General features: G+C 34.7%; 3 protein-coding genes across 4 annotated transcripts; all 3 read left to right on the forward strand.

Annotated features, from left to right (window-relative positions):
- The first annotated feature begins 2,102 nt into the window (after positions 1 to 2,102).
- On the forward strand, positions 2,103 to 68,242 carry fry (microtubule binding protein furry). 2 transcript variants are annotated; one of them, XM_088260884.1, is made up of 51 exons: positions 2,103 to 2,276; positions 5,735 to 5,830; positions 11,457 to 11,857; positions 12,334 to 12,530; positions 13,016 to 13,231; positions 13,315 to 13,438; positions 13,518 to 13,739; positions 13,825 to 14,059; positions 14,142 to 14,763; positions 14,844 to 15,027; positions 15,458 to 15,666; positions 16,042 to 16,238; positions 16,483 to 16,681; positions 17,463 to 17,639; positions 20,876 to 21,046; positions 25,048 to 25,218; positions 27,290 to 27,448; positions 27,537 to 27,700; positions 27,974 to 28,140; positions 28,231 to 28,341; positions 29,419 to 29,573; positions 30,005 to 30,168; positions 31,336 to 31,458; positions 32,156 to 32,289; positions 33,363 to 33,467; positions 35,186 to 35,320; positions 36,542 to 36,831; positions 37,291 to 37,438; positions 37,742 to 37,926; positions 39,703 to 39,819; positions 40,457 to 40,626; positions 41,857 to 41,940; positions 42,870 to 43,130; positions 46,500 to 46,666; positions 49,182 to 49,431; positions 50,644 to 50,760; positions 51,407 to 51,510; positions 52,505 to 52,720; positions 53,411 to 53,608; positions 53,952 to 54,260; positions 54,877 to 55,008; positions 55,515 to 55,847; positions 57,046 to 57,120; positions 59,974 to 60,156; positions 60,774 to 60,950; positions 62,731 to 63,045; positions 63,417 to 63,653; positions 64,117 to 64,257; positions 65,370 to 65,521; positions 66,838 to 66,968; positions 67,565 to 68,242. In XM_088260884.1, the coding sequence occupies exons 2-51, from the start codon at positions 5,743 to 5,745 to the stop codon at positions 67,687 to 67,689; spliced, it is 9,447 nt and encodes a 3,148-aa protein (XP_088117010.1). In that variant the 5' UTR covers positions 2,103 to 2,276; positions 5,735 to 5,742; the 3' UTR covers positions 67,690 to 68,242. The 2 variants fall into 2 exon arrangements, with proteins under 2 accessions (XP_088117010.1, XP_088117011.1); XM_088260885.1 differs by lacking the exon at positions 20,876 to 21,046 and having other exon boundaries at positions 2,116 to 2,276.
- Positions 68,243 to 75,640: 7,398 nt separating this feature from the next.
- On the forward strand, positions 75,641 to 80,523 carry LOC148308908 (uncharacterized). The gene is made up of 3 exons (XM_088260913.1): positions 75,641 to 75,946; positions 78,717 to 79,024; positions 79,325 to 80,523. Exons 1-2 carry the CDS (start codon positions 75,906 to 75,908, stop codon positions 79,018 to 79,020), a joined length of 345 nt encoding a protein of 114 aa, XP_088117039.1. The 5' UTR covers positions 75,641 to 75,905; the 3' UTR covers positions 79,021 to 79,024; positions 79,325 to 80,523.
- Positions 80,524 to 92,993: 12,470 nt separating this feature from the next.
- On the forward strand, positions 92,994 to 96,912 carry LOC148308909 (uncharacterized). The gene is made up of 4 exons (XM_088260972.1): positions 92,994 to 93,111; positions 93,880 to 94,004; positions 94,335 to 94,571; positions 95,643 to 96,912. Exons 1-4 carry the CDS (start codon positions 93,067 to 93,069, stop codon positions 96,154 to 96,156), a joined length of 921 nt encoding a protein of 306 aa, XP_088117098.1. The 5' UTR covers positions 92,994 to 93,066; the 3' UTR covers positions 96,157 to 96,912.
- Positions 96,913 to 144,179: the final 47,267 nt, after the last annotated feature.

The raw sequence follows: 144,179 nt of genomic DNA on the forward strand, positions 1-144,179 counted from the left end.
CGGTTTCTCAGACGAATATGCAGCAAAACGATGTATGATTGATGTTTGAATATAAGGAAAAAATGCAAGGCTGAAACAAGCATTATTAAGAAAGTTGTGTTAACACACTAAGTATGGGTATTTGTTTACACCTGCGGAATGCTGGCAACGGGATTTGATAATTATGTACATATAGTTAAGACCTTAACATAGATTGCTATATAATATTCATATAATAACATAATAGTATCATTCCTTTCTTTCTGCCATTGAAATGAGGCTGGCGCAGAAGGTAAAAATACCCTACCCGTCCATAAGCATCAATCGACCAAACGGGTAGAAATACCTTTCCCGTCTTCATTCTGTAGAAAAGCTCAGTTGTCAGCTCTTCTTGGAGTTCTTTAATAAGCTCCTCCACATTCTCTAATTCCAACTTTCAGGGCACCGTGATGATGTCCTTTACCACTTGTGTCCTCAACTGCGTTTTAGTAGCAAGATGAAATATGATAGTCCGTTGTGAGAAGCGAGGTTCGTTGTGTGAGTCGCATAATGAATGAACAGAACGTTTGTTGTACGCAGCGTTGGTTATGCTAGGTATCACTGTATTTCAAATCCATGAAAGTGGTCAGGTCAGGAGTCGAAATTAACGACTGGTACATATGAGAAGGTGCACGAATGTGGAAGAGGCGAAGATTGTTTGCATAGATAGATTGGTGTGGAGTTCTATTCTCTCCGCCTACTGCTTCGAAGCAGCATGATGGTTAGTAATTTTTATTTTAGTTAAGTACCCTGTGCTTTATTATGTATCCAATTTTTTAAAAGGTTAATCCATTATCCCATTTGTTCAGTTTATTGCAGCATAAAATTTTTGTTTTGTTTCCCAAACCTTCCTATCATTCCCGTCACAACAAAAAATATTCATATGATTTATGAAACTGTTTGTTATTTTTTTTATCAACAAAATTGACATCAATTTTCTCTGTAAAATTAGCCGTGGGTTAATGTGAAAAGGTTGTCTCTTGAGTGAAGATTTTTCAGTATACATTCATTATTTTTTTTTATTTCATCATACTCATGATAAAGAATTACAATAATGTGTCCTCAATGCGTTTTCCCATGCCGAGGGCATATTTTACAAAAAATTATAAAACAAAATGAAGGAAAATCGTTTATTACATGCAGTCAAATACGACACGGTCATTTATTTCAGACCTACCGCCTTCCATTATCAATTTAAGAATAGCTCTTTCATACTAAGTTAAATTTTTAATGATTTTATGAATAATAGAAGCAGGTTGTACAACATTGTTGCATAGTAATCAAAATTATTTTGATCAAAAGAAATATTTGTTAGATTTTGTTTCACGTGTTCCTATGTTTTGGATCTTGTAGTTCTAAGTAGTACCATAAAGTAAGTTAATGGTAATTTATGTGATTTGCTGGGAAGTGTTTTATTGTTATAAACAAAGTATTTTATTAAAATTACAACAAGCAAACGACATCTACTATTCGATTGTAAAAACTTAAAAGGCAACCTTCGTATTTATCAAATTAACTTACTATCTCGTCGCTTTCCTGTGACTCTTAAATCACAATATTTTGAAGCAGATATTAAAATCTAAGGAACAACAATGCAATCAAAATCATTGAAAATGCAACATCAGCTGTCAAGAAGCACACTGTCCGCCATGAGCAATGTAAAGTATTGCGTGTGTTATTCTTACATGCAACGGATGTTACTGTCATTGCGGACTAAAAACTTGCTATTTCCTGTCACAGGTCAAAACAACAGCAGCAGGTTATTTATATAGATAAATCAAAACAAGCGCGTATTCGAATTCAAAGCTGCAGGTTTTTTGTTTTTGTTACATTTGTAATAAAAATAAACGAATTAAAAAAAATAAATAGGAAAATAAGAGGTATTACTGCATACCTTATCACTTACCCGATAGTATCACGGATTTTCTAATAAAACTAGAAGTACCTAGTTCATCACAAATAATAATTTCTGATTTCTGATGAGCAGACTATTTATGTTTAGGCTATGGTACGGCTGTCGACAATCTTTGGCTGTGGATAATCTTTGACAAAACCATAGAAAGTTAGCATTACTATTCTTCCGTGACATTTGTTGGATGTCGGTCGGCGGTGCAATCGAGAGCATAATATTAGATTAGTTTTATACTGTATCACAGTGATAGTTTTTAGTTTTTTTAAAGATTTTAAACCGCGTATAAACTCTGCGGAATGTTAAAATGATTTGTTCCCTCCAGATTGCACATCATTCGACAAATAAGGTACATACGTATTAAGTCACTTCCGAGATTAACATCGTTGGTACCAGATATAAACAACTTATATTTGTTTATGTCGTGTTCTGTATTGATTTCAGTTGTTGGAGGAGCTAAACCCTTGGTTCTGTCTGTAATTTAAGCATTTCTTGGCACGTGACTGAAATGTTATCCCTATATTATTTGATGATTCATTTTGAATAGCGATCGAGTTTGAATGACTTACGAGGTTGTTTTTCACTGAAACGATAATTTTCTTTTGTGGGCTTATCTGTACAATAGGATAATTTGTCTAGTTATACGCGTAGCCTCGTTGACATTCAAGTAAATTCGAGTCCATTACACTACATGGTAATTTGGAATGGCTGCACGTTCCCGCAGTTCCTTGACAAATGTGTCAGTGTTTGTTTATCTCTTTTTGTGTAATTTTTAACTTCGTTTGATTAATAAATCACAATATTCTAGATATAATTTTTACCATATAGTATTTCACCATCATGTGTCAATATCTAAGGTTAAAAGTATTGTTGCAAATACAGTCTTTCAAATATTTTATATACTTTATTTTCCTTATTGATGAAGTACATTACAGTATTTTCGAAAATTCATTTAATTTAGTGGGGATTTGTAAAAATTATATGTGAAAAATAAAAATCATATAAAAACGTTACTCGTTACTTGAAGAAAAAGTGTTGTGTCAAGAATTGACAATTTCTGTTTAATCGTTGAAATATGATAATTCACATCATCCGAAAGGATGTTTTAACTTGATGAACCTTGATCATCAAGTTAAAGCATGTTGTTGATTTCATAATTATGAGATGAGAAATATATTTATGATCATAATGTGTTTGAAAAGTAAAAGAAAAATTCCCAACCTACATTATTGTTGTACATACCCTCATGTGTCACTTGATGGGTCTATTTCACAACACTTTGCAAGACCTGGATTTCTTTATGGTAGTGGGTAGCTATGGTGCAGTGACTGCCCCATCACTGTGGTGATAAGCAACTCATCTTTATATTGGAATACATAATTACCTGATGTCTTCTCTACATAAAAGTATATTGTGTATCATTATGTGCATGATCAGTATTGTAGTATATTGAAATATTATAATATTATGTATAAAAACTTTGTATTCATATCTCGACTCAGATGAAGAAAAATATGGATGTCTGCGTATTTACACGGCTTACATCTTGTCATAGTCTGGTTTAAGTGTAACATTCACCTATTTTACCCACAAATAACAACCATACTACACAAATTTTGGAGGTTCAATATCCTTCATTTGACACATTTTACATGTTACTTCTCGGCACCATCTATTATTGAGTTTAGTCAGATTTTTAATTAACAAAGAACCAAAGGTGTCACATTTTAGTCACTTGTTGCCTCTTATATATATTTATTCCATAAATAAAATGTTTTTCCATTTTTAACCAAAAAATATTTCACAATTACTAGACAGACAGACTTGGATATACAAGATGGCACAAAAGTTGTGACCTGATGTTTTTTGGCTGTAATTTTTTTTATGGATGAAAAATTTTGGGTCACAACTCTTGTGTTGAGTTTAATCAGATTTTTAATTAACAGAGAACCAATGAAGGTGTCACATTTCAGTCACTGGCTGCTTTTTATATATATATATATTCCATAAATAAAATGTTTTTCCTTTTTTAACCAAAAAATATTTCACAATTACTAGACAGACAGACTTGGATATCCAAGATGGCACAAAAGTTGTGACCTTATGTTTTTTGGCTGTAATTTTTTTTATGGATGAAAATTTTTGGGTCACAACTTTTGTGCCACTTGTATTATGGTATGTGAGTTTAATACTTTGTAAAACAAGCATTATTTTGAGTACAATTATAATTGTCATAGAGTAGGTTCCTTCCTTAACCTCTTGAGAGCAACTGATTGCTGTACTACTATCATACATAAAACTGTTGCAATTAATTTTTGCCAACAATTATGGCCTTATTAGACATCTCAAGTTAGATAAATAAAATTGCTTTTGTAAATCTCCCTCTAAAGCCGGTGATTTGATAATTGATAGTTGGACGAGAATTGAGAAATTGAAATTTCAAGAAGATATTATGTTTACTAGGCACAATTTATTTTACGAGAGAGAAGAAAGATATGACATAGAGGGGAAAAATAGAGCTTTACATTCTGACGCCGCGGGGATAGAGTGAAAAAGATTGACATATACACAATGACACAAAGCGATAGAAAAAGATTATGTTATAGATATACATATTAGCAATACATTAACTCATTTATTTATTTATTTTTTCTTTTATGTACATTAAAATATACATCATATATTACATAAAATATATATATTATTAAGTTATTACATACACAGACACACACATACACATATATATACACACATGTGTATGCATACATATATGCCTGTGTATGGACAGATAGATAAAATAATCAGATAGAAAATAGCAAGTGGACATAACCCACAATTATTCCAGAAGTAATATTTTCTCCTTAAAGGCACCCTCGCCGATGTGAAAAAGGTCAATATGCAAGGAAATACGGTTAAGCAGGGATACTGCCCTCGCAATTGGCATTTCCATCGGCAGGTTGGTTCTACCATTGGTAGGATTGGGTGACAGAACAACCTAACCTCCCGAAATCTGAGATAGTTATCGGGAGCATAGAGATTGATTCTCTCCAGTACAACTGGGTTAACTGTCACACTGTATATAAACACTTAGGTATCACATATTGTATAAGTAATATTTATCATGGTGTTTTAACAAACCCAACGAATGAATAACCCGAAATCTGAGATAGTTATCGGGAACATAGAGATTGATTCTCTCCAGTACAACTGGGTTAACTGTCACACTGTATATAAACACTTAGGTATCACATATTGTATAAGTAATATTTATCATGGTGTTTTAACAAACCCAACGAATGAATAACAAAATCCTGAACTACAATAGATGCAATTTTGTCTTCTTATTTTGAAAATATCGAATCACGGACAAGTGCATTTTTTTACAAAAACGTGATCATTGACCATTTGATATCTTACTAGCTTAATATTGCCCTGAAAAAATCCCTAACGATTTTAAACTTGGAAGTATAATATATTGACTTGTCAAAAATGACTAACTGCATTGGTGTTTATTTTCTTGCCAAGCAATAGTGACCTAAATGACCCTCCTGAACATTTTACGTTTTGGTAGTTGGTCACTTTCTCCTGTATGACTACGATATGTCTCATATTTTAGTTACCACAAACTATCAATGACGGTGTAAATATTGAACAAACCTGATATTTTTTATGCAAATTTTATACTACTACAATTATTTTGAAATGCTCTCTTTCCCTGTCTCTCATACCAAATCTATCTTATTCTTTATATTTAAATGTTTTTTTATTGTGTTTTAAAATGCAACATTTTTTATTTACTTATTTCAGAAATAAAGATGTTAATCTCACAATATAAAGAGGGAGTTTCCCCTCCTGAATCTGAAGGGCATAGTTCCCAAAGGGATATGGCGGATGATTTTGCAGGTGCGTATTTCTTGTTTATTTAATTATTATTTTGTTTGCCGATTTTTTACAAACTTGCAATGTTACGATTTATTTAATATATTTTTTTAGTTTATTCATATTTTAGGTTAATATGCCTGTAACAATGCTTACAAAAATATGTTACAATAAAAATCATCACTTACATTAATCATCACTATCACTAACAATAGATTTTCAAAACAATATATATATAAATATAAAACCCTTATCCGCACCCCAGTGGTGCATAGGGCACTGTGTCATATAAGCGCAGTGTTATCTTGATCGTTTACACATGAAGGAAAGGTGATCAGCCCTCAGCTTCAGGTACCAGTCCAGGGTAATATTACATAAACATGACTGAAAAAATCACTTATATTTATTTTACCCCCCTTGGGAATCGAACCCGGGACCTCCGGAACGGTAGCCGAGCGTGCTGACCATTACACTTTGATATCTGGCGCTGTCCTAGCTGCCGGTCCTGTTTTTACCCCGCTCCGGAAAAAAAATCATTTGTTCTGGACTCTCTGGTTCTTTTAATTTATATTTTACATAATAATTATCTTTATAACATTAGCCTCAGTTTGAGTGAAAAAAAATAATAGTTTTGCTTGTAAAAAACTGTGTTTTGTGAAGAATTATCGAAAATATTAACTTTATCTTTGTCAATATTCAACAAATGTGTTAAAAGTGCGTTCGATGGTTATGCGATTCCCAGACCCGAGCCGGATACACCACGTGTGACCAGTAATTTGACGCTCGACGGACCCAAAGGAAAGTAATCCATCAATATAACTTTTATTACTGTTTTGTCCAAAAATGAACAATGCTTTGACTTTATTTTGTCCATGCCATTTAAGTAAATTGCTTAAAACGTCGGGATATGTGTATGGAGGATAGTAAATCTAGGATTGTTTACACAGTAGAGAACCTTCTACAGTTTCAGAATCACACCGCAATTAATAAATTTAATAGAAGTAACATACTTAAACATAATTTAAATTCAAATAATCTTTATCAGGAAAGATACATCCGGAAAAAAAGATACAGAGGATGTCGCGGAGGCAGAAAGCATAAAGATCTACCGGAAATCTTAGATACTGTAGGCATTGAAAGTCAAGGAAATGCGAAGCCAAATAGGCATGTAGGTATAGCATATCCAGTCTCGATTGGTACATGGAACGCTCGCTCAATTAATAATAAGATCGATGACATCTGTGATATAGTAGCGGACTATAAAATAGATGTTTTGGCTATTACTGAAACGTGGCATGAAGATAGCAACTCTGTCACCATTAAACAGCTCCGTAGCAGAGGTTTTAATATTATTGAGCGGGCGCGCAGGTCCGAAGATTGTAAAAAACGTGACGATCTTTCGTGGACAAATCATGGCGGAATAGTTATACTTACAAACAATAATTTTAAACTAATGAATATAAGACTACCTTTGTTCTCGAGTTTCGAATCCATTTGTTGCAGAATAACAGTAGGAAGTAAAAATTTTACTCTCATAACAATTTATCGGCCCGGCTCTAAGGCACCGACTACTAAATTTTTTTCAGAAATAAAATCCCTGTTAGAATGGGCGGTTACTCGCACAGAATTATTAATTATAACTGGAGACATAAATATTCGTTTCGACCGTGAAACAGATTCAGCGACCAAACGCTTTAATGTACTTCTGAGTGATTTTGATTGTCTTCAAGAAGTAAACACCTCAACTCATAACGCAGGAGGTATATTGGATGTTATAATACGACGCAAATGTGATGAACATATTGCAGTCAATGTAACAGACATCGGACTGTCAGATCACAAACTAGTACATGGCGAAATCAATATCGGCAAACCCACCCCTATCTACAGATCCTTCACATCACGGTCGTGGAGGAAACTAGATATTAATAAATTTAAGACCGATATCTCGAACTCCTTAATTGGTCTGGATACTGATCGTAGTTCCAAGAATGTCGACCAGCTGGCTGATTTGTACAATGGTGTACTTTTCAGCTTGATAGACAAACATGCGCCTTTAACCACGAAAACCGTTCGTAAAAGGAAATCAGATGCATGGTTTGACGAGGAATGTCGACATGGAAAACAAAAACTACGGCGTTTTGAGCGTAAATATAGAAAGACGCTATTAGTTTCAGATCGCTTAAAGTGGCTCGAAGCACAAACCACTAATAGATTTTTGATTCAATCAAAACAATCTGCATATTGGTGTTCGAGAATTAGAGAACATAAGTCGTCTCCGAAACTCCTGTGGCAAAGTCTGCAATCTGTCCGCGGAGATTGTGAACTTAAAATCAACACACAAGCCACTGCTTCCGAATTCGCTATTTTTTTCAAAAATAAAATCGAAAATATTCGGAAAGCAACATCATTGGTTAAAAATCCAACAATTTCCTGTAATGCCTTGCAGTATCTGAAATTTTTCGAGTCCACAAATATAAGTGAGGTAACAAAACTTATTAATGCTTTGCCCAATAAACAGTGTTTACTGGACCCACTACCGACATGGCTTTTGAAAGAATGTGTTAACGAGATTGCTCCATTTATAAGAGATCTTATAAACATGTCTCTGGAGAAAAGCATTGTTCCAAGGGCCATGAAAAAGGCAAACGTTACACCACTAATAAAAAATTCTCAGATGGACTCCGAGGACCTTTCAAGCTACCGCCCAATTTCCAACCTTCCTGTCATATCAAAAATAATAGAGAAAATTGTTGCCCATAGACTGACAACGTATGTTGAAAATAGCAAGTTGTTTTCAGAGAGGCAATCGGCATACAGGCGATACCACTCTACAGAGACAGGCGTAGTGAGAGTACTGTCTGATATAATAACTGCTGTGGATGCTGGTGACCTTGTTTTGGTTTCCTTTTTGGATATGAGTGCTGCTTTCGACACGGTTGATCACAATATTCTGCTGGAACGCTTAAGGAAGACATACGGCATCTGTGATAAAGCACTTGCATGGTTTTGCTCATACCTTCGAGAACGTGAATATTCAGTCATTTTTCAAAAAGTTAAATCCCCTTATCATTCCGTCTCTACTGGTGTACCCCAGGGATCAGTCCTAGGTCCTCTTCTATACCTTCTATATACGAAAGACATAGAAAATATTATAAAGTCACACGGATTGTGGTCTCACTGCTATGCGGATGACACTCAAATTTATTTTTATTGTAGGCCGGAGGAAAAATATAAACTTGTTGACTCTATTAATAAGTGCATTGAGAGAATAGGAGAATGGATGGCTGAAAACAGATTGACGTTAAACCCGTCCAAAACGGAACATCTCTGGATAGCCACACCTAAACGACAGAATTTGATTGATAACACGACACCACTCAATCCAAAGAGTACAACTACACCGGCCGTCAAACTGCTCGGCGTGTTCTTAGATTCTGATCTCTCCCTTGAGACTCAAATAAGCAAAACAACAAGTACATGTTTTTATCAGCTAAGGCAAATTAAAAGCATTCGCAAGAATCTGCCAGTTGATGCTGCCCGTCAATTAATAAATGCATTTGTAATATCGAGAGTAGATTATTGTAACGGTATATACACGGGTCTACCAAACAATAAAATGACTCGACTGCAATCAGTGTTAAACGCAGCAGCGAGACTAATTTTTGGAATTTCTAAATTCAGTCACATCACCCCACTACTTCACAAACTCCACTGGTTACGCTTTCCCGAAAGGGTTGAGTATAAACTCTGCCTACTCATGTATAAATCAATACACAATATGGCTCCAGAGTATCTTAAGGAGCTGTGTATTCCAGATGAATTGGTTGATAGACGTCTCACACTTCGATCAGCTACAACATCTGCAATGGGCAAAGTAATCTTACCAGCTCGCAACCAACGCACTAAATTTGGCGAGCGTGCCTTTGCTGTTGCAGGACCGACGGCGTGGAATGCTCTTCCACCAATGGTTAGAAATAGTGAGAGTGAGATGATCTTTAGAAAAAGACTAAAGACACATTTGTTTGCTAAATCATTTCCACCATAATATTTTCCCCAATTCATTCACCGTGAAGCGCCCTTGAGGTATTTTTTTACGAAAATGGCGCTATATAAGTTATCCAAATTTATTATTATTATTACACTACGGAGGCGGACAAAACAATTTGTCACATAAATGACTGTTACATACTAGAAAAAAAATCCATATAGTGCAATAAAAATGAACTTTATCTAAACTCGCGAAAATGCCAAATCGTGAGATTCTACAAATACAAGAAACCACTACTATTTAATGACTCAATCAACAAAGTATACCTAGAATCGGTATTAGAAATAGATTATCTAGGTACATGTAAACTTTATAAAATAAAACAACTTTGTTGTAACCACTTTTTTATTATTACTACACTTTAACCTACCGGTTTCGACAAGAACCTTGTCATCATCAGGGTTTATTGAATTCTAAAACATAAAAAACATTAAAACACTCATATTTAATTACATTCCCTTACCAAAAACTTCCAAACACTCCATAAAAAATCCTAAATGTTATTTTTATTATGTACTGTGTATGAAATCAATAATATATCTAGGTATAGCCTCAACACCAAAATCAGCTTTCTATTGCACATAAACAAAAGTATGAGAATGCTCGGTTTCATAAAAAGAATTACTAAAGACTTTGACATTATAAATACACTAAAATTCCTGTATTGTCAGTAGATATGTTTTTAAAATAAATCAAACATAATAGCCATGACAATTGTCCCCTTGTTCATATCTATATGGTGTTGATCACCCTTAAAAAGGAATGTTCCACTGATTTTTAGATCCATAAGGGAAGGTTTATTTATATTTTATTAGTTGCCTCTTTTAAAATTCATAATTGACCTAGTAAAAATATATTTAAACGATTCACACCGGGCCTTACATTAAAATTTGTTTTGATTTTCCTTGTATCTTCATTTTTAATTTTATCCATCAGACTTGAACCAAGCATGGATCTTTCCATGGATCGCTGTGTGCATTAATTATTAACTCATACCACTCTGTAGGCCAGACATTCTGGCCCGTATGATTCTAGTAGGCAGCTCCGTGGGCCACAATGTCTGGCCCACAGCAGGTATAACTTTAATCACTGATTTCCCCATCACTCAAGTATATTCTACCAAAAAATATTTCAGATAAATACAGTTAATCTTAATTAACATGGTCATACGAATTGCCAGACAGTGTCCCAAAATTAGGGAACCAAAATATTTATTTTAATGGTAGAAAAACAACGCATTTTTTTTATTAGAGTAGCTCGGCTGTCCAAACTCAAAACACAGTAAGGGACATGTTGTTTGTAGTACGTTTTTTTTGTTGCATTTTTGGACTAAGTAGATTCTACTTAGACCAAAAATGCAAAAAAAACGTACTATAAAAAAAATGTTCCTTACTGTGTTTTAAGTTTGGACAGCCGAGCTGATCAGTTATGAGAAAAAATGGTCAGAGTGGAAAAAGTTAAAAATGTTCAATGAATTAAGCAAATGTACTCTCTGAAAGCTCCGGCTACATTTGCCTAATATTCTCAGGTGTGGTACAGAAATCCTCGCTTTCTATTGCCCATGTAAATGCGAATGTACTTCATAAATTATTCTTTCAGTTCGCGAAGATTTGTCTTCGACAGTATCTAGCGAGACAGATTCAGAGTCAACTATAGTATTATCATCCGGTCACCCGTCAATATCCGAGAGTCACTCGGGCTCAGAAGTCCACAGCGACTCGACCGGCACTTTGGTGCCGTCGCAAAACACCAGAACGACAAAATGCTTGAACGACGAGTGGGCCGGTTCGCACTTCAACTCCGACCTGAGCGGGATGGTGTGTAACATCCCGACCAGAGGGACGATGCTCCCGTGGGGAGTGCACAAGGAGCGGCCCAGCCATCCCCAGGCTGCGGTGGACACAGACCTGCGACCGGGAGAGTTTGTGATGAGGACTCTCTTCGTGGAGTTCACGATCCAGGCTGAACGGAAGATGGAGATTGTGATGGCTGAACCGCTGGTAATTCTTTTTTTCTTCTATTATATACAGTGATATCCAATGTCCGCATCTGTAGTGTGATCGTTAGCACGCTCGGCTACCATACTGGAGGTCCCGGGTTCGATTCCCAGGAGGGGTAAAATAAATGAAAGTGATTTTTCACTCTAATATTTGTTCAGTATCACTGGTACCTGAAGTGAGGTAGGGTAGCATCTATGCGGTTTGAGTTATTCACCAATTTTTATTTTTTACTTTAATGGCATTATATAAATTTTTAAAATACTATTGAATGTGAAAATATGTAGAACGGTGAAAAATTTATGAGGCGAATGTAGTTAGAAAAAGGAGCAGAGAAAGACCGAGGAAAACTTGGTATGATCAGGTATGTCAAATACTCGAAGCGTTCATGTCAGGAGTCATAATCGGCGTAATAATGATAAATTGTTGTTTTACCATCTTTCCTAGTGAATTGTCTCATTCATATTTATTGTTTTCAGGAGAAGCCATTATGCAAGACCTTACAAAGAGGAGAAGATCCTCAATTGGACCAAATCCTTTGTGCCTTTGGGACGGTGGCGGAGCACTGCCTGCCGTCCTTACTCAGAGCCCTGTTCGGTTGGTTGGAGCGCCAGATGCAGCATTCCCTGCATGTCAGCGACCAAACCAAGAAGCCACAGCAGGAGAAAAATAAAAGGTAAACAAGTACCTACTTTTGCACAAATACAATTAACACTTTATTGTAGGGTGGTTTTGTCATCAACCCTAACCCCAATATTTTCAAATACTTCATTGTTTTTCGACTTCTCTTGCACTTTACCAAAAGTAAGTAAATAGAATGCTTTTAAGAGTTTCCTGCAAACGTGTTAAAAGTATTTTGGTTTTTTGTCCTAAGATTAACCGTGAGAAAGAATTATCTTTTTATCTTTTCCGTTTGGCTAGACTGAGCCACAGAAACGCGTGGTTGGGTACATCTAGTTAGTAATATATAAATATATGAGTAAAAGACTCGATTGATAATTTTTCACCTAGTGAAACAATAGACACCGATGATGTCATTCTAACCAGTTTATGCTTGTTTGTACTTGCATAAACTTAAGTCAGTTTATGTGATATATGTCTTGACAACTTAATGTGTAATTATTACTATGTGCTTGTAGTTATAGTGGATTTGTTTTCCAGTTTGATGTACATAGTATCCGGAAGTGCCCCGGTGGCGGAGACCATCGAGCGTACTCCGGAGGAACTTCAAGCCGAGAGGAGGGACCTGGCCGTGGAGTTCCTGTTCTGCTTGGGACTAATCGAGGTCCTGAAGCAGCTGCCATTTCACCCAGGACATGAAGATCTCGTGCAATATATCGAGAATTTAGCCTTCAAACACTTCAACTACAAAGAAGGGTATGTGTTTCGAAATAAATGCCTTCTAGATTCTGTATTTGAAAGTCTACAATTCTATATATAATAATTGTTATCTTTTCTAGCATTCAATCCAGTCCGAATGCTATCAACATTCACATAATAGCTGATCTTTATGCAGAAGTAATTGGAGTACTGGCGCAGTCAAGGTTTATGGCTGTACGCAAGAGATTTACTTTTGAGCTCAAGGTATAGAATTTTCAAAATATATTTTTTACGTCTTTAAATTTGATGTACATTCCATTGCTAAACCAGGTTCTATTTCTAGGAATTGAAGAGTCGCGAGCCTTCTACACACACCTCACTGAGTATCATCACACTTTTGATGGGAATGAAATTCTTTCGTGTGAAAATGGTACCGATCGAAGAATTTGAAGCATCCTTCCAGTTTTTACAGGAGTGTGCCCAATACTTTCTAGACGTAAAAGACAAAGATGTAAAACATGCCCTTGCCGGTCTGTTTGTCGAAATACTAGTACCTGTTGCGGCTGTGAGTATTTATTTTTTCTCTAGTCGGGCTGTTGATTTATGTTGGTACATTTAACCTTGCTTTACAACTTACTTTCTCCTTTTAGTCTGTCAAAAACGAAGTCAACGTGCCATGCTTGAAGAATTTTGTGGAAATGTTGTATAGTCAAACTGTGGACTATAGCATTAAGTCAAAGCACAGATTGGCTCTGTTTCCCTTGGTGACGTGCCTCCTGTGCGTGTCTCAGAAGACATTCTTCCTCGCCAATTGGTACTACTTCCTGGCTATGTGCCTACACAACTTGAAGAACAGAGACCCTAAAATGTGCAGAGTCGCTCTCGGTGAGTTAACTCCTCGTGCATATATAACAATTTGACACATTTATTATGCCTTGGGTTTCTAATAAGCGCTTTCTTCTTCTAGAATCTCTTTATCGCCTTTTATGGGTCTACATGATAAGAATCAAATGCGAAAGCAACTCGGCTACACAGTCGCGTCTGCAGAGCATCGTTAACTCTCTGTTCCCTAAAGGATCAAAGGGTGTTGTTCCGAGAGATACTCCATTGAACATATTTGTCAAAATCATCCAGTTCATAGCTCAAGAGAGGCTAGATTTTGCAATGAGGGAAATAGTGTTCGACCTTCTGATGGTTGGTCGTCCAATCAAAATGATTTTGACCCCCGAAAGGATGTCTATTGGCCTACGAGCCTTTCTCGTAGTAGCGGACAGTCTGCAGCAGAAGGAAGGTGAACCGCCAATGCCCAGAACAACGGGCACGATGCCTTCCGGAAACACTCTTCGCATAAAGAAGACTTTCTTGAACAAAGTCCTCACTGATGAAACCGCTCGTTCCATCGGGATGAGCGCTTACTTTCCTTACGTGAGGAGAATCCTCGTTGACATCCTGAGGGCTTTAGACTTGCACTATGGACGTCCCCTCATCATGACAAATTCTCAAAACATAACTAAAGAGCAGGAAATCAATACTGGCGACAGAAAACCACGGATAGACTTGTTTCGCACGTGCGTTGCTGCAGTACCACGGTGAGAAACTTTCAGCTACATTAAATTTTACACACATTTATTCATGTAAAAAAGTCGCTAAGTAAGAATTGCGTTTCCAGGTTGATCCCCGATGGCATGAGTGGAGTAGAGTTGGTTGAGATGTTGTCAAGACTGACAGTACACATGGATGAAGAGCTGAGAGGTTTGGCTTACCAAAGCTTGCAGACTCTCGTTGTAGACTTTCCCGATTGGCGGCAAGATGTGTTGGGTGGATTCACACAATTCTTGGCCAAGGAAGTTCAGGTAATTACTCGAGATATAAATGTCCTAAATATAAAAATAATAATTGTTTCAATTTATTCACTCTTTATTTTGAATGGCATTCTTTCTGTAACACATTTCGGACGGGTGTTTTTTACGCCTGCGGACGACTGCTGGCAACGGGATTTGATAATTATGTACACATAGTTAAGACCTTAACAAAATGATTACATAATATTCATATAAAAACATCAAATATGTAATTCCTTCTTTTCTGACTTTGAAATGAGGCTGGCGCAGAAGTTAAAAATACCCTTCCCGTTATTAAACATCAATGGACCGAACGGGTAGAAATACCTTTCCTGTCTGAAGTGTGTTAATTATATAATGACCATCGTAATTTTCATACATATTTGAGGTGAAATGAGGTCTCCTGCACAAAACAGCTTTATATGTTTAACTTTTATTGCAGGATACGTTTCCACAACTGGTGGATAACGGTTTGCGTATGCTGTTACAACTGGTGACAAGCTGGAAGAACAGTCTGACAGCTTCTGCGGTCGGCGTGCCGGTCCCATTAGATCCGGCAGCTGGTGTCGTCAGAGTGGTCGAGGCTCTAGCACTGTCCATGCTGTGCCAGTGCAGACTGTACCCGAGAAAACTGGCCGTACACATTCTTAGGTAAATATATATATATATATATTTTCATTTTTATCATATTAGAATTTACGCTTCAATGGAGACATCAGAATCGAACACAGTAAAAGTCGATTTATTCTGAATTTATCTGCTATTTTTTACCTTTTTTTATTTCATCGCACTTATGTTATTTATTGTTTTAGCATTCACTTTAAGACATTTTAAAATTATAAATAAAATGCTTGTTTTTACACTTGAGAATCAATTTTTTTAACGACTAGTTTCACAAGATACAGATGGTCCCATCTATGGGTTTGAATATAAACTTTTATTTATAATTTAATACATGGCTCTTTATAACGACTAGTGATATGTCAGCCGTTTTTCTAACAGGTCTCATATTGTCTTTGTTTTCAGGGAGGCCAAGTTACTATTGGAGAAACTCGGTAGTACAGAGGAATCCTGTGCGGTGGATGCCATGGACGCCTGCTGTCCCGTCCTGGCAGAGCACTGCCTCCCGCTGCTCCCCCCGGCAGAGAAACAGGCCCTCATGACCGCCTCCCAACTCGACTTGCAGTGGTTCTGCGACCGAACTCACACTGTCTGGACTCCAGGTGACTAGACTAGTATTGAGAAGTCTTAACCGTTTTGGTGCTGAGATTTTTTCCTTATTCGTTAAGTCTCATTCATTCCACCAGAAACCACCGAGGGTAGCTAAACACGCTAACCATTGCATCACGGAGGTGGATCAAAAGTATACCAGAGTCGATATATCCATTATCCATTCTCAGCACTTAACGGTCAATGATTCTACTGTGGATAGAATGCATTATGTTCCTAAATTGCGTCATTTCGTAGGTCTGTACGACGAGAATAATGGCAAGAGTGGTGTGAGTGGCACTGCAAGCCCCGCACTGAGTACTGATCCGTGGGGCACGCTGCTGTTTGGGTTTATGGACCGCGCCCGCCTGCCCGCCAAGTGCCCCACTGCTGTGCATCATGCCTGGCCTATTCTATACGCGCGTATCAACGCACTCTATGTTGTCATCGACCCCACGTAAGTACCAATCCAGTACCACCTATTAGTGTATACCTTTTCTTCTCCGTTACTTAGGATTGTGATCCTTGTCGGAGCAATGACTCTTCTCTAGTTGCCCCTTGTATCGTCCGCATATCTCCATATAATATCCAGACCCAGTGCCTTGCTTTCCAACTCGTTTAAGGTGATCTACCATCTCTTTTGCGTCTTTGGCCAAAAGTGTTGTGTCGTCCGCAAATCGTATATTTGACAGCTTTACGCTACCAATAGACGCTCCTCCATTCCATTTGCAAAGAGCCCTTCGCAATATACATAAGTTATATTATGCTGTATAATAAAAGTAATATACAGTATAATAAGAAACGAAGAACTTAGGATAGCTGATATCATGGACAGAGGGCTAAAGAAGAAAGAAAGAAGAAAAATAGAATTATATGCAAGCGTCTACTGGTTCCTTATGCTACGTATTAACACAGTACATGTAGCGCATGCGTGTAGACTGTAACATATGTGACTGAGAGTGTAGAAATGATTCTCCCATTCTTTTCTTTCAACTCCCGGTTGAATTTGGAGAAAATGGAAGCGTTTTACTTTTTTGTTTGATCTAGGCCGATCATTTCATTGATTGATCATACGGTGTTTGGAAATGACGTGAAATGTATCAAAACACGTGTCTAGATACATTTTAAGAAATAATGGTATTAACTAAGTTAAACCTAAATTAAAAACAGGCCAATTAACTTACCACACCTAAAAAGTTTCACGTCAAAAGTAATATGTGATGTTTGTGAAATTTCAGCCCCGTTAGCGACAATCGCGCATCGCTCTTACGCAGCGCTACAGCCCCACGCAAGCCCGCCAACGAGAGGGACATGTACATGCACGTCTGGAAGAACTACCTTACGTTGGCGTTCCGGGTCGTACCCGCCACGCCGAGCTCCGTGGTCCGTTGCGCCAGCCCCGACCTCAGTCTGAGGTATGTTGTAACATTACTCTCCGGCCTTCCGATACTAACAGCTTTCTACGCTTTGTAACTCTAAGTGAAATGTAACTTGCGAGACAATTTTCAATATGATTTTATCTTAAATTTAGTCACATCTGACAAGATGATGTCAGCAAGAAATGCTTACTTATTGTATTTGAAAATAAAATGCTTTCAATTTCTGTCTCGCAAATTACACTCCGTAATAACAAATTGACCCTGGTTTGGTTGAATGCATTAAAACACAATTATTTTACATTACAAATAGGTGAAAGATGTATGTCTGGTAAATTTTCATTATGCCATAATAATTTTAAATGGTTTAAAATTTCACGTACTTGAATTTATTTATTTTTTCGTAAACTTAATTTTTCTCTTTAATAATTAAATTAGCATTTAAATATGAAAACAGCACCTGTGTAAGACAACTTATTGAGTTTATTAATGTAAACACAACTTGTTTCGAGAACTACAATTAACCCTTACTGGTCCAATGTCGAATCTCATTCAACATCGATTTTTTCCTCTGAGGTCCCATGTCGAATGTTATTAGACATTTTTTTCATCATTAATTGATTCGGCAGTCACTTTGTGGTAAAATCTATCCATTTTTAATTAATGTTTTACTTAGTAAATACCACTATTTCTTAAAATCTACTGTGACACGTGTTTCGAAACACGTGTCACAGTAGATTTTAAGAAATAGTGGTATTTACTAAGTAAAACATTAATTAAATTTTTTTTCATCATTAGTATTATTTACAAGTTAGATGAAATTTAACTATTCCAAGTTGAGTAAAAGTAGTTTAGGTTAAAAAGTCATACCAAAAAAAAAAGGGTGTATTTTTTATCAACCCACTAGAGGTATCCTCTCTTAAAGTCTCTTTAAGAGTTTTGAAGAAGCTCGTTATTTATTTAAATTCCAAGCTTACATTTTTTTCACTCGTATCTATTACAACAGTATGTGGAGCAGTGGACACAAGATTTTTTCCGATTGGAATGTAACTGTCTACCTAGATTTATTTTTTAATTTTGGGGGACCGGAAAGGGTTAATGCGAAAAGTGGTCTTTTACAAATGTTTTGTTTTATATTTGAATCATGTTCTTGTACAAATGTAATTCCAAGTCAATAAACAATGTAAGTTGTAATTTTTCTGTCCTTTTTTGAGGGTTTCTCCAGAAGTTGACACAGTAAATAAAAACAAAAATTGTGGTTTATTGCTTTACCAAATGACGGTGTACATAAATGTCTTGTTTTGCATAATGTGTGTATTTTTCATTGAAATATTCTGGTTGGAGTTGTCAGTGTTAGAGAACATAATGCTTGGTACTTGGATTAAAATTTAGCATGAATTTAACGGAATGCTTTGATTGTTTTAATGTTAATATTTGCCAACCTATATGTACTAGCGATATCGGATTTTTATAATTTTTTAATGTTTCGTAACGTGTTCAACTTTTTTATTATTTAGAGCGGATTATTTTCAGGAAAGAAAGATACCGGAACTTTAAAATTTTCACTGAGACTTATGTTCAATGAAATTAAAAATGTTACTCAAATAACATTATGAAGTATTTATTTATTATTTTTTGTATAAAACGTTTGGTGGATCTTTATTTGCCTTTGTTTGCGGTCAGGAGTTAAGGTTAGAGCAATGTTGCCAAAACGAGGCAGAACATATTACATATATATTGACATTCATTAAAAATTACATTACCCAAAAAATATTGAATATATTTTTACCTTAGATTCTTCAGCCTCCATGAATATGTCGGTCACTCACTAAATTGTACTTGTATCATTTCACAACACATAAAATTAAAACCAATCACGAATTACACTTTTAAACACTTTTAAAAATAAAACTTAGTGTATTTTTTTTTCAAATATTACCACAATGAAAGTATATATAATCTAAATGTTTCACATGTCACTTTTCTAAAAGAAAAAGACTGATTATTTATAGAAAGAGGCTTGATTAAATATTAAAATTATTGATCTATGTGATAACTCAAGTATTCCATAACAGTTAGTGGTCACAGAAGCATTGTATACGTCCTCGACGAAGGAGTAATACTGAATTACTAATGACACTTAAGAGTATTATCTCAAATACCATCTCCATCTTAACAGCCATTCAAACATTTCGCCTAAATTTGAGTCATACTTTGAGCTGATAATACAAAAGGTACGGAGCATCTCTCTCACAAAGAAATGTTTAAAAATAAATCCTGCATACGATAAAATCAATGTTTAGGCATAGCAGATTGTTAGAAGGTGTTAACCCTCGACTATAACAAAGGATTACTGTGCTTATGTCGTTGTGGCCTCCTTGAAAACAATTGTTAACAAAATTGTGAATCTGTTTAAACGACTATGGTCTAACGAGTTATGGTTGTCCAAAAATATTCAGTATTGAATTTTTTCTTGCTGATGTGATTCTGTACATGCCTATTTGGCTTTTTCTTTCTGTATTTATCATATTATGTAGATTTGTTTTTGCCTATTCGGCTTTGCTTTATTACTAGTGCCTCAATTTTTAATGAAACACTGAAATTCTTACACCATACAAAGGTGTTTGCACCCTGCAATGTCATTGTCAAATTATTTCTGGTTGTTACTTGGATAACCAATTGCATAATTAAAAAATATATATGGACATATTTATATATTTTTATTCATATTTCTATAGGAATATTGAAGTCTATAAATAATGAGTGGCAATCTTTCGATGAGTAGGTAATAATGGAACTGTAACCTATTTTATAAATTGAATGTCAAATTTTATGTGTCTATATATATCTAAAAAAAACTCCGATGGGACATTTATCAACTTTCTAACTATAGAAATAGACAACAGAAACAATTCCTACCAGATAGAAATTCTACTGCGAACGTTCGCTCATATTTTTTGTAGCTCAAATGCATAGCTTTTTTTTCATAGATATTCCAATCTAATATGTATAAATATCTCTTCTATTTACTGTACGATTCCAATATTTAAAACACGGGTTGACATCAGTTCCAAAATCACCAAAATTGGTTTTCCTAAGCTTAAATAAGTGAAGAGTTGAATCCGGTATGGTTGAGGTCAAGTTTCGACATCGGTTCCGGTCTCTGTTGCGGATTTTGTCCAAACTTGCCCGGTAAATCCCCCACAGTGTGACGTAGGGGTGTCTAAAGTCAGTAGGTATATGATTTAAGAAATTTTGCATGCATTCGGAATCAGTGGTACGGCGGAGACAGGTGAGGCGTGGTCCGAGGGTTCCTCTCGAAGCGCCAATACCGGCCAGTCGCTCAGTACCTCTCTGGAGAACTTGAGCATCCAGAGTGCCACCCCGGCCCGATTCACCCTGCCCCTGTCTTATGGCCGCAAAGACAAACAGCACAAGCGCACCAGGTAACCGCATGTTCAATAGTATTATAACATTCTAACAGCGCGCATAATTAATGTACTTGTAGACGCATCCAACCATTCTCATTACATCTGTCGTAGCTTTGATCTCGTTCTTTCACTGGCAAAAAGCTTTAAGTCAAAAACCTTGAAAAATTATGAGTTTTTACCCCTTGGTTATTGATTTAACAGACAATTTTATTATTTTCAAGGTCATAAACTTAAAATTTAAAAGGGTTCATATTTAAGGGTTATACATACCACCCTTTCAAAATCTGCCAACACAGGCAATTATTTTGACCCAAACCCGAGACCTCCGGCACGGTAGCCAAATACGCTAATCACTAAGCTGTGGAGGCAGAGCAAATAATTAGCAATGCTTCCGAAATGATTAATTGAACGGTACTCAAATATTATAGCATAAAAAAAACTGAGTAACATTATCGATTAAAAACGGTCAATTTGTGACTTAATGTTTTTTGCCAGTAGTAGAACTATTTGTTATATAGTGGAATATTACTGATATAGTGGATTATTAATGATGTCTCCTTTCGGTGGAAGTCACTAACTGACAATCGGTGTGGAGGCCTCTCTCAGGTCATAATATAAACAGCAACCAATGGGATATAACACAAGTATGTCTACTTTGACCGCCTACCTTTGGGTTATTATTAAAAAAATGTAGGTAAAAAATTCAAGGGTTTATTTTTCATAAGATTTCTCAATAGCAATATTTATTTACAGTGTATCAGACAATTTTTTTAAACGATAAATCCATTTGTGACCTTTTTTATATCATATTATTTTTTGACATTTCATCAAAGATGAAGAAGAATATGGAAGTCTGGGCATTTACGGGGCTTACGACCGTCATAGGCTGGTTTGAGTGATCACTTTACACACGTGTAACATTCACCAATTCTACCCATTATTGACAACCACACTACTCAAATTCTTCGAAGTTCTATATATATGAACCAATTTAGAAACTTTGTTCTTTTTTATATCCTTTGCAAGTCACACGTTCTCAAAATAAGATGTCGTCAGATAATTTTTTAAAATAGTATTCTATTGAATACTTTTATAAATATGTTTTGTATTGAATATAATGTATCAATCAATATTATCTGGACATATTCTGCAAATGAGGTAGACAGCAATTGTTGATGTTGAATTCTACACACGTTGTTTGACGTATTGGTATGCGTAGAGCGAGTAGAAACTTAACCTATCACAAACGTTTCTGTGGTTGCAGGTATACTTTTTTGTACCTGAACGTACAGGATACGGCTTGTTGCGTTCAGGTTATAATATAGTGAACGTATCATGTATGTTCGTATGGGTAGGGCAGTTAAGAAAAAGTTCAGATTTAGAGCAATACTTGAATTAGGTGTGGAGAAAAGATGTAATAGCGATTGTTAGTTGGTGACTTTTGGATTTATAGGGATGATATATGAACAACTTTTGTCAAAATTGGCTTATTTTATATATTTTTTGCAGATTTTCTACATTTGTGTTGCGCTACGAGTTTAGAGCATAGTAAATGTATACAATTACTAGTCAGTATATAATAATGTCTACTATTCATAGTGAATTAATTCATAATTATTTTCTAGAACAGGGTTGTTTTAAACAGATATGTTCCCAAGCCAATCTAAATAACAGTTTAGATTATGGGGCTGCAGAATCAAACACTTAAAATTTTAATGAAAAAATTAAAATACAGAGATGTTACGGTTATAATATAATCAATTTGATGAGTTCTTCATTGATTATCTTTTACAATTCTATCAATATCAACGTTAATATTAGTTGTTGCAGACGCAGTGATAGTAATGACCTATACTGTACTCTCGATTTTCCGGGGTCGGGTTAGCCGGGAAAGGAATTATCCAGGACACTCAAGTCATTGAAAAAATATTTCATAATAGTACTTATAAGTAGAAACACATGTAATATTTATTCAGTATTACCCTGGATTAGTGCCTGATCACCTTTCCTTCATGTGTCAACTAACGATCAAGATAACACTGCGTTTATATGATGCCCTATGCACCATCGGGTGCGGATGAGGGTTAGAAGAAGAAGAATTATGGCTTAAAATATTTTTTAAATTCCTCGATAATTTTTATTTTAAATCTTAGTTGTCGAAATTGTGATAAAAATTCTCTGGCCTTATCGGTGCAATCGACCTGAAAAATCCATTGTTTTGAGAGTACGGATTTACTGATGCAATCTTCTAAATCATCGAATCTTACCCACCTCAAATCCAAACAATACTTTGTGGTATCATATTAAAAAAAAAAACATTTTCAAGTCTATTGACTTTTTTGCAGTTAGTGCAAAATATAAATTCTTAGGTTAGTTGTCTCTAGTCATGTCAACATGTGCATCTTACTAAGCATACATAAACGCATATGGTGCAGTTTTAATTTTCTTTTTATTTACATTTTGTCAATGTTTTTGGATTAACTGGGAAATCGATTTTACGGAATATTTTTTCACCATTCATCTTAGAAAATCGGGAGTGTACTGTATTTGGGAAGCCATTCAAATTAAATAATATTCCGAGGAATAAAAATTTGTATAAGGAATTTTTATTTATTTGCGGTGGTTTAAAAACATGTTGCTGGCCGCACAAATAAAAGCCATGCTCTGGACAGCCCTGTTCTTAACGAGTGTTTTTGCCTAGAATTTTCCCTCATGAATTACATGAAATTATAGTAACTTTAAACATAAAGAGAGAACCCGCTCACAAGTAAGAAAAGGCTTTATAACTTGTTAAGTTGGAGCCGAAGTTGAGCCATGATAAGCGGTGTTCCATAAGCCGTAGCTAGATTTCAAAGTTACTTGGACGTTGGGTAATTTGAAAAAAAAGCCGTTGTAGACAATGTAGATATTCTCTAAAACAGATCAAATTTTTTTTCAATTTAACTTTTTTTAAAAAAAAAATCTTTTAGTTGAAGTAGATTTAGATTTTCTCATTTAATTTCGCGCAAACTTTTCTTGAAAAAAATGTGAATATACTAGCCTGCCTCCATAGTGTTGCGGTTACTGCACTTGGCACACCATGCAAAGTTCTTGAGTTCGATTCTTGGCAAGGCCAATATTTATATAAAGTGTTTTCACACATTGAAACATTTGATGTTACCCCTGACTGGTACCTAAAGCATAAAACCTATTACCGCGCCTTTGTATAGTTGATGATTTAGATAGCCATGCATTGTATGCACCGTTGGGTGAATATCTTTAATTTTTAAATCGCCGAACGATTCTAGAAGATTTTAACTTTAGAACAAACTAATATTTACATTTTTATTTATATACTTTAGTTTAGTGTGTGAATAAACTGAATAGCAATTCTATACATTTACTGAGCTGAGCCGCTACTATGACGTATGGTAGAGAATTAGTTTATACTACAGTGAAAACTACTTAATTTCAAATTACGAATATAATAAAAACTATAACTTGCAAGTATGATTCAATAATCTCGGCCAAAGTGGACATGTTACAAGCCACTCATTGATCAACGGTGTATGCAAATTTATTCAATGAAAAAACCATTATTTCAGATTGAGTACGGATTCACTGTTGTCGTCTTCTAAATGATTGAATGTTATCCACCTCTAGTCCAAACAATACTTTGTAGAATCATACTTTAGAAAAACAATCATACAAATGAAATTTCATTAATTGATTCGGCAATCACTTAGTGGTAAAATCTTTCCATTTTTAATTTAAGTTTTACTTAGGTAATACCACTGTTTCTTAAAATCTACTGCGACATGTGTTTTGATGCATTCGGCATAATTTTCAAACATCGTAAATACTGTGTTTGAAAACGATGCAGTATGCATCGAAACACGTGTCACAGAGAAATAATGGTATTTACTTATCAAAACATAAATTAAACAAATGAAATACCCGATTGGTATTTTCTTCTTTTGCGATTCCCGGTATTTTTGATATTTTCTCGTGTTTAAACATTTCCGAGTTGTTTTTAGTTCATCACCCGATAGTCTGAGTGGAGAGAGGAGCGACAGCAAGTCACCCGGGGGAGGGGCGTCCCCCTGTGCTCTGTACAAGCTGGCTGTGCCCCTTCTCAAGTGCGAGCTGCCAGATGTGCGCGATGTTGCCGTGCACGCCATTGGACACATCAACTCTGACGCACTGAAGTAAGCCTTTTTATTTTACTACCAACCTTGATTTATCTATAATATTTATTCAACATTACCCTAACCTGGTGCCTGAAGCGGAGGGCTGATCACTTTTCCTTTATGCGTTAATTTTCTTCCTCTTTATTTAGGACAATGTCCTGTCATTCTCCAGTCCGCTCCTGGGAAAACCAGCTATCTCTCCATCGTTTAGGTGGTCTTCCTGGGGGTCTGCTACCTCTTATGCTGCTGTCCGCTGCTATTCTCACCACTCTATCCAAACTTGCTCTTTCCACATAATTTCTCCAGAAACTTCTTCTTTCTCTTCCCCATTGCGCAAAATCTTCAACATCCCAGATTTTTCTTATTTCTCAGTTTCTTACTCTGTCGCGAAGTTTTAGGTGCATGTGTCAATGATCAAGATAACACTGTGTTTATATGATGCAGTGCCGTATGCACCATTGGGGTGCAGATAAAAGTTTGAAGAAGAAGAAGAAGATTTATATTGTTCTTGTGCCCCCGACGTTGGCAATCACTCTGGCGAAGGCTTCTCTATCTTGCGCGACCCAAAATAGTTCCTCCGTATGTCTCAATCTCTTATGTTGTGCAGCCAAGATGTTTCTTCTGCCAGGACCACACTGTCCTCCAATTCTCCCCATCAGTATTGTTTGAAGTAAACTGTACTTCTCTCCCCGCCGAATATGACCCAGATATGAGATTTTACGGATCTTGACGTCCTTTCGCAGTTGTCTACCGCAGTAAATCTCCTTAAAACATCCGAGTTGCTGACAAATCTATCCGTGCTATGCGAAGCATTCTCCTGTACAATCAGATCTGAATGCTTCCAACCTATTTTATTTATCTATTTCCTTTCCATATAGCAGTTATGTTACCACTTGCATCTGTATCCGATTACATTCACTTGATAGTCCACTGCTCCACACGTCTTGCACACATTTGGCACGGGTAACTTGAAAAGCCTAAACAGTGCAGTTGGTGAAGTAGCGGGGTGATATGACCGAATTCAGAAATTACAAAAATCAGTCTCTCTGCAGCGTTTAACACTGATTGCAGTCGAGTCATTTTATTGTTTGGTAGATCCGTGCATATGCTGTTACAACTATCGACTCCAGATACTGCAAACGCATTTACTAATTGACGGACAGCATCGACTGGCAGATTCTTGCGAATGCATTTAATTTGCCATAGCTGATAAAAACATGTACTTGTTATTTTACCGATTTGTATGTAGGCACAGTAAGTGCCTATACTTCCTCTATATAATTTTTATTTATATTGAGCACAATAATAACTATAATGAATAACTCTTCAGTGGAGGAACAAAAATTGGGATATTCCTAAAATATTGTGGATTATTTGATAGACTATTTGTGATTTTTATCCTCAATCTATCGTCTAATACAGTTGTCGGCAACCTTTTGAATGAATCTGTAAAAAAATCAATTTTAAAAATTTCATTTGCTAAGTGGGTTTGTCCACCTCCGTGGTGTAATGGTCAGCGTGTTTAGCTACCGTGCTGGAGGTCCCGGGTTCGATTCCCAAGGGGGGTGAAAATAAATATTAGTGATTTTACACTGTAATATTTATTTAATATTACCCTGGACCGGTTCTTGAAGCGCAAGAGTGATCACCTTGCCTTCATGTAAATAATGATCAAGATAACACTGCGTCAATTCGATGCAGTGCCCTATGCACCATTGGGTGCGGATAAGGGTTATGAGTAAATAAGTAAGTGGGTAAAAGTTCTTTAAAAATCTAATTTTTTTCAAGAAAATTAGTATTTTCTTAAAATGAAATAAATGCATATACGTGTAAATAAAAAAATTGACCTTTAGTTATTTACTTAAAATTATTAAGTGATAAAAAAAAAATTATTACTTACTCACCTTACTTTTTTAATTGTTGTTATTATCAATGAATAAATTTTATAAAACAATAAAAAAATATCATTATCATATTTTATTAGTGGGTAATTAAAAGTGTTGTAGTGGGTAATTGAATTACTCGCGGGTAGTAGGTTGCCGACCACTGGTCTAATATAACATTTGTAACGCTTGTTTTTTCCATCCAGAGATCTGATGGAAGAATTATTGGGTCTGATTCGTGAAGCTGTGGATAGAAAACAGGAGACAAAACAGAACATGAGACGTCGCCGCAGAAGAGATGCCCTTCGGCTTCATTTGGGAAGAGTTCTGCAATTGATCGCTGAAAATGGCACCTTCGCCAACAGGTACTTCAAAATAAAACATTCTCTCATCATACCTATCTGATATCTCATCATTGTGAATGGTAATGTGAAGATGCCATATATTTTCCAGTCCTTCCGTGTTGGAGAATGGATCCCTTCACCCTTCGTTTGTGGAGTACATCGAAGGCGCCCGGCTGTGTCTAGAAGCCGAAACGGAAAAAGATGCTCCGGCTGTCCAAGAAATCAAGTTGATCTTCTGCCATTTTGTTACTAAGATTATCAGAAAATTCCCTCGTGAGTATTTTACTTCTTCTTTTGTCTTCTGTTTGCGTCATGTCAGGTCCCCCTATGTTCGACAATCACTTGAGAGTAATTGTCCTTGTCTCGGGTAGCTCTAAACAGCGCCTCGATGGTCCTGATCCTAAATTTTTTCATTTCATAAAATTCAGGTAGCACTCAATTCTAAATATGTATTGTGATTTTTGTTTTTGGATGTTTTACTTCATATATTTTTATATATTTTACTTCATATATTTATTTCATGCGCATTGTGTTTTTTGTTTTCAGTCGAGAAATATGTAACCCTGCTGAAAAAAGATTTGCGAAAGAACTTATTCCAACTGTTTGCGGGCTGGTCGGGGCAATTCGCCAAGTACCTCGGTCCACTCACTCCAGCTCCTCATGTGATGCAGTCTCCGGACATAGACAAAACCCTGCAATACGCCGCTCTACAGGTTGTCAATCTAAATAACGTTATCCATCAACGTCACCGAAGGTTAATTATATAAACGACAATTTGACGAATCAATTTGTAATTTTTTCAGGCCATGAGCACCCTGCTCTACTGTGGACCCTGCTTTGCCCCGAACGGTTTGGGTGAAGATGGCTCCTTCTATCCGTGGCTGCACCAACTTCTTGCATCGGAAGATGAAAAGGCAAGTACAATTACAGGACTAAAAAAAAATGTGTCTAGAACCAAATATATATAGATAAAAGTATAGCATATCAAAAATGTCTATCAAAGATGGGACCGTAGAGTACAAGAAAATAAAAACCGTAATTAAAATTATTAATTCCAATAGCCCTTATAACCTTGGAAGGGTAGGTGTTGGATTATCACGATTCATTTTCACAAATTCTCGGAATGCAACTATATCACTACTTCTCGAATCAATATCATTGTCAGATAATTTGGAAAAATCACTTTCATTGTCCAATTCACTTTATCTCATCACTTTCATATTCCAGTTAAAACATTTTAGGGTAAAACTAATATAAAATAAAGTAAATAATAAAAAGAATATATTCTGCATTCGGATTTAAAAGTCAATAAAATTATTTAAACATGATGTTAGAATACACGTTGACTCTACGACGTTACAAGGTGACTAAATGCAATCAGCAAATTTGATAAATACAGTAGAACCCTCTAATCTGTCACCTTTGGGACTATTATGGTCGTAACGTAAAAAAGGTCAGATTATTACAAAATACATAAAAAAAGAGATTCATATTAAAATAATTCATATCTGAACTCAGATATGGTTATATCATTGTTCGCTACATTAAGAACCTTGCAATAAACCGCACAAGAGCTGTTATTATTTTTGATAAAAGAGCAAATGGTAATACTTAATAATAATATAACATACAAAAATTTATGGTAGCCTATAGTAATAAAATACTCAAATAAGTATTATTTAAGTGTCCAAATATTTGTTTTTAATTAAAGTTTTACCTAGTAAATACCACTATTTCTTAAAATTTATTGTAACATTTATGTTTTGATGCATTCCGCATTGTTTTCAAACACCGTATAACGGTAATATATGTACCTAATTAAATATATATTTTAAGTGAAATTTTTCCATCAGTACAGTCATTTAGTGTTTGCACATGGCCACAATGGGTCTTCACCAACACCATCTGACGTCAGCTTTTAAAATATTTTACATTAATCTACCATTCTCTCTTGTATTTTACATTTAATGAAATTCTCAATGTTGTTTCAGATATATGAACTCGGAAAGGAAACTGTGATTCTCCTGCTAGACATGAATCATGATATAGGACTTCTCCTTGATTGGGTCATTGACAAGTGCTATACAGGAGAGCCCAGAGTGGCCGATGGCGCTTTCCTCGCACTCGCAACAATTTTCAGCACAAGGTATGTCACTACCTTCCCCTAATTATTTTACAAAATTAAACTTTCTGCACTATTAAATATCTTTATTTATCTGCAGAAAACATTTTAAAAAGTTCCAAAGTCATAATTTTTTCCATATATAGGCGAGTGGAATACACCCTCGTCACTCATTAACTTACCCGCATGAGATGTGTTCACATAATATTAATTTAGGAAAATAAAAAAAGTTTAAATAACTAATTAAACAAATTTTTAAATGTTAAATCTTGATCGTTTACCCATTCCTCAGCCTTTCTCCATATTTTAGTTTTGCCATTATAATGGCCAGTACTATGTATTGGAGTGTTCTACTTCCGTATTTATTGTTCACTCTCGGGATCATCAACCCTTGGTTGTGGGTGAAGCGTGTATCATAGTTGTGTACTAGAAGATTTTTATACTTTTTGTTTCAGGGAGTACCCTTGCGACCACTACACGGCAGTGATAAACGTCACCCTCATGTGCACCGGATGCCCGCGAGACCTGGTGCACGAGACCGCCCTGCAGCTCCTCCAGTTGTTGGACAAGAGGTTCTTTGGGAATGTGAACCTACTCCCTGGGGATGGTGATACCGCAGGTCAATTAATGCAATAATCACACTGATGATTCTTTTTGTTACATAAAAACAATATACCATTACAACTTTATTTATTAATGTTTATGGTACACGCAGTGGCGTGCCTAGGGTTTACCAGTAAGGCAAGCCCATTATTTTTCACATTCGTTAGTACATGATGTACCTATAATTTCTTCACCTCATATCATTCCCAGTATAGTAAGCACCCAGAAAGTATTATAAATATAAACAATGTATTGTAATCATTGTAAAAATATGCTAACATGTAACTTTTGTAAGGTATAGCCATCACCTTGAAATAAAGAAAATGTTCACTATAATAAAATATCTTCAGATATTAACCATAACTAATAAGTACCATCACCATATAATGGCATGCATGTGTTTAATAATCATGTAAGCGTGCGATAATTTAAAAAAAGTCATACATTAATTATGTATTTTTAATAGTTTGGTCTAGATTTAGTCATTTTTATTTGGAGTTGTTAGGCAAGCCGGGCTTTTGGGCTTCTAGGGAAGTACCGCCACTGGGTACACGCAAACTGCCAACTCGATAAAATCCGTAACTTACTACTATGTTATCGTATTAATATAATTTTGGTTTTAATTGTATTGAAAACAAAAAAAATAACACTTTAAAAATATTGAGAATTTAGATTTTATTTTATTTTGTCGCCATAGCGGCAGCACTCAAGTAATACGGCATTCGAGTGATACGGTAAAAATGAATGCCGTTTATATGGCGGTACTCGAGTAATACAGTAAACCATGCATGCCGCCTATATGGCGGCAGTCAAGTAATACGGTAAAAATGCATGCCACCTCTATCGCAGCATTCGAGTCATACGGTAACCCTTGATGCCGCCTCTATGGCAGCACTCGCGTAATTCGGTAAACCATGCATGCTGCCTCTATGGCAGCACTCGAGTAATTAGGTTAACCGTGCATGTTCCCTCTATGACGGCACTCGAATAATGTGGTTAACCATGCATTTATGAGTAATATTCGAGTAATACTGTAAACTATGCATGCCGTTTCTATGGCAGCACTCGAGTAATATGATAAACTGTGCATGCCGGACTAGATTGGTAGTATATTTCTGATCAAGTGATTACTGCTACAATTGCATGAAATATAGCCAATTTGTCACAGTGTATTTATCTTCAGGTTCAGATCAATCCAAGGGGACATTGGATGTTTTGCTGTCAACAACTTACTGCCGATCCCAGATGTACTTGTCTCGGCAGCTCTCTCAACTTCACCCCGAGTTGACTATGCCCATGTTCTCAGGTTTGTTAAAATACTTACATATTACATGCTGAATGCCGATAGCGTCTTACCAATACTACACCTTCTTCAAAGTCCACATATCTAGTCACACATTCCCTTAAATGTTGTGAAACTAAATAACTAAACTTACCATGACGCCATGCCATAATAGGCAAAGATAATACAATGTTCTATGACTCTGTCTTTGTAAGCATTCTTTGCCTCTTTCATATTCATTTCCTCATTATACCCGCCGATTATTCTGATTTTCTTATATACTTGTTTTACCGTTCTTTCCTCACTCATTTTTGCCACATGTCCAAACCATCTCAACACACCTTTCTTCATTATTTTTATTAATAATTCTTTCTCAGCCCTCCATTATTTACTTACTTCACCATGAATTTCACATTATTTTGTGATCACATTTAGTTTACTTTTATCCATAACTCCATGGTTCACTTCCTTAGATTGTTGTTGGTATTGATAGTCAGTTGTGCACTGATACTATAGTTTCCGTTCATTCTATAGTGTGCATTCTCTCTGTTCCCAGCTTTCTCAAATAAGAAATCCATCTTTCCCAAATTTCCACATTCACCAGTATTTCACTCTCAGATGTACATTAATTTCCTTAAAAAACTATCATAAAAATGATGTAAATATTACAATTATGTGGTACTTTTTTGTAATGCTAATGATAAAACGTTTCTTGTTACAGAAATAACTCATAGATTCCAAACGGCGAGGTCCGAAGTCAGGCAACTACTGCCTCAGTACTTGCTTCCATGGTTGTTCAACATAGAGCTGGTGGACCCCAATGTGCCGCCTGCCAACCCGCTCTCCTACTTTCAGGTAATCTAACTCATCCGCGAACTAAGCGATGTTTGAAATGTCAAACACAAGCAACAGAAGAAAGAAAACTCATTACGTTATTATGAACACCTTATATCGCAAGAAAATGTGTCAAACCCAGGTTTTGTGGGGTCCGGTCATTTGTCTTGTCCTACGACTTAAACCCGAAAATAATTTTTTTCCTCCGATATGTATTATAAATTTTTATTACCGCAGTGACATTTTTCTCTTAATTTGCTCTCTCTGGAGCCGCTCTAAATAGCGACACAACTCTCTGGATCTTTGCTTTGTAATATGGCATATATTACTTTGTATTTCTCTCCCCTCATGAAATAGCCAGAATAATCCTGCTTTTTCATTTATAGTGCCTATAACTGCTCTCTCTTTTCCTAAGCGTTGAGCTGAGTTCAAAACTTCTTCGTTTTGAACTCTCAGCTCATGATATATTAATTGAATCAACTCAATCATCATTTAAAATATCGCTCACTCCTTTCAACGTCATATATATAAGAAATCGTAAATTTTCAGTCGTGCATGTTTTCGGAATGCCCAGAAAATGTACTATATCCCAGCAATAGCGGCATATTTTTAATTTAATATTTACCCGCTACAGGGCAGAAAGTGTCATTTTTGCATTTTGAAGAAAAAGTATTGTTTAATTATTTTTTTTAAATATACAAAATATTTTTCAAATGGAGAACAAACATTCAGGTTTTACCTAAAAAGATCTGTTGCACATTAAAAAGTTCAATAAGTGGCTTGATATTTATTTTTAATGCATTTTATTATATTCTTGAACATTAAAAATGATCTGAAAAGTCAACTTTTTTATATATGACGTTGTTGAAAGGAGTGAGTGATATATTAAATGTCTGGGTATTATTCTCAAGTGAATTGGTAAAAGTTCATCAGGAAATTTCATTCATTCTTCTTGTTCTTCAGACTATCACTTGAGAGTATGTGTCCCTGTTTTGGGCAACTCTAAACTGCGCTTTAACCATTCTGTTCATTCATTAAAATGTATAATAATATTTAGATACATCTATAATAAATATTTATGCATATTTTTTTAGTACTACACGTCCGATCCTGCTAGAACTGGAAGTCGAAGGGAAGGGATGGGATCAGCCGAAGCCACAGAAATGGTTTTGAATAACCTGTTTTACATCACAGCCAAGGTATATATTCAATATTGGTCCGATTTATTTTTAACACATTGTTGTCGGGCAGTTTTGTCATCAACCTCGACCCTAACTATACTCTGCCAGTCTGCCGCCCGACCCTTAGTATACTAATTACAATTAACCGCAACACCCAATTCCCGTATGTACAATGTTTGCAGGCATCTCTCGCGCTCTACTAACAGTTTGTAAAATACGTTTTAAAGCGTTTCTTGCAAATAATGTAAGAATATTCGGTGTGATTCTGTGAAAAAAGTGATCACCGAATTTACCCAAGGTCTTTTGTGACAAATATCTTTGTATAAATATTAAATTTTTAGATCTATTAAACAACTTGATGTATTAAACATGGACAGAGAAATTTTAAATAAATCACTTGTTTTTTACCACTTAAGTCATCATCATCTTCTAAAGGCAGCGCCTTGTAGTGTCAGCCACTTGTCTCTGTCAGTCGCCATCCTCTTGAGCTGCGAATAGGAGGAGACGTCCATGAGCCGCTTCAAATCCTGGAAGTATGAAGTTCTTGGGCGGCCTCTTGTTCGTTTTCCCAAGATTCTTCCTTCGAAGATGTTGCTAAGAAAGGTGCTATGTCTAATTGAGTGCCCTATTAGCTTGGCCTTCCTCTTCAAAATATGATTTAAAAGCTCTCTTCTTTCTTTACGTCCTGCAACACCTTTTCGTTGGACTTCCTTACGACCCATGATGTCTTGGTCATCTTCCTCCAAACCCACATCTCAAATGCTTCAAGCCGGTCTTTTTCGTACTTTTGGATGGTCCAGGTTTCACACCCATACAACAAAACACTCCAAACAAAAGCCTTTATGAATCCTTTTCTTACTTCAATTTTTAAATGTTTGTTTGATAGGAGGCTGTACTTTTTCATAAAAGTTTGCTTGGCTAGCGTTATCCTCTTTTTTATGTCTAGGGTACATTTATTGTTATATGTTAGCAAGCTACCCAGATAACAGAATTGATCCAACTGTTGAATTACTCTATTTCCGAGAAGTATTGTTGGATGGAGGTCAGATTGCTCTTTTTCAACGATCATTGATTTTGTTTTGGCGGCATTAATTTTCAAATGGAACTTATCCAGAGCATTAGAGAGAGTGTTTAACATGTGGTTCATGTCACTCTCGTCCTCTGCTATCAGGGCGATGTCATCAGCGAATCTTATACAATGTATTTGTTGACCGTTTATTTTTACTCCATTTGTTTTTTCCTTCAACTCTTCAATGGCCTCCTCTATGAACAAATTGAATAGATAGGGTGACAGCGGACAACCCTGTCTCACACCTTTTCTTATCTTGGCTTCTTTTGAGGAACCATTAATATCTATGAGAGTGGATTGGTCCTTGTACAATTTGAGGATGGTTCTTCTGTCCTTCCAATCAATCCCTCTTTTCTTCATGACTTTAAACCACTTAAGTATTATATTACAATTAGTTTCAGAAGTTACAGATGCTTCAATCTACAGTTTTGAATTCTAGTTGAAGTTAATATTTAAACCCTTAAATGGAAGCTTCTATGACTTCTGAATCTAAACAAAACAATATAATACTCAAGTGGTAAAAAACAGTTGTTTATTTATAATTTAATCATGTCTTACTGCAAAGCTAATGCCGAAACAATAAATAACATCAGCAGAGCAGATTGGGAATTGCGGTCCGCGATTGGTTTACTTTCTCTGCTCTATTTCAACCTCTTTGTGATGACAGTTTTCAGATTATCACCCCAAGGAGATGGAGGAGCTCTGGGCGACCTTGTGCGCTTGGTGGCCAAACAATCTCAAAATCATCATACGCTACCTCATCATCATATCCGGAATGGCTCCAAATGAGCTTCTGCCCTATGTGAGTATGCCAACCTGAATCAAATTCAATATTTGTCTATTAATAATAGATTTCAAAAAGAATTTCAAAATTGTGAAATATTAAAAGGATATTTTCCTGAATTTAGATAGAGAATTTATGATGGAATATACCAAAATTTATTCTCAATGTGTCATATACAATTTCAATGTGAAGCAAGTAACCCTTGGTTTGTAAATTTTTAATAGTCAACTTCATTTTTATTGTGCTTATATTTATCATGTACATATTATATGAGATATTATGGTGTTAGAATCAATTTATTCAATATTACCTTGGACTGGTACCTGAAGCAGAGGGATGATCACCTTCCCTTCATATGTTAACGATCAAGATAACACTGATGCAGTGCCCTATGCACCATTGGGGTGCGCATAAGGGTTTGAAGAAGAAGAATAATAGATTACAAGACATTTGTAAAATTTACAATCTGTGTGGAACTCCGAAGCAGCACATGTTAAAAATATAACTACAACTAGCATCTTAATTTTATAGTTTAAATAATAAAAATATATCATAGTTTAAATGCGTTTAGCTTTATCATTTTAGAAATTGTAACCTCAATTATTCAATTAGCTTCAGAAAGAACGGTGGATACTTGGGTGGGGAGTTGGATTCCTGCTAGCGTTAAGCTATTTAGAAAGTTCTCCTTCTCTGTTGTGGGCGGACACTGATAGAACATATGGTTTGCATCCCCTATACCTTGTCCACATTGACAATATGGTGATGTGACGCACTTTATCTTATAGAGATGCATAGGCAGTGATCAGTGCCCAGACCTTAGGCGATAACATTGAGATGAAAGATCTAGACAAAGATTTCAATATAGAATAAAATAACAACTATGTAATTTTTCCACATGAATTTTATTTGAACAGCAACCGGGTTTCGTCATAATTGAAATCATCAGACTGGTGTGAGGCTAGAAAAAATTCTATGTTATATACACAACAAGGCAGGAGTTGAAACCCATGATTTTATAAAATTTTTCTAAGAAATTGAATTTAAATTGAATGAGTTGTAAGTATTATATTATAATAATAATTACATTAAGGGAAGTCCTGTATTCTCTGAAACATAACACAGGACTTCCCCATACAGAATAACATAATTGTTATTTTATTCTATAAAATGCAGTTCCACCAAGAAATGTCAGTACAAAACTTAAATCTGAAGATTTCAATATTGTTGTGTTTTGCGCAGGCAAAGCGCGTGGTGCTGTACCTGGCGCGCTCGCGGCCCGACCGCCTGCTGGACGAGATGATGACGGAGCTGCAGACCGTGGAGACGCTCAACTGCCTGATCGAGCGCACGGAGACGCCCCCCTTCTACCGGCTGACGAGCATGCGCAAGGCGTCCTCGCACTCGGACGGGGGCCCGCCGGGCAGCGGCGGCGCGGGCGCAGGCGAGCCGGGGGCCCGCGGCGACCTCACAGTCGAGAAGGGGACCATACACACCAAGAGGCACAGCGGCGAGGACCCCATCAAGCAAACGTAATACATTCTTTTTTACAACATTTTGAGTGTGTTCAAATACTCGTTCACAAATCTGGATTATCTCCAATTGTCACATATAAATCAAAGAGTTTCTGCTCAAGGTTCTTTCATCTCACCAATAGATGTCTCTAGTGAAATTCTAGTGATTCATGCACAATGTTTCAAAATTTTACACTCCTGGACAGGTTAATAACCTTGCCACTTGTATTTTTAAATTTCATATTGTTTTTTTTGGCACTCGAATCTTCTTCCTAGCTCCATCTCAACTTATCGTTTTTGGAGACTGTTCTTATCAGCTCTCCTCGTCCTCAGGTTGTTGGTTTTTCTATAATATACAATGTCACCTAGGCCAAGCCTTCGAATCATGTTATCTTTCTGTATGAATAGGAAAAATAAGGTTTTTAAACAACTGTTATACACCATATTTATTTATTATTTATTTTATTGGTTTTGCAGGCCCAAATCGGAGGGTGTCATGCGGTCTTCCGTTCGTCCTTGTGATGCTCCAGTGCCGGAGAAGTCAGGCCGGGCTTCCCTGACTCCGCTTATTCAGAGAACTGCCGAAGAACCTGGATCGCCTAATTCCGACAGGGATGCTACTTTGGTAAAAGAAATATCTCATTTTATATTTTGTTCGCCTTCTCAGTGTAGTGGTTAGTGCACTTGGCTCCCGTGCTAGAGGTCCCGGGTTCAATTTACTTATATTTATTTAACCACCCTGGGAATCGAACCCGGATCTCCAGCACGGTAGCCGAGTATGCCGACCATCACACTAAAGAGGTGAAAAAAAAAAATTTTTTTTTTTGCTGGTAACATTTTCTTGGTCATTATGACATTCATCACGAAGACTTCCTTCTCGTGTTTTGGACTATATTGCGGTGTCCATAATCTGTGTTATTACTTCCAGAATCAGTCGTCCGAGGACTTCCCGGGTCAGCGCACGCCGGCGGGCGTCCACTGCAGCCTGATGATGGACGGGAAGTTTGATGCGCCACAGCCGCATCCGCTACCGATGCCCGAGTTCGGTGGCTACTTTGCGCCGCTTACCGAATATCTCCCCGACAGTGCTCAACCCATCTCCGGATTCCACAGGTATATTGTCGTAAATATTCATGCAGTGAGGATTGTTAAAATGAGATTTATTTATAGATTTGGCTCCATCAACTCCATTTGAATTTATACATTAGATGTTATTACTAAGTTGTATTTTTTTTTTTTACTTAGTAAATACCACTATTTATTAAAATCTACTGTAACATGTCTTTCAATGCATTCAGGATTTTTTAATGCGGAATGCATCGAAACATGTGTCACAGTAGATTTTAAGAATTAGTGGTATTTATATAATAAATAATAAAAACCCTTATCCGCACCAAATGGTGTATAGGGCACTGCTTCATATAAATGCAGTGTTATCTTGATCGTTTACACATGAAGGAAAGGTGATCAGCCCTCTGCTTCAGGTACCAGTCCAGGGTAATATTAAATAAATATTACAGCGAAAAAATCACTTTTATTTATTTTACCCCCCCTGGGAATCGAACCCAGGACCTCCAAAACGGTAGCCGAGCGTGTTGACCATTACATTACGGAGGCGGTCATTTACTAAGTAAAAATTTAATTTTTAAATGGATAAATTTTACCACAAAGTTACTGCTGAATCAATTAATGAAAATTGTATTTTATTGTAAAAAATCATATAAAAATGATAAAAATCATATAATCATGATTTTGTGGTAGTTGTTTCGCCTATCTATAGAATTTTCAAACAAATGTCACAACAAATGAAACAATTGTCAAAAAATTGTTTTTTTTTTGTATTTTAACAATAAATGCAACTTAGCAGACTCAAAAAATCATTGTTTGATTTTTAACATTTAATATATAAATTAAAATGAGATTTCACTGTATGTATTACTTACTATAATTATTGTATGACACAATTAAAAACGAAGACATAAGAAATGAATGTAAGGCTGAATAAGAGATAATTGAAAAGATTAAGAAGAGTTCTTTAAGGTGGTATGGACATGTGTAATGAATGGGTAGTGACAGAATGACTAAGAAAATATATGTGGCGAATGTGAGCGGGAGAACAGATCGAAGACAGCCGAAAAATACTTGGTATGATCAGATCAATTAGAACCTAAAATCTGGTGGTGTCAAAAGTCTGCGTAGTTGAAGGGCATGTATGACTAGATGTATGGACATTGTCACCTAGGCCATGCATTCCAATCATGTTATCTTTCTGTAGCATCTATGAATTCTTTGGTCTTCCTCTAGATGTCATTTGAGGAAGATCCATGGTAATTGCCTGGCTTACAATATGTTCAGGTTCTCTACGTCCCATGGGCCCATACCATATCAATTGCCTGTATTAAATTTATTTTATTAGTATTTTGAAATAAAAAATGAATGAATAAGTTTCTAAATAAATAAGTGATACATAATAAGCCAAAGGAAGAAATTCCATTTGTCATTACATATAAGGCCTTATGAAATGCTTTTGAGAAGTTGGTATAGATGGAATCTACTTGATGTTTATTTTATAGTGAATCTGATATGTATTTCTGGTAGATTGAATGATTGGATAGATAGTATTGACTTTCCACTTGTGAATCCGTGTTGTTCAGAACATACGGTTTTGTCCACTTAATTAATAAAATTCGCAATCGAGAATTTCCAGATTTCTATCTAGTATGTAACTGTCGTTTATGTGACAAACTGTTTTGAAAATGTATTGTATGTTAATGATGATTTTTATTAGTGTATTCTTAATTGTTATTGTACAATTTTTTTGTTTTTATTGTTAAAGGCATTAGCCATAAATAAAATAAAATAAATAAGTGATGTATAATTGACTTGCAGATGCAATGTGGCTGTAATGCTGCTATGCGACGTGGTATTGGACGGAGTGGAACTAGACTGGTCCATCCATGTGCCGTTGATGCTCCACATCATATTCCTCGGGCTCGATCACACCAGGTAAATATTGCAGCTTGACATATCTCCAATGGGTCACAGGTTAATTGAAGGAGCCAAGCTAAAAAAACCATATGATTTTTTTTACCAAAGGTTTATTATTTTGCAACTTTGCTGTTGTTGTTAGAGTGAGAAGATCTTTCGCATTTGTTTGCTTAATCATTTCCACAATACCCTTCTCCCCAATTAAATCACAGTCAGCGCCCTTGAGGTAGTATTTTACAAAAATAAAATAAAATAACCAGAAACACGAGAAACTGTCATATTTTATTGTAATAACAGCCAGACAGTGTCTGGATTCAATACTCCTATACACCAAATGCAAAACCTCGGCAATGATTTCGCAGACCATATCGATATCTGGAATATGTCACTTCCTAACTATAAAGCAATAATAATTACAATATTTCAAACTATTGCTTAGATAAGTTCTTTTCGAACCAATAAAATACTTAAAAAGAGAAAACATATTATTTTATCATAAATAAATCAATAAACATGAAATATGTTTTGTACAAATTGGCTACGGCCGTTAATAAAGGAAAAATAATGGCGCTTTATAAATTATCCAAAATCATTATTATAATTTACATTAAGTGTATATTCCCGGAATCCATATCATACTATTTTGTAATTGCAGAGCCCTTGTGCACGACCACTGTCGCCAACTGCTGTTGAACCTTCTCATCGCTGTGGCTGCACACAACGACCACCTGACAGTGGCCAGACTGCTGCTGAACAGCCACACGTCACGACTGGGTCTCGGTTTGCCCATACCGACCCTTCCCATAGTGGACCACACTTTCACAGGTAAAGAAATACCTGCATTTTTAACACACTATCTGCAGGAAGGGTAATTTTACCGTTTCACTTTACTCATCGTAAATTTCATGTAAGTTATTTTTACCCATGACTTTTAAGGGATCTTTTGATCTCATATCGATGTATACAGTATGGTTAAATGTTATCACTTCTTTTTAGAGATGTGTTTATCTATATTATGAGCGCGAATCCGCCCGCAGATAGTGTATTAATAGCGAAAAAAAATTATATCATTAATTGATTTGGCAGTCACTTTGTGATAATATTTATCCATTATTAGTTTCAATTTCATATAAAGAACAATATATGTTTTCTATCAAGTTGAGACACCTTCGAAATTTATATCTCATCTGTTAGGTAAGATAACTCATAACCCAGTATCCGATTTAATAAATAATATTAATATTGTTAAGTTTAAATTTCACTCCGTAAAGACCACTTTTTCTTAAATTCCATAGTGACATGAATTTTTATGTATTCCTCATTTTCAAATATCATATGTGAAGCAATGTCTTAATTTTCGAGTTGTGTCCCTGGGATGTTAAAGGATGAAGAGGGGGGGTGGTAGGAGCAGTTTCTTATTTTTATATGTTTATTATTTTTTGTCAGTGGGAACATGGAGAATAGGGGTGAGGCTTTAGTCATTGTCGTATTGTAAATTATGGGTTTATTATTATTATTTATAGTTTTATGAATTTCCATTGTTTCAAAATGTTGCAGTCTATGACTTTTAACATTAATAATTTTTAGGATTTCTATGTTACTATTGTTATTCATTTCAAAGCCTTATCCGCACCCAATGGTGCATAAGACACTGCATTATATATATAAACGCAGTGTTATTTTTATCGTAAACACATGAAGGAAAGGTGATCAGGCCTCCACTTCAAGTACCAGTCCAGGGCAATATTGAATAAATATCAAAGTGAAAAATCACTTATATTTATTTGACCCTTCCCCCCCTGGGAATCGAACCCGGGACCTCCAGTACGGTAGCCGAGTGTGCTGACCATTTCACTATGGAGGCGGACTATTATTGGTATAGTGTGATTGTTATCTAACATTTAGACTTAGCTTCACATATGGTGTTTGAAATGATGCGGAATGCATCAAAATTCGTGTTACAATAGATTTGACGAAATAATGGGACTTTGTGAGGTTTTCTTGTGCATGTGCAATTATAATGAAATTTATTTATATTTTTTGATATTTTTACAGAACCAGACATTGTATTCGATAGTTACCTTCAAGGAAACATTGCCAATTTATCCAACACTGCAAATGGACAAGAGAAATCAGATGGTAAATATATTTTTTTCTCATGTAGTTGAAGATACAAAAAAATGCTTACTTATAATAATACATATTGTAACAATATGTTTTTTTTCTAACAATTTTATTAATCACTTTTTTTGTAAATTATCGCTCCCAAATATACCAAACGGATACTCCTGCAGTAAAAACTCAAACGGAAACAGTACATCGTAAGTTACAAATTATCTTCATAAACCACATGTTCAGAAACATAGTCACACATTTATGTCGAAGTTTTACATCTATTCTCATGTTACATGTTACGAGTTTAAAATATAAAAAAGCATTTTATATTATTTGATTTAAAAAAAAATACCTGTGTTGCTCTTTAAAATAAAGAAAGACACTTAAGTTTGAGTCCTTCTTAAAACTGACATAATGTCGCCATCTTGGTTTTTCTTTGTCGCATACCACTGTTTTATCAGCAGAAAACTTTTTGAATTAACAATTAAGGAAATACATTTCTTTATTTTTCTAATGTTTTGCTACGCTTGTAGAGGCTTTTCTCGGGTGCAAAAATGTGACTGAAACATATATGCATATTTTTCATGGTTTTAAACTTAAAATTTAATGAGAATAGTGCTAAAAAGTAATATCTTTCAACCAAACCAAAATCAGAATAGGGAAAGTGGTTGAAATTACTATGACAACTGTTAGTGAACACTGGGTCAGTGATTTTTATCCTTTGGTTATCAAAATCCGACATATCGGTTTTTGGTACTCCCGTCAGATCTGACGTCATGATTAATAAATATATCAGATACATTTTGGTCAGTATGTTAGGGTATTTTGTATATTAAAAGCATTGTCAACTTTCTGGTATGGTGATATAAGTGAACGATGAATGATAAGAAGAGTGTTAGTATGTTAGGGATTCCTTCAGGGTTTACACACATATTGTTGGATGGTTTTCCCAGGCGAGCCTGCCGGCTACCCGTCCCTGCCTCCCGTAATAATAACGGCCGAGCCAGACACGAGGGCTGCGCCGGGAGACGCGCACCAGTCCCCGAACAGTATCACGACAGAGATCGAGGTCGGCAAGGGCTGCCGGACTGCCCTGCTGCCGCAGCCCGGGCCAGACATGCCCACAGCGGATGTCATCAAGTCCCTCATCCACTTCCTGGCCACGCGGCCACACAACATGCCCCTCTGGAACTACGAGGACATCACGGCCAAAGGTAAATATCTTATATACTATTGGCAGAGGAGTTTTGATCACAGTGGTATAAGTATATTTTAGTCTTATAAGCGGGTTTTAAATTGGGTGACCGCGGTGCAATTGACGTCTATCTTTAGCTAATTATTCCTGCTGATTTTTTTGTTAGGTTTGAATGGAATTCGGGAAGATTGAGCTTCGACCCTTCTTCTTCAGCCTTCTGTCTTCCACCGCTGGATATAAACCTTTTCCATATCCTTCCATTTCTTTCGGTCAGTTCCTGCTCGAAGCTGATTTTACCCCCCACAGCGGCTATGTCATCGGACCATCTTTTCTGAAGGTTCTAGATCCAACTTTATATAGAAGTATTGACCAAACATAACACCTGACCATGCTTTCTTTTAATTTACTTCTTTGTACTTTCATTGATCACTATTTAACATTTTGCTCCATATCTGTGTTCAGAATTGGTAAACAATCATAATTAATAAGGAGCCACTGTGTAGCTGTCATTGCGAATAGCGAGTATTTTATATATTTTTTGGCATTGTTTTTTTTATTTACACTTTACTAACAAGATTTTGCCACAAAAGTGGTTCTTTGCTTATTGGAAAAAAATGCCAATTTTCTTTCCCAAAATTGACATGATTTGAGGATGGCATGCTGAGGTTTAGTTCACACAGCAATTCAATACCTGGTTTGAGTGATTCTGTTTCTGGGTGCTCTTTTGGCAGCCAAAGTCGAGCGGTAAAAACCCGATAAGCCATAATTTGCCATATAATTCTGCAGTATATCACAGTGTGAACTGAACTTAAAGCCATCAACACTCTATATGCGTAGATAAGTAAAGTGTCGGTAAATTTAACATTGTCCGCCTCCACGGTGTAATGGTAAGCGCGTTTGGCTATCATGCTGGAGGTCCCGGATTCCCAGGGGGGTCAAAATGAATAAGTGATTTTTATTTAATATCACACTGGACTGGTACAAGAAGCGCAAGATTCATCAGCTTGCCTTAATAGAATTAACAATCAAAATAACTCTGATACGTTGCAGTGCCACCTTTGGGTAGGGATATTGGTTAAAAGATGAAGAAGTTTTTCTTTACTTTTGTTCAAGTAACTTTCTAACAATACATATAATCATTTTCAAAATAATTAATATTTTGAAAATTAGACAAAAATATATAATTAAAAAAGAAACAGAATATAGTTAAGAAACTGGCATCGCGGGTTCTATTCCCACCAATTGCAAAATAAATTCAAGATTCAGCAGTCACTTTGTGGTAATATCTATTCATTTTAATTTGAATTTCACTCGGTAAATACCATTCTTATAATAAATAGTGGTGTGTTTGCTAGTGAAATTTTAATTGTTTTGGGTGTTTGTGATGTATTTTTCACATCTACCTTCCCTATCCTTACTATAAAGTAGAAGCTTTCTTTTTAAATAAATATAATGTATATACATATATCTACACTTTACTTATCTATGTAAATACAGCATTCAAGATTGATATACAGGAATGCATTTCTATATTATTATGTAAATTTGTATTGTATTTGCAAATCATTTGCTGTAAGTTACCAGAGTTTTCCAAATTTTCCAATCCCAATTTTTTCAATCGTTTTGTTTTATTTTTCCATCAAGCCAAACATTTTAAAATCAACCCAAATTGCCCTAGTTATTGCTGATATTCTCCTTTTCCTATCTGCTATTACTTCTCCATTTCCTTGCTCGTATATCGGTAATTCCCTGAGCTCCTTCACATGCGACATTTGTATCCAATAAAATATATTCCACTCCTGTACCTATGAATCTGAAAAATGGGGTAATTTCACTTAAATGTGTTCTATTCTCTTTGCCTACCCCTTTGGGAGGCAGAGAGTGATGGTTAACTAGGATGTAATCAGCGATTAAATTGATTAGATGTAGTGCCCTACACACCATCTGGGTGCCAATAGAGGCCAAGGCAAAGGAAAGGTATCTCTAAAGATTGGCACATAATACATACTTCTAATTCTTATTTTTTTTATCTATGTTACTCTTAAAAGGCATAGTATGTATAAGTATACAAGATAATACAAAATGATGGAAGATAAGAGATGCATATTATGTACATAATAACTATGAATAGATAATTAAAACAACATGAAACACAAATGCAGTAAATAAGAAACTAATAATAATCTCACTAACTGATTCAGCAGTCACGTAGCAATAATATCAATAAATTTTTAATTGAAAATTTACTAGGTTAATATCACTGTTTCTTAATATCACTGTTGTATTACGTGTTTGTATAAAAATCATTAAGTATAATTATCAAACACCGTTTTTGGATTTACATATCGCTCACTCCTTTCAAGAACGTCATAAATCAAAATTCGTCAATTTTCACTTATGTATGTTTTCGGAATGCACAAAAAATGTACTATATCCCAGCAAAAGAGGCACATTTTAAACTTAATATTTACCCGCTACAGAGCAGAAAGTGTTGTTTTTGCATTTTGAAGAAAAGGTATTGTTTAATTATTTTTTTAAATATAATAAATATTTTTCAAATGGAGCAAAAACCTTCAGGTTTTACCTTAAAAAATCTGTTGCACAGTAAAAAGTTCAACAAGTGGCTTGATATTTATTTTTAATAAATTGTTTTATATTTTTAAACTTTAAAAACGTTCTCCTGAAAAATTGAGTTTTTTGATTTATGTCGTTCTTGAAAGGAGTGAGCGATATATGAAAACAGTTAGTCAAAAGGTTAAATTGATAAAAAATCTTATCTACATGACATGGTACATATAAGGATCACATTTTTTACTCTGGGTTTTGAACTATGTATATAAAAATCAAACTTTATATTTAACCAGTTTTTAGTACTTTTTCCAACCAGTTTTGACAAGTATCTCGTCATCTCCTAAACCAGTTGGAAAAAAGTACCATAGATAAAAGCGGTTGAAAAAAGATTCAGTTTTTTTAAAGTTTATAAAATTTTGCCACAAAGTAAATTTAATTTGCGATTAGTTTTATGAATATAAGATACTGGGTATTGAAATTTATAGTAGTTTAACTAGGGTTACTTTTGAGTCATGACATTTTAAGTGTGTCCAAATACTCGTCTTCATTTATGTTGAGATGTCAAAAATGTAAAAAAAAAATCAGATATAACATTTTTTCCAACAGTCTTAAAAATGAATGAAGGTAAAATTTCTCAAAAATAGGAAAAACATTGAAAACTAATTTTATTTTGTTGGCATATTTCTTTGCAGGTTTATGTATTTTTTTTCAAAACTGTCATTTCAGCGATTTTGTCATTATATGCACGCGCCAACTGTCTCTAATTGCTGCGCTTTTCTAACTATCATGATTTATAGGAAGAAAATGTGTTTTTCAGTCTGGAGTGTTCGCAGTTGTTGCCAACTGAACACGTTACTGCAGCATGTGCTCAAAGTGTTCCGCGAGTCACTGCCGCACGCACTCATCAGCGAGCGGTGGGCCCAAACGGCGCTCCAGCTGGGCCTGTCCTGCTCCTCCAGGCACTATGCCGGCCGCTCACTCCAGGTATTGCCACCACTCAAACACCACTCATTCCACCCGCACAAATAAACGTATCACATTGTAAACATTTTAGGAAATGTGTTTCTGCAAATTGTAAACATTTGTAGAAATGTGTTTCTGTATAATCATTTGCAGAAATGGGTTTAGTATAGACACGTAAACAAACTTAACACGAGAATGTATCAATTTTCTTTTTCTGTGTGTGTCATGTCAGGACCCCTGATTTTGATCACTTGAGAGTAATTGTCCTTGTCTTGGGCAACTAAACACCGCCTCGACAGTTCTAATTACAATTCTGTCCAATTTCGTATTTTCCGGAGCCAGGAGATCCGCCTTCTGCCCACACCTCATCGACTTTCTATTTTAAAAAAAAATTTTTTAGAGACATGTTTTTTTTATGTATTCTTTCCTCTGCTCATACCTTTTACTTGCCTGCATCTGTAGTGTAGTGGTTAGCATATTTGGCTACCATGCTGGAGGTCCCGGGTTCGATTCCCAGGGGGATCGAAATAAATACACGCAATTTTTTTTTACCTAAAACGTAGGACTGCCTTAAATTTACATAATTAATGATCAAGATAACACTGCTTCAATATGATTCAGTTCCATTTTGTATAATTGATGTGCAATGACAGGTATATTAACACCCTTTTGCTATGGTAATGAAATTTGTTGGCATCTTTAATTGGCGGCGAGGCTATTTATATCACAAAATGTTTCCGTGTTTTCGCTGATGTGAGTGTTTTTTTTCATATGTACAAAATGTGTTTTATTTTATTTATGTATATAAGCATAATATGGTAAGGCGTCTTCAATCTGTACATTTTTGTAATTTTAACCCTTATAGTGCTGAGTTATAATGTACAGACAAATATATAGAATCTGGTAAACTTTGTTAATGTCTCGCTGTCGATATAACGACGATGACACTAGTGTATTTTGGCGGTCAAGCTGGGAAGTTGTGTCACCGCGTGCGCGTTTCTAATGCTCAGATTCATTAAAAATATTTACCAATAAATAAATACATATATATTTTGAATAAAAGTCCTTTTGTTTTCGCCCTTGAAATGTTGGATTCGTCCGGTAATGATGAAGCGATTGTCAAACATAGCACGAAAATGTTTGTTATACTCAAAATAGTGATAGTGACGATGAAATTAGAACGTTTACCGATCGGAGAATGCGCAACGATAGTGAGCAGTCTAAGGATAGCTAATTTTACACAACCTTGACACATTCTTGTGAATGGAAATTTTCAGATTTTTTTTCTTAAATCGCATTAATTTTGAAATATATCTAAATATGTTTATTACAAAATGCTATTTTATTTGAGTCGTTTGATATGTTCTCCACTAATACCAGAAAGAAATTCTAAAATCTGACTGTATTTTAGAAAAATATTGTTGATTTTGTATATACCGAATAAAATATTAACTTATTTTTGCTTAAAAATTTGTAGCAATTTCAGTATACATGTAATAAAAAAATCTCAGCACTAAAACGGTTAATATTGTTTATTTAAAAAAATCTTTAATTCAAATAAAATGTTGATAAACAAGAATTGAACAAATACCGCCCTCAAATTTATAGCCGGAAAAAAATAAGCTTATTTTTAGCTCTTAAAGTGACTTTAAGAGGATACTGCAACAAAAGTTGCCTAAAAGCTCCCCTCTTTCCTTTTTTTTATTGTGACTTTTAAATTTTTTTAAGATTTAACTTTGTTTTTCGCCCTAGTAAACTTGAATTGTTCATAAATAATGTCAAATGCAATCTAACTTAACAAAGCGTTTTCATAATATCATTATAAGTAGGTAACCAAGTTTTCAAAATACTACCCTCAAATTGACCGTTGGTAAATAAATAATTAAATAATTACTTATTAATTTTTTTACGAAAATGTTAATAATATTAGTATACATATAACCACTCACCGAGATTTTTATGTCTACCGGTTTTGAAGCGTACCCGTCTTTTCGTGAGGACAATCACTATCACAGCATGCAAACAATACCACCCTTCACCACCATAGCACCATTTACACACTCAAAACTACACAAAATGTCTAACACATGTCGTCCAAGTGATTGTCCTGACGATGAGACGGGTGCGTCTCGAAACCGGTAGACATAAAAATCTCGATGAGTGGTTATAAAGTAATATAACTAACATTTTTGTAAAAAAATAAAATATGTTATAACTTCTTTAAAAATAAAGAATAAAAGAGAAGTAGTGTGCGCGGCACAGGGAGATCACCTGAAAAGAAATATAAAAACAAAAAAAAATTGCTTAAAAATATTATGTTTCACAACAGTCTGATTGTATCCTAATAGTTGTTGACTTATCTGAGTTATTTAGACATTTTTTTGGCATCTCAACATAGATGAACAAGAGCATGAAAGTCTGGGATTGACAGGGCTTATAACCTGGCATTCGCAAGTAAAAATGACTAACCACAAAGTAAATGCTTTAAATATTGATAATATTCAGAATAAATAATTACGTTGAATTTCTTTCCCAGGTATTCCGGTTCATCGGCGTGGCGATGACAGGACGCATGGTGTCCGATATCCTGTCCCGCCTCGTGGAAACCGTGGCCGAGCAAGGGGAGGACATGCAAGGGTACGTGACGGAGCTCCTCTTGACGCTCGAGGCGGCCGTCGACTCACTGGAATCCAACTTCCGGCCTCTGGACTTCATGAGGGAGATCTTCAAGTCCACGCCCAACCTCAACAACAAGGATGCTCAGGGGAACATGCTGTCATCAGCCGGTGAGAATGTTTAAAAATATATTTTAAAAATAACCACAAGACAAGTATTAGCCCTGAAAAAAATGTCCACATATTGTAGTCGTACAGGAGAAAGTGACCAACTAACAAAGCGTAAAATGTTCAGGAGGGCCATTTAAGTCACTTTTGCTTGCCAAGAAAATAAACATCAATGCAGTAAGTCATTTTGAACAAGTCAATATATTATACTAAGTTTGAAATACTTTGGGTTTTTTTTTCGGAGTAATATTAAGCTAGTAAGATATCAAATAGTCAATGATCACGTGTTTGTGAAAAATGCATTTGGTCACTTTCTCCTGTATGACTACGATATTCAAATGCAAAAATTAATTTGTCCTCTGCTCCACATACTGCTATAATAGATCTCTAGCCCTTATCCGCACCCAATGGTGCATAGGGCACTGCATCGTATTGACGCAATGTTATCTTGATCGTTCATTGTATGAAGGCAAGGTGATCACTCCTGCGCTTCATGGACCAGCCCAGAGTAATATTAAATAAATATTAGAGTGTAAATTCATTAATATTTATTCTCACACCCCCCCTGGGAATCGAACCTGGGACCTCCAGAACGGTAGCTAAACACGCAGAGGCGGACTAAATCAATAATAGTACACGATAAACAAGTAATAGATACAAATGAAAAAAAAATTGAGCTTGCATTGTAATTTAATAATACTAATGATGAAAACAATGTCGAATGACATTCCCATGGGACCTACGAGGTAAAAATCTATGTCGAATGAGATTTCACATTGCGCCGGTAAGGGTTAAGACCCAAGTCAAGGTATTTTGTACTTTCACATATTATTTCACTTTTATGTTTATCTTTATTCCAAACCTTGAGGTGAGGTGTGCAAGTCTCTAAGGTTCATATGACATATACTATATAAAAATACAGTGAAAAAAAGTAAAAAGTAAGAAAATAACATAAAAATTATCAAAAGAAATAACAATATACTAAAAATGAAAAAAAAAAAGTCAAATAAAAATTGTTTACAAAGCCAGATTGGTGTGGCATTCTATTCTCTCTGCCTACTCCTTCTGAGAAGCGGCGTAATGGCTAGTTAGTTAGAAATCCATTTAAACTCGTCAAAAACTTTATATAAATTCAACTCCGGTATTCTATCTGTTGAAGTTATTTTTGTCTCTTATGCCAATCTAATTGTGGTATTTTTTAAATATATTCTCCAGGTAAACGATCGCCCGGAGGATGTGGTGGTTGTATGACAAACCATACCAGGAGCACAAGTTATTCAGTCTCTTACTGCATGAGAAAAAACACACAATCATCGCCAAACGACACCAAAGGTAATTATGACCAAAATACATCTCATACATTAGTTCAGTACATTAGAGTGCCAGTTTAGCACTGAATATGGTTAAATTCCATTGCCAAATTGCTGGTTTAAAGATTTCCTGAAACTAAATGCAGGAATTATGTATGATAGATGTTCAAATGGTGGAAACAAGGAAAGAATGCAAGGCTGAGATAATCATTATCCATCAAATTAAGAAAGGTATGTTGAGACGCTTGGGCATGCGAGTAAAGAAAGAATAATAAAATAAATTGATGATGCGAATGTAGTAAATAGAAGCAGAAGAGGACTGACAAAAACCTGACGTGGTCAAGTATGCCAAATACTTCGGCGTGGTCAGGTCGAAAATCTCAATAATCGGCTGGTATGCATGAGCAGATGTATGAATATGGAAGAGGCGAAGATTGTTTGTAAAGACAGAGTGGCATGACACTCTCTCTGTCTACCCCTGCGGTAATGTGGCGTCTGGTTATTGAAGCCAAAAAAATTGCATTGATTTTTTTTCAACTACGATACTATGTATGTGACAATATTTGCAGTAATAAGGCTTTTTTATCATAATTTTTGTAATGCTGTTTTCCCAAAATATTGCTTTCTTTATTTCAACCAAATGGATAAATTGATATGACTTTTTGCAGAAAGAGGTAGAGGTTGTTCAGAGATGTCAAGCAAGATCTGCCCGAATCTTTGCCGTTCCCGTTCGGCCCAGTCATTGAAGATGCTGGGCGATTCCGCTACTCAGGTAACTTTTTACTGTATAAACTAATAAAAATTGACAAAAGATAAATAAGGCTTCCAATAGCTAGTCCATTTTTCTGTTAATTGACTTCAATAATTAAATATTACTATACTCTAAATGGGATTTGCAAACTGGAAATACTGAAAGAAAATTAAAAAAAAACTTCCTTCTTTAAAACTATGCGTAACATCCTATGCATAATACAAAAGAATTATGAAAAATTCACTATTCTCTATGTCAGTCTATCCACAGTATGGGGTTATTGCTTGGGCTGGTACGAGTAATACATTGTTAAATTGTGTATTATTGCCCAAAAATCATTAATCAAAATATGATTGACAACATTTTGAGTGTGTCCAAATACTTTTTCACAAATCTGGATTATCTCCAATTACAGGAGTTATTTTTCATATTATTTTTTGACATCTCATCAAAGATGAAGAAGAATATGGAAATCTGGGCATTACAGTCGTCAGCCCCGTAAATGCCCAGACTTCCATATTCTTCTTCATCTTTGATGAGATGCCAAAAAATAATATGATTGACAATTTACTTTTCGTATAATTGTATAAATAAGTATATTAAAATATGCCTTTGGCATGGGAAAACCTAACCATGTGGATGATGAAAATTAAAGAGATGATCAGTACTTTTTGGTTATGTGTATTAATAATGTTTTATCTCAGAAAAAGAGCTTTAATTCACATTCTTTTACTAAATCACTACAACCGCATTCAAACAATACTACACGTATACCACTATTCACACACTTATAAAACTACATAAAATATTGATCACATGCAATATGGGTCGACCCGAGAACCAACATGCACTAGGGATTGTAGGTCAAACGTGGACTAAGGGCCGAGGTCTGACATGCACTTTTACTTTTAATTTCTTGATGGAATTGCATTGTATTATTGTAAGTGCACTATGTTTATTTGCCAATGGTGAACGCTCAAGTCGACACTCGGAGTACAGCTAGATTTGGTTTCAGGATGACAAGCTGACCATTCTGTCCACGCTGTTCTGGGTGGGCGTGTCCCTGCTGGAGTCAGACTACGAGCACGAGTTCCTGTTGGGAGTGGGGCTACTCACGCGTGTGATGCACCGCCTGCCGCTGGACAGGCCTGACGCACGTGACCGCGTGGACCGCCTGCAGTCGCAGCTACGCTGGCAGAACTTCCCCGGCTTGCACGCCTTACTCCTCAAGGTACAGCACCTACTATTACAACTATTTTTTCATATAGTGTTAGTTCGCTTATCCTAATATTCTGTTATTCGAAATGCGCTGTAACCTATTGATTTCATGGCTCACCTTTTGCCCCCGTTCTAGCAACATGTTCTTGAATATGTTCTAGAACGTTCTATTACCAGTCAATCAGCAGCAAGGAAACAAATTTTTGATTAATTATGGTTCCTCGGTGCACGTAACTTATATCATAAATATGTCATTATCATTTTTATATCATAATTCACGTCTGTATAAGCGCTGTTGAGATAGTATTTTACGAAAATGGGGCTATATAAATTATTCAAAATTATTATTATTAATATTAACACTGAAAGACAAGTTTGAAGTTATTAAACTAATCAATAAAAGCAAATGAATGAACCTGAAGCCAATTTTGACTTAGTTGCAACTTTGAAAAGGTCAATTTGTTTTAAACAATTACTTCAGACATCTTCTTGTGTCCAATATTGAACAAAGACCTCCCTTTTGGACTTCCACAGTTGTCTGTTGGACGCGACTCTCTTCCAGTGTAAGCCTGCCACTTTCTTAATGTCATCGGACCATCTTGTCTCTGGCCTGCCCACGTTTCTGTGTCCTGTTCCAGTATAAGTAATAAATAATTAAAGACAAAAAAAGATGTACAATGATTTTCGTCTGTTGCCATTTCAGGGTTGCACGCACCCCACGACGTATGAGCCCGTGGTCGGGCTGCTGACCGAGCTGACCCCCCTGCTAGAGCTGAGTGTCATCGACCCCACCCAGTGCCTTGCCTTCCCCATGAACGTGGTCGCCCTCCTGCCGTACATGTTGCTCCACTACGAGGATGCGAATGAGACGTGCGTCAGGGCTGCACATCATATTGCTCAGGTAAAGATCTTTTATTCAAGGATGAAAAAAAATATAAATCTGTGTATATACAGGGCTTTAACCTATCATGGCTAGTTTAAGTGATTATAGTAAAACCCTCTATAACGTTGAGATAGGTACTGCATTATCAGAGGGAATGTTATATGTGGTTAATTTTTAAAATTGTATTTTTAAATTTTAACCAGTGGAAAAGACTGAAATGAGTCATTTAAAATTAAAATACAATTTAAAAACATTAACCCCCTGCAATGTTCCCATTGCTAAACGCGGAACCTATCTCAATATGTCTCGCTGACAAAATGAATGTTCGGAGTGGCAAATCCCTAATGTTTGTATTGCGCAGGTGTCGGTAGAGAAGAGCAAGAAGCTGGAGAACCTGGCGACGGTGATGACGCTGTACAGCCGGCGCACGTTCAGCAAGGAGAGCTTCCAGTGGACCAAGTGCGTGGTGAAGTACCTGTGGGACACGTACGCCCACCTCAGCCTGCAGATGCTGGCCTTCCTTGTGGAGGTGCTAGAGCGTGGCGCGCCCTGCCTGCAGCTGCCCGTGCTCTCCGTGCTGCACTGCATGCTGCACTACATGGACCTCAACTCCGCCACCGCGCAGTCCATCAACGCCGACCTGCTCCGGGTCATCGCCAAGTTTGTCGACGTGAGCCATCCTTGTTTTATTTTGGAATTTTACACAATTGCGGTGACTCGAGTGGGTCCCTACCATCGACAACAAACTCACAAAGTTGCCAGCACTGGAAAACTTGCCACGTTGGTCACCCTAACTAGCTAGCGGGAGGAAGTCCATAAAAGACGCAATGAGAAAAAAACCTTGATCTTAAAATAAGTTTTTCATTATAATAAATAAAAAAAAGTTTTTTTTTTATTTCATCATTTTTACTCTTTTCTTGGTTTTTAAACACGAAGGTTTACTGTAATTGGCAACACTATTGGTTGTCTTGTATATCGTAGTCATACAGGAGAAAGTGACCAAGTGCATTTTTTACAAAAAGTAGATCATTGACTATTTGATATCTTACTAGCTTAATATTGCCCTGAAAAAATCCCAAAGGATTTTAAACTTGGAAGTATAATATATTGACTTGTTAAAAATGACTAACTGCATTGAAGTTTATTTTCATGCCAAGCAAAAGTGATTTGAATGGCCCTCCATTTTATGTTTTGTCAGTTGGTCACTTTCTCCTGTACGACTACGATATAAAAATATAAAAACCAAAAATCAATGTACTGTTTATTAATCATAGCATAATTTGTAGGGTGGCAATAATTTCAAGGAGGCAATGAAGATTCTCAAACTAGTTGTGACCCGATGCTCCACTCTCGTAGTTCCTCCTCACTGGGACACCAATTCCACCTCTCTCTTAGACACCGAGTTGCAGATTAAAAAGGTAAATACAGTCAAAGTTACACTATTTGAAAAATTTCCTCGAAAAGTTCATTGAATATATAATCTTTTTTTGTAATTCTATTTAGAATATATATTTTTAATTGATGTTTTACTTAGTAAATACCACTATTTCTTAAAATCTTCTGTGACACGTGTTTCGATTTTTGATCATTTTCAAATACCGTAAAAATGATGCGGAATGCATCGAAACACGTGTCACAGTAGATTTTAAGAAATAGTGGTATTTACTAGGTAAAACATCAATTAAAAATGGATAGATTTTTCCACAAAGTGACTGCCAAAACAATTAATGATAGAATACATATGTTACAAATGAATTACATAATTTTTCAAACGTTCGATCCACATACTTGCAATGATTGATCTTGTAAAATAGATAGCAAAATAGACCAGAGTGGCGAAGGAGGGGTCATTTGTTGCTGCAGACCAATCCACAGAAGAAGAAAGAGGAATATTGTTAACTGACGATTGATTACTTTGTGACAGGAGCTGCCCGGTCGCACCATGGACTTCACGTTTGACCTGTCGCAGACGCCCGTCATTGGGCGCAAGTACCTGTCGCGCGGGGGCCCCGCCTCGCTGGCGAGCCTCACGCCCGAGAAGAGCGGCGGCGAGCGCTCCAGCGCGGGCAGCGGGCCCAGCTCTGTGGGCGCCTGCTCCGAGGCGGACAGCGCGCACGGCCCGCCCAGCGAGCTGGCCGACGCGCCCGACGCCACCCCGCTGGAGAGCGCGCTCTGCCACTCCCCCCGCCGCTCCATGTCCCTGTCCCCGGCCGACACCACCAACATCAGCGGCTGGAAGCGCCCCTGGATGTCGCAGGTTACCTACCTTCCTCTTTATATTCTTCCCTCTCAGTCCTCATTACCGAGGGTTGTGACCCATGTCCAAGCAATGACTTTTCTGAAAACAGAAAAATAATAAAAATAGTTTTAGTGTTTATATTCAACCACAGATGGCAGTACAAGTGCCATTTTAGAAATAAACGTCAACGGGCTTTAGTTATAAGCGCAGCCATACATGTAAGCCCATACTCCTTTGAGGAAAAGTACTTTGTTTTGATGACAATGTACAGCACACTCCTGGACAGGTTAAAATATGTTTGCTATATTGATGCGAACATTTATCTTATAAATCGTCGACAAAATCAAAGCATCCATTTCATTTTCAATTAAAAAAAACTAAAATGGCTTCACTTCAACCAGGGCATAAATCTTCAATCTCTCACGCTACTTTATAACATTCTTCACAATCCCAATGCACCTAAATGTCTTGCTGAAAAATTTCTATACCTCTCAGATAATGGTCTATCACTTCCTTCTTCCCAAAAAAGAACACTTTCCATTCTTCGCCATAACACATCATTCTTCAGTAATTCCTTCTCTGTCCAAGTGGCCATTCCATTACTATGGAATGAATTACCTCTCATTGTAAAAAATGCACTTTCTTTAATAACTTTTAAGAAACTTCTGAGACATTACTATCTATCATTAGAATCTTCACTGTCTATCAAGCCTCCTTTAGTTTTATATCCTTCCCTAAACTCCTTTTTTCTTTTGCCTTCCTTATTATCATCAATTTGTAATTTATGTTTTTTTTAAAGTTCAAGTACTATCTAGCCTCTGATTGCAAACAGCTATATATGGTATCAAACATTTTGACCAATATCACTAGTCGGTTTTTGGTTGGTTGGAAGTTATTGGTTTTTAGCAATAAGCCCCCCTAATGTACTTATTTCTTTTCTGTTCATGAAGTTTAAATAAATATACCAAATAAATATCTGCATATTTTTACTAATATATAGAAAAACGTACTAAAAATGTACTAGGAATGTACTAAATAAAATATAGAAAAAAAAAGCGCGTGCAGCGAAAAATAAATAAAGAATTGCATTTTGTAATATCATTTTTTTAATAGCAATAAGCCCCCCAACGTACTTATTTCTGTTCTGTACATGAAGTTTAAATAAATAAATAAACAAATAAAATATGTATGGTAAAATGTCGTTATTTGCTTCCAGGCACGCGTGCGAGAATGCTTAGTCAACCTTTTGACAACCTGCGGGCAGAGAGTCGGATTACCGAAGAGTCCATCTGTAAGTCTCAAAAATAACCTTTTTCTGCATTTTCTGGTGAACGTATCTGATCTGTGTTTTCTTAATGTGTTTTCTTACACTTGGTGCTGCCACATAGGATGACCTTATATCCACTATTTATTCAAAGGTAAAAAGTCAACAGGAGAAGTCGTATCTAACACAAACATGCATAGATATTCACCATTGTCACTATAGAAAAACATATTTCTCTTAAATTTGGTAATGCCTCGGTGATGTTTGTCGGTTCTAGTCTCTAGATGCTATGCACAATGCACACATTTTATCAGCGTATTGGTAGATACTTGTGTGCTTATAGGTTGATTCCAATACCAATTTACTTAAAATTAAGATGCAACTAGACAGAAAGGGATGACACTTAATTTATATTAGGTATTAAATTGACTTGTAAGTCTTTATAATGCGCGGTTTAATTTCTTTAAAAAAATAATAAATTTTCACCACACTACCAGGACACTTTCAAATTATATTACTCTGTCGGGCGCCAGCTCCCTTGCATCCTCCCAAGTCAAGTCCGTCTTCTGAAGTTCAGACGAAATCAAACTTTAGCTTTTTAGCCTTGCTTTAGAACCTTACATGTAAGATATGTGAAGACTTACAAAGTAACCTAAAAGAATAATATATTTTTATTCTAGGTATTTTTTTTATTATTTAATTTTATTTATTTAATTAATTTTTTACATGCTCAATTTAAGAGATTTATGTTTTTATTATCACTCGCAAACATTCACCAGTTAAATATTCAGGTGTGTCCGTGGTCCTGTATTTAGTACTCTTGTCGCACCGAATCACAGCAATTTTTATTTTGTATTGTACATATATATTGTTATAAATACAAATAGTATTTATTGATTAAATGTTTTTAAATGAGTCTACTGAGATTTTGACATTTAATGTATAAATTAAAATGGAGTTCTAAAATTTATACGCCAAAAATCTAAAAACTATAAACAAATAGTATTATTTAGTAGGTATGCTATTCAATTGTGGAGCAATCATTTTGAGCTACCTTTGTTCTTAAAAATAATTTACCTACACACATAGGGTGTCCCAAAACTGATAATTTTTTTCTTCTCAAATGTATTTTTTGTTTGTTAAATGGAATTTTTTATTTCAAAATAGAATGTAATTGAATTTTTGAACTTTTTAGCATAATTGAAACTAAATTTGGTCAAATTCTCCTATTTTATTTTCCATCACATTTTACAACATCGTAATTGCAACTAGATTTTGTCAATTTTCATATTTTATTTTCCATCATATAATTGCAACTGAATTTTGTCAAATTTTCATATTTTTTTTCCATCGCATTTGAAATGATTGAAGCTGAGTTTCGTCACAATTTTGTCAACAACGTGTCAGTTCTGACATACGCTCCAAGCTTCCTTTACATCCATAATCTAGTCAAACATGTCCTTCAGTTACGTATACTTTTGACACTACTAAATTTTACGTTCTGCTTGATTTGGTCATGCCAAATCTTACTTGACCGTCCTCTTTCATTAATTTATAATCTCAAAGTCATTCTCTCATCATCCATTCATTCCACATGTCGAAACCACCTCAAAGAACCATCCTTAATCTTTTCTTTTATTCTTCAATCAGCCTCACATTCCTTTCTAATGTCTTCAAAGCTGATAAAGTAAATGTAAAATATCGGCATTCCTATAATGATTTGAAATTCAAAATGAAAGCCGGTTTTGAGACGCCCACCCGTAATAACTTCACAAAATGCAATCTGTGAAATTAGGTTCCGCTTTTTGAACAATTACTATGTGTAAAATACAAATAGGCTTGTGCTGTTTGCTCAGTGGCAATGTGCACACTTTACTATGGATGTCTATGAACACTTCACGCTTTGGGTTAATTCACACCAACCAATAATGCAAATTTGACATTTTTCCTTTACATCACCACAGGTCACAATTTTGTTTCGGTGTTGCACAAGCCTTTATGTTGTTTGTAAAAATTATGTTCTTAGCCTTGTCGCTGATGTTTTCTACAAAAATAAAGTATGATCATCACAAATATAAAATAATTTTGAATTAACTTTTTTTGTTGTTGTATATATTTAGGGGAGAGAGAAACATTGATATGAATTTTTAATGTCATGGGAAATTAATATGACTGTCTGCGTAGTTTAGGGGTTATACTCCCGACTGGATATCAGAGGATCCGGGTTAAAAATTTTGTGCAGAACAGTTATATAAAATTACCGGGTTTCGTGGTAACCGACATCATCAGACTGGTCAAATAAAATTCATGTGGAAAAAATTACGTAGTTGTTATTTTATTATAAAAAATGCAGTTCCACCAAGAAATGTCAGTACAAAACAGTACAAAACAGAACAGTTATTCTTAGCCTGTAGTATGATTTTTTTATTGTCATAGTGATTGAAACTATGTTTCTTTTTTGCATTTTGTTGACATTAAAAGTAAACAAATTGCTGTGTATTTAAAATTTGGTATAGTTGATTAATCCTTTCAGAAGATTAGTCATTTTAAAAAATTGGGTTGTGTTTTATCCATAAATTTGGAGACTATTTTCTGAATGAAAATTGTTAAAAGTGTCACCTAGACACACTAAAAAATATTGTATTATTTGATTTGATTCCGCTCCTGTAAAATTTTTGGGATGAGGAAAAGAAATGCTTGATGACTCTGACCAGTTCATAATGAGCGCCCTGCGTAATGTGTGGGTCATGACATTTATTGCAGTTATTCCTTCAGCTTAGGCAATGAAGGTCAAGGACGATATCAAGTAAATATGCTATTTGTATGAACGATGAGTGGATAGAGCTCTTTATGTATATTACATATTGCAAACACTTCCAGGTAATATTTAGCCAGAGTTCCGAGTTGTTGGAGCGTGAGTCTTCCATGGCTTCCAGCCTGGAAGAGGTGTCGGGAGCTCACGGAGACTTCAGCGGTGGATCACGCAGTCACGATGCACCACCCGATCACTTTGGAGTCTTCAAAGACTTCGACTTCTTGGAGTATGAAAGTGAGAGCATAGAGGTGGGTGAAATATATTTTTTTCTATCAATCCTTATTTGCGCCATAAATTAAGTTTATGTTAACGTGTAGTTCCCAGTCTTTCTAGACAAAATCTGGAAAGACCGGGGTGTGAGTAACAACACCAAGACAAAGCTTGTCAGGAGCTTAGTCCGCTCCATTTTTCTCTGTGCTTCTGAAACATGGACCATAAAAGCAGCAGGAAGGAGAAAAATTTAGGATTTCGAAATGTGGTGTTGGAGGCGCATGTTCCGAATTCCATGGACAGCGAGACGCACCAGTCCATTCATTAGGAATTACACTCGGATGGCTTGACTCTGGCCAATGTCTGTATACGACGGATTCTTCAGTTCTTTGTGCCACGTTGCGCGTGGCAATGAGAATAGCCTGGAATGACCGGCTGTGATCGTTAGCGTGGAGGGGAAGAGAAGGAGAGAAAGATTCCCTACGCGATGGACCGATCAAGTTGAGAGAGCAGCAGTCACCTCGGTGGTTAAAGCGCTACGTGCAGCGCAATCAAGGGATAACTAGAGAAAAGTCATTGCTTGGACAAGGGTCACAACCCTCTGTAATGAGGACTAAGACCAAGAAGAACGCTAACCTCTTCTTAAATTTTCCAGGGCGAGGATTCGGACAACTTCAACTGGGGCGTTCGCCGCCAGCCGGTAGGCAGCGTCAGCGAGGGTAGGGAGGGCGGTGCCGGAGAGGCAGAGGGCGCCGGAGGCTCCACCACGCCCACGCACAACCCTCCGCCGCCGCAACAGCCCCCCGCACAGCTGCTGACGCCCAAATCAAAAGTGAGCCACTCGATCACATCGATCCAACGATGTCTGGACGTTGTGTCTTTTTAGAGTAACAATATCATTGTTAACAAAATTTTGAGTGCGTCCAAATAAAATAGGTGAAATAGGCTAAATAAAAAAATAAAAAATAAACATGTTTTCAGGCCTCAAGTATGTGGATAATTATAAAATACATAAAAAATTAAAATATGTTTTCAGGCAAGGCTCAATCAAGTATGTGAATTTAATCCAAGATTCGGACCTTACATACAAATAGAAATAGTCATAGCTTAATAAAAGTTTTCCCTATTTTAACTTAGATGTCGGTAGTGAACTCACATATACTGTTTCACCAGTTTGAGTACTCCAATCATGTTTACTGTGTTTACAATTCTATCCACAACTATACATTTTGATCAGACGTGGCAGCAAAGACACAGTGATGTCAATGTAGTATTTGTTTTTAATTAATGTTTTACTTAGTAAATCCCACTATTTCTTAAAATCTACTGTGACATGTGTTTCGATGCATTCCGCATCATTTTTAAAATAATGCAGAATGCATCGAAACACGTGTCACAGTAGATTTTAAGAAATAGTGGAATTTACTAAGTAAAAAATGAATTAAAAATGGATAGATTTTACCACAAAGTGACTGCAGAATCAATTAATGTAGTATTTGTTATCTGCATATTTGAAATTGCATAAACTTGGCATGATCAATGCAAGGCTGTATGGTAAAATAGTATATAAAAGATGTTGGAATGGTGAAATAAGGAAAGAATGCAAGGCTGAGATAAGCATTATCAACAAAATTAAGAAAGGTGCTTCAAGATGGTTTTGGCATGTGGAACGAATGAGTGAAGAAAGAACAGTAAAACAAATTTACGAGGCGAATGTAGCTGTAAATAAAACAGAGGAAGGCTGAGAAAAACTTGGCATAATCAAGTATATCAAATACTTGGGAGTGGTCAGGTCAGTTATAACAATTGGCTGGTATGTATGAAGAGATGCATGAATGTAGACAAGACAAATATCGCTGCAAAGGCAGATTGTTGTAGCGTTCTATTCTCTATGCCTACCCTTGCGGAGAAGCAGTGTGATGGTTAGTTAGCTGGTTTTTATTTGAGATTGCAATAGTCTTTTTACGAGTTAATAAAATACAAATAGAGCGTAATGTGGACTGGCAAAGGAAGGATGAAAGCAGAGTGAACGTCGTTGAAAGGCGTTCTGTCAGACAAATGTGTGGAAAGTCATTGTATGACAGAATTGAAAACGAAGTTTTCTAGTTAAAAAGGTTTAATTATTTGTCATAAATTCATATTTTTTTTTTCAAATGTATATAACATTCCAAGTTTTTACACTCCTTAACAATTTACGAGTAATTTAATTTGAATAAACGTTAAAAAAAATAATACCAAAAGTTGAATTTTCTATCGACCTATAATGCATTATCGTATTTTACGTTTCGCTTAACGAGTAGGATGCTAAAACAAATTAAAGAGGTTATCGAGGTTAAAGAGGTTATAAATCTTTATTAGAGGTTCCACTGTATATTAAATAAATTTAAAATTTTTTAAAAAAGGAGTAGGAACAGTCTCTTTACGGTGGGGACTGACCGGAGCATTTGGTTGTAACGTAACATTCGCGGCGAGCATCCGAACAACGTATGGAGTACTCAGCTCGCTGTACTAACTATACAAATGCTCGCATCGAAACGTGTTACGTCGCGACTAAATGACTCCGGTCGCAATATAAATGAGTTAGCAGGAGTAAAGTGGAGTTCCGGTTGCAGATTGCGATAGGCGGGGAGGAGTCTTCGGACGAGGAGGTGGGGTCGGAGTCGCACCTGTACGAGAAGTTCCTGCAGGAGGCGGCGCCGGGCGGGCTGCTGCGCGCGCGCACGCACTCGGTGTCAAGCGGCAGCAGCGCGGGGGACGTGACGCCTTGCAACGCCGTGTCCCCTGGCCTGCTGGGGCGCCCGCTGTCCACCGGCGCCTTCCGCACGCCTGCGGAGGAGGGCTGGCGCCAGGCCGTGCTGGGCCTCGCGCGCTGCTCGCCCAGCGCGCAGCCCACCGCTCTCGTACACCGCCTCAACACGCTGCTCAAGGTACCATCCCCTTCCCTCTTCTTGGTGTAGGCCTTGTGATTCCCAGCTGTCAGTCCATCTCTTGGCGTTGCCCGTGCAGTGAAATATTGGGGAGGCTGGATGCTTCCATTCTCCTCACATGCGCATTCCATTGTCTTGTTCATTGTCTTCCCCACCTAACGACATCTTCCATCTCGATCTTCCTTCCCTCTTACTGCCAAGATTCTTTTCTTCTTACCCTTATGCACCAAATGGTGAACAAGGCACACTGCACGAGTCATGCTCGATTAACAGGTTAATTTGTATATGAATGTGAAACTCTTAATATCAAAAAAATCTTTTCACAACCTCAAACTTCACTCCTAACGGACATTTTTTATATTGTTTTCTAGGAAGTGATAAGCAAGACTGTCCTGCTCTGTGAGGAAGGTAGCGGCTACCTCTCTGTGGGGGTGGGCAGTGCTCTGAGCGCCGTCGTGGAACTGCTGAATGCTGAAGAGCCTCCACTCATATGGGCTGGATCCAAGATGATGGAGGATCCCAAACTACACGACGCTCTGCGCTACGCTGCTCTCGAGATGGACGAACACTTGGAGACGTACTTCGATAGGAAGGATCACGCACATGAGGTAGTCTATGCGCTTTGTAATCTTACTTTTCTCAAACAGTGAGCTGTGGTATCTACAAAATCCACACTTCTTCAATCACGATTCAAAATGTTTCTCGAGATTTCGACTTTTATAAATATATCCCTTTGCCCGTACCACATACAGGCAAAAAAATGAGCCTCATCTTGATATGAAACATGTATCATCTGAGACAAGTGTGAGCACTTGTGTAACATTCACCGTGCTGCTCTGATCATCCATATTGCATTAATTCTTGAAACCTGTACACATGCAATTCTTCCGCTTACCAGTAAGGTTTTCGATATATATGCTGTCGATATATCGGTTAAAGGATTTGTTTATCAATATGGGACACTTTTAAAACTGACATCAAATCCGTAGGGTCAATAATCCAGTAGCCGATGTAATGAATAATATTAAAATTGTGAAATACGTATTTTTTATATTAATTTGTTTGTTACAGTGCGTGGAAAGTGCGAGAGGGTCGGTTCTATGCGACGAAGTCGGCAAAGGTCTCTACAAGTTGGTGTTCCAACTTCTGTTGCTGCTTGAGACCAACAGCAAAATGATCCTTGCCATCTACAACTCGGCCATATCTAAAAACGTAAGTCTTAATTTTGGTAAATTGAAAACGATAAAGTAGCCTAATGATTAGAAGAGCAAGTACTGATCAAATTCTTGGTGAAAGAGTGTGGAAGAGGCGAAGCAAGTTTGCAAGAAGTCTGGCAATCCATCCTCTCTGCCAAGATTCAATCTCTCGATTAAAGTTCGTCGGTTAGTTGACTGAGAGTTTGATTAGTTAGTTGAGTTAGTGAGATTATTTGCGCTTCCATAGCGGAGTGGTTGGTGCATTTGGCTTCGATTCCCAGGGGGGTCAAAATTAATATGTGCAATTATTGACACTGATATTTATTTGATTTCACTCCTGACCTGTACCTGAAGCGCAGGACTGATCATTGCGCTTTCAAGTAATTAACAATCAACATAACGCTGCATCGATGCCATGCAGTGTCCTATGCACCATCTGATAGGGATAAGGGTTAGAAGATGAAGAAGAATATTTTTGTTTAAACCCACATTATTAACCACTTAACCTTTCCGGGAGTACAAAAATTGATATCCGACTATCGATGTATTATGAAGATAGATATTATGTTAATATAATTTTTTTAAAAAAAATATCTTTTCGAAATATTTTTGAATTATGACAAAATTACTCACTAATATCCCCAGATGTCATTGCTATATAAGTTACATCATACTAACTGACAGACGGACTTCAACGTTCATTAACGTCCATACTCCTTTAAGAAAAATTCGCACGACGTTCATTTACGTCCATACTCCCAGATAGGTTAATTAATGCTTGGTTTTTTTTTCACAAAAATAGAACTAAAAATATCGGATTATTTAATTTTTTTACTTAAAGAGTTTACTTAATTTCAAAGTTGTCCAGTTCAAAAAACAAAACAGATGCAACAAAAAATGAAAAAAAAAAATTAATCTTGCATAGAAAAATAAACAAGTCTAACCACCATAATAATAATAATTTGCCAGAAGATATTAAGTGGTTAATACCTACTGGCAAAAAAAAAGACTAATAAGATCTCTAATGTTTCTGCTGATACTTTGTGGCACATTTCATAAACTCAAACTTTGTTTTTTTTTAATTATAAACTTTAATAATGTATTTTAATTTGTCTATTTTTTCCGTAGGCTGCTGATGGCAGTGGTGTAGTCGTGTCTGTGAGAGAGGCTCTCCTGAACTGCGTGAGAGCGGAAGGGTTCTGGGGAAGCGAACCACCTCCCATCACCCTGACCCACCCCTGTGACGACTCCACATTAGTTCTACTACTCAATCAACAGAGGTACAGTAAAAGTCAATTGATTAGAACTATAATAAGCAAAGGCTAATATAGCAATACACAATGGAGTCTACCTGGACTCATCATTAGGGTTGGAACCTTAGGGTGGTGACTGACCGGAGCATTTGTCGTAACGTAGTAACATCGCTCGCGGTGAGCATCAGTGAGCATCTGAAACTATGGACAGAGTGCTCGGCTTGCTGTACTGACTGCCTGAATGCTCACATCGTAACGTGTTACATTATGACGAAATAACTCCGGTCAGTCACCACCCTTACAATCCTAATGTATGGAGCTGGCAAAAGAAGGATGAAAGTAGGCTGAATGCAGTCCAAATGCCATCTCTCAGTGCAGCAAACCTATGTACGATAGATGTTCCAATTGTAGAAATGGTGTGAGGAAAACATGCAAGGCTGAGATAAGCATCATTCGTCAAATTAAGAAAGGTGTGTTGAGACGGTTTGGACATGTGGAATGAATTAGTGAGTAAAGAACGGTAAAAAAAAAAACTGAGAAAACTAAGATTAACTTGGCTCATGCCAAGTTTTTTCTCGTATAATGCTTGATTATTCAATTACGTCAAATACTTGGGTGTGGTCGGGTCAAACATCGGAATAATCGGCGAGTATGTATGAGGAGATGCATGAATGAGAAAGATGCGATAAATGTTTGCAAGGACAGAGTGGCATGGCTTTCTATTCTCACTGCCTACCCCTGTAGCAACTTGGGTGATGTTTGGGTTGGGAAGTTATTTAGTTAGTAATAATGGCATACTTGTGTTTATTGCAAAAGAGTAAATATAATCAACTTAGTAGAAGAAAGACATCCATATTTTTTTTAGGTGTATCCAAATAATTTACACAATAATTTGGTGTACGTTGACCCTAAAATAAAATGGCTACTATATTGCTGACTGGAAAAGTAGACAGCGCAAATATTTTTGGTTGTTTAATTTATAATTAGATTTTTGTTGTTGTTGCGAAATTCGGTTTCTTGATGTTTCAATTACCAGACTTTTTACTTTAATAAAATAACAAGTATATAGTTTTTTCCACATCTATTTTATTTGACATGTAATCGGGTTTCGTCATTAAAACAAGGCATATAATATAGAATTTTGTCTAGCCTCCCACCAGTCTGATGGTGTTGGTAACGACGAAACCCGGTATCACCGGTCAAATAAAAAAAATATATACAGTCGTAACTGCATTTTATTATGCAAAATGTAGTGCCACCAAGAAATGTCACTACAAAAAAAGACTTTTCACCGTAATCACAGAATGAAAATTTTATACTGAGCTTTGTATTTTTTTTTACAGATGGAACGCCGCTCTCAATTTCATTAGAGAAAGGAACACTGAACGAATTTTAGAAAAAGGAGAGATCTTGGAAGATGATATCACAAGTCTTCTTCATATTTATTGCAAAGCTTTGCTCACCAACCATCCAGGTACATAAATTGCACAGTAGGGTTATACTGAACAAAAATATCATATTTTTACATCTATAAATATGCAGCACTAGTTGTTTATATGTATATATTTGTATGTGTAGTAACACATACAAATACTTTAGAGAACTTTGATAAACTCTATTTTTTATTATTATTTTGTTTGTAGATAAAAATAAGACTTGACACTGGCAGAAACATTCTCTCACTGGGTGACTGCTAAATAATAATAATAAAATAAAATAAACTCACTATGTTTCAATATAATAAAAATGTTTTTTTTTATAATAAAAAATTGCTCAGTAATAGGAAAAAATTCCAGTCATTTATACAGATTTTAAGAAACAGTGTATTTACTAAGTAAAATTGAAATTAAAAATGGATACATATTTCCACAAAGTGCCAAATCAATTAATGAAATTAAATGATGTAGGTAGTATACAATCAAATATATTGGATTTGGTTTTTTTATGGTATTATTTTTACTAGTTGTTGCTAACTCAAAATTAACTAATGGTCATTTTATATATTTTGAAGCACCCGAAGTTGTTCACGCACAACCATAGTTGGCTATAAAGTTATGGAATTGTTTGCAGATATGGTTGTCATCACCCGTCCAGTTGCAGATATGTCGGAGGACCTGTCCTACCTCCTAGAAAACCTGTTCAAAGTCTCCGTAGCCCTGAAGGCCCCGCACACAGACCGAATTCACAGTGTCTAGATTGATCTGTCATCTGCATATCTTCTTTACCTCACTTTTATTTTTTTGTGATTTAATCTTATTTATTCTAAGCCAGTTTTGTTTGCGTTCGCATTCGGTTTGAGCAAGTCGTCACACTTGACTGTATCACATAGGTTATGATTGCATGCTTCCACAAAACCACCATACTCTTATAAAGGGTGGACGGACCCAGGGCCCGTTATATCGGTATATTGCCTTTATAATCTTAAACTTATACTCTATTCATCTTTCATATTGACATTATATAATATAATAGAACATAGGAAATATGCCGTATGGCCAAATTAAATATCACAATTTGTTAATGAAATCGACAAATTCTGTACCAATTTTTTTACACACATGGTATTTAAAAAGAAAATGCTATTTTTTATGAAATGTTATGCTAGTTAGTTTTTTTTTTTACCATAATGCAGTATTTTTAGCATTTTCTTTCATAACAAACTCTCTAGCCATAATCTAAATGCAGAGATCTTTCATTAGAATAACTTTGGATCATTTGTATATAGTGCCATTTTTGTAAAGTACTACCTCAAGGGTGTTTTATATATATATATATATATATATATATATATATATATATATATATATATATATATATATATATATATATATATATATATATATATATATATAATTAGTGATCGAGTAAACACCAAGTCAATATTGATGCAGTGCTTTATGCACCATTTTGTGTGGAAAGGGTTCATAGAAATATTTCTAGATAGAGCCTAATTTTACAATTCCGTTTCAAATAATTTCCATATTATATAAATTAATAATTGTTTGGAAGCATTATTTCCGGTAATGTAAAACAATACACCTACCCTCATTATTTATGTGGCTAATGTATTTATTTTAAGCCTTTTAGTTTTGTATAGAATATGCATCCATATTAATATATTTCTGTAGTGCGCAGGTGTGATTTAAAATCATAATTTTTTTTAAAATGTCAATCAATGTTGGGTCGCTAACAGATCACATTAATAAGAACTATGTAAATTTTTTTAAAAATGGTCGTATTTATGTTGTCATTCTGATCCTAAGCATAGATCTGTCTCCCGATATGTATTATAATTTTATATTATGCACCGCAAGATATATTAATTACATGCATTTTTTTCTTACCGAAATGTGTAAAAACCTTTAAATATGTTATTTTAGTATAGTTAGTAAAACAATTATGAATATTATCACTTTTTATCATTACATTATTTCTGTAAACCATATAATTATTGATATCAACAGTATTGAGTGTTGGAATCAGCACTGAAAAGTTTATTTGTATTATAAGTTAGTGTTTCGATATGATAATCACAATATGATTAATATAAAAAAACATGTGTGAATCAAATATAGAATAAATTCACTAACCCAATGACTAGATTAAATTTATTTGAAAAAAAATTCAACTACTTTTATTGTATAATATTTTTTGCATAATTAATCTTTATATTTTATTATTACTTTTGATTATTTTTTTAATTCATAGTTTAAAAATGCATGTTATTTTTAGGGCTTCTAAGAGAAGAGGGGCCATCTCCGTCTTGATTTAAAAAAATTAGCATGTTAAAAAAATATATCGCATATATGTATTATTATGCCCCAAATGTCCCACAACTCTCAGAGGCCCCAAAACTTCATTTAAATCTATAATATTTGAGCATAATGTATTTTCTAAAATAGCAAAGGAAAATAAAAATCGCTAAAAAGTCTTTTTATCTTTTTTTAAATTTCATCACCTTAGTTTTATTTTCATTTTGTGAACAAATAAGAATTGTACGTTATAAGTGTCTCAGCTTGAGATGTGAGATGAAGCTTCTATCGTTTTTATAGGAAAGAAGATCTAAGCCTGAGCATTCCAGAACTTACGACCTGGCATTTGGGTAGTTTAAACAATCACTTTATACACTTGTGAAACATTCAGCACTCTGCCCATTATTGAACATTCATATCGCATTTAATATATATATGTATGTATATATATATATATATATATATATATATATATATATATATATATATATATATATATATATATATATATATATATATATATATACACATATATATATATATATATATATATATATATATATATATATATATATATATATATATATATATATATATATATATATATATATATATAATTTTGTTGGATTCCTTATAAATGTCAGTTTCAGTAATTTTGATAGATGTGAAATTTTGAATGAGGGTGTTGTCCTTAGTTGAGAAGTATATAGTTTTCTCCGATTGAATCCAACTGACTTCCAATTTTATTCATAAAAAATTAAAGATGCTTCATCTCATGTTGAAGCACCTATAATATATATTGATTATCATCCGTAGGGTCTGATAGAATAAATAAAAAAATTATAAATAAGAATTGCTATGGGAATATTTTATTATCTGTCATGGTTATAAAGATAATTATCCATGTTATTTGGTGTAATTTTTTAGCTTATGATATTTTTGTTATTATGCCGTGTGTTGTTTCAATTTCTTAGCTACACTGAGCTAACATATTGATATGCAAATAACCTAATAACACGCGTCATCTTGTACCAGACTGTAGATAAGCTAGTAAGGTGGAGGGAGCAGCGTGAACTACAAGATTATATCACAGTAAATGATTGACATTCTTAGGAGAGGTCACAAGCAACAACACTGAAAATTTCAGTACTTCCTTTAACCGAGTCTTGTACAAGGGTGGAACAATTGGTTTTAAACAAAATATTTTAACAGATAAAAGCTCGAATATGTGAACCGTCGGCTGCTATTGTCTTCAGTACAACATGAAAAATGCAAAAGTTTGGAGGTCTTAGATGTCACAACCTATGTACAGGTCGCCTTTGCACAAAAGAATAATTGATTTGACAAAAAAACATAGTATCTTGAATATGTAAATTGTTTATTGCAGTATGGTACAGATACTTTATCATAAAACAGATAAGTTTGCATTTTAAAATGACAATTTAATATACACCGAAATCCATTTTTGCATGTTGGACATGTTTCAGAGATTCGGGCCCCAAGAAATCTACATTAGTCATATTTTGACAGGTGATTGAGTGAATTTGGTCATAAGTCAAAACCATTTTAAAAAAAAATAGTTTACATGAACTAATTTTTAATCCTAAGTACAAGTTTTTGGTAACCAAAAGTTATTAAATCAAGGATGTGGATGAATTAATTATTATTATTGTCAGCCTATTCTGATTGTTGTTTTGTAAGATTATTGATCAATTATTCTTCATTCAAGACAGTGTGAAATATAAATTATATGTAAATTACTATATATATATATATATATATATATATATATATATATATATATATATATATATATATATATATATATATATATATAATTATGTTTTTTGGATGGCTCTATTTTCACAATCTTGCATTACATGAAGAGATTATTTATAATTAAATATCAAATTCTTAATATTATATTTTCGGTAAAACAAAAATTCAATGTAGCCCCACTTTTTAGTTTAAAATTAAACATTCAGTTTAAAATGTATGGAAATTATATATTTAAAAAAAAATCCTTCTGGAAGTATGTTGCTCAAAACATTTCAGTGAAGGGAAAACTGCATCTTGTTTTTTTGTTTATTTCAATCCACTATTTGCGGTTCATGACAATTTAGTTCGTGTTAGTGATAGTTATATATTTTTTTCTTTATTTAGGTTTTTTTAAAATTGCATTTGAATGACACATTTATACAATATTAATATTCTTATACAAATTTAGGTTTAGAAGTTATTATTTGTTAAAAATTCACAGCTAAAATCAATACATGAAATGTGTCGCCTACTTTCAAAATCCGCCAAATCCATGTAAGTCGATTATACAAGAAATCAAAATTCTCTGGGTAACATTTGTGTTTCAAAGATTTGTCTATTTTTAGATAAAATATGAAATATTATAAAATATTATGAAAGAATTTTCCCATTTAAATTTTTTTTTTCAGTATTTAAAAAAAAACACGAGACACAAACCGATATTGACTTCATCTTAATGTTTGACCTATCCTCGCTCTGTGATTGGCCGATATGGGTCAGAAGGCAAGTTCCATGAATAAAGCGGTATTTGAAATACAACGCTATTTTTAAGTATTTTTTAGCAGGGTTTTCTAGCATATAAATATTTTAAACAATAAAACTCACAATTGGCATTCCGATAGAGTACTTATTTTTATATCTTATAAAATTGGATCTGGCGGATTTTGAAAGTAGGCGACACGAATTTCAGTCAATTTTGTTCATAAAATTTTCATCATCAAAATGATGTGAACATTGAAAAAAATATATGGTTGTAATTTTCTATTTAAAAATAAAATCATTGCATAATAGTATATTTTTATGTTAACCAATCAAATACAATGTTTGCAAATCAATTGTGATTTTTACTATTATTTTATCTCTTATTAATTTTAATTTATAATCTTAGTCATCTCTACTGATGATATATTTTAAAATAAACAAAACAACATATTGTTATTACATAGTATTTTGTACACAATAAGTTTTTTTTATTTTTAGCATCTAATTATATATTTAAAAAATATATCTTTTTATAAAGAAGCTATATTTAATATACACATATTACAAATCAGTATTTCCGTTATGGTTAACATATTTCGTAGCATTATTTATTGAATCGGTATTCATTTTGTGAAATAATAATAAAAAAACACTTTAAAATAAGAACACTTTTGAGTTTATTATTGTAAACACGACTAGTTTCAAGACCTACAGATGTTCTCATCAACAGGTGGCAACACAAACAAAACTGTCTGTTGGTATTATCACCTGTTGCTATAACACTTGTGCAAGGGCGATTTTTGAGTTTATTATTGTAAACACTACTTGTTTCAAGACCTACAGATGTTCTCATCAACAAGTGACAACACGAAAACAAAATTGTTCTGTTGGTATATCACCTGTTGCTATAAGAACATCTGTAGTTCTTGAAACTAGTTGTGTTTACATTGATAAACTCAAAAGTGGTATCATACAAATATTTTATTTATATATTCCAATTTCATAACTACCTGTTAACACTTGTAGCGTCTTCATAATGGATCTCATTATATTATTTCCAAGCTTTGCAAACAAAATGTATTTATATGCACCTCAACTTGTGAATCGTGTGTATTATCTAGGTAAGAATAAATTTATTTCTATGGGATATATATATATATATATATATATATATATATATATATATATATATATATATATATATATATATATATATATATATATATATATATATGTGAATGTATTTATGTACAAATACACGAACATTTATACCAATTCTGATTTATCAAAAATAAATAAATATCACAAAATGTAAGGAATTTCATTTTTATTTACTCTTCAACCCTTATTCCAACTCCAGCTGAGAATTCTTTGGAATTTTATTTTCAACTATCGGGAGACGCTTTGCAGTGGCCCAGTCTGGTTAAATGGAAAAGAAAGTAAAGAGATTTTAACATAGTGAAGTTGGTTAACCACGTGATGAGTCCGAGTGCTTTCCGGGCAAATCGTATTCCAACTTGGTGGTATTGATTTGCCCGAGCCAAATACATTTATGTATTTGTTTTTATTGGCTAGCCCGAGCAGTGTTCGGGTAGTCCTGTTTCCAGTTGTTTGGTGATGATTTCCTGCATAGACCAATTTTCTGGCCAAAATTCGACTGTTAAGTGGTTAAACAAATGTTATTAGACGGTGGCGATACTGGGTCGCATAGAAAGAGTGATGACTTTTAGCCATATTTTGAAACCAGAAAAGAATCGATAATATTTTTCTATTATGTGACTCTTCCCCGCTACACAGCAAAGCTAAATTGCAAGAATTGCAAATATTTTTTTTAATATGGAATTAAAGATAACCGAAATGCACAAATATATGCACATCGTCGCAACAAAAGGTTTCTGAAACGCTTGTTGGTGAATACCATATTTCAGCAGCTGTCAAGAAGCAGGCTATCCGCCATGGTTAGTATAATTCATACAGCGTGCTTCTTGACACTGCTGTCACTTAGCATTTTGAATGATTTCGAATGTTGTTGTCCTAAAGATTTTTAATATTTTCATGGCTTCACAAGTATTGTGGAATTAATCATATTAGAAAAGCATGCTTTCTATTTAATTTATTTTCCATTTATCCTGAATGAGTCACAGCAATACGCGGCTGTTTAAAGCTAGTACCAAATCTTCAACCTTCAACGTCCCAAGGACCTAACTCTAAAGTTTAGAATTAGCTTCACATACGGTGTTTGAAAATGATGCGGAATGCATCGAAACACATGTCACAGTAGATTTTAAGAAATAGTGGTATTTTTTTTTATTAACAATTAAAAAAGAATTCTCAATTGTTGACAACCGAAACTTAGGTAGATGTACCGAAATTAACCAAAATCTACCTTCCACTTAAATTGGGTCCAGATCTTCGAATTTTTAATATAAGTTTACGAAATTTTGGTTTCAACTCCACATTTTTTTGGATTGGAGTATGGCAGCTAATTTTTTGTCGAGGATTCAAATTTTGATGGCAAAAACAAGTTTTCTTCCAAAAAGACAATCAACCGAAATGTACCGAAATTTCAAATACAACGATTTTCGCTGCATACATGTTGGCTGACTACGTTTGCTAATATAGTGGACTTTGCACCATAGGTAATGTATGAATCCATATTTTTCATTTGAAGCAATGGCGAAGTTCTATAATTCCAATATATGTAATTTTCTGACGTAAGTCTGAAAAATACCATAGATCATAATTTATTAAAATCGTATTTTCTGGAATGAACATCAGGATAAGAGAAATATGCGAGATCCAAGACGTTGTTAGGCGGGGAAGACAATGGTATGCGCATGTGAGGAGAATGGAACCATCCAGACGCCCCCACATTGCACTGCACGGCCAACTCCAAGGTAGACGACTCCCAGGCAAACTACCAAAGAGATGGATTGACAGCTGGGAGTCGACATTGCAGGAGGCTAATCCAACTTAAAAACAGGCCACAAGGCTATGGCCTTGGTGTAGACCAAGCAGCAGAAAAGGAAGAAGTATTTTTCTTAAAATGTTAAGACATATAGGATGCACACAAACGCAATTGAATCTTACCCAAACTCGAATTTACTGCAATCAAAATTTAACTAACCAACCATCACGCCGCTTCCCCGCAGGGCTAGGCAGAGAGAATAGAAAGCCAGGCCACTCTGTTTTGCAAATATTCTTCGCCTCTTCAACATTCATGCACCTCCTCTTACATACCCGCCGATTATTTCGACTTCTGACCCTGGCGTTTTCAAGCATTTGACATACCCGATCATGCCAAGTTTTCTTCGGTCTTCCTCTGCTCCTTTTTCCATCTACATTCGCTTTTTAGATTTATTTTACCGTTCTTTCCTTACTCATGCGTTCCACATGTCCAAACCATCCTTCCTGAATTTTATCGATAGTGTTATCAGCCAATAGGGATCGCATTTCGACTGCATTCAGTCTACTTTCATCCTTCTTTTGCAAACTCGATGCTGCGCTTCCATACATAAGGGTTGAAACCGGGCGCACTGTCAGTTTAGCTTTCGGAAATAGGTTTTTATTTGCCATAACTGATTTCAGTGCATCATTCACTATGTTCCTCCTTTCTATAGCTTTATCAATCTTTCCATGCCTAGAAAACATACTTCCCAAGTATTTATCCCTTAAAGAAAACACAACATTATCGATAAAATTGATGGTTCGGACATGCGGAGTTGTGTGGTGTCCTAGGCTCTCTGCCTACCCTTGTGGGAAGCGGGGTGGGGGTGAGTTAGTTAGCTAGGCTTTGTCCCGGCATTTTCAAATTCAAACTGGAAAAGTCGCGTGGAAATGTCATTAGGTTCGCCCATATATGTCGCGCGTGCGCAGAGCCCTATATATGGGATAAAGGAAACGCGGATTGCGGAAAATCGTTAATTTACCGCACTCTGAGCTGTTCCACTGTTCCCAGGCATTCTGTGCCGAGCTTTACTCCCGACAACAACTGTCGAATCATCTCCACCGAAGTATTTCTTTAACCGAAACTCCTGGCTAAAAACCGCGTATAACGCATATTAACAGATATAAAATCAGCCGATTGCTGAATTTTAATAATTTACTGTTGTTCCTGTGCTTTCAAGATCGGTGTAACAATGAGCCCCCATGCATCGAGTCACTACGAGTTTCCCGACGGGTAAGTTTGGAAAACATCCCCATTTCTGGCTTTAATCTGAAATCGCTACATTTTCTTTGTGTTTCATGTTTTTGATTGCCATATAAACTTTTTTATAAGCTGTTTTTCGCGATTGTGAAAGCGTTAAGCGTACAAAATGTTGTCTTCATTTTCACCGCAGGGTAAATATTGTTTTCATTTCAACTAAATGCGTATTTCAATGTTATTTTTTTAATAATTTTTCTCGCAAATTCGATACCCGCATCTCAAATGCTAAACCGATTGCAGAAAGTTGTGAAATTCATAAATTTTCTCCAATATGGCGCAGGTCGGCGTTCGGAATTTTACAGGGTGAAGCTCCCGAAAGCTTCCGGTCTCTGCCGATGCCGTAAATCGTTGTAGCATTTGAGATAGCTCTTATGCAAATTCTGTATGCAAATTAGTGTCCATTTTGAATAAATGTTTAATTAATGGGAAAACAAGTTTGAAAATCAACAAGTGGGGCTAAATGAAATCATCGCGGCGGCGCCATCGAGTCGCCTGCATATATTACGAATTACGTGTTCACATCTGAATAAATCCCCCGGTTACTAGGCATGGGCTATCCCATTTTCGAGAGTGGGTGATGTAGGACAACCCTCGACACACAAAGGAGGTCCAAACGGGCCAAAATCTTATTTACCTACTGGTCTCATTTTACATTTGCGAACGACATTTTTTAAATATTCTTTCAACATTATCCCTTAGCACTCTAACATCGGGTGTGGTTCGACATCTTACTTATTAGACCGACTCCGATAATAAAAAAATAAATATTTTGTACATACAGTATCTACTCAATGAATTAGGGCCACGCAGAATTTCGCGCAATTTCTCAATTCAAACAGGAATAACTCAGAGAAAACCTTGAATAAAACAACATTGAATTTTATTTACACATGAACACTTTATTACGCTTAAATTATGCGTATATTTTCATATAAATATAGTTAGTATTTAGTATTTCCACCTTTGGCAGAAATAACTGCCTCAATTCTTTTTGGCATACTTAAAATGCACTGTTTTATCATGTTTTTCATTTCTTCGTCTTCTGACCAAATTTTTTGATTATTTTTTTTTAGACAGTCTACTGTCGGATTTGGAAATGAGTATACCTTATTTTTTAACATGCTTCATACGTTTTCTATAGGATTAAGGTCCGGAGAACTTCCAGGCCAGGGGAGCAAAGGCAGATTTTTGTTAGACAAAAATTTTATTATTGATTTAGCCCGGTGGCAAGGTGCCCCATCCTGCATGAAGGTGTATGGACCTTCTGTTGGGTCGAGTGTATGATAGAAGGGCAATAAAATACGTTCAAGGACCTGCTTATAGGAATTTTGGTTCACTGTTCCTTCCACGAAAAACAACGGCCCAGGTAAATTGTTAATAATACATGACCATATCATTGTTGCAGGGGGGTGTTTGATAACTTTTACCACACAGGCCTCATTGTAACGTTCCATTGGTGTTCTCCTGACGAATCGATGGCTCTCTGTCACGGCTTCTAACCGGCACTCATCACTAAAGATGACCTGAAAAATAATGAAAATTTAAGCTTAATTCAAATATATAAGTTTATTTACTAAAATGATATGTTGAAAATTCAATTTAAATAAATACCTTTTTCCAATCATCTACCGAGTAATTTCGATGTAGCCTGGCCCATTTTAATCGATCCGCTTACATTCGTGGTGTCAATTTTGGTACTTTTACAGGGCGCCTGCATTTCAGATTTACTTCGTAAAGACGTCGCCTCAGTGTTGATACCGATATATTTATACCCTCTTCTTCCAATTTTATTTTGAATGTTTTTGCTGATGCACAACGGTTTTCTAAGGCACTTTGAACGATTTTTCAATCAGTCCTCGGTGTTGTTTTTCTAATCCTATGACAGTTCTTTCGCCGATTGCTGGTGGCGGGTGACTGATTTTTTATTGATTTTGAAATTCTGTCCACTGTTTGACGAGAAATGTTTTCTTTTTTTGAAATTTCTCTATTAGATAGTATTCCTAATTTCAGTAGCACTATAACACTAGACTTTTTTTCCTCAGAAATGTCTTTACTTTTTCCCATTTTGTCCTTTTCAAAAAAAACACTTGTGTTTACAAAAAAAAATTATACTTAATGAACTAAAATAAAAAATTAAGTTTTTTTCACAAGACACGATAACTATATAACCTCTCTGAACAAAACAACAACCAGAACTCAAGAAACTTCACTAATAAATGAGATAGGACTATTTTTTGAACTTTCAACTATCTTTCTACCTGTGCTAATTAGGGACCTTTCTCAGAAAAAGGGTTTGAAATTTTGTAAAGGCTTAAATAATCCAGGTATATTTGACATATTATTGAAGGTAATATACATGATATTAGATGTCAATAGAAAACTTAAAGTATTTATGTAAAATAAATATAATAATCCAAAAGATTTCAGAGTATTCAAAAAAATAATGGGTGGCCCTAATTCATTGAGTAGATACTGTATATTGTATTTTACAAATCAATAGCTAGGGAAAATTCATGAAAATATTGGTAGTGAGAAGGGTGAACAATATTAGTAATTACATATAAGTATTTCCTAAATGTTTGCGTTCCGATTACGTTTTATAAATGTGATTAATTGGCTTCGACATCCAGTCTCAATATTGGAAGTTTTGCTAGCGAAGAGCGTTGAAAACTTAGTCAGTCGCGATCGACCCATGCTGGTGAGGTATTGGATTTCCAAAACAATTATTCTCTTATATTTTCAGCCCCGTGCCTTATGTGATTCCCTTGAATGACGTGTACAACTTCAATCTCCAAGAGGACCGCATCATGTACGTGGACTTCATCGTCCTGAACAGGCTGCAGGAGTACATGCAAGGAGAGGCAGAGGAGTGCGCCGTCTGCACTCACCAATTCTGCTTCTTCAACATGACCCCGGAATGCCTATTCTCGATTTACGAAAACCGCTACCTGGTGACCTGCGCCTTCCGCCTGTTCGACTCAATCCACTCCCTTCATAACACCTTCGATGTCCAGCCTTTCCTGCGTTACCAGCAGCACGACAACTAAACTGGTATTTTATGTTCTTATTTAGACGTTCATAATTTTATTTTCTGGCGTTTCCTAGTAGGTACATGAAAAATCTTAATTCACGATATGTTGCGGTTAGTAAATGACTTAAGGAAATCATATGCATTGAAGGATGAAGAGAAACACAATAGATTATCCAAAAAGTTGTAAACAAAATGGATCCTGGATCATTTATCCATCTGCAGTAACAATTACATCCAATCATAATGGAATTGCATTGAATTTGGCTTCCTCCGCCTGATTCAGCGTCTGGTTATAAAACGAAATTTTATTTCTCTTGCAGGTTCGACCATCTCTTTCTATCGCCATCATCGGAAACTGGAAAACTACTATGGAAACATGATCTGTATCCGGATTGGACTTTCTTATTTTGTTTTGTCGTCTTTACCTATGAAATTGTCTTTTGAATCCCATTATCTCTTCCTACTGATTATACTCTACTAATACATCTTAGGACTTTAAAATGACTAGATTTGATGAATTCGGACTGAAACGGATCGCTCTTTAACTAAAAAAGAGCTACCTCATTAAATGCACACCGCGTGACATGAATGCTGATGAAAAATGAGCATCCGAGATACCGATGTGGATGACTCTGGAAACAGATTGTCACCTGCAACGATGAAGGTATCCTGCACAACAACTGGCATCCGAGCTTAACAATGCCCTAAACAGAAGGTTAACAGTCGAGATAGCAGATAGCGATGGTGGTTCTCAGCTTACAGCTTCTTGCGTTCCATCTTAGCAGTTGCAACAAATGCTTCTTTCTGCCGTGATATGGAATCGGTCGTGGAGGAACTAACATTGAAACAACCAAGGCTGGTCCGTCATTCTACCTCAAATGGTTCTGCACTGAAACGCGCATTCGCCATAGCACATCGGAAAAATTTCAAAATTGCAAAAGTTGCAGCTGGAGAATCTTTGACTAATTTTTGTATCGGATCTTACACTAAACGGCTTCCACTTTTTTAATTGCACTAATAAAAATATTACCAAGAAACAGTATAATATAATATAATATTGGTTTCAATGAATTCTTCCATTTAACTTCTATAGCCTTGGCATATTTCATTTGTCATGAAAATGTCAAATGTGCAATGGCTAAATAAGACAATTTTGATAAAAATTTGAAAGTTTTACATTTTCATTAAAAATGGCGACATCATGGGTAAAGATCTATTTCTTATAAATTATAAGGTAGGGTTTTCCAATTGAGATGTCCAGATAACCAAAATCTTCATCAAAGAAGCCAAATCAACATGTTCGATTTACATTCACAATGCGTTGGCATTGGCCAAATGCATCATAATTAAAACAAGTTTTTTTTAATAAGACAGGATTCGAATCTCGATTTTTCACTCTAACTCACACAAAACACTTTTTAGATTCACTTACATTTCTATGACGATTTCTATTTGCCGAAAGCAACTTCAGGATAAAATATTACTAAATACGAAACTATGAAGTCCATTTATTACAAAATGTCATCAAAAATAACACAAAAGCCATGATCCATCGCAATGATGTTACCTTTTCACTTTAGTAAGAAATTCCTTTATTCGATTAAATCCAGACGTCGATATTGGAAAACCCTCTAGTTTGTATAAGTTTATATATAAAAAATATATCTGTTTTTAAAATTAAATTGTATACATGTAATTGTGTTGTAGGTCTGAATCTGCGGTAATGAAATGCGTAAAAAATTAGATAGAGCAAATTTAAAGTATTTTTTATGATTACGGGGTCTTTTCGCAAAGCGAATATAACATCTAAAATGAATTAAATATTTAAATCGTAATTTTTATAAAAATCTGCTCTTTTGTTGCTGAAATCATTAAGTTGATAGGAATAATAATTTTCTACTTTAGAAATTTACATATTTCGATATATTCCTCAACACCACTGCTCTCCAGATAATTTAAAAAGAATTAACGAGTATGAAAAGACCCTTATATATGCCATCCCCGTAACAGGTATTTTGGCTTTAATAAATTCAGAATTATGTACAAAATTGAATTCTAAAATCTAAAATCTTACAATTATAGAGAGTAATAAGACTACCGAGTAATGTTCTGGTGCTAATTTGAGTTTACAGAACACCGAAATGGTATGCAGTAGTTCCTTGGCATTCGAGGCCACAAATTACAAAACTCATTCTCAGTCACTTTTCTACACACACAAAATATATATATGTTGTTTTAATATATTTGGATAGACTTTACAAATGCCGGAATTAAATTCGCAAATAATAAATCCGCGGATACTGAGGGACTGCTGTATTTCACAAATTCAAATGTATCATCCAATGACTGCAAAAAGCTTCAATCTTCATAACGAAACAATTTTCAAAGTTAAAAATGTTCATTAAAATTTTAAAGTCATCTCGAGACATTTCAAGGAGGTTGTGTGTAAACAAAAAGCATATCAAAAATTACATTGTCAATTCACGAAAATTTAATGTTTTGCCAGAAAAATATTATACGAATATCACGGGGAAAATAGATAAGAGTACCTTTTCAATACATATGGAATTACCACACTATTTCAAAATCTGTCTCTGAAAATAATGGTTTATCACACTAAAAAATAATAGATTTAACTACTGAAATAGGGTAGAAACACGCGTGGCCTATTTAATGATCCCTATTCTCCTGTGATATTCGTCATTTATTTTTCTTAAATTCACAGTTGATTGATTCAAACCTGCCATTTGCTTACCATCACTGATAATCTCATTTACACTTCGACGAATTTAAATTTTTTAAACAAAATTCTTCAACATGTTCACGAAACTTCGTACAAATTCATTCCACTAGCCAGTAAGTAACTGAGATTTTTCTACGGAATATTAAAAAAATTCCTTTGTGCCAATTTCCCTTAGAGGCCAAAATATTCGAAAAAAGTTTTTCATGGTACAATGTTTAAACATTATTGTAACGTTGTGATTCCATTACCAAAGGTGCGATCTGCTCAACGCACAAACTCATTATGTATTAGTAAATTTATTACGAAACGTAATCGGATAAAGGTTATGATTACTTGTTGGAAATTCCATTTTAAAGATATTTATTAAGATTATATACTTATACAAAACATTAAGTGTTATACCATGGTACACTAATTACTAGCGCTGTCCCACCTGATAGATATCAAAAATATACAATTGTTTTAATAAAGAATTTCTGCTCAATAAAAGCTTCTTCTCATCTCACCAATAGATGTCTCTAGTGAAGTTCTAGTGATTCAAAAACAATGTTTCAAAATTAGTTTATATATAAAGAGCTTCCAAGAATTTGGTGTGGTTGTCAATAATGGGTAAAATTGATGAATGTTACATGTGTAACAAAGTGATTGCTTAAACCAGCCAATATGACGGTTGTCAGCCCCGTTAATGCCCAGACTTCCATATTTTTCTTCATCTTTGATGAAATGTCAAAAAATAATTTACAATTATTGTTTATTTTCTTAGTCTACTTATACATTATTTTTTTCTTAAGGCCAAACTCGCATTAATAAAACTCAACTCACTGTTGGCTTCCGGCAACGTTTGCAGCCAGTCGTCGGGTCTCGCCCATTTTTTTTTAGAAAACATATTTGATTTTTTTTTGTTTTTTAGAATATGCATTCAAAATATTTTCATAATTTTTTATAACTCCATTACCCTTCAATAGCTCTTTTCTTTTCAAAACCGTATATTTATTTCGAAAAAAAACTTATTTTTTCAATACAAAAAGGTGTTTAAAAAAAAAATACAATTATGTCAAATGTTACCTGGGTTTAAAGAAAATTAAGTTGCTATTTAACGAATACTAGGCCTTAATTATGATGGAGGCCATGAGATAAACTTTACTTTTTTAAAACAACAATTCGAAATAAACATGTCAAATTTATAAAAATTACTTATTTTTTAAAATTGTCCAGATATTCGATTTTATTTTTATTTTAAATAATTGATATACATTTTTGATAAAAGAATACTCCTTGTTACATTTTTATATTATATTTATCAATTTATTACTAAATATTTAATGCAAATCATCATATACAGTGGACATCTTAAAAAATATTTTTCTCGATATCTTTGTAAAGAATAATTATTTAATTTTTTTAAAAATTATCTATTCCATATTTCTGTACATTCCACGATCCACTTGTTAGATTCTACCATGCATTATTTATATTAGTTACAAAGTGTACCCTTCAAATATATATGTATATATCCAGTATTATAATAAAAAATATATATATATATTATTTTATTATTGACCAAAGTTTGTTTCATTTATTATCATCCCCTTGTCATTTCTATAACAGTATGAAGGCTGTCTGGAGATCGGATCTACTGCATACTCAGTGAAGGCCAAATGCCGCCAATACAATGCCTGCATCGCTCCTGTTCTCTTATACGGCTGTGAATCATAGCACTTTATAAGGGCCCAGAGCAGCCGTGTACTTAACTTGGCTTTGAGAATAGGTGTCTGCGAAGAATTTTAAGCATGCGGTGGTTTGACTTTGTGAGGAATGAAGAGGTAAGGTAAGATAGAACACAGCTAATCTTGGTCACAACTGTCGTCAAGAAAAGGCGATTCAGTTGGCTATTCAGTCGTACTACGCTAGGACACAAAATGCCGAACCCTCTTCTAGTGGAAGGGAAGGTCTGTTAACGACAGTCACCAGTCCGGCTTCTCCTGAGGAATGCAGTGTAGTTTCCTCCTAGCAATAAGCAAATGCGGAGAAGTTCCTGATTAGCTCACACTAGATTATCCCTCCTGTTCCCAACACAGATAAAAATATTTTTTTTTTAAAGTTAGAAGAAATAAAAATCTACTTAATGATCTATAATAAACCTTGTACATAATAAGCAAGGTAAATAATAAATGCAACTCCCTTCTGAAAAAAAAACTAGTTAAAATTGAATGATTTTAGCTAGTATCATTATAACAAGTTAATATGGTTAGAATTTTAATGAAACCGGACCCACTGGTCAAATAAAATAAAAGTAGAAAAAGCTTTTCGATATACAAAATGCATTTCTACCAAGAAGTGTAAGTTGAAAAAAATTAAATCCTTTTGTTTCCTTTCTTTAATTCTCTACCCGTCTATTGAAATTGGGTCAATATCTACTTCTCGACTAACCCCCGCGGATAGGCCGCACTCAGTGGTACACAGTGTTGTTTAACTTGTTAGTATTGTGAAGAGGAGGTGATCAGTTTCTAGCTGCAGACTGAAGTGTAGGGTGGAGGATATTACTACAGGTCAAATCTCTTTGTAGCGAATACCAAATTAACGAAATTTCCAGTATAACGAATCTGCAATTCGTCCCCGGAAAACTTTCTTATATAATGTACTGAAACCAAAATTCAATGTAGCGAAGCCGATCTCAGAATAACAAACTTTTTTTCAAAAAAATAAAAAAATAATTTTACATTTCATTTTAAAATATTGAGAAGTCCAAAAGAAAATTTATGTTTTTTTGCATCAAAAATTAACAACTTTTTTGAAATTACTTTTATACTTAGTTTTCTTTCATTGCTTATAAATTTCTTTTTTCCAATAAAGTCTCACAGTTTAAAAATCATAGTTTCATTTCTGTTATGTCCTGTACTAGGTAGGCACCTTTATTGTATTGATCACTAGCCCCGAAGATTGGGTGTAGTGTAACAGTAATAACCAATTTAAATTTTCTAAAAAGAGTGGGTATAATATAGTGATAAAATAAATTAAAAATGTGTCATATCCTATGCATCCAGTGTAACGAATTTTCAATATACTAATTATATTTTTGGTCCTGTGAAGTTCTAAATACCGAGATTTGACCTGTATATGAGAAAGGAAAAGGAGGAGGAAAATTAAGTATTACAAGAAAATAGCGGCAATGACTATGATACTTGGGGAAAATGTTTACTTTTTATGATTTGGATATAAAAGTTCTTTATTACAAAATTTTCATAATGTTAAAAAAAATCAGCACTTGAAGGATATCAAGAGAGAATTCTATCTACAGCGATGTCTCGCATAATGATTTCCTTGTATAACGATCTTTCTTTTCGTCCATAATGCGATTCTCATAATGCGCCTCGCTTTACACAACAACAAAAAACTATATTTTTTATGTTACATTACCATATTTTATGTTATATAATGAATTTTTTGTATGCATTGTTATGGGAAAACATGTTTCAGATAACAAACTTTGCAAATAACGAACTTGCTCCTGGAACAGATTACGTACGATATGTGAGGCATCACTGCACATATAGATGAGGATTTTAACCATCTTACAAGTTTAGAAAATGTCAGTTTTATGATTTATATATTGTGAAATAATTGGTCAAAACATATGGAGTGTGTTATTGTATGGCTGAGAGTTGGTGCTAAGATGGCAAGAGACATGGTGCTTAGATAGCACCATGTCTCATGAACAAAAAAATAATAGGCTGAATGCGTTTGAGATGTGGACCTTTAGAAGAATGCTAGGGATATCCTGGAGAGACCAGATCTCCAACGACGAAGTACTACGAATAATCCAAGAAAGAAGGCACCTACTCGCAACTATCTCTAAGAAACGCGTCAAAAGGATCGGTCCCGTGTTGAGACTGTAGGGTTTCCGGCACTTAAAAATAGAGGAAACGATTGAGGGGAAAACGCCAGAGGATACCCATGCTGCCAATATATTCACAGCTTATACGAGGACATTGGGGCAGTAGGGACATGCCCAACGTCTAGGGGGTGGCTTCTGGCCTCGGGCACAACGGTCGGATAGAATGCCCCTTCTGTGTTAATGAAGATGGGTTGGAAAATTTGTAAGCACTGCACATTCTTTGTGTGAAGAGCCGGGGAAACAATGAAAACTGTAGCGTCTCAACATTATAGCTTCATTTTGTGCTGTATCTCTAACAGAAGCTAATTGGAGGGGCCCTCTTTCTTGCGCTACCTGTTTGTGGTTATCGGGACAGGGTCGACCGAGATAAAGAATCTCATCAATAAACTGATCTTTCTTTTTTCCTAGCTCGTGTGTATTTGTTGCATTAAATGAGCTTTCTACAGTTTTCATTTTTACATCTCTCGATATCTTTTTTCATAATTTATATATGTTTTATCACATTGTGTATTTAATAAAATATTTGTAAAAGGTTTCACTGTTTCAATATATCCACACGGCTCTGTTATCTTTAGACATCAGCGCGGATAGAGTATGGCACACCAGTCCGATACACAAAATGGACATATAGCTAACTAACTAACCCTCACGCCGCTTCTCCGCAGGGGTAGGCAGAGAGAATCAAACGCCACACCACTCTGTCTTCGCCTCTTCATTCTTCGTCTCTTCCACATTCATGTATCTCCTCATACATACCCAACGATTATTACGACTCCTGACCCGGCCGCTTTCAAGTATTTGACATACCTGATTGTGCCAAGTTTTTCTTGGTCTTCGTCTGCTTCGTTTTCCAACTACATTTGCATCATAAATTTGTTTAACCATTCTTTCCTCATTCATACATTCCACATGTCCAAACCATCTCAACACATCTTTCTTAATTTTATCAATAATTCTTATCTCAGCCTTGCATGTTTCCTTATTTCATCATTCAAACATCTATCAAACATTGTTTTGCCACACATTCGTCTGAGGGATCGCATTTCGACTGCATTCAGTCTGCTTTCATCCTTCCTTTGCCAACTCCATGCTTTGCTTTCATACATAAGGGTTAGAACCAGGACTCTGTTGTGAACTGCCAGTTTAGCTTTTGCTAATAGATTTTTATTTGCTTAAACTGATTTTAGTGCACGTTCACTCTGTCCCCAGCATTCACTTTCCTTCCTATGTTTTTATCAATCTCTTCATCCCTATAAAACATACTACCCAAATATACGAAATCATCTACCTGGACATATTATTCTCAATATTCTTATCCCTAGTGCATGTTAGACCTCAGCCCATAGTGCATGTGGCCCTGCAATCCTTAGTGCATGTTGGTCCTCAAGTCGACCAATATCGCATGTGATCAACATTTTACATAGTTAATGAATAGTGTTAATGAGATGGTTTGGACATGTGGAGCGTATGAGTGAAGAAAGAACGGTTAAACAAATTTATGGAGCGAATGTAGTTGGAAAAAGAAGCAGAGGACGACCGAGGAAAACTTGGCACAATCAGGTATGTCAAATACTTGAAAGCGGCCGGGTCAGGAGTCGTAATAATCGTCGGGTATGTATGAGGAGATGCATGAATGTAGAAGAGGCAAAGAATGTTTGCAAAGACAGAGTGGTGTGGCGTTCGATTCTCTCTGCCTACCCCTGCGGGGAAGCGGCGTGATGGTTAGTTAGTTAGTTAGTTTATGAATAGTGTGAATAGTGCTATGGTAGTGACGTGTAGTATTGTTTATGTTCTGTTATAGTGATTGACCTGACGAAGAGACGGCTACGTCTCGAAACCAGCAGACAAAAAATCTCGGTGAGTTACATACTAATATTAATAACATTTTTATAAAAAAATATAAAAGTAAAAATAGACACATTCAGAATACCCCATTCAACTATCTAGCTGATTGGTAAAAAAACCTTGCAAAATGCAGGTTCAGAATGCTCCATGAGAACAGGAGTCGCACAAGGCTCTCTGTTACGAGCAATCCTATACTTTTAAGATTTTAGTATTTTTAGTGTAATTTTGCATCAGATGTGTCTTTACTGCTAAATAACTTTCTTTTTAACATTTTGTCTGTACCAACAAACCAAACGAATCTGAAACTACAAAAGATTACATTTTTTCTCATTATCTCCAAAATATTTACCGACACGTATCTCGAATGCCCTATGAGAGCAGGAGTCGCACAAGGCTCCCTGTTGGGAGCGATCCTATACAATGGGAACTGGCAAAGAAGGACGAAAGCAGAGTGGAAATGCGAAAAAAGAAAGGAATGTAAGGCTGAACAACGAATAATTGAAAATATTAGGAACAGTTCTTTAAGGTTGTATGGACATGTGGAGCGAATGGATAACAAGAGAATAACTAAGAAAATATATGTGGCGAATGTGAGCGGGAAAACAGAACGACGACGACCCAAAAAGGTTTGGCACGATCAGATCAATGAAAATCTAAAATCTGAAGGTGTCAAAAGTCTGCGTAAGCGAAGGGCATGTATGACTAGATGTATGGATGTGAAGGAGGCGAGGAGTGTATGTCAGGACAGAAGAGTGTGGCGTTCCATTCCTTCTGCCTACCCCTGCAGGGAAACGGCGTGATGGTAGTAGTAGTAGTAGCTATACAATGGGTACTCGAGCGATCTCCCGGCTACACGTGATCACCGCTCTAAGATCGCACAGTTCGCTGGTGACACGGCCATAATATCCCGCTCGATGAGCACTGGCAAAGGAGAGGGTTCAAAAACAGTGTGGAGCCCTGGGAAAATTGTGCAAATGCTGGTGAGTCACAATTCACCCTAGCAAAAGTGCAACCACAATCTTCACTCGCAGGAGACCGCAAACTCTTCCAAACATAACGATGTTTGGGCAACCTGTTCCGTAAACTGGATCTATTAATTTTTTCGGGGTACCGCTCGACTCAAAGCCATTGTGAAAAAGCCACATCGAATACAAAATCAACACTGCCTCCCGGGTCCTGTAGGTTTTCTGCCGAATACTTGGAAGAAACAGCAAATTCACAACCGATAATAAGTTGCTTATCTACAAAATGATCATCCGACTCATACTGACATATGCAGCGCCTGCCTGGGGTTGGGTGGCCAGCGTAAGCAAACTGCAAGTCTTCCAGAATGAGGTGCTCCCCACAGCGTTGAAAGCCCACTTCTGGGAGAGAATCTCCACAGAGAATCCGATGTCCCCCCCGTATGTACAAAACATTGTAGTTTTTTTTATGGCGCATGAGCCGCAAACATAAATCCCACCATAAATTCACTTTCCACTTACGAGCTTCACTCATACCGTCACCACAAAGGACTAAGAGAGGTCCTCCTACCCTAAACCATCCCGCAGCACTCCGTGCTTTTGTAACCCCTTTGTAGGTTTATCTTACCCAATTAACAGTCCGTTCAAGAAAACTCATTTTTGAGTCGATGTACGAAATGCGATCTCTCAGAAGAATGTGCGACAAAGCGATGTATGATAGATGTGCGAATAGTGGAATTAGGAAGGAATGCAAAGCTGAGATAAGCATTATCGATAAAATTAAGAAAGGTGTGTTGAGATGGTTTGGACATGTAGAACGAATGAGTGAGGAAAGAACGGTAAAACAAATTTATGAGGCGAAGGTTAGTGGGAAAAGAAGCAGAGGAAGACCGAGAAAAACATGGCACAATCAGGTATGCCAAATACTTGAAAGTGGACAGGTTAGGAGTCATAACAATCGGCGGGTATGTATGAGGAGATGCATGAACGTGGAAGAGGCGAAGAATGTTTGAAAGGACAGAGTGGTGTGGCGCTCTATTCTCTCTGCCTACCCCTGCGGAGAAGCGGCGTGATGGTTAGTTAGTTAGTTAGTTAACTCGATGTAAGAGCAGGTGGTCGCTTTGACCGGGTACTTTATGAGCCATTAGATTCAAGTTGGATTCAAGTAGTGTCAGGTTGTGGTCCCGTGGTTATTGTTGCGGACCCTTAAGTCAGCGTTTCTCGGTTCGAGCCCACTCTACCACAATTTGATACCTATTTGTAATAATGAGCCGCTTAGGCTCACAGAAATTGAAATATTTGTGTAAATAATGACATAAATATTTGTATTTAAAAAAAAATATTATTAGATTAAAACCAATATTTTTAGCTTTTCCACATTTTTATTTGACCAGCGACCGGGTTTCGTCGTTACCGACATCATCAGACTGGTGTCATCAGACTGTATACATCAGACTGAAGTGTCAGTGGATAATATAAATCTATTTTTAAAAAAAGTTAGCAAAATTCATAATGCGGTTCCAGAGCATGTAAAAAATCTGTGCATTTTTACTTTTTTTAAAACTTTATTCTTATTTTTACTTTGTCTTTTGAAGCCTAGAGCTTGTGTACCAGATCCATCAGATATGGGAATACGGTGGGTGGTGGGTGCAAAGATAAGAATAGCTTTCAATGAAATGAAGATTCAAAGAAATGTCAAATGTCAAAAATTAGAGGTTAATTTTGATTGAAATAACGTTTGCGCATGCGCAAGTAGAGACGCAACACATATTGACCAAGGCGGTTTTTACTGATTGGTTGTGGTAAACGTAACAGGTGGTCGATACATCCACAAGGATTCGTAGTGCCGTTGAGTGGAAATCTCAGGACCTAGAACGGATGTATCTATAATACATATATAGACCACTGCACCCATATTTACAATTTATATATATGTATGTATATATTTATATATATATATATATATATATATATATATATATATATATATATATATATATATATATATATATATATATATATATATATATATTTATGTATATATATATATATAAATATATATATATATATATATATATATATATATATATATATATATGTATATATATATATATATATATATATATATATATATATATATATATATATATATATATATATATATATATATATATATATATATATATATATATATATATATATATATATATATATATATATATATATATATATATATATATATATATATATATATATATATATATATATATATATATATATATATATATATATATATATATATATATATATATTCAGCTTTTCAAATGGAATATTACGAATATCATGGCCGGATATCGAATGAAGGTGTCCTGCAAAGGGTACACAAAGAATTAAATTCATTGGTCATTTAGAAAAAACGCAGTCTAAATTATTTGTATCGTACTTTAAATAAACGGAAAATCGGAAAAAAATTGGAAAAATAAATCGGAAAAAAGTACAATAAATAAACCCATAATTTCTTTGTTAGAGCATCAATTAATCGAAATTTACGAATAAAAGAAGTTTACAACATTTTGAGTGTGTCCAAACACTTGTTCACAAAATCTGGATTATCTCCAATCACAGGAGTTATTTTCATATTATTTTTGACATTTCATCAAAGATGAAGAAGAAATAAAATAAATGAAATAATGAATGTCAGCCCCGTAAATTCTCAGACTTCCATATTCTTCTTCATCTTTGATAATATGTCAAAAAATAATAATAAAAAAAATATTTCATGTGATTAAGAAAGATTTTGTTAAAAATAAATTCCACATAACCATGTACTAATTCCGAAATAATAAAATTAAGGGTCTAAATATTGACGCGATACTAAAGGAAGAAGAAAATAATCAGTTCCCGCAGGTCAAATGAAATAAAAAATTATGCAATTAAATAAAAGAAAAGTGCAATATCATTTTTATTCACTTTAATCTCCTTTGAAATCGAATCTGAGACCTCCAGCATGATTAAATTTTTCGGAGGTGGACACAACGAAATGTGTGAAATGGTGGAAAATTTAATTTTTATTCCTGCCAAGTACTTGATTTCATTTCCTTTGTACGGTCAGGATAAATATGTGAACGTGTTTTAATCACTTGTAGGTTGAGTCACCTGTTGGGTTTAGTTTTCTGCGGCAACACTGTCTCGGGTATTGATTATTATTCGTCGTTTGATATCACTTCAGGCAAACAGAGATAACTACATATTTTTTTAAAGACTATAGACAATAATGTGCAAAATTGTGCAAACTTGTGCAAAAATTTAGGAATAGACAATAATTGCGCGCGGCGGGCTGAAATATAACTAAGCATGAGGGGAGCTAAGAGACCACTACTAAATGCTTGAACTCTTATTACAAATATCGTGTTCAGCGCGAGGTCGAGATTAAATGAACGAAATGAAAAGATATATTTTTATTGATTCATCATTTACTTTGTGGTAAGACATGATTAAATTGTTAGTGAGAATACTTGTTTTGCATCTGTAGCTTCCGAAACTAGTCGTTAAAATAAATATAACTCAAGTGGTAAAAACGAGTGTTCTCATTTCCGAAGAATACATTACATTACATATACATTATGTGATCTCCAATTATTTTGTACCAAACGAAAATCTTCTGTTCGACTTCCAACACCTACTAACCGCATAGCGGCACCGTTTATCTTACACGATGGATACATCCTTCTATTCTCATCGTAAGGGAAATCTCCCATAGAATTAAAAACCGGGTGCAGTTTACGATTTCTAAGCATTATCCATGTCCTGGGGAGAGGTATATTATTTGAAGCAACAGCTGACATTCCAACTCGATCTGTCTCTCAATTCCGATGGGAACCGTAATATGGGTCACTTGTTCTACGGGAAAGTGATTGGAATCCAAATGGGTTCATGTAGATCTCTTCTTGAAGGTTCTGTCTGCTGTTATCAATAATTACCGGTCTTAAGGTGATCTCTTCTTTTCTCGGGATGGTATTTTTACTTGTTATCGTGTTTCTTATTGGTCCGTGGTGGTATCCCGATTTCCACCTGGTCGGATCGCGTTTCCCTGGTTAGGTCGGGTTAGAAAATCTTTCGTTAATATTATTTACAAATAGACAAATGTGGTAGGCACCAACATATTCGGAAACAAGCGAAAGTCTGGACAAAAAATAATTTCAAAACGTTTTGGGCGTTCTAAAACTAATTGGATTATGTAAATAAAAAAGGACTGTGTAATTTGAAAAATGGGCGGAAAACATTCAACGAAATTATGAGTCATGTAAGTTTTCAAAATATATAGTGAGTGCTGAGATTCGATTGGATTACAAGTTAAGAAAATACCATACTTTACATAAGTGTCCAATTGACCCAGAACTGTAGTTGTCTTTGGTTTTTTAAAGGGTTAATTTTGGCCGCTGATATTTTTGCTATGAAATTCGCTCGCAGGTTTGGGAGGAGTCAACCATCCGCCATTCTCTCCGAATTACGAATGCGGCCCTTGGTATCGGCAAAATAGAATCATTCCCATTCTGCCGCCCTCTTTAACGGTTCACTTTCCAGAGCTCCGTTGTATTTTCTGTCTTTGTATTGACGATGAGCTTCGATACTATTGGTATGGAGTTGGAGCTCTCTTCGGGGGTAAGTAATTGAACTATATGTAACAGTAGACATGTAGTTTCTGCGCGTTCACGTGTATACTATTGATTTCAAAACCTGCAAATTACAACATATTGCTTGCGGACATACTGTGATTCTAGGAAATGCTTTATATATAAGATGGCGTCTCTAATTTTGTCAATATGTGTACAATATTTTTCTTTCTAGGATAGTAAAACTAGGTTTTCCCTTCCAGAAAAGGGAACAATAAACTGTTTTTTATTGTTTTGCAACAGGAATTGTGCAAAAAAAATATGAATTTCTCTGGCATTGGATTTCTTTGTTTACCTTATTGTTTGTTTGCGCGTCACTATTTTACACTCCAACAATCTTACATGTACGTTATAACAACGGTATATAACGATAAATGAATTGTGTCGTTTTTTGGTCGCAAATAATGCAAAGCTGTTCTCCACAGACATGTTTATTAAATCCATTAAAAAAATAGAGCAATTTCGCTGACTATTTGCCATCTTGGATCAGGAAAAATAACAATAATTTAGCCATCGAGCTGAATCTGACAGAATTAACAACACATATGAGATTTGACGGGGAATAAATTGTTAAATCCAAATATTGAGATATTTTGGCAAATCACCAGCGGTGGATAAGTCGGGCGTTGATAGGTGTGGCATTCGGTCTTTACTTAGTACAAATCCAATCTCCAGACAGCCTTCACACTGTTGAATGCCGTGCCCGCAACGTTTGTAAGCTCTCGCAACTAATAATAGTGTGATGGGCTTGTTTTAGGAAAATCCAGGTGTCGGGCGTGGCAGTGGGGACACGCCCAACATCCAGGGGGTGGCTTCTGGCCTCGGGCACAACGGTCACGTAGAATGCCCATTCTGCGTTAATGAAGATGGGTTGGAAGACTTGTAAGCACTGCACATTCTTTGTGTGAAGAACCGGGGAAACGATGAAAACTGTAGCGTCTCAACATTATAGCTTCATTTTGTACCGTATCTCTAACGGAAGCTAATTGAAGGGGCCCTCTTTCGTGCGCTACCTGTTTGTCGTTATCGGGACAGGGTCTACCGAGATAAAGAATCTCATCAATAAACTGATCTTTCTTTTTTCCTAGCTCGCGTGTATTTGTTGCATTAAATGAGCTTTCTACAGTTTTCATTTTTACACCTCGATTTCTTTTTTCATGATTTATATATGTTTTATCACATTGTGTATTTAATAAAATATTTGTATTTCAGAATAAGCTGCCCCCTTCTTCGCTTTAAAGGTTATGAAGAGAGGCGCAAAGAATTGAATCTCCGATCATTCATCCTGTGGCACAAGCTCAACAGAGGTATCTCCATAATGGGGGGCCCGGTGCGAGGAACCCGCAAAGTATGGCTGCGTAGGCAGTTGGTGGGGTCGCTGAAACTAAGCCATTTGTACCGCAGCCAATCCCGCCGGATAATCAAAAGGCACGGGGAGAAGTTGAACTTGTAAGATATTCCAAACTTTATTACGTACAAGTCTGCCTATACTAAGTGTTGAAGCCGAGCATATCTGGAGTTAGTTTTCAAAAGTGGTCAAGAAAAAGCATCCTCGAGCGTAAGTGGATGTGGGAATAAAAAAAATAGGATACACATTTATTTACGGTCTTGTCAGGTCAATACGCTTTTGCACTTTCTAAATGGTTGTCTTTTTGTGAGTAGTCTGTCGCATATAGCAAATTAAAAATCTTAAATTATGTTACTAAAAATCTCAAGTCCATGAAATCAAAATGCGGGTGAACAAATTTTGCCACGAAGTTGAGCTTCACATTTGCTAAATTCTCAGAAAAGAAACTGCAGCATTTTATAAAAGCAACGCCCGCACAATAATGGTGGCCATTTTTTTTATATTTCAAAATGGTATAATGATGATGACAGCATTTCAAGAAAAATGTTGTGACTCATTAAAGCGATAAAAGTATAGCATTATGTGTAAATATAATTGCAAAATAACAAACTGAACAATTGATCGAATGGTAAAATTTTAACACAAAAGCACGACTAGACAAATTCCAACACAAGTGCTTATCTGAACTTTGCTCATGGTATAAAGTGTACTTATTTGTCGTTTTGTATATTTCAAGTTGTTGAATAATAATAATGTCAACATTTGTTTTTATTAACATTTATTACTTTTTATCTTTCGCCTTTATTAGCCTTCCTTTGATTCAAACCAATTTTGGATGGAATTAGGAATTCCACCAATAGAGAATGCAATACCACAATATTACATACTCATATTTATACTTAACCACTTTTGAAATTATCTTATTCAAATAACGGCTCTGCTGTTAAAAGTGACATTTGCGTCCCCATATGGCTAGATGGTATATAGGGCTTTGCCGTCATACAATGACCTCGCTTTCGTATAATCAGAAGTCAAGTTAATATTGCGTTGATCCCGATGCGGTGCCCGATGCAGCGCTAGGTGTAGATAAAGGTTAGAGAGATTTGCGTGGGGCAAGAACTCATAGTGTATAAAATCCAACTATGAATTTAGAATATTTTGTTTTATTACAGCGGCGTGGAGCGCCCGGCTCTGGAGTTGGGATCGCCGACGGATGAAGAGCAGGGGGGGGCCGCAAAGTGGGTCAGTGACGGCCCCGGTGAAATCACGCTCGTCTTGGCCGGGTCGCCTGGCCAGGATGAATTGCAGAGACGTCGCTACGTGCACGATGGTGCGATCCGACGTGTGATGGATATGTCCTCAGAGCTATCAGATGACGAATCCACGGATGACGAATTCACGGATGATGAATCCACAGATGATGAATCCATGGATGATGAATCCATGGATGGCGAATCCGCGAATGATGAATCCGCGGATGACGAATTCACGGATGACGAATCCATGGATGACGAATCCATGGATGGTGCCGAGCATGAAGAGTGGGAGCCCACAGTCGAGGAGCCCTCTTCGGAATTGGAAGACGGGGAACTGCCGCAAGCGGAAGTTTTCATTGAAACGGAAGAAAATACCTCAGAATCTTTCCTTTTTGTCGAGAACGCGGAAGAAGTCGTTATGGACGAATAATTCGCAAATTAACTATGATTATTTCCTCGATGTTGATAAATGTACTGTATTCCAAATGTTTTTTTTTCATGTGGTTCTCTGTCCCTATACAAAATGATACTTTTTTCGTATTTGATTTAGTCGAAGCGAGATTATACTAAAATTAAACATCTTATCAGGCAGAGAACTCGCCAAAACGAGAACATTTAATTATTGTCCATTTAATGGACTCGTAATACTCTACCCTTGGCTGTTACTAATTGTGAGCTGCACTTGGTCATTCATCGAATCTTGCCATAGGCACATTGATGTCATCAGTCTTTTGATTCCAATCATTGACCGAGTGTTGCATTTTAGTTTTAAAGTTACACTTTTTTATTTATTTATGTTATCTGTGAACTGGCATATTCATTTGATATTTCTCCAAATTTTATTATAGCTATTCAATGTGATATTTTTATTAAAAGTTCCTGTTTTTTGTAATTTTATATGTTAATCCGTAGTACCTCATGCGGGGACTGAAGCAAAAGTATTATTATTATTAGACCGACTGATTTTTTACATTATTTATAAGAAAAATTCCATTTTATTTTCCTATTTTATGTGATAGTTCCTGAAGTATTCTGGTCAAAACCTTGTGTAATATTAAGTTTTAATAATTTTTAAGTTGAGAGTTTAATAAAGTTATTATCCCGAGCTTATAGAAGATGAATGTTACCCATATATTTGTACTGTAAAATTTAATCTGAATAAAAACTACTTTCTTGTGTAAGAAAATTATTTTAACCTACAAAAAATTTAGTTAGTGCCCTGGTTTTGAGTTTGACTATTTGATTAGTGGCTGTATTCTACAAATCGGTCAAGATTGAATCCCCATGGTATCTTCACTCCAAAATCATAATTTTCGCTAGTAAATTACCTTCATTCTTACTTCATCTGCTAAAAACTCAAAGCATATGCAATCATTCAATTAAATGACGTTTCTCCAGCTGATGATTAGTTTAGTGTGATAATATGATTGAAGAGTGCTTCGGCAAAAGGCTCGCATTTACATAACATCGGATGGGATTTGCAGAATGCTTTGATAAGAGGTTAGTGTTTACATAACATCGGATGGGATTTGCAGAATGCTTCGGTGAAAGGCTACCGTTTGCATAACATTGGATGGGATTTACAGAATGGTTTGGTAAGAGGCTAGCGTTTTCATAACATCGGATGGGATTTGCAGAATGCTTTGGTAAGAGGCTAGCGTTTTCATAACATCGGATGGGATTTGCAGAATGCTTTGGTAAGAGGCTAGCGTTTACATAACATTGGATAGGATTTGCAGAATGCTTTGATAAGAGGCTAGCGTTTACATAAATCGAATGGGATTTGCAGAATGCTTCTGTGGAAGGCTACCATTTACATAACATCGGATGGGATTTGCAGAATGCTTTGGTGAGAGGCTAGCGTTTACACAACATCGGATGGGATTTGCAGAATGCTTTGATAAGAGGCTAGCGTTTACATAACATCGGATGGGATTTGCAGAATGCTTTGATAAGAGGCTAGCGTTTACATAACATTGAATGGGATTTGCAGAATGCTTTGGTAAGAGGCTAGCGTTTACACAACATCGGATGGGATTTGCAGAATGCTTTGATAAGAGGCTAGCGTTTACATAACATCGGATGGGATTTGCAGAATGCTTTGATAAGAGGCTAGCGTTTACATAACATCGAATGGGATTTGCAGAATGCTTCCGTGAAAGGCTACCGTTTGCATAACATTGGATAACATTAGTGGGATGCTTTGGTTAGAGGCTAGCGTTTATATAACGGATGGGATTTGTAGACAGGGATGCATACTCTCGCCTGACCTGTTTAGATACATCTATGTTTGTTTCGCATACATCTATGGGGGATACGAATGGGCTGAATTCTATTATTGCGAGTAAGGCCTTAAATTAAGGTTATAAATCAAATTAAAGATGTAATCCATGTTTCGAGATGACCGTATTGAGTAATAAAAATGTTGAAAAAATACAGTCTTATTCTCCCTTTCCTTCATTATTCATTGACAAAAAACTTCGTGCCCGTATGTACTCGTATGGTACATGTATGTATGTATGTGTGTGTTTGTAGAGGGTGGAACAAAATTAATCACCCTATCGGAAGATGTTATACTTTTTGCAAATGGCGTCACACGTCAATCATATTTGACATTTCGCTCACTTCTTTCAACAACGTCATATATCTAAAAACTTGATTTTTCAGGAGATCGTTTTTAAAGTTTAAAAATATTATAAAATGTATTAAAAATAAATATCAAGCCACTCATTGAACTTTTTCCTGAGCAACAGATTTTTTTAGGTAAAATCTGAAGGTTTTTTTTCGATTTGAAAAATATTTAGTATATTTAAAAAAAATTATCGAACAGTACCTTTTCTTCAAAATAAAAAAAAAACAACACCCTGCCCTGTAGTGTGTAAATATTAAGTTAAAACTATGCCGCTTTTGCTATGATACAGTACATTTTCTGAGCAATTCGAAAACATGCACAGCTGAAAATTGACGATTTTTGATATATGACGTTGTTGAAAGGAGTGAGCGATTTTTGAACTAGACACCTGAGTGAACAAACAAATTACGAATAAAATGGGCACAAATGTGTATCAGCACTGGCGGCAACCACTTGACGGATATCATCTTTTCCACCAAACAGAAAAAATTGCTAATGTCCAAATTATGATTTTCATTATTCAAAATCTTTTTATTTTATTTACTATTATTATTTTTTAAAAACAAAATTGGATGATGAATTTTGCGCCACCGTAATCTATTTGTTTAGTTCACAAATGTCAAATATTACAAATATTATTTGTGCAAAACAAAAAATATGCAAAAATTATAACATCTTCTGATAGAGTGATGAATTTTGCGCCAGCCTGTATATGTGTATGTATGTTTCTAGGCTTCGATAGACTCCTTGCCATGTCTGCTTTATATTCCTGAAACCTATTTAAGCGACGTATACTTTGAAATACGAAAAAAACCGTGAGTCCCTCAGAAAATTTCGTTGACATTTCTTTAACTGCGTTATGATGTAAATACGTCTCGGGGCATATTTCACCTTGGAAGGGAATCGCGTGACTGTGCGTACTGTACAACTACTCGACTGAGAAACACGACGATTTTTTTACGATATGCTGGAAAAAACAATAATTTATTATGGGCTTCTGCAATAATTATTAAAAATCCGAAAAAAAATGCCGTTTTATTAATTGAATTAGTTATTTTTTTTTCGTAAAACACATTAATATTCTTCTTTATATAGACCATCAGGATCTGTCTGTACCGTCGCCTGTCGCTCTCTGCACATTTCTGGAGGTCTACCTGAGGGGTCTACGTCATTCTGGGTTTCCTTAAGGGCGATACGCGGAAGTCTACCTTCTGACATTCAGTATCACCTTCGTTGTCGTTCCCACGTCATGATATCTCTCGCACGTACGCGGTCTCGCATCGTGTTTCCGGTTATAGATCGGAGTTTTCATCTCGGAGATTCGAAGTCGAGATTTTGTTCTGGATGTATCTGCTCTTGCCTCAATTTCATATGTGGAATATATGTTTTGTATATCTTCATTTTACTTTCCATTCTAATGTGTTTGTTCCTCCACAGTGAATTTCTGAAGCATCCGGATATGGCTGCAGCCTTGTTTATTTGTTTTAGAGTAAAATTATATTTTTTAACTGATTGCATTACTTTTGTTATTATAGTTTTGTTCTCTATTTGAGGGTTGTTATAAGCAAACTTGGAATTATCCGATTACTAAGTTAATCGATGTCGAATGAAATTAAGGTGATTTTAACGTATTCTAATACATTAGTTAAATATGACCTGCAATATTTTGAGTGTGTCCAAATACTTGTTCACAAATCTGGATTATCTCCAATTATTGATGATAATATTGATAATTGTTGATAATAAATTGGAGATAATCCAGATTTGTTTAAAAGTATTTTACACACTATTGTAAATTATTTTACTTGCATAAAAAAAAGTGCATTTCGCTCACTCCTTTCAAGAACGTCATAAATCAAATTTTCAGTTGTGCATGGTTTCGGAATGCCCATAAAATGTACTATATCCCAGCAAAAGCGGCATATTTTTAACTTAATATTTACCCGCTACAGGGCAGAAAGTGTTGTTTTTGCATTTTGAAGAAAAGTTATTGTTTCATTTTTTTTTAAATATACTAAATATTTTTCAAATGGAGAAAAAACTATCAGGTTTTACCTAAAAAGATCTATTGCACAGTAAAAAGTTCAGTAAGTGGCTTGATATTTATTTTTAATACATTGTATTATATTTTTGAACTTTAAAAACGTTCCCCTGAAAAATGAAGTTTTTTGATTTATGACGTTCTTGAAAGGAGTGAGCGATTTGTGATATTTAAATTTTACAATAATGTGTCCTCACTGGGTTGCCCGTGCGGTGGGCACATTTTGCGATTATTGTTTAATTTGTATTTGTTAGCTATACTTTGCCGTGAGTCATAAATTCATGAAAGATATGGCCAAATGACACGATCTATTTCGTTTCTAATCACCCCATTATTCAATTATCCGTAGTTATTTTATAAAATTTCCGTTATTGAATGAATTAATGGATAATGGGCAGAGGTTATGTTGGTTTTATTGTGAAACACTTAAAGTTTTTTGGCCAAACGTGGTATATGTTTGCTATTGTCTATGTATATCCAGGTTTTCGATTTTTTGGCTCTATATTGAGAGAATAGAAAGGAATGTACGGCTGATCTAGGGATAGTTGAAAAGATAAAGAGAATCAAAGGTCATGGTATGTGAAAGAGAGAAATATGTAACAGAACGCAAGATTATGCATCGTAATGCTTAGTACATAATGAATTCCTGGAACAATTGCAGTAATTTAAATATTTCAAATATTAAAATATATATTTAAAAAAATTAAAATCAAGCACTGATTGCCTACTAATTTTTATAAGTTTATTTTATTTTTAAAAACAAATAAAAGTAAAATTCATGACAATTCCTTGGCCTTGTTAGGGCATTATCAAACTGTGAAAATTAAATGGACCATGCTTCCTTATATAGCTATAAAATTCTAGGTACATTCTTAAGTCTTCTTCTTCTTTTTTTTAGGACTATGTCCTGTCATTCTCCGGTCCGCTCCTGGGAGGTGGAAGACCAGCTATCTCTCCCATCGTTTAGGTGGTCTTCCTGGGGGTCTGATTCCGCTTATGCTACTGTCCGCTGCTATCCTCACCACTCGATCCGAACTCACTCTTCCCACATGATGTCTCCAGAAACATCTTCTCTCTCTTCCCCATCGCACAACATCTTCAATATCGCAGATTTTTCTTATTTCAGAGTTTCTAACTCTGTCGCGGAGTGTTAGGCCTGCAATGGGTCGTAGAGTCTTCATTTCGGGTGTCCTAAGAAGGCTTTTTGTTCTCGCGGTGTCGGCTCTTGTTTCTGTGCCGTATGTCAAGATCGGTTTTACGCAGGTCTTATAGATACTCACCTTACTCTCTTTCAGCATGTATTTATTTCTCCATAGAATTTTTAAAGCATCCAGCTACAGCAGAAGCCTTGTTTGCTTGCTCTCTTACTTCATTGTACAGGTTATTGCTGCTGGACACTTGGACACCCAAATACTTGAATTGCATAACTTACTCTATGATTTCATTATTGATTGCAAGTTTGCATAGTATTGGATGTCTCGAAGTGACCATGCGCTTTGTTTTGTTTATGGAGATTTTCATGTTAAATCTTTGATATGAAAGGTGGAATCTACTTAAGTAATAATTAGTTTTATCAGGCATAATATATATACAATTATAATTTTGTGAGAAACCAATAAGAAAGGGAAATCAATAGTTAAGTGCAAGTCTAATCCTGAAATAATAAAATCATTAACAAATGCTAAGAGAGCAATGACAAAATAGTCTCTTATTATTTTTTGACATCTCATCAAAGATGAAGAAGAATATGGAAGTCTGGTCATTTACGGGGCTGACGACCGTCATAGGCTGGTTTAAGTGATCGCTTTACACACGTGTAACATTCTTAACCTTGTTCTTGAATCACTAGAACTTCACTTTAAAGAAGCTTTTTATTAAGAAGCTTCTTACCTCACCAATAGATGTCTCTAGTAAAGTTCTAGTGATTCAAGAACAAGGTTTCTAAATTGGTTCATATATATACAACTTCCAAGAATTTGAGTACAGTGGTTGTCATTAATGGGTAGAATTAATGAATGTTACACGTGTATAAAGTGATCACTTAAACCAGCCCATGACGGTCATCAGCCCCGTAAATGTCCAGACTTCTATATTCTTCTTCATCTTTGATGAGATGTCAAAAAATAATATGAAAATAGCTCATGTAATTGGAGATAATCCAGATTTTGTGAACAAGTATTTGAACGCACTCAAAATGTTGTAAAAAAAATAGCCTCTTTCTAGAACCAAAATTTTAATTTGTGACGGGCTAGATTTCTTGAAGATGACAATCGATTGAAGGATAAGCTGTTCCGTATTCGCGGACCGAAGTTCCGATCAGCGAGCGCCCTAATACGGGCCGAAATTGAACAATTAATCAAATTAATTATCATCCCGTATCATTTTAGCTAAACATTGTCCCCGAGTAATGGATGGCATTAAGTGGATATCCGCGCAGTAATTACAACGAACATCGCTACCCGACCAGACCGACCTTACCACCCATCGCTTCGAAACGACAGCTGCACAGTGGCGGTCTTGCCATATCTGAACCTCACGTTTCAGTTCATTATTAAAAATTAAACACTTGTATTCGTATTAGGTTTTATAAGATAAAAAATATCAATTACTCAGTCTTGAAGATCGTCGTTTGTTATTGGATATGGGAATCCTCCAGGATATAATCAGTGGACGTCTAGATAGTCCAGTTTTGACTTTGAAAGAAATAACGTATAATGTACCTGGCTACCGTACCCGTCACATGTCACAATCTTTATTCAGAGTTCCTGTCCTTCGAACTAATTATGCGCGGAGTTCATCTTTGTTTCGAATGGCTAGTGAGTACAACTCATGTTTTACCCAAGTTGACATTTTCAATTACGGAAAGTCAAATGGTGATCATGTTGCCCTCTCAAGATCTTTAAAAACTATGCTTCTCTGCATTGTATGTATGACTCTACTAGAATCAACATTACACACACACCCTCTTACACACTTTATACGTGCACATTTTCTATAACAAATATGTGTTCATTTGCTAGATCTACAATAAATAATTAAATATTTTGTACTAATCTTAATGTTTCTGTGGTCAACTATAATGTATATATTTAATGTTTTGTTTACATATGTTGCTGTTGTTAACCCAAATAAAATAATTTAAAAAAAAACATTTTGCTTTTAATCACTTTTAATTGGTACTTTTTCCAACCGGTTTCGACAAGAACCTTGTCTTCATCGGGGTTAATCATGTATTTTCTTGTCGAAACCGGTTGAAGAAGAGTACCAATAAAAATTAGTGGAAAACAAAATGTTTAATTCTGCAGAGTTCATAAAATGTCCTACAAAGTATCTGCGGAAAATATTAAAGAAAAACTTGTATTAGGGGCCACAATTTTTTTCAGTTTTTCAGGAGTTTTACTACAGATGTTTTACAGAACGAACAAAAAATCATTATTTTCAATACCAGAAATGTCAATTTCTAATAAGATTCTATCAATATAGAGGTGGGATTATTGTCCCATAATTAGAGGGTGGGGAAGTTAAGGGGCGTGACATGGTTTAATGGAAACATAGACAATAATGGTGAGGAATTAAAAAAAGCATATGTTTCATTTCAAATAACCAAGTTGGCCGATTTCTTTATGGACTTTATGGCGTTTGAGAAATCGCTTGGTCGGCGCATGCATTTCAAATGTTTTGGTAGTTCACATCGCTTCCCCGCAGGGGTAGACAGATAGAACAGAACTCAGATCAGAACATATTTACTTTCTAAACAATCTTCAAGATTGATAGAGCGGATGTTGTGGCTTTAATTTCTAAATGATTATGTTTGTTAAAAGGTGCTGTCTTTTTGTAAGGGGCTGCATTGTGTTGTCTTTCTTTTTTGTGGTTAGGATTTTATGCTAGGTTATGTGAGTTAGGGTTGTTTTTTGTTTTTGTCCATCGTCTGTTAGGATTGTGACAGGTTATGTCAAGAAAAAAATCGTGAATCTTGTGAAAGGGATCCGTAATAGAATGTCAATGAATAATGGTTGTGTGGGAAATGCGATGACTGAACATTTTCTGCGAACGCCTTTGAACTGTTCTGTATCTGTCTGCTGTGCTGGTCGGGGTTGTGAAGGCGTCTGTGTACCGGCCAACATCGGGCTGGAATCGGATCTAGCTGACTAACTGAACTAACTACTAATCTCTTTCACTGCCAACACGGGGCACTTCTAAACTTGGTGTGGTTTTACAAACATGTATTTATTTAGACATTTGTTATTTATATTTGTATTTATTGAAAGCTATTAAACATCTTTGCTGTATCAGATCCGGGAATGCTGTTGGGAGAGCTTTCAGTGTATACAATCTACGAGAGTATTAAACTCTCTTTTAAAAAAAAAACTATTTTATCTTGCTATCTTTTAAGTATCCACGACATTTTTGGTGTGTCCAAATCCTTGTTCAATCTGGGTTTCTCCACTTGTACGTGCATTTTTTTAAAATTTAAAATATCTGAATATTATACATATTTATATCCATACATAAATGTATTGTGTTTGTACGTATGTATGTTTTAATCTTATTATTTTTCATTATATTTTATGTAATGCATATATCATATTTTATATAAATATGATATAATTTATATAAATTATGGTTTTTCATGCAGATCTGAATGTGAAATATTGGTAAACGGAGAGATTTTGGAACAGGTAGATGATTTCGTGTATTTGGGTAGTATGTTTTCTAGGGATGGAAAGATTGATAAAGACATAGAAAAGAGAGTGAATGCTGGGAACAAAGTGAATGGTGCACTGAAATCAGTTATAGCAAATAAAAACCTATCAGCGGAAGCTAAACTGGCAGCGCACAACGGAGTCCTGGTTCCAACTCTAATGTATGGAAGTGAAACATGGAGTTGGCAAAAGAAGGATGAAAGTAGATTGAATGCAATCGAAATGCGATCTCTCAGAAGAATGTTCGACAAAACGATGTATGATAGATGTGCGAATAGTGAAATAAGGAAGGAATGCAAAGCTGAGATAAGCATTATCGATAAAATTAAGAAAGGTGTTTTGAGATGGTTTGGACATGTAGAACGAATGAGTGAGGAAAGAACGGTAAAACAAATTTTTGAGGCAAATGTTTTTGGGAAAAGAAGCAGAGAAAGACCGAGAAAAACATGGCACGATTAGGTATGCCAAATACCTGAAAGTGGTCAGGTTAGGAGTCGTAACAATCGGCGGGTATGTATGAGGAGATGCATGAACGTGGAAGAGAGCGAAGAATGTTTGCAAGGACAGAGTGGTGTGGCGCTCTATTCTCTCTGCGTACCCCTGCGGGGAAGCGGCGTGATGGTTAGTTAGTTAGTTAGTTTCATATATCATATGAACCTTAGAGGCTTACAAAATTTACCCCAAGATTTGAGAATAAAGAAATTGTTATGTTTGTAGGTGGTATATTATTATGTGTTCTACTTTTGTATGCAAAGCGTTTTAAAATAAATAATAAACTTTACTGTATGAGAGTTTCCTTCAAAAAAAATAAAGCTCTTTTCAAAATCTAATAAAAATGTAGTTACTTTTTTAGTTAAAAAGAAAAAGCTGCCAATATTAATGACTTCCTCTCCTGGATGATACTTTTTTCAATAACTCTAAAATCTAGCTACTGTTTATGCAACACCGCTTATAATGGTCCATATACTTATATATTTTTACTATAAAAAAGAGAAATGGTTGTGTTTTTTTAATTATTATTAAAAATACTTAAATTTCCTACTATTTCTGTAAGCCTATGTGGCTCATTATAATAAATAGGCATCAAATTGTGGTAGAGTGGGTTCGAACACAGAAACTCTGATTCGAGAGTCCACGACACTAACCACGGGACCACAACCCGACTTAGGCTCCAACTTTATAAGTTTTTATAGCCTATTCCCATTCGTGAGTGGGTTTACTCTTTATGTTTAAAGTTACTATAATTTAATTTAATTCACGAGTGAAAATTCTGAAAGTCTGGTTTTCCAAAGGCTATGGCAAGACCCGCAAAATGTTCTTTAGTTATTGATCACCGCAAAAGTTAATTAAGTCCACCCCTCGCTTTCAGGCCGCCCCCTCTCGCTGAAAAAATGTTACTTTTAAAGATTTGAAATCATAACAACCCTAGAGAAAACAATCGCCTACCGACCCCCCTTTGCCCGCCAGCCCACCACCCCTCGACCGACCCATGAGGTACTACGTGTACGAGAAGCTCCGAACGTAGACTCATTAATCTCATAAACTAAACCTCGCGAGCACAGTGATGGAAATTGAGTTTTAGACTTAAAAAAAAACGATAATTCGATATCACCAAGTTTTTCATTTGGTGGAAATTAATCTCATATTATTTTTTGACATCTCATCAAAGATGAAGAAGAATATGGAAGTGTTGGCATTTACGAGGCTGATTACCGTCATAGGCTGGTTTAAGTAATCACTTTACATACGTGTAATATTCACAAAATTTTCCCATTATTGACAAACACACTACTCAAATTCTTGGAAGTTCTATTTATATATGAATCAATTTCGAAACGTTGTTCTACGAGTAAAATAATATGAAAATCCAGATTTGTGAACAAGTATTTTGACACACTCAAAATGTTGGAATGAATCAACCGCCGATGGGGATTTTTGTTTTATCAAAATATTGATATCTCAGCATAGATGAAGAAGAATATGGAAAAGAAATTGCGGTATTAACACGTAGAATTAAAATAATAAAAAATGTATAAAAGTGAATATAATTTATTATTTGGCACAAAGTTTTGAATTTTTAGCTTGTTTATAAAAATATTTTTCTGTTTTAAAATGAATTTCAATTACCTTTTTTCTTGCAATTCACAATATAATATAATTACAAGTACAAAAATATTTCGATTACATTACTACAAAAAATATTCCACAACGGCATAGGCTGTGTGTGGGTAAACATTTTATTTAATTTTAATTTAAAAATAAAATTGAATAAAATTTTCCATGATGTACAACATATTGCATTCTTTTTGTTTTTTTTAAAATCTCATATAATGACCAGTTAATTTATTTACAACATTTTGAGTGTGTCCAAATACTTGCTCACAAATCTGGATTATCGTTAGCCCCGTTAATGCCCAGACTTCCATATTCTTCTTCATCTTTAATGATATCGCTCACTCCTTTCAAGAACGTCATAAATCAAAAATCGACAATTTTCAGTTGTGCATGTTTTTGGAATGCCCAGAAAATGTACTATATTCGAGTTAAAGTGGCATATTTTTAACATAATATTTACCCGCTACAGGGCAGAAAGTATTGTTTTTGCATTTTGAAGAAAAGGTATTGTTTAATTATTTTTTTAAAGATACTAAATATTTTTCAAATGGAGAAAAAACCTTCAGGTTTTACCTAAAAAGATCTTTTGCACAGTAAAAAGTTCAATAAGTGGCTTGATATTTATTTTTAATACATTGTATTATACTTTTAAACTTTAAAAACGTTCTCCAGAAAAATTAAGTTTTTTTTATTTATGACGTTCTTGAAAGGAGTGAGCGAATTGTAAAATGAGTATCTACATACTTTATTAGAGAGGTAGAAACGTTATATTTGAAATGTATTGTAAATTTACCAACTATTTTGCATTATATAAATATGTAATTTGTAAAAAAAAATAATAATAATAAAAAAATATAAATTATCATCTTCATTTGAAAATTACTTGTGTAAATTAAATAAGTTTTTCATCACTGAAGGGTGTGAGTAGCCTTCACGGGTAAGTTTTTTGTTGTTCTAACAAAATATTATACGTACCGCTTCATTACTTGCCTTCTATTTTCCGAACATCTCTTCACGCTTGACCATTCCATACATTTTCTCAGTTTATTTTTTCATTACAGGTGTGAAATATGAGCTCCTGAGATTTACGAATTTCATTAAAACTTTAAATTTGATATAAAATGGTGTCTGATGCCTGGATTTTTTTTTGTATTTCCATCAGCATGTATATAAAAACTTCGATTATTCATGATGAAGGCAGTCCGAATAAGGAAAAATCCGGATAATCGAACAAATCGTATTTTATTTATTTATTTATTTATTAATTAATTAATTTGTATAGTATGAATCGTATTTATAACTCAAGATTTACAAAAAATCTTCAATGTATTGTATAATTACAGTACAGTAGGTAGGAAAAGGGAATGGCAGCATATTTACTATCAGTACTAATCCCTTGAGCAATTGAATCAATTCTTAAACTGATACTATTATTAAGAACCGCAGGGGTATGCAAAGAGAATAGATCGCCACTTCGAACTGTATTTGTAAACAATGTTCGCCTCTTTCACATTCGGTTCTTTCTTATTTATTTCAAATTATCATAATCAAAAGATGTTTATTTTACTTTTACTGTGTTCTAAGTTTAGCTCTTGGTCAATTTATTTTTATTTATGCGGAAAAATAACAGAGCGATTTGGCGTTCGATCATCTCTGCTTACCCCTGCTTAGTTAAAAATGGATAGTTTTTACCACAAAGCGACTGCCGAATCAATTAATGAAATAAATTTAATTAAATTATTTAACCAATGTTCATTTAAAAAAAATCTTCATGTCATTCCACAAAATGAATGCCGAATCAATAAATAATAGAAGTGCATAAAGTTTTTAAACCTTATCAAATAGTTTTTGTATTGAAAAAATGAGTTTTTCTTCGAAATAAATATATTGTTTTGTAAAGAAAAGAGTTCTTGAAAGGCAAGAAGTTAAATATGTACATATATACGAGTACAAAAATATATTTACTACTACTACTACTACATCTACCATCACGCCGTTTCTCCGCAGGGGACATACACTCCTCGCCTCCTTCTCATCCATACATCTAGTCATACATGCCCTCCGATTACGCAGACTTTTGACACCACCAGATTTTGGGTTCTCATTGAGCTGATCGTGCCAAGTCTTTTTCGGTCGTCCTCGTTCTGTTTTCCCTCTCACATTCGCCACATATATTTTCTTAGTCATTCTCTCGTTACGTTATCCATTCACTCCACACGTCCAAAGGTAAGGTAAAATTTCAATATACATTCCAAAAATAAATTGAACTCCGTAAATAAATATATTTACAAAAATGTCATATTTTAATTTACATTCTAAAAATAAATTGTGCGCGGTGACTCGTCTGGCCCCTTAAAACTCAGCACGTGACTTCACCCCTTGTCCTTAAGATAGTCAAATTAGAGCTAAAAAATACTAGTTCGTTAATATGCAAAGTCGGCTTAGCCGAAGTGTTATTGCACGAGATTTTATAACACCTTAGTTCTGGGAGTGTCAAAATTTCCGCACTAAATGTGTTTTTTGAATCTAATGGCACAGAGCCTACATGCTCGTCTCTTATAAATATGTATGTGTTATATACGTATAATATGTAGTAGTAAAATAAAATGCGAGGTACTGACAATATGTAACTCCGAAACAAGCCGAAATTGTGTTAGGGTAAAGTGAGGAGAGATGCCCCGAGTTGGCCATTGATGGGATTTTTTAGTTTTGTACTGACATTTATTGGTTGAATTGCTTTTTCTTCTTCTTCTTCATGGTATGCGCCTTGTGGCCTATTTTTAAGGGAGATTAGCCTCCTGCGATGTTGATTCTTAGCTGTCAATCCATCTCTTTGGTGGTCTTCCCAGGAACGTCTACCTTAGGGTTGACCGTGTAGTGCATTGTAAGGGTGTCTAGATTGCTCCATACTATTTACTTTCCTCACTTAACGACATCTTGAATTTCACATATTTCTTTTATCCTTGTGTTCCTTATTCTATCTCGTAGACTCTTGCCAGATATGCTCCTCAGAGTCCATTTTTCTGACACTCTTAGCGCGTATGTTTGTCACTGCGGTGTTCTCTCTGCATTTTATTTAATAAAATAACAACTTTATAGTTTTTTCCACATTTGTTTTTCTGACCAGTGACCGATTTTTTTTCGTTACCTACATCATCATACTGGTTAGACAAAATTATGTATACAATGTTATATACTCGTATACAACAAGGCAAGTGTTGATAACCAATGATTTTAATAATAATAAAAAACCCTTATCCGCACCCCAATGGTGCATAGGGCACTGCGTCATATAACGCAGTGTTATCTTGATCGTTTACACATGAAGGAAAGGTGATCAGCCCTCCGCCTCAGGAACCAGTCCAGGGTAATATTGAATAAATATTACAGTGAAAAAATCACAAATATTAATTTGAACCCCCCTGGGAATCGAACCCGGGACCTCCAGAATGGTAGCCGAGCGTGCTCACCATTACACTACGGAGGCAGACATGATTTTTACCAATGATTTTAGCATACATAATTGTTCTGAGAAAATGAATGAGTTTTTTATAAATTTAAATTTAATGAGTTAAATTTAAGTAGTATATTATAATAATAATTACATTCAAGTCATGGTAAGGGTTTTATGTTTGATTTTATATATGCTATAGTTTTTTTTTCTTTAATTTTATTTGACCAGCGATAGAATTTCGTCGATACCTATACCAACCCCTCTGATGATGACGGTAACAATGAAACTGGTCGAGTAAAACAAAAGTGGCAAAAGCTGTATAATGTTGTTTTTATTAAATCAAATAATTTTTATTAAATCAAGTTCACCACGAAATGTATAAAATTGAAATGTTATGACAATTTATTTATTTGTTATTTTTAGCAAATTAAAATGAAAATGATATTATCTGGCGTTTCTCATGTGTGTGATTATAATCCAGGGTTTGGACTTCACAAACAAATGAAAGAGTTTCTGCTTAGTAAAAAAAAATCTTTCATCTCACAAAATATGTCTCTAGTGACGTTCTAGTGATACAAGAATAATGTTTCAAAATTGGTTCATATATTTAAAACCAAGAATTTGAGAAATGTGGTTGTCAATAATAGGTAGAATTGGTGAATGTTACACGTGTGTAAAGTGATCACTTAAACCAGCCTTTGACGGTCGTAAGCCCCGTAAATGCCCTGTCTCCATATTCTCCTTCATCTATGTTGAGATGTAATTTTTTTTATTATTATTATTTTGATCATGTTGACTCTAATTTTAAGGATAACTTTGGACAATTCGTTTATTTTTACAAATGTTGGCATCTCTCGGGGATGGCATCTATCCGCACTTTACCGTACAGTAAACGCAGGTGTTTACACAGAGAAGGGGGTGGGCGCTTCTATATGCAGGGGGTGAATGTGGACCATTCCCACCTGAGGGGAGTTGAAACTGCCTAAACTAATTTCCCACCGCGCGGTCGGCGATTGCCATTTCTGAAATTCACGAGTGACGCCAATCCCCGATCTCCATTCGCTTCACATCGCACATGATATAATATTCAGGCGATGGCTGTCGAACGAAGTAAGCTTATTATCACGATTACGTATCAATGGTATGCGCATGTGAGGAGAATGGACCCATCCAGACTCCCTTACATTGCCATGTACCTACGACCAACCCCATGGTAGACGACTCCCGGGCAGACCACCAAAGAGATGGATCGATAACTGGGAATCGACATTGCTGGAGGCCAATCCCTCTTAAAAACAGGCCACATGAAGAAGAGGAAGACGTATTATAAGTCAGTATATTTACATATGTTGAGGAAAGAATGCAAGGCCGAGATTAGCGTTATTGAGAGATTAGGAAAGGTTTGTTGAGAAGAGAAAATAGAGGGCCGACGAGGTGTTGGCAGAAGACATTTCATTGATTTCTTGAATGTTTTCCGCAGATACTTTGTGGCACATTTTATAATATCTTTATAAAATTAATTAACCTTGTTTTTACCACATTTTTATTAATACAATTTAATCTACTGGTTTCGACAATACCTTGTCATAATCAGGGTTTATTTTGAATAAAAAAACATTTAAAACATTAAAATTGCTCTCACCAAAAACTTCCACACACTCCATAAAAATCCTAAATCTAAATTTAGGATTTTTATGGAGTGTGTGGAAGTTTTTGGTGAGAGTATTTTAATGTTTTAATATTTTGATTTAAAATAAACCCTGATTATGACAAGGTATTGTCGAAACCGGAAGGTTAAATTGCATTAATAAAAAAGTGGTGAAAACAAAGTTAATTAATTTTAAAAAGATATTTTCATTAATTGATTTGGCGGTAACTTTGTGGTAAAATCTATCCATTTTTAATTTATGCTTTAGTTAGTAAATACCAATATTTCTTAAAATCTACTGTTACACGTATTTCGACGCATTACGCATAATTTTCAAACACCGTATTTGATACAGTGTTTGAAAATGATGCGGAATGCATCGAAACACGTGTCACAGTAGATTTTAAGAAATAGTGGTATTTCCTATGTAAAACATCAATTAAAAATGGATAGAAGACAGATCTCCTGGCTCCGGAATATATGAGATTGGACCGTCGAGATGCTGTTTAGAGCTGCCCGAGACAAGGACAATTACTCTCAAGTGATCGACTGGACCTAACATGACACGAACAGAAAAAGAAGTGTTGAGATAGTTATGGTAATGTGAATGAATCAAATGGGTGAAAAAAGAGTAAAACTTATTTACGAGGAAGCAGAGGATGGCATGATGTATTTATAATTCTTTAAGTGGTCAGATCTGAAGTCGAAATAATCGGAGAGGAGATGCATGAACGTGGAAGATGAGAAGATTGTTTGCTAAGACAGAGTGATGTTGCATTCTATTTTCTCTGCCTTCCCCTGCAGAGAAGCGACGTGATGGTTAGTTAGGTAGATAGGTAATTTAAGTTAATACTATTTAATTTTTTTTTGAAAAACTGGTCTCTTGTCTCCAAGCAAACTTGATTATAAAAAATGTTAAGAGGATGTCATTGTAAAAGAGGAAGCATCTAAATTAAAAGCTCTGAAAAATCTGGTATCAATTATTACTAAGTATATTTTAGGTCAAACCCCATAATAAAGTTATTTACACATAAATTTTTAAATTCAAACACTGATCTTTAGAGTCTACTAAATTGTATTTTATTATTAAAAACACATCTTTTTTTAGACTGTAATAATTGGTGTTTTATTATTTTTTCGCCAAGAATTCGTTTAATAGCGACCAAATTTTCTTTAAAGGCACGTAGCATTTGACGTAATTGTTTCTTTAAATACCGTTTTTGCATCGAGAAAATAAGTTTTCTTCGAAAAAATATATGTTTTTGAAAAGAAAAAAGTAATTGAAAGGTAATAATGAGTTATAGAAAAATTATAAAAATATTTTTTCAATACATGTTAAAAAAAACTAAAAAAATCAAAATGTATTTAAATAAAATTGAGCGTATATATATATATATATATATATATATATATATATATATATATATATATATATATATATATATATATATATATTTATATAAATATATATATATATATATATATATATATATATATATATATATATATATATATATATATATATACATATATATTTATATATATATATATATAAATATATATATATATATATATATATATATATATATATATATATATATATATATATATATATATATATATATATATATATATATATGTAATAAAATACCTACCTATATATTTTATTAAGTACCTACATATAGTACCAACTCTCAATATTGTGACAGTCGGTAAAGCAGATCGCGCAAATCTACCACCAGACGCGCATGCGTCGCACTGAAAAAAACGAAAGACTTCATATAGCAAAATATTGTGAACTGTCAATTAAATGTAATTTATAAAATATTATTTTAGAATAAACTTTTATTGTTGTTTCTTTAATTACAAAGCAACACGTTGTTTATTTTATTATTATACACCCACTAATTTACAAAGAAAAAATATTACCACGTTATATATATATATAGTTTATATAACGTGGGTTTTCCGAATCCTGTCTCGTTTTTATGGGAAACAGTGGACGAGCGAGGAGGGAATGTGCCTGGACCTTTCAGGATTACCGGTGACACGAGATGGATGTCTCTATTCTGAATAATTAATTATTCCGAAGCCACGCTACTTTCTGCCGTAAGAGACGTGTGCCGTAAGATTTAATATACACATGTATATTTCATATGTTACTGGCATAAAGGAGTTAACCCGCCTTAATGATGTGAGTAATGATCAGTTTTGGTAATGATAAATAGTGCAGTGGTTAGGTGTTCGTCTACCAAGTATTCGGCTCGTAAGAGGGCAAAAATATTGTAAAAATATGTAATTTCATTAAACGATTCGGCAATTATTGTGCATTTGTATTTTTTTAGTTACCTTACGTCCAAGTGACTCTGAAATCTAGCTACGGCTTATGCAACACCGCTTCTAATGACTTTTTATGTTTTATAGCCGATGCCTACTCGTGAGTGGATTTACTCTTTGTGTTTAAAGTAACTATAATTTCATGTAATTCATTAGTGAAAATTCGAAGCCAAAACACTTGTATTAAAAAAAACATAAATATAAGTGATTTTTAAAGTTTTTTCGCTAAAAATAATTAATTATATTGAGCATTAAATTAAATAAACAAGATGATAATTTAAATATAAAAAAATATTTACTTGCATAATTTATTAAATTATGTATTTGAAAGTCATAGCCTCTTCCAGATTCAATGGTGCTTAGGGCACTGCTATATTTGATGGATATTCAAATATAGTGAAATAAAGAAATAATGCATGGGTAAGATAAGCATTACCGATAAAATAAGGAAATATGTCTTGAGATGGTTTGAACAAATGGAAATAATGAATGAGGAAAGAACAATAAAACAAATTTATGATCCAAATGTAGTTGGAAAAAGAATCAGGGGAAGGCCGAGGAAATCTTCACGATCGAGCATTTCATATACTTGAATGTTGTAAGGAGTCGGAATAACCGGCGGTTATGTATGAGGAGAAGTTTGAATGTAGAAGAGGCGAAGAAAGTTTAAAAAGAAAGTGTGGTGTGGCGATCTATTATCTTAGTGAGACCCTGCGGGAAAGCGGCATGATAGTTTTTTTATTAATGAAAATTCATTTAAAGGTGGGTTTTTATATTAACAAACTTATCTCGCCTAAAAAATTACAAGTTTTTTAATATCCGAACAGACAAAGAGAAAACTCAAAGGGAGATTTTAATACGTAAAATAATTCCCACAGCGTACAAACTAAGGATATTATAAATATAATATATTTTTGTTTTGAATTCGCCCCTTAAAATTCACTCACTACATAACGGATGAATCCAACATTTTTAAATAAAACTAATTTACTTTGTTTTCACCACTTTTTTAAATACAATTCAACCTACCGGTTTCAACAATACATTGTCATCATCAGGGTTTATTTTAAATCAAAAATATTTAAAACATTAAAATACTCTCACCAAAAACTTCCACACTCTCCATAAAAATCCTAAAAATCCTATCCTTTTTGGTGAGAGTATTTTAATGTTTTTGATTTAAAATAAACCCTGATGATGACAATGTATTGTTGAAACCGGTAGGTTGAATTGTATTACTAAAAAAATGGTGAAAACAATGTTAATTAAATTTATAAAGATATTTTAAAATGTGCCACAAAGTATCTGCAGAAAACATTCAAGAAATGAATCCAACTTCAATAACGGCTTACTTTCAACAAATTTGTAATAAAATATAAATTAATATGTAAATGTATATACATAAGAAATCATGTTAATAAATTTTATATTAGATCGTATGTTGTATAGAGGGATATTAATTACCCATGTAAAAGCCTTAGGAAAACGGCAATTTAAATTTAACACCGTTTTTAAATGGCCAAGAAAGATGCTTCAGTATTCTGCAGTACCTAAAATAACAAATAGCATCGTTAAATTTTGCCAAAAGAACAGTTTAGGGCGTCGGTGTCAAAGGAATATAAAGCCCCCGCCGTCTCGGGCCGGCAAGTTAACCGCTTATCTAGGGAGGGTGTTTGCAAAAAGGGTTGGAACAGAAATAGTAGAATTAAGTCAGAGGGATGAAAAGGTCTTGTTCTTGCTACGTAGTGGTCGCTCCTCGGCGGGGTGGATGAGCATTTTCACCGCAGGGGAAGATTTTCAAATTCAGTTGACTGAACAGAGCATTAAGTGGCAGACGGGCAAAATCAAACAGCTCTACCCTTTCAAGCTTAGGGGTAACTCGAAATTCCATATTTCCCAACTTGCTTTCACCCGCGCCGTGCCCGTGTGGAGATAGCTCGCTTCATTTTCAGAATACCTGGGCAGGGCATCGGGCCGGAGCAGACGTTCGTGGGATTCTTGCAAATACGGCATGTTGCACAGTTTCTAAAACTCTGGGAGATCGTTGGTGCGATTCTCAAAGCCTCTAGTCGCCTACGTTAATTTAATAAAATAAAATAACAACTATGTATTTTTTTCCGCATTCATTTAATTTGACTAGCTACAGGGTTTCATCGTAACCAACATCATCAGACTGGTGTGAGGTTACACACAATTCTTTATTACAAAAAACAAGTTTGTTGTGTTCTGTGTCACAAAAAATGTTATATACACAACAAGGCAGTAGTTGAAATCCATGATTTTATATAATTTTTCTGTCGAAATGAATTTAAATTGAATGAGTTTGAGTATTGTATTAAAATAATAATTACGTGTAAGTAATTAGTACATGTTATAGTTTTGGACACTGCACACTGCCTGTGCATCTCTATAAGATAAGTGCGTCACATCACCATATTGCGAATGTGGACAAGATATAGGGGATGCAAACCATACGTTCTTTTAGTGTCGCTCACAACAGAGAAGGAGAACTTTCTAAATAGCTTAACACGGGCAGGAATCCAGCTCCCCACCCAAGTATCCACCCTTCTTTCTGAACCTAATTCTAGAATTGCGAGTATAATTTCTAAAATGATAGAGCCAAACGCATTTAAAATATGAAATTTTGTAATGATTAAAGAAAACACTTGTTTTTAGACCACTTGAGTTTTATTAAAGACTAGTCAGTTAGTATTCAGACCTGAATGATGGAAGTTTAGCTTCTGAAACTAGTAGTCTTTAATAAAACTCAAGTGGTATAAAAACAAGTGTTTTCTTTTATCATTGCAACATGTCTTACCTTTCCATTGTCCAATTAGAATCAATAGACAAAGTCATCCTTTTTATAATCCAGCACCATCAAAAAACTATTTAAAAAATTCCTTTATTTATCGAAGTTGTGGGAAATTCAATAAATGTTGTACCCACCTTGATATGTTCTACTCCAATCTTTCAAACTTTAAAGCTAAATTGTTCGAAATCTTATAAACCTAAAAAGGTAATTCTATTCCTGTCCTTTCCTTTTCTTCTTTTCCTATCACTGCCATCTCCTTTTCTCTTTATCACATCCTTGTCTCATATCTCTTCCTTTATATAGACCTCTCTTATGCATAGTTGTGGAGAACTGTAATTGGTACTCATGATTTTAATTTTTGTATTCTGATGTATCATATATTGTAACTGTTGTTCTTCCTTTCAATAAAAAAAAAATAAATAAAAAAAAATAAAATGTCTCATCACAAAGTTAATGCCGAAACAATTAATAAAATATGAAAATTTTGTATTAATTGTTATTATTATTTTCTATTATTTTTATGTACAAACTTGACACTGGCAGAAACATCATTTAACTGGGTGACTGCCAAATAAATAATTTTAAAAATAAAATGTTGGTGTGGCAATGTTATGGTCAATGGACACTGCCCACGATTGGTTCGCCTCCCCTAGGTAGCGTAATGAACTGGAGTGTTGCGTGTCGTGACGTCGGGGATGTGGTCTGTCCTAATGAGCCGCGAATTTTTTCGGAGGAAGGGCGGTGAGGAGGGGGAAAGGCGGGGCCGAGAGAGGCAGGGGGTATTAATTACACAAATCGAGAGAGGCTTTAATGATTGGTTTTCTACATCCCTAAATTTAGTCCTGACCTATTCTAAGTATTTATACATGTATATATTTTTTGACATCATAACATAGATGAAGAATAATATACAAGTCTGGGCATTGACAGGGCTTACGACCGTCACAGGTTAGTTTAAGTGTTCACTTTGCACATGTGTAACATTCACCAATTCTACCTACGATTACGAAGTACTACAGTACTCAAATTCTTGAAACGTCTATATATGTATATATGGTTCAAGTTCGAAGCGTAGTGCTTGAATCACTAGAATTTCACTAGAGACATCTATGGTGGGATGTAAGAAGCTTTTTTGTTGAGCAAAAAGTTTTTCATTTGTACGTGAGGTCGGAATCCTGCATTATAATCACATACATGAGAAACGCCAGAAAATATCCTTTTAATTTATCCTTTGCTATGACGGTCGTAAGCCCAGCAAATCGCCAGACTTCTATATTCTTCTTCATCTATGTTGAGATGTCAAACGAAATAAAACTCCTAATTGGAGATAATTCAGATTTGTGAACAAGTATTTGGACGCACTCAAATTCAGTATTTTTCGCAAAAATTCTTTCTTTACACGCGAACACACGCACACCTGGGCATACATATGATGATAGTAGAATCAAGTACTTGAGCCAACGACTTACAATTCAGCGCTTTATGTACGTAAAACAAAATTCTGTTCGCAAGTCGAGACATTTAAAAGTAGGGATTTTATCCGTTCGTAACTCGAAGTTTCATTGTATCGGTATTTTTAAATTGATCGTAGTTTATATGTGAGGTCCGAATGTAATTATAAACACACACATGAGAAACGCCAAAAAATATCATTGCCATTTTTTATTATTTTAAATTATAATTTTACCAGTTAATTTAGTTACAACATTTTGAGTGTGTCCAAATACTTGATCACAAAATCTGGATTATCTCCAATTATAGGATTTATTTATGTCAAAAAATAATTTGAAAATAACTCCTGTAATTGGAGATAATCCAGATTTTGTGAACAAGTATTTGGACACACTCAAAGTGTTGTATTTCTAAATTGTTATAAATAAGATTAATTGTACATGTTTCATATTATGTTGAGACACTTTCAATATTATTTTTGATGGATCTCAATATCTTAGAAATTAATTAATTTTCCATCTGTGATGTAATATAACACCAGCGTTGTAAGCGCCTTCATATCCTGTCATATTTTTAGACTATTATAAGGAAAAAGTTTTTTTGAATATCAAACATAATTTGAATTTTGAATTTCTTCTTATTAACTCTTAAGAATTTCATTAAAATGTATTAAGGAACAGATCGCCCACGTGAGGAGTATTTTAGGAATGCTTTGTGTCAAAAGGAGGAACATTGGCTTGTAATACCTTCAAAGGTATGTTGGGATCTAAAATATGGCTTCTCTATCAAAACTGAATACTGAATGGAATGAAAGGTGCTCTTAAATCAGTGAAAGTATTTTTTTTAGTTTTAAACTAACATGTTTCTCCATGATAGCGTGTCAAACTTTTTTTAGATGGGAATAGAGTATTATAACTCGGGAGGAATATCTAATTTAACATTCTCAACCTATTAAGGATTGTGTAAGACTCGTTTTGTGTTTATAACAGCCGATATAATCAATATTTTCATTCATCATTTTCTTTTGCAAGATATGTCTTTGTAAGCGTTGTTTTAGTAAGTTGGTAACGAATGACGTCACCGAAACGAATCCACATTACTACTATTACAGCTCTATAAAGCAGATACATAAAGGGATACGCCCCATAACACACCCGATGACGTAAAATTTTATGACGTATAGCGGTGTCCGTTTTTCGTTTTATTAAAATATCTAAAGTTTAAACCTTCATATCTCCCTTACTTCACTACAGATTGCAATAATAATGTTACCCATAGTCTCGTGATTTTTCATATTAATTTATAAGCCAATAATAACACATCCTCAGAATGTTCCATTGTATTTATTATTTACCTTGCCTATTACTGTACGTTCTTCTAACTAAATAAAAATGTTTTTATTTTAATCTGTGTTGGGAACCGGAGGGATTATCTAGTGTGAGCCAATCAGGAACTTCTCAGACTTTACTCATTGGTGGGAGAAACTACGTAAAACTCCTCAGGAGAAGGCGGACGGTTGACTGTCGTCAGCAGACCTTCCGTTCCACGAATGGTCATAAGGAAATAATGCAGGGCTACGATAACAATTATCGATAAAATTTTTGATTAAAATAGGAATAGTGTGTTGAGATGGCTTGGACTTGTGAATCGAATGAGTGAAAAAATAATAGTAAAACATACTTTTGCGGCTAATATTGTTGGAAACTGAAGCGGGGGAAGACTGAGAAAAATTATTCCAGCCCTAATGGATAGAATAAAAAATAGGACGAAAGTAGACTGTGATGCTGTCGAAATGCAATCTCTCGTACAAATGAGCGACAAAACGATATATGATAGATATTCGAATAGTCAGATGGCAGTCTGTTCTGTTTCCCGTTAACATTTGTCAAAAATACTTTTCTCTATTTTTTATCATCTTTTAACTTTTTAAATACTTTTCAATCATACCTAGTTCAACCGTACATTTCTTTCTAATATGTATATTTTTAATTTTGTCAAACAACTATTTTTATACATTCATCTGAGGGAACGCATCTCAACAGCGTTCACTCTGCTTTGATCTTTATTTTGAAAATATGGCTGCTTGTCAAAATTTTTCGACCCAGGTTTTCGCCACCAAACGTCAGTTTAAAAATTAAATTTCAGCGTGGTTTTCAAAAGAATAGGTAATTATATTGACATTAGTATAGAAATTTCCAGCGGGGTTCTTGAGGTGTAAGCAGCGAATGATTATAGTTGATAATAACAACGTAATGAAAGGACGTAAATGTAGGCGCGGACAGACTTACGGACGGTGTACCGAAGGGAAGTCAATTGTGCCTCTTCGTAACAAAACAAGCCAGATCCACGTAGGAAACGGAAAAGGTTTTTTTTAGCGTTTTAATGTTTTAGTATTGAATTCCTAGTTAGAACAGTATTTTAAGGTTTCTTTTCCTTACTTTTTCTCCATTCCTGTTTACATCTTCACTTGTTTCATCGGAATCTTTCTGAAAACCATAGCGCTGAACTGGTTTTATTCATAAATGTCAGACTTCTGACCTGTTCACGCCCAAGCATTTGACATGTTTAATCATGCCAAGTTTTCCTCTGCTTCTACTTTAAACTACTAAACATACGCCTCATAAATTTGTTTTACCGTTCTTTCTTCACCCACTCGATTAACATATCCTAAGTATCTCAACACACCTTTCTTATTTTTTTATTATACTTATCTCAGCCTTGTATTCTTCTCTAATTTCACCCTTCAAACAACTATCTTACATTATTTTGTCGCATATTCCATTGAGAGACCTCATTTTCACTGCATTCAGTCTACTAAAATAGAAATTACTAATCGGAAATATTATATATATGACTTATGTATGTAATGTGTTTTGAAAAATAAATAAATAAATAAAAAATACACTCTTACCCTCCATTAGGGTTGAAACTGGACTTCGTTGTGTACTGCCAGTTTAGCATTCGCAGTTAGGTTTTTATTTAGTGTGGAGTTTAACCAAATAGTGGAGTTGGCTGATTTTGAAAGGTAAGGAGGCCCGTCGGGATGGAACACCTCCGCCAGAGTTCCTTTGTGGCGGGCCGAGCGATGTGATAAAGAAACTTCCTTTGCCTTAATGGCGTTTCTTTATTTTTGATCCGTACCCATTGTTGTCCGAAGGCGCTGAATGGATCTTACTCGGGAGAAGAGAAATGTACCACGCACAGTACAATATTACACAAATAATACAGCGGTCCCTCGCTTACCGCGGAAGTTACGCACCCCGAAAAGGGTCGCGAACAGCGAGACCGCCAATATATGGAAAATACATAAAATAATTACTTATATTTTGAGAGTCAAAATCTTTGTTCAATTTCTCATTTTAGGAGTTATATATTTATTTTGACATCTTACGCATTTACATATTATAATTTCATATTATTTCTGTGAGCCTAAGCGGCAAAGCTTGCTCAACTCAACCACAGATGGTGACAATGAAAGCATATAAACAAGTTCCGAATTTTTAGTGGTTTTCTTTAAGTAAGAAAAATATTATAACTAATTAAATAAAAAACTATCATGCCGCTTCCTCGCAGGTGTAAACAGAGAGAATAGAACGCCACACCAATCTGTCTTTGCAAACAATCATCGCCTATCCCACATTCGTAGTAAAAGTAAAAAGTGATGAGTTAATTTTTTTTTCTTCAATCTTTATTCTAAAAAACAATATAAGTACTAGTATATTCTGAAAAAATCAGACGGGAAATGACGTGCGGCTTCTAGCGCTGCCGAACGCTAAATGAGATCTGTTTTTGCGAGTATGGCCTTAGTCGGCCTACTTCATGACTACCGGTGAATAACCATTCCATCATCAGTTCAAATATAGACTTATATTATAATATTATTATTCTTTTTAAGGGAAAGAATAAAGAATTTAAAAGCATCGATCTCATTAACTCCTTTCAAGAACATCATATATAAAAATATCGTCAATTTTGTGTCATCGTCAGTTGTGCATCTTTTCGGAATGCCCAAAAAAATACTATATCCCAGCAAAAGCGGCATATTTTTAAATTAATATTTACCCGCTACAGGGCAGAAAGTGCTGTTTTTGCATTTTGAAGAAAAGGTATTGTCCTATTATTTTTTTAAATATACTAATTATTTTTCGAATGGAGAAAAATCATTCAGGTTTTACCTTAAAAGATCTGTTGCGCAGTAAAAAGTATAATACATGGCTTGATATTAATTTTTAATACATTTCATTATATTTTTAAACTATAAAAACGATCTCCTGAAAAATCAAGTTTTTTGATATACCATATGGGCGCTTGTCCACTACCCGGAATTTTACCGTCCGGCAATACGGTTTTGAAAAATGAAAGCGACTACGACAGTTTAGCTGATCGAATTTACGAGTAACGTGTTCACAAACCGATGCGAAAAAAGATGGACAAAAGCATTAGGCAATCATCGTTTTAAAACGCTTACTGACGTGCCGGACGGTAAAATTCCGTGTAATTCCATGTAGTGGACAAACGCCTTATGACGTTGTTGAAAGGAGTGGGTGATATATTATTTTAATTGTTATTAAGGTCAGGAATAAAGAATTTTAAAGTATGGATCTCATTAACACTGTACATATGAAACGAAGCAAGAGATCAGTACATATGTATTATATTTTGACACTTATACATTGTCCGCCTCCGTAGAGTAATGGTCAGCACGCTCGGCTACCATTCTGGAGATCCCGGGTTCAATTCCCAGAGGAGGTCAAATAAATATAAGTGATTTTTTTCACTCTTATATTTATTCAATATTAACCTGTACTGTTACCTGAAGCGAAGGGCTGATCACCTTTCCTTCGTGTGTTATCGATCAAGATTACACTGCGTTTATATAATGCAGTGCCCTATGCACCATTGGGGTGCGGATAAGGTTTGAATACATAGTTTGATATACATTGTTAGGGTATCAGATTTTTAGAATTCAGAGTTTCTTTATGGCAGTTTTTGTTTTCTCGACTTTGCCCGAATTTCGCTCTTTTGAGAACCTCCCTGCTAAGTAGGGCAGAATAATAATGAACGGAATAGTCGGAAATTTTCTAAAGCTATCAACATAAATAATAAAAGACTTTATAAGACGATTCTTCATGGATACAAAGAACTTTATATATCTAAGGAGATTTCGGTATTCATATATAAGGAGCATGGATATTATTATCGTCCCATTAAAAATAAATACGTTTTTACTTAACAAAAGAAAACGAAAATGCCTTGTAATAAATTCAAATTGTATAGAACATCGAAGTTTGATTTCATTAAATGATTCGGCAGTCACTTTGTGGTTAAAATTTATGCATATTTCATTAAAATTTTACCACTACTCCTACTCGGCTGTCCAAACTTCAAACACAGTAAGGGACATTTTTTTATAGTACGTTTTTTTTTGCATTTTTGGACTAAGTAGATTCTACTTAGTATAATCTACTTAGTCCAAAAATGCAAAAAAAGTACTATTAAAAGTACAAAAATCCAAAAAAAGTACTAATAAGATTCTACTAAGTAGAATCTACTTAGTCCAAAAATGCAAAAAAAAACGTACTACAAAAAATGTCCCTCACTGTGTTTTGAGTTTGGACAGCCGTACTATCTTTACGATATTTCTCTGTGGAAGTAGACGGACAGGATGGAACGCCACAATCTTCTGTCCTGACATACACTCTTAGCTTTATTCACATCCTTCACATTCTTCACATTCTAATTTTTTTAATTACCTAACGTCCAAGTGACTCTGAAATATAGCTACTACGGCTTATGCAACACCGCTTATCATGACCCTACTCAAGATTCAACTTTTAAAGTTTTATAGCCTAATCGTGAGTGGATTTACTCTTTATGTTTAAAGTGACTATAATTTTATGTAATTCATGAGTGAAAATTCTAGGCAAAAACACCCGCTATCTCGCTAGAGGCACATCCTTCACATCAAGTAAAACAGTTGCAAGAACCGAGCCGGATTATTTTACATACTTAGAGACGCCTTTTACATCGCAACGTAGATGAAGAAGAATATAGAATTCTAGGTATTTACAGGGCTTATGACCTGTCATAAGCTAATCAACTGTTTTTGGGTTAGCTTCATATAATCCTAGTACCCTTCATATCCATACTTGCCCTCCAATTAAGTAGATTTTTGACAGATTTTAGGCTATGATCTGTTCGTGCCAAGTCTTTTTTAGCCTTTCTCGTTCTATTTTCCCGTTAACATTTGCTAAATATACGTTTGCAGTCATTCTTTCGTTATCCATTCACTCCACATATCCATACCACCTTATTCAACTATTCTTAATCTTTTCAAGTATCCTAAGTTCAACTTTACATTCCTTTCTAATATCCTCATTTTTAATTCCGTCATACAACGGATTTTCCACATAATCGTCTAATTTTAATTGGTATTAAAAAAACATATTTCGTATACTTATACTGACACGTGTTATGATGTATTCAGCATCATTATTAAACATTGTAATTTTTATTTTACTGTGTTTGATAATGATTCTGAATCCATCGAAACACCTGTCACAATAGATTGCAGAAAAATATGTGTTTATCAAGTCAAATTAAATTTTAAATGATCATCGTAGCTGGGAAAATGGATATCTTACGTAATTATATACGTGACGTATTAACCCTTTTATAGTCACTATTCGTCCATATGTTAAAACTGCATTCGAATATTTTTTTTATTTATAATTTAAATTTGAAGCACTAACTTTGTGATTTTTCATTATGTAATTAAAATGTAACTTTGTTTAAAAATCACTATAAATATTTGATTATAACTTAATTATAATGTCTACCTACTAGTTTCGAAGCTAACCGCTTCTTTACCAAAACTGATAAATACTAAACACTATCTACTTAACAAAATTCAAAATATTATGACGGTTAGGCAAAGGAGCTTGGGTAGATCTCAAGTGCCTTTATTTTTTGTGTTGATTGGCAGTCACAGTCAAAAGGGATCAGGGATGATGACTGATTGGATAATATAATATTTGATAACGGACTTTTAGAAAAACCATTTACTTGTGTATTTATTAGGTGTAAATTATTATTTATTGCTTTTTTAATTTGTAATATTTCTAAGTAATCTAATTTAGTCCACTTTTGCATGTGTGTAATATATTCAGACCTCTATTTTTATCAAATGAGTGAGTCACTTGAGTATTAGTGAGAACTTAAAGTTAAAATAAAGTATTTATAGTGATTTTAAAATAAAGTTACATTTTAATTATATATTTTTTTTGTTATTTAAGCGTATTTCCCAAAGGTCATTTTTCCATGTGCGCATTCCCATTTATCCTTTGTTATTTTTTTCTACCGAAACGACCATTTGCTGTCAAAGGTAATGGATCATTGTTATTTTAAAAAACGTTGTACGCAGTACACAATACATCAATGTATTTTTTTTCGGAAAACGTTTACTTCCAATCACGTTTATAACACTCATCGTCAATTTTTCGCTAAAAGTTCGATGAAATTAATAGTTCAAATGGATGGATGAAATAAGGAATTAGGTAATGAATTGTTAGTGCAATGCAGAAAAAATCACAAAAAATAACTATTAATTGAAGATACACACTCAAAATATTGAAAATTATTGTTATTTCAGTATTAAAAAAAAAACCTAAATAATTTTATTTATTAAACAAATGATTATAATTAACAGCAAGGTACCCTTACTAGGTTTTCCTGTGCCGATGGTACATTTCACAAAACTTTTTTTATAATATCATATAAAATGAAAAATTATAAATTATAACCAAATCTTTGTTATCTACTGTTATGTTTTGTACTTTTTCCAACCGGATTCGACAAGAACCTTGTTATCATCAGGGTAGAGAGTATATTCTTCTTCTTTTTTTCTAGATCCTAAGAATCTGTTTGTGCCTCCGCTTGTAGCTCTTGGGATGTTGACTCCAACAGAGTTTGTATATGTATTATCATCCCAAGTATAAAGCAGCATGAAATCCTTAGTATGGATATATATTCATCCCTGAAGAAATAAAGGTTCTTGTCGAAACCGGTTGAAGAAAATTACCAAAAATAAAAGTGGATAAAAACAAAGTTTTATTTTATAAATTTTTCTTTTCATATAATTTTATACAAACGCACTGTAAAATGTACTATCGGCACAGGAAAACCCTGTGAGGGTGATTATTGTAAATCGTAATCATATGTACGAGTATAAGTGGTTAAAAGCAAAGTTTTAGTTTAATTTTATAAATATTATTTTTTGACATCTCATCAAAGATGAAGAAGAATATGGAAGTCTGGGCATTTACTGGGCTGACGACCGTCATAGGCTGGTTTAAGTGATCACTTTACACACGTGTAACATTCACCAATTCTACCCATTGTTGACAACCACACTACTCAAATTCTCGGAAGTTCTATATATATGAACCAATGCCCAGACTTCCATATTCTTCTTCATCTTTGATGAGATGTCAAAAAATAATATGAAAATAACTCCTGTAATTGGAGATAACCCAGATTTTGTGAACAAGTATTTAGACACACTCAAAATGTTTTAATTTTATAAAGTTTTAATAAATGTGCCACAAATCATCGGCTTTTTTTTATTGATTTAAAACACGGTGTTTACGCTTGCAGATTCATAATTCCACATAAATATTCTTCTAATCGTATTACATTTGAATCTCCATCACTTATTTGCAGCCAAATATCCACACCCAGGTCTCATAATTTTTGCATAGGTGTTGTGCATTAATTTAGAGCCGTGAGTTGGCTGTAGTTTGCAAAGCAGTAAAGCAACTTTTCCATAATTGGAAACTGAATTATTCAGGGTCTGTCAGCTGCTGTGGCCCGACCCTGGCGAGCTCCCCCCCCCACCTGAAAGACTTTATTATATTTAGCTTTAATAAGTATGTTACAAAACGTATTATATCGATTGACTCAAATGAAATATTTCCCGTTCTCTAATGGGGCGATGCGACGTGGCGCTGGGTGTTAACCCTTTGGATTACTATGACTTTTGGGGTTACTATGTCAGAAAAACAAAAAATGTTTTTTTTGACATCTCAACATAGACGAAAGGCGATATGGATGTCTGGGAATAGGGCTAACTACTGTCATACGCTTGGTAAAATATATTTTTTTGTTATACAATGTAATCAATAAAAATAAATAATCTTGGATGATTTACATAGCGCCATTTTCGTAAAATACTACCTCAAGGGCGCTTATACACATATGGATTATGATATGAAAATGATAATGAAAGATAACAAAACATTATGGGCTGAGTCTGAAGGGGGGAAAGTGGCGCCGCCGTATTATTGTGCCTTCTTCTCGGTCTTCTTGGGCTGGAGCATGGCCAAGATGTTGCCCTTCCTGAGTATGGTAGAGCCGGAGAGCAGCTTGTTGAGCTCTCGTCATTGTGAATATTCAACTGCTGATGGTGGGGGGTGATGCTGGTCTTCTTGTTGTCACAGCATTGCTGGGCACCTCCAACACCTTGGCAACCAGGTTCTCCATGACGGGGGCGAGGTATACGGGCGCCTTCTCCTCTTCAGGACTTCCAGTATGAGGGGCTGTTGGGTTCTTCTCCTCACATTATCATTCCTGACGGATGTCATACCACTTTACACCCAGTATTCGCATCTGGCAACTATTTTCAAAACTTGCTAGTTAGAATATCACAGCTTTGCAAAACTTACCTTTCGCGGTAAACACAAAATTGGTTTATTGTGCTTTGTTTTTCTCTTTTCTTTCTAAGTATTTTTCAAACCTAAATTGTTATAATATTACAACTAATTGTGAGATGTTAATGATCAATAATTCAAAATTTTGAAATATAATTATTTAAAAAAAACATAATTTGAATCGAAAATTTTTACACAACCCTGAAGAAATCCTTAACATACTGTCCAAAATGTATATGATACCTTTATAAATCATGACGTCTGATCCGACGGATCAGGTATTTCTTGCTAGAAACAGAAATCCGATATATCGGATCTTGGTAACCAAAGGGTTAATACAAAGTGAGCTTTCAACGGAAATAAACTTTCATTCCTCTCTCGGTTGCCCGTTTGTGTTGCAAAGTTTTCTGTTTTCTATGGGCAGGGGCGCGCGGAGGAGCTTGCACAAGCCCATCGCCGAATTTAAGTTTAAGAGAAAATTCCTTTAATGAATAAGTGCAAAGTATTTCATTTGGCAATGATGTAAAAATATCACAGAACTTGATACTTTTTCTCCATTTTTAAATTAAATTTCACTTGGTTAATACCACTTTTTCGCAAAATATATTGTGACAAGTGTTTCGATGCACGCGTGTTTAGATGTATTTTGTACCATAATATTAAAACCCTGCTAAATAAAAGCCTTCTCAAACCAACCATAGATGCTGCCGTGAACTCAAACATGAAGCAAAATGAGATTTGTGGTATATGTTTGAGTTCCAAAAATTTGAATGGTGTGGTTTTCAATCACGGGTACAATGATGAATGTTACATGTGTTTAAAGTGATCGCTTAAGCAGCATATGACACCTAATAATACCCAGACGTCCATATTTTCCTTTATCTATGTTGAGATGCACAGGATGGTACGTTGTTGCGAGCGTTGTTGTTTTATTAATTGGGATGATTCCCCCCCACCCATACAACTCATCTAATCTCGTTTCTTTTAACTTATTCTTATTTCCCAAACTCAAAAGACCTTTGGATGGAGGAAGATTTGAGACGATTCCTGAGATTAAGGCAAATGCGACGAAAAAGCTGAAGGACATTATACAAGAAGTGTTCCAGAACTGTTTCCAAAAGTGGAAACGTCGATAGGATAAGTGTGTGCATCGAGGAGAAGACTTCTTTGAAGGGGACTCAGACTTGTACCTTCTAAATAAAGTAAATTTTGTATTATGACGTCAGTCTACGTATTAATTGAATACAACTACTACTACTACCATCACGCCGTTTCCCCGCAGGGGTAAGCAGAAAGGATGGAACGCCACACTCTTCTGTCCTGACATACACTCCTCGCCTCCTTCACATCCATACATCTAGTCATACGAGTACATGGCCTCCGATTACGCAGACTTTTGACATCGCCAGATTTTAGGTTCTGATTGATCTGATCGTGCCAAGCCTTTTTCGGTCGTCCTCATTCTGTTGTCCCGCTCACATTCGCCACATATATATTCTTAGTCATTCTATCGTTATCCATTCACTCCACATGTCCATACCACAGCAAAGAACTCTTCCTAATCTTTTCAATTATTCATTGTTCAGCCTTACTTTCGTTTCTTATACCTTCGTTTTTAATTCTGTCATAGAATGATTTTCTATACATTTGTCTGAGGGAACGCATTTCAACAGCGTTTACTCTGCTTAATTGAATAGGTCATGTGCATAATACATTGCGTTGTTATACCAGATGCACCACTGTTTCCTATCTTTCACATCTTTACCAATATATTCTTCTGCAAGGTATAATGATAGTCTATGTATTAATTTTAAATCAAACACAGATTTTTTGAGTCTGCTAAGCTGTATTTTATTAACAAAAACACAAAAAAAAAATATTGTGACAATTGTTTCGCCTTGTTAGAGCATTATAAAACGAATGAGAATCATTATCATGCGAAAAAATAAGTGTTTGATTTAAAATTAATCCATAAATTAAAATGGAGTTCTACAAATTAAACGCAAAATCAATAAATATAATGATTGTCTGTGGAAAAGCTAAGATACACTCGTACATACTACCCATTCTCTCCACCTCTCAAACGAGCCCCCTTTTCATATATTCATTGTCTACCCCTGTTCATAAACAAACAATTTAACATTGACCATTCGCAGACCAGACGAGCATGTTTCTCTTCCACTGATCCCAGTTTATAACATAATGTAAAAAAATGTGGGGTGTGTATTTAGTGACACGGGTGTTAGTTTGTACTTAGGAAAGAGAATTGCGTTTTCGTTGAAATGTAGTACCTAGTATTTTTACATTTGCTTATTTTTCAACATTTGTTTCTCTCTCGGAGACTCTCGGGACTCTAGCGCGTTAAAAGTGAAACTTTTTAGGTTCTAGAAACAGTTGATTTTATGCATTGCTCGTTTTGCATTTGTTGGCGATTTTATTATTCAGGATAAGAAAATGGTTATAAGAAATATTTTTTTGTTTGTTTTTTTTCCATTTTACCTTTATTTATTTATTTAGAAATTTAACAGAACATTAACATAAATACATTAACAATAATGAATAACAAATAAAACAGGTAATTGTAACATTCCAATTACAAAATTTCACAGATTTTAAATGAGTTAAAAGTAAACAGCAAGAATAAAATATAACAAAAGTTAAGAAGATTAATATGCAGACTTAATATAGAGCTAAAGTAAAAATGATAATAATAAAAAAAAACATAAACAGTTATAAGATTTACAAGTTGAGAAGAGCAATAAAGTGAAAATAAGTGCCATAAAGCAACAGCAAAAATAAAAACGTAAATAAATAAAACAGAAAACGTATGCAACAAACAGATACGCAGCTATTCATATATTGATAATAGATACATAGTATCAATATATTGATATTTAGCATCAATACATAAATATCTCCCATGTGAACAAACCCAGCGATGTAAACAAAAATTTGGACACACTTAAAGTATTGTAGTATTTCTCATCAACAGGAATAACAGGAATAAGAAACATTATTTTATTTTTTATTTTATATTATTCTTTGATATCTCATCAAAGATGAAGAATAATATGGAAGTCTGGGCATGTACAAACATTTGCAAAGAACAAGGATTCTAAATTGTTTCATATACTTATATAGAACTTCCAAGAATTTGAGTAGTGTGGTTGTCAATAATGGGTAGAATTGGTGAATGTTACTAAAATTCTATATATATATATATATATGAAACAATTTAGAAACCTTGTTCTTTGCAAATGTTTGTAAATGCCCAGACTTCCATATTATTCTTCATCTTTGATGAGATGTCAAAGAATAATATGAAAATAACTCCTGTAATTGGAGATAATCCAGATTTTGTGAACAAGTATTTGGACCCCCTCAAAATGTTGTATTTTTTTATTTTATTGAATTTAATGAAAGAAAGTCTCTTTTGCCGTACAGAGCGATCCAGGGAGTCTGGATGGTTCCATTCTCTTCACATGCGCATACCATTGTCTCCTTCGTTGCCTTCCCCACCTAACGACATCTTCTGGCGTTTCTTATTCTATCTCGAAGAATCTTGCCTGATATGATTCTTAGAGTCTTCAGTTCGGACACTCGTATCATATTGTATTGATGTATACTCGTGTTGATCAAACTCGTGCCGCAGTACATGTGAGTTCATAACCGCCATCTATATTGGAATAGGTGAAAGCTTATATTAATTTAAAAAAAAACTTGATTGTATGAATAGTAAAATAACTTAAAATAGCAAAATAAAATCTTTCCCTATTCCAAGATAGACCATGAGTAGAATTGGTGAATTTTACGTGTGTGTAAAGTGATCAGTAAACTTAGTGTATGACGGTCGTAAGCCCTGTAAATAGTGAAAATTCCATATTCTTCTTCGTCTTTGTTGAGATGTCAAAAAATGTATTAAAATAACCCCTAAGCTGAGATAATTCAGATTTGTAGTATTGGGACACTCAAAATGTTGTAAATAAAATAACTGGTCAAATACGCTTTATATAAAAAAAAAATTTTCAGGCGGGGCTCAAGTATGTGAATTTAATCCAAGATTCGGACCTTAATAATCATCTTCTTTAATCTATGTTGAGATGTCAAAAATGTTAATATGTGATCTATTTTGTGCTTAGTATATCGATGTACGAGTATGTGTGTAATAATAATGATATGTATACGGTTTAAGAACTTCCTCTGTGAGTGTGTGTTCCCGTAAATAGTAATTCCCTCGGGATAGTCGTGATTACACCCCCTCCGCTAGGTCCGCAGGTGCCTAACTGCCTAACACACGACTGTACTTAGGAGTTTAATATATGCGAAATATAATATAGTATACTTTGCGGATAATAGCTGGATGGGCGGGTCAAGGAACTGGCGAAAAATTGTAACTTTAGACGAAGGCACAAGGAAAAGTGAGGCAAACAATAGTAAGTATTTACAATATTTTGAGTGTGTCCAAATGCTTGTTCACAAATCTGGATTATCTCCAACTATTGGAGTTATTTTCATATTATTTTTTGACATCAATTCAAAGATGAAGAAGAATATGGAAGTCTGGGCATTTACGGAATTTTAAATTATCTAGTCAAATTATAAGTTAAATAATAAAAACGAAAATGATATTTTCTGGCGTTTCTCAAATATATGATTATAATCCAAGATTTGGACCTCGCATACTAATAAAAGAGTTTCTGCTCAATGAAAAGCTTCTTTTCATCTCACCAATAGATGTCTCAAGTGAAGTTCTAGTGATTCTAGAACAATGTTTCCAAATTGGTTCATATATATAGAACTTCTAAGAATTTGAGTAGTGTGGTTGTCAATAATGGGTAGAATTGGTGAATATTACACGTGTGTAAAGTGATCACTTAAACCTGCCTATGACGGTCGTCAGCCCCGTAAATTCCCAGACTTCCATATTCTTCTTCATCTTTGATGAGATGTCAAAAATAATATAATAGTAAGTATCTTTAAAAGTATCAATAAAAATTTGATTCTTCTTTTTCATTATAAGGACTATAAAGTGTACAACATTTTGAGTGTGTCCAAATACTTTTACTTATTGTCTCGGCATTCACTTTGTGGTAAGACATGATGAAATTATAAAAGATAAATACTTGTTTTTTACCACTTGAGTTTATTTTATGACCATTAGTTTCAGAAGCTATGTTTCCAACTTCAGGTCCAAATGAATCATAATAAATAATTAACTGTTCTATAAGTAAGGAGAGGAGTAAGTTAGGGGGATGGGGGGGGGTAGCTAAGGGAGCGGAGTTTAAAAATAAAGGAAAAATGGAAAGCAAAGGTGAAAATTTTTGAAACAATATATTATTTATTGAATTATTATTAGAATTAAAAAAATGGTTTTTAAATTTTACTGCCCCTAACTTACCCTTATTCCTATTTATAGAACAGTTAATCATTCATTTTGTTATAGTTTAAATTTAGACCTGGAGATGGAAGTATAGCTTCCAAAACTAGTCGTCATAAAATAAACTCAAGTGGTAAAAAACAAATGTTTTTCTTTTACCATGTCCTAATACTTGTTCATAAATCTGGATTATCTCCAATTAAAGAAGTTATTTTTCACTTATTTTAAGTTATGTTACACGTGTGTAAAGTTTTCATTTAAATCAGCCTCGGACTTACATATTCTTCTTCATTTATGTTGAGATGTCAAAAAATAAAGACTATTCAAGTGTACTTTTGGCTAGATCTATTAAATTTTTCAGGAAATAAAACTTGGCACATGAAAACGTATTTCAGACACCGTCATCTCTGCTTTCAGCATGACTTGATCCTTCAATAATTGGAGAGGCATCACTCGAATATTACTATTTATTTGATCTTATTTCTTATTATTTTGCGAGTTTTTTGACCGTCCCTCTTATTATTATTAATAATGCGTAACAGATTTCACGTGAACAACGCGTATGTTAGCAAAATTCTGGAAAGGGTATACAGAGTCATCGAAAAATAATGCCAAAATTAAAAAAAAAAATACAGCACCTAAATAATTTATCCATAATTCTGCTTTTGAATGGTAGCTGGTAAACGTCAATTTTGTTTTAAAGGTGGCATGACCTTAATATGTGCAAGCAAAGTATGCGGTACATTGAACGCACGCTTCCCAACGGTTGGATGAGTAGATGATCCAGTATTGCCTGGTCTCCAAGAAGTCCTGATTTTACCGATTTCGATTAAATTTTCAAAGGCTACATTAAAAACATTGTGTACGCACAAAAGATTCAGGATTTTGATCACATATGGGAGCGAATTTCTGCCGCTATCTTGACTGAAATTATTGCACGTGCGTGGCAGAAATTCACTACAGACTAGACATATGCTGAGCGATGAACTGTGCATACATAGATTTTTTTGTTACTTATTCTTACATATATTACGATCAAAATTATTGAATTACCTTCATCTTTTTTTTGTACTTGGTAAATGACTTATGTCCTGTTTTTAACACATTGTTTGCGGGAAACGTTTGGAAACGCGTTTTTAACATACTGATGGTAGAGAGCGGGAGACGCTTATAAGCGTTCTATTTGCTCACTTTTGTACAGATCAGAGTTGGGTTTGCGGTTACTTGTGATTAGTATACGACTCTAATTAGTATTCTAATAAGGGTCGGGGTTGAAGAAAAAACCACCCGACGACAATGTGTTGAGAACGATTAGCCTCCTCTAATGTTGATTCCCAGCTTTCAATCCATATTTTTGGTGGTCTACCCGGGAGTCGTCTACCTTGGGGTTGACCGTGAAGTGCAATGTAGCGGAGTCCAAATGATTCCATTTTCCTCACATGAATTTTGAATCATCGTAAATATTTTTTTTAAAACACTTATTTTGAAATTGGAAAAGAAAATATTTGTTTTTTTATCACTTGAAATTATTTTGTTAAGACAAATAGTTTCGAAAGTCATGTTTCCATCTCCAGGTCTAAATTTAAACTAAAACACAATAAATAAAACACGTTCCTCATAAATAAGGAACATGTTTCAGTTTATATTTAGACCTGAAGATGGAAGCATAGCTTCCGAAACTAACTGTGGTAATAAAATAAATTCAAGTGGTGAAAAAACAAATGTTTTTTTTTACAATTTCACACACACACACACACACACACTTTACACATGCACATTTTCTCTCATAAATACGTGTTCATTTGCTAGATCTACCCTTAATATTTTGTACTAATCTTTATTTTTCTGTGATTAACTATAACTGGCTTGTTTAATGTATATCTTTTAATGGTTTGTTTTACATATGTTGCTATTGTTAACCCAACAAAAAAAAATGTCTTACCACAAAGTAAATGCCGAAACAATAAATAAAATAGTCATTTTAAATGCTGGCGTTATTTTTTGATGACCCTGTATTGCTAACGTACTCCGGCATCACGGATCGACATTCCTATGTACATACAAATAAAGGGTGTCCCAAAAATAATTCAATTCGACATAACAAGCCTTTGCCGAATCGGGATCCGGGAATTGTATTAGGGGGATATAAAGAAGCCTTAAACCTCGGGAAAGGGCAATCCGCTCATTAAACCGCTGAAACTTAATTTCATTCCATATTGTTTCAATCTAACTCATTTTAATGGTTTTACTCCAGCTTAACTTTACTAACATAACTGTAAAATGTTTGGGGGAAGCCGAACTTAATATACGAGGGGAACTTAATGTATTCTTTCTCTCAATTCTTTACGTTACTTTGGGTTAATTTATAATTCGTTATTTGGAACAAATTGCCTAAATTCATTAGTGATCTCGGCGACTCTTCATACTCGGCAAGTTTTGTCGTGAAAATGCCTCACTACTTTACTGAGCTTCGCGATTTTGAGCTTTGAATTGATTTAAAAAAATGAGCAGTACTTTAAATCAGTGCTCCGCAACCGGTGTGCCTTGGCACACTGGTGTGCCGTGAGCCAGACACAGGTGTGCCGCGATCAAATTCAATGTATATGACATTTTACAATTTTTCATCATGTATTTAATACACGATGAAAAATAATTTTTCATAATATTGTCTGTTTTTCAAAATGTAAGATATAATAATTCTCTCACTCTCAACCCTTTTCCGAACCCCAATGGTGCATAGGGCACTGCATCACATTAACGCAGTGTTATCTTGATGGTTAACAAATGAACGAAAGGTGATTACCCCTCCGCTTCGCGTGGCATTGAATAAATATTAGACTGAAAAAATCATATATATTTTTTGAACCCCCCCCTGGAAATCGAGCCCGGGACCTCCATAACGGTAGCTGAGCGTGCTGACCATTACACTACGGAGGGTAATAATTACTACAATTAAATAATTTTTCAATGGTCTATGTAGGTACTTTAGCTTTTGGTGTGCCGCGGAATACTAGGAATAATTTTAGTGTGTCGTAGGTGAGAAAAGGTTGCAGAGCACTGCTTTAAATGCCCGATAGATATATGCATATCTTTTGGTCGTATGATTGCCAAAATAAAAGTCGTATCTATATACTGTTTATTTTCCACTATGCTCTATTGTATGGTAAATATCACCCTAACAATTTAAAAAAAAATAAGGTCAATTTGATCAATTTGATCAATTCAATCAATTCGGTCAATTCGGTCAATTCAGTCGATTCGATCAATTCGGTCAGTTCGGTCAGTTCGGTCAATTTGGTCAATTCTGTCAATTCGGTCAATTCGGTCAATTCGGTCGATTCGGTAAAATCGGTAAATTCGGTAAATTCGGTCGACTCGGTCGTTTCGGTCAATTCGGTCACTTTGACAATTCGGTCAATTCGGTCAATTTGATCAATTCTGTCGATTCAGTCAATCGGTCAATTCAGTTAATTCGGTTTATTCGATAATTTCGTCCAATTCAGTCAATTCTCTCAATTCGATATATTTATCTTGTCAATTCTATCTATTTAGATTATTTCTATCAATTCGATCAACTTAGTCAATTTGGAAAATTCGGTTGATTTGGCCAAGTTGACCAATTCAGCCAATTCGGCCGATTCGGTCAATACATCGAATAAATTAAATCGGTTTTTACCCTGAAAATCAACAGAGTTTGAATACCTTCAGCCACTTGACCATTTTACTTTCAGTATCATTGTAATACCCTTCATAATTTTATTAATCCACGTCTTAATTTTAAATATCAATCAATTAATGACAGTATTTGTTTTCATCATTATTCGTCTAACATATTGAGATAGCAGAATTGATGGTGGGTAAATTTATAAGCATATATTATATTTGGCTTATTCTTCATTAGGAATTCGATACGAAAAATATTCACATGTATAGTAAAACTACACTATAACGGACTTAATGTGGAGAGGGGTGTCTGTTAAAGCCAAAAGTCCGTTATTTCGTTGAATCATTTTTTTTAAAAGTATGAACACTGTTATTTAGATAAAGACTAAACAATTCAAAACACAAACAAAATTATACTATTGTCTTCGGACATTCATCGTGAAGTGCCGTTGATCTTTGATATCAACACTTTTGGTTTCGGTAATCCTGCTTTGAAAAAGGAATCAAGTTTACTTGCATTTTTGAAGTTTACCGTTTTTTTTAATAATCAACTCTCTAAAATAACAAAACTGCGTATAATATAGTTGAACTTTGTTATCTGACGAATATAAAATAAATATGTAGGTACAAATGATTAGAACATTGAGATGTGATCTTACCACTGATGACTGCACTTTTGGCATAGTTTTTGTTGCTCCAGCAAGGTGCAGTCGTGGACTGCAGGACGGCATTACATCTCAAATTCTTTTGTAAGACGTATGACGTCATTATCATGACCGCTAGTTTTTTTTAACATTCGACGACATTTGAATTTAACTATGTATAATATTAGCAGGGTGGTTTGATTTTTTAAATCACTTGACCGGATTTTTTGTCCGTTGTATCCGAAGTCCTTTAAAAATAGAACCATTATATCAAGGTTTTACTATACTTTGATACATACCTAAACACAAAGATACGTACATTTAAAGGTACGTATTTACGTGTATACGTACATCGCATCGGGTTTCAAAGCCTATCATTATATTTTCTCTCTCGTCCATATATATTATAATTCCGATCGACTTGAAATTTTGAGACGAGGATTTCTTGATCATCGTACACGTGCCTATATATATATATATATATATATATATATATATATATATATATATATATATATATATATATATATAAATATATATATATTTATATATATATATATATATATATATATATATATATATATATACATATATATATATATATATATATATATATATATATATATATATATATATATATATATATATATATATATATATATATATATATATATATATATATATATATATATAATTTATATTTGAAGCACAAACATTGTGATTTTTCATTTTATATTTAAAATGTAACTTTGTTTTAAAATCACTAAAATAATGTCTACCGGTTTCGAAGCCAACCGCTTCTTTATCAAGACTGATTGATACTATAATACCAATATAATTATCAATACTGATTAATACTATAATACCAATATAATAGTATTAATCAGTCTTGATAAAGAAGCTGTTAGCTTCAAAACCAGTAGACATTATAATTAAGTTGCAATAAAATATTTACAGTGATTTTAAAACAAAGTTACATTTAATTATAAAATAAAAAATCACAAAGTTTGTGCTTCAAATATAAATTATAGATAAATAATTGCTTAAACTGATTTCGCTATAGCCGTATAATCGAATATTCGAATAATTGAGGCCCGGATAATAGGGTCCTACTGCGTATAATACGTTTAAGAAATAGGTCTCGGATAAAAGCGGAATGTTTTCTGTAAAAATATGATAATACATCACTAAGTAAGTACCAGATGATTTAAATATGATTTGGTGGATGAAATATTGAAATTTTATCCACTAAAGGGTGTTTGGTATTCCGGGCTCAGCCGGAATCGTTTCAGGTCTGCAATCAATAATACATGTGTCTATACAAAAGGCAATATGGCTCTCTAAGTAGTCTCTATAGTGGAGGGTGGAACGTCCAATTATTGGCAGCTTGAAATTCTCTCATTTTCCAGGCCTTCTAGATACCGACACACATTTGTGTGTGCATATTATGCTAAAATATAAAAAAAAATATATAAAAATATGTAAATACACCACTGACAATACACATGGTTAAATTTTCTGAATAGTTAAATAAATCAGTAAGTGGATCGATCTATAGTTATTAAATAATCTCGAGTTTGTCTCATCTGATTTCATGTGTATTAAAATATTTTTTAAGTAGGAAAGAAATGAGTGTGTAGTACTTAGGGCGGTTGTGCACTACACGGAATTACACAGAATTTTACCGTTCGGCAAGTCAGTTAGCATATAAAACGGATGATTGGCTTGGATTAGCTTGTGCTTTTGTCCATCTTTCTTCGAATCGGTGCTCTTATCGGTGCGTGAACACGTTGGGGGTAAATTCGATCACGCTAAACTATCGTAGTCGCTTTCATGTTTCAAAACCTGACTGCCGGACGGTAAAATTCCGTGAAGTGCAAAAGCAGTTATAAGGTGGTTTGGTGGGTCTTCTAAAAAAAAAACATGTTAGCAAAAACATTGCCCTGAAAAAATCCCAAAGGATTTCAAACTTGGAAGTATAATAAATTGACTTGTTAAAAATGACTTACTGCATTGGCGTTTATTTTGTTGCCAAGCAAAAGTGACTTAAATGGCCCTCCTGAACATTTTACGTTTTGGTAGTTGGTCACTTTCTCCTGTACGACTACGATATGTGTAAATTTATTATTTAATATTTCTTTAAATATTTTTAGATACCAAGCATTTTATCAAAGCACTAACTACTTTAGTATCCATCATGTCTCTACTCCACAGGGGTAGATAGAGAAAATGGAAAGTCTTATCATATTATACTTTTATACATTAGAGTTGGTACCAGGACTTGGGACCATAAATGTTTATTACTGGGGGACTGCCAATAACTGGTCGTGCCACCCTATCGAGTAGGTTATGGTACAGTGGCTGAATAGTGTTCATTTTTCTCTATAAATATTGGAACAATATTTGACTGAAAATTTTGGCAGTCGTTTCAATACACAAAGCAAGCTACAATAAATAACTTACCATTTGAGGCACCAAATATACATAATTCATCTCGATTTTTTCTGAGAGATCAAATAATTTATTCTTTCGTGATTCCTTATTATTATTTAATTATTATTATTAAGTCTCCGCTCGTTTACGAGTGATTGAAATTCGTGATTCTCAGTAAAGGTTGTTTTTTAAAAACGTAATTTTTTTTATTACCAGCACTGCATGGTCTTGTATTGGAACTATAATATACTACTACTACTACTACTACTACCATCACGCTGTTTCCCCGCATGGTTATTCAGAGAGGATGGAGCGCCACACTCTTCGGTCTTAACATATACTTGTCCATCCATACATCTAGTCACCCTCCAATTATGTAGACTTTTGACACCACCAGATATCTAACTAACTAACTAACTAACCATCACGCCGCTTCCCCGCAGGGGTAGGCAGAGAGAATAGAACGCCACACCATTTTGTCTTTGCAAACATTATTCGCTTCTTCCACGTTCATGCACATATCAGGATATACTTCCATGTTCCAGATATCAGGTTCTCAAAAAAAAAAATATATATATATATATATATATATATATATATATATATATATACATAATATATAAATATATATAGCTATATATATATATATATATATATATATATATATATATATATAAATATATATATATATTCGTACAGTACATTCGGGTCAGGAGTCGTAATAATCGTCGGGTATGTATGAGGAGATGCATGAATGTAGAAGAGGCAAAGAATGTTTGCAAAGACAGAGTGGTGTGGCGTTCGATTCTCTCTGCCTACCCCTGCGGGGAAGCGGCGTGATGGTTAGTTAGTTAGTTTTTATACATATATATATATATATATATATATATATATATATATATATATATATATATATATATATATATATATATATTGTTTATATAAATACATAAGTATACAAAATGTTAAGCACTTCACAACAAAGTTGAACCTTGCAGTGAACCGTTACTAAATCCTGTAAGATTAAAAAAATCAAGAGCTAATCGATTCTTTAAAAGACTTAAGAAGGTTCAGTAAGTGAAGCAGATGAAATGGTCCAAGTAACCCTTGATCTTACAATACTTACCCCAATTTCATCCGACCTTTACGGCCCGTTGGCCCAGTTCGTGTCTTGAGGTAGGGTCTATTCAAAATTCAAGGATAACGTTTTGAATTAAAAAAAAAAATAGAGCCTGTTTTTACTATTCTAATGATGGTATAAACAATGTTTTTATTATTGTAAGGAATGTGGGTAAGTTGGTGACAGTGATAACAACAATATCCTGCAATTATGTAAATACCAACGTACTCATCATCTTGATTCACAGTTTCTCGGTTCGAGCCCACTCTACTACAATTTGATACCTATTTATAATACTGAGCCGCTTAGGCTCACAGAAATAGTATTAAATTGAAGTATTTTTGTAAATAATAAAAACACAAATATATTTCTAGAAAATTAAAAACAAAAATCACCTCTTCTACATTCATGCGTGTCTCGGTGGTCACACGCCGATTATTCTGATTCCCGATGTCCTGTCTACGCCCAAATGTGTATATTTATTTCACCATTCTTTCGTCACTCGTCCGTTTCACATATCCAAACCATCTCATTTTACTGATGATGTTACATACTATTATCACTGTTTGACCGTGGTATGGCGTTCTATTCTCTCTGCCTACCCCTACGGAGAAGCGGTGTGATTATAAGTTAGTCAGTTTAATCAATAATATTTAAAGAAATGAAAAAATAAAGAAAAAATAAATCTTTATTTGACCTGACCAGATTTTAAAGAAATAAAATTTACTAAAGATTTTTTTTGTTCATTTCGTATAGGCTTGTATTAATTTTATTTTCATTCTTAGTGTAAATTTAATTAATATAATAATAAAATACCCAATATAGAAATGCTTAATGAAATTTGAAAATAATTGTAACCGAATAAAATACTAATTAACCCCGAAAATAACGCGCAGAAAATAAAATATAAAAATCGTAATTAATCAAAAGTATTTATAGAAATGTGAGCGAATCATTAAAAAAAACTATTAATTGAATATTCTATTGAAAGTTTAACTTGTAGATTGTTTTCGTTTAATTTTAATCTAAATTTGTGTTTTTTGAAAACAATAATACAATATCCAAAATAGAAACCGTTACTGAAATAAGTACGTAAATTTATTAAACTGAAAATAGACTAATCAATACTCAAAAATAACGCACCGAAACATGGATATTAATGGAGTTTTAAACTGAAAGTAATTATAAAAAGGATGAAAATACTCGAAATGTTATAAATAAAACAATTAGTCAAATTAAAAGCTGCCTAAAAATACAATTTAATACATTCTTGACATCTCAACATGGATGAAGAAAATATGGAAGTCTTGGCATTTGAGGTATCTCTACATGAGAGAGTACGGTTATTATCCTTAGTTCTACCCGACCCAGTTTATCCAGGGTATGCTTGGCTACAATAGTTTAGAGACTAGAAGGAATGTATATTTGATTACGCATTTTTATCGATTGTTGCGCGGTATGATCGATAATCCTGAAATTATCCGGAGCATTGGTCTGTATGTTCCCGATAGTTACCTGAGACAGCGTCGGCATAGATTGTTTCACATTCCTATACACAGGACCAACCTGCCGATGGTTATGCCTGTAGGAAGAGCTACCGCTATGTTAAACAATATCACATTGGATATTGATCTGTTCCATGTGTCCGAAGGAGTTTTCCGAAGCGGGATTCTTCTACACCTTTAAGTCTTCTTGCTTACTTTTAATATATACGCCTTGAATATTGTTTGTTATGTATATATTATTTTTGTTGTTGAATAAATTGAATAAATAAATTACTGGGCATACGATAAGCTTGGTTAAGTGATCACTTTACACACGTATAACATTCACTAGTTCTAATCATAATTGACAAACACACTACTGATTTTTTGTTGTTGTTGAATTATTAACGTCCAAACGACTCTGATATCTAGCTACGGCTTATGCAACACCGCTTATCATGACCCTACTCAGGTTTCAACTTTATAAATTTCATTGCATATGCCTACTCGTGAGTGGATTTACTCTTTATGTTTAAAGTTACTTTAATTTCATGTAATTCATGAGTTAAAATTCTAGGCAAAAGCACTACTGATTGTTGGAATTCCTAGATATATTGGTAAAACTCGTAACACACTGCATGTGAGTTCACAAAAGCCATCTTTGTTGGAAAAGGGAAAGCTTTTATTAAAAAAAGACTCTTTCTATTTGCATGCAAGGTCCGAATCTTGGATTAAATTCACACACTTGAGACCCGCCCGAAAACATGAATTTAATTTATTCGCGTAGCTTATAATTTGTCCAGTTATTTTGAAGTTTATTCTTAAGCCATG

This window comes from Brachycentrus maculatus, unplaced genomic scaffold (genome assembly GCF_059751285.1).
Source record: "Brachycentrus maculatus isolate JH-2025_06_01 unplaced genomic scaffold, ASM5975128v1 h1tg000144l, whole genome shotgun sequence".
In the NCBI taxonomy this organism is placed as follows: domain Eukaryota; kingdom Metazoa; phylum Arthropoda; class Insecta; order Trichoptera; family Brachycentridae; genus Brachycentrus; species Brachycentrus maculatus.

Bases quoted from the DNA above. Each gene is read 5' to 3' on its own strand.
- fry (XM_088260884.1), top strand. From the start codon at position 5,743: ATGTTAATCTCACAATATAAAGAGGGAGTTTCCCCTCCTGAATCTGAA. The intron at 28,342-29,418 runs GCAAGTACAATT...ATGTTGTTTCAG, and splicing joins TTGCATCGGAAGATGAAAAG to ATATATGAACTCGGAAAGGA. The intron at 30,169-31,335 runs GTCAATTAATGC...ATTTATCTTCAG, and splicing joins TGGGGATGGTGATACCGCAG to GTTCAGATCAATCCAAGGGG.
- LOC148308908 (XM_088260913.1), top strand. From the start codon at position 75,906: ATGAGCCCCCATGCATCGAGTCACTACGAGTTTCCCGACGG. The intron at 75,947-78,716 runs GTAAGTTTGGAA...TTATATTTTCAG, and splicing joins CACTACGAGTTTCCCGACGG to CCCCGTGCCTTATGTGATTC.
- LOC148308909 (XM_088260972.1), top strand. From the start codon at position 93,067: ATGAGCTTCGATACTATTGGTATGGAGTTGGAGCTCTCTTCGGGG. The intron at 93,112-93,879 runs GTAAGTAATTGA...GGCTTGTTTTAG, and splicing joins AGTTGGAGCTCTCTTCGGGG to GAAAATCCAGGTGTCGGGCG. The intron at 94,572-95,642 runs GTAAGATATTCC...GTTTTATTACAG, and splicing joins CACGGGGAGAAGTTGAACTT to CGGCGTGGAGCGCCCGGCTC.